We start from the raw sequence: 144179 nt of genomic DNA on the forward strand, positions 1-144179 counted from the left end.
ATAAGATCAGAACCCCCAAAGCAGAAGATAAGTTGTAGGAAGAGGCAGTGTGTCTTCTACATTTGGATGCTATGTGAAAAGCACAGGGTGTCTGCCTGGTGACTTCCAATTATTCTACCCAATTTTACTTGGAGCTGCTTCTCTGTCTCGTGTGAGCAAGGCCAGGAAAGTCACTCAATCTGGAAAACGTTGATTTGTTAGTATGAAGCCCAGTAAGCAAGTCAGTTGATTTCAGCTTAAAAATAGATGTATACATCAATGGAACAGAGTCCAGAAACAGACTCACACATATACGGCTAACTGATATGTGACAAAGATGCCAAGGTAATTCAATGGGAAATTATAGCCTTTTAAATTAGTGATGTTTGAACAAATTGTACACACACACACACGACCTTGACCCTTCTCTCATACTACACACGAACATTAAATTGAAATGGATCACAGACCTAAATATAAGAACTAAAGCTATAACAACTGTAAAACTTCTATAGGCAACATAGGGTAAAACCTTTGTTACCTTAAGTTAGACAAAGATATCTTAGATGTGATACCAAAAGTACAACTTGTAAATGAAAAAAATGCTGAGTTGGTTCTTATGAAAATTAAAAAGTTTTGCTCTTCAAAAGACTATTACACACACTGGGCCAGGTGCGCTGGCATGTGCCTGTAGTATCAGCTCCTCAGAAGGCCGAGGCGGGAGGATCACTTGAATCCAGGAATCTAGCTTGGGCAACATAGCAGAAACACACTGGGAGAAAATATTTGCATCACACACATCTAAAAAACAGCTTGTATCCAAACTCTCACAACTCAAGACAGACAATCAAACAACTGAAAAAATGGGCAAAATATCGGAATAGAAACTTTATCAAAGAAGATATACAAATGTCTAGTAAGTTCATTATTTACTGGAGAAATGCAAATTAAAATGAGATACTGTATCACAACCAGTAGAATGGCCAAAGTTAAAAAGGTGACATCATCAAGTGCTGATGAGGATGTATGAAGCTTGCAACTCTCACACATTGCTAGTAGGAACGTCAAATGGTACAGTCATTTTGAAAATGGTCTGCTAGTTTCTTACAATATAAAAAGAAATATACCATGTCTCAGCAATTTCATTCCTAGATTATCTATACAACATTACTTGAAAAGATATGCCCAAAGACTTGTGAACAAACTTTCACAGCAGCACAGCAGCATTATTCCTAATAGCCTCAAATATAAACAATCCAAACATCCATCAACTGGTGAAGGAACAAAATGTGGTACATCACACAACACAGTATACACAGCAGCAACACGGAATAAACAGATACACCCAAAGTGGCTGAAACTCAAGAACATTACACTAGGCAAAAGAAGACACAAAAAATTAAAAACTGTGATTCCACGTATATGAAATTTCCAGAAAAACTATAGGATTAGCAGTTCACCGGCTGTCTGGGGCTACGGGTGAGAATGGAGACTGGCTACAAACGAGCTTGAGGGAGTTCTTTCAGATGATTCGGAAGTGCTAAAAACCCAGACTGTGCTGATGGCTGCATTCTAGACATTAAACTGCACACTTGAAATGGTTAAAGTTTATCATATGTACATTACACTTGAATAAAGCTGTTAAAAACCCCATGGTTTGTCCCAAATGTTATGCAAATTTTCTTTCAAATCCTAGATCTTTCAAATACATAATGTAGAGGAATCTACTAAGAAAATTAAAGCAATGAAACTCGTTCCTTTAAATCTCTTAAACTTTTCACATTTCCAGGGCAAAGGAATATGATCATATGCTTATTTTGTAAATCAAGTGTCCTTTTAGAATGGCTGAATTGATTACTTATCTTTTTCTTTACATTATTACAGAAGATTTTAAATAGATGAAAGTAGACGAACTGTATATTTTAAATACGTGCAGTTTATTATATGGCAACTATAGCTCAATATTCTGCTAAATAAGTGTATTTCAATTCATGGAAAACCGTGGTTAATCTAAACCATTACTTTCTCTGCTCTCATATTAATTTGAATCAAATCAGACAAATCATTCCTTTTGTAAATTCAGCTTGTATCTATACAAGATACATAATCACAATACTATCACATCTAAAATTTTATATTAACACATTAAAAGATGCAGTGTTCAAATTTCCAATTGTCTCCTAAGTGTCATTACATTTATTTTTAGTTTCAATCAGAACCCAACCAGGTCCAAATTTGATTAATTAGTTATGTCTCTTAAATCTGATCCTCCCTTCATCTTGCTTTTTTTTTTTGTAGAATTTCATACTACTGCATTATGCAGACTGCATCATTAGAGTGTCGTTTAACTTGTTCCTCAATCCTCTGTTGTTTCTGTAAATTTTACATCTTAATGACTCAGGCTTGAAATCATCTAGCCCAAGCCCAACTTAGATCTCCCAAATTCCAGGCAAGTAACACTTACTAGTGAAAATAAATTATTGTAGACAGCTGAGTTTTGAGGTAGCTTAACTTTTAAAACCACACATAAACTGAAATTACAAAATATATTTTCAGTTGCTTTGTATTCTATTTGCATTTTGGGTAAGACCTGGCCGATTCTAGAGTGAATCTGTTTGACATGACTGAGTAAGCAGGCAACCCTAGCTGCACAGTGAAAACCTGACAGCTGGCACTGACACTGGACCTGTAGTTATACATGTTTGTCCTTCGAGAGGACTCGGCTTGAATTCATTACATACTTGCCTGATGTTTGAAATCCTCTCACAAATCAGGGGTTCTAAATGAAACTAAAACAGTACATTTGCAGAACTGAGTGCAGAGATATTTTGCAGCAAAGTGCTGGCAGGCACTGCACCATCACATCCTGACCTGGCTCTCGGTACCAGGAGGGCAGGTGGAAATTCTGCTGATTGGGATGCCCAAGAACCCTTCATGTTAGAGCATCACTTACATCTTCCTCTTCTGGTTTTCAGGATTTTACTTAGTCAGCTACCCTTTCTCAGTTTACCTCCCATGACTACCGATAAATTTTTCTCCCCTTGGTTTACTATGTTAACACAGACTCAGGCTCATGAAGTTCAGTTTCTCACTTTTTCATTCCTCAGAAAATTCTCTCCATTCAAGGTTTTCTCCCCTTCCCCTTTTGGGGAGACAGCAAGGATCCCTCTTACCTATCTCCCTGTGAAGGCTTCTCTGACTTAGATCCTAAAGGGAAAGACAAAGACACATGTATTCTGAATGCTGGGTTGTTGGGAGGACAGAGAAGGAAATACAGTGGAGGCAAAGACTCAGTTAATTCAAATGAAATAATTTTCTAGTTGGAACAGTCACATTGATTCAACACCATGATTTTCTTAAGGAGATTCATGAGGGTCAAGTGATTTGGCTTGTCAGTACTTGAGCCAGGATGAGACAGCAGAGACCCAGGCTGTGGCTTCCAGTCATCCAGTCCCTGCACATTTCATTAGAGCTGGGGGTGGAGAAACGGTTTGAGATTTGTGGTGCCTAAGAGGAGGAGCAGGTGGGGCTCTTCTGGGGTAAAGAGAAGTTCTCCCAGGAAGCAGCCTAACATGAGGAAGGAAAGAAATCCCATGAGATGGCAAAACTCCTCCCAGTAACAATTGGGAACTGCCTCTTCTTATTGGAAAGGGGCCACAGAACTAGTATTGGGCACATACTATGTACTGTCTCTAATGGTTCTTTAAAATGTTATTTTTACCTAGTTTTTTCAATTGTTTTCAGTGGGTGTGCGCAAACATTGGCTACTATGACCAGAAACAGGAAAACTGCTTGACTTTTTGAAGTACCATCCTACTGCTTGTATTATTTTTAATGTAATCACATAGAAACAGTAATGATTTTACTGAGGACATCTTCTGGAGCTTACTTGGGTCCACTTGTCACCACAGAAATGCAGAATGATCCAGACAGGAAACAGGAGCTAACATGGCAGCTTTGTATAACTGCCTCCAGTTACAGGAGTCATAAATGAATAGGCATGGCTCTGTTTCAGTACAACTTTATTTACAAAAACAGGCAGCAGTCCAGTTTGGGTTAAAGGGCCAAACGTTACTGATTCCTGCTGTATGTAGTACTTACCTGAAATAGCAAAACCTGGGTTGTAAAGCAAGGTCTGTAATTTAATTTCCAACAGGTGATCAGCAGTATAACCTTGGGAAGTCATCCTACCTTTACTGGGCTTCTCCATTCTCTTACTGGACTAGACCTATACAAATGGGGACCTGTATGTCTGTGCAGGTGACAGTCTGAGTGTGTGAGAGAGAACATGCATGTAGCTGTTCATGAATGGACTTCAGACCCTACATAGCCCAGAAGTTGTAAACAATATGCTTATACATGTTTATGTTTCTCATAAAGGCTCTAACACTTTCATGAGATACAGCAAAAACAGGAATGACTAGATAGGATTACTGGTAGGCCTTTTGCAGCAGTAAATTTTAAGAGAACAAGATAAAAAAATACATACACACAATTTGCCATTAGATAAGGGATCATAAACTTTTTAATACTACTTGTGTCTGTTTATTTGGTGGAGGAATGACGAGAGATGCACATGTAGTAGCCAAAGATAAAAATAATAAAAAAGTTAATCACACAAGAATTGGAAATATATTCAAATAATTGTAAGCCTATAAGAAACACTGTAAAATAGATTACCTTATGTTTAATTTTTTGTCTATGTATTTAATGTATTACTTGTTACAACCCCAAATTTTATTTATGAAAAATTAAGACCAACTTTAAGAAGCTTCAATATTCACTTTTATTATTTATAAAAAAAAAAAATTAAGGTACCAGAGTGCATATGGTGTACTGTGATCTTGGTTTTGCAAATTTATTCACGTGTTTTACATTATTTCAATTTTAATAAACATATCATATGTGTATCTTTACAATACCTGATAAAGATTCAGCTGTCTGGCACTTACACATGTATTCATAGAGTTCATTCTGATGCTCTGAACTTCTAGAGGATGTGAAAATGACTTGCCTATAATTACCCCAAGATGAAGCAATTGCCACTCATTTGTGCTGGTTCTATTTTTTCCCCTTAACTCAATGTAAACATTTGCCAAAAAGAAAAAAAAAAAAATCTGGAAATGAAGTTCTGTTAATTTTTAGTCCAATAAATAATTTTAGCTACGCTTAATGTAGCTTTTTTAAGGCCTTCATACAATTGAAAAAAATTAAAGTTGAGCATGTTAAAACCCTGTTCATTTATAAAATAAAAAATAGAACTTTACAGGTTTGCAGTTAAAAGTTACCCTCCAAAACCTATCATGCATGTCATAAGCTGCAACCCAACTCGAAGTCCTCTGTGCTGGCAGGCAGGGCACATCCCCGTGCCAGCAATGTGAGGCATTAAGAAAACATCATGATGTCAGAGGTCTAGATTTACATGTATTAAGCCACACGTCAGTGAATTCTCTGATAAATACACGTCATTTTAATAATCAGTATTGGATAGTGGATGAAAACATGCATTAGACTAAAAATGCCACAAATTTGTTTTTATATCCATTCACTATAAAACTTCCTTTTTTTAAAATTTAAAGTCTTGTTTCCTATTTTAGAATACGCAATAATCGGGAGGATACATGATGGGGAGCCAGTTTTCAGTAAAAGATGCACAATGGGTCCATCCAAGTAACTTCATCAGCTACAACAAAATACAATAATATATTATTATAAAGGAAGTGACAGATTTTTAAGCTCAGTATTTAGAATAAATTCTGTATTAAATATTTAGTAACAGTAAGGTAGTAGCATACAGAATCTTCCTTGCACCAACCGTCACCCACCCACTGATCTTTCTTCCCACCAACCAACTTTTCTTACTGTCAACCAACTTTCCTACCAACCAACCTATTCTTCTCATCATTGTCTCTACCAACTGTCCTTTTCCCTCTTTCCTATTAACCTGTCTTCCCTTCTTCCTTCCAACTTACTTGGTCCTTTCCTTCCTACCAACCTAACTTCCTTTCATTCATTTTTTTCTGAGTAACTATCATGTCAAACACTGGGAAAACAGCATGGAACAAATTCACCTCCGACTTTCAGGAAAAACAAATAATAAGCAAATTAATAAATGAATAAACAAGTAATAAGATATTTATCAAGTGTACAGTAGACATAATATTTGATACAATATAAACTAACTGGGGAGTTAGATGGTTAAGAAAGAATCTCTATGGAGGTGACACTTAAGTGGAGTTTGAATGACAAGAAGAAATTTGTGTGAAAATCTGGGAAAGACATTCCATCTAGCCGGAGTAGTTAGTGCTGAGGTCCTTTGGTAGGAAAAGGTGTGGCTGTTTCTGCTAAGCAGAGATGCTGGTGTGGCAGAAGCAGAGTTTATATGGGCAAGTGTGATATGAAATAAGTCTGGAGAGGTAGGTAGGGGCCTTATGGACCACAGGGGAGAGTTCGGATTTTATTCCAAATGTGATGGAGATTCAACAGCAGGTGTCAAAAGACATCTTTTCCAGCTGCTGTGTGGAGAATAGGCAGCGGGAGCGGGGCAGAGTGGAGGGCACACAAGTTAAGAAACACTCCCTGATGTGAACGTCGGCAGGGATCACTGGCTTTACAAACCTAAGCGCTCACGGATCCGATTCCACATGATGAGAACCACATTAGACATATCAACACCTGGCTCCAGAAAGAGTTCTCTTAATCTAGTCAAAGATCTGGAGGAGCTCATTTAAAATGTCCTGCAATTTGGACTGACTGGTGAAGGTAAACAAAAAGCTCTAAGAGTAAATATGAATATATCTTACTCTAATTATCAAACATTTTCAGAGGAACCTACTGGTCAGTTTTACATCCAAAGCGTACCTTACATATAAGGTATAATTAACCTGGACTTGCCCCTTAGCTGAATCTGCCACCACCAAACTCCCCTGCCTTAACGTATCCTTTAGGCATAAACCAATTATGCAAGTACAAAGACGAGGTCAGACTAAACTGACTTCTGTAGAATTCAGCTAATTTTTTTTACTTGACAACTAACTTGTGCAGAAAGTTCAACTACAGAATTTCTCTGCACATAATATGATACATGGTAAAATAATTTTAAAAATGCCTACCACCTCAAATGAAGAATAAAATCAAATATAAACTCCAGAAGTTCAACCATTTTAGAGTTGAGGCAACGTGCATTTAAAAGGAATTGTTTCCTTCATAAAGAAAAACTGGCTTCCACTTTTACAAAATTCAAAATGCATTTGCCCTTGCTGAAAACATTTGAGGCTAGTATCAGTTTTTTGGATAGCAGTGAAAAGTGTTTTTAAAATTTAAATAGCTTATTGACTGTCTCTCATGTATTTATTCTATAGTTCACATTATGCTAATTAGTGTAATAACTGGTCACAATAAAACCATGATTTCTATATCACAGTCCTAATCCTTTCTAGTTATCTTGTCACTATGCAATATCAAAGTGATGCTTAACAGTGACATTTTAAGTATCACTTACTTGAATACAATTTTTCCAGTTTTCTTTTGTTGGTTTTTCTTCCACAAGTTTAGTTGCAAATTTAAGGCCTCTCCCATACATTTTATTTACTAATGCATGTTTATATGCAAATGTCAAAACCTACAATGTAAAACATGATAAAGCTTGTTTATAAAATAATTTACATTTTAAGGCATTAGTTTTAACAATAAAATTAAGGCTTTAACAGAAGTGTAGCTTTTGAAATGAATATGGTATATCGAGTACATTTTTAAACACTTTAAAAAAGATAAGTAGTGTCTTCAAAAGAGCTGAGTATTCCACAGAATGAACCATTTGTTTTTTAGGAAGAAAACTAACACGAGAAATTATTAGCTGTGGAAATCCACTTAAAAATACCTTTTCATGCATAAGAAACCAGAGCTAACATAAATAATTACAAAGACGCAAATCAGGATAGAAATACAAAATGCAGAGTCAGTATAAACTGCCAAAATTGCAAATGAGGATAGCAGTCAAAAAACAAGTATTAGATTATATAAGCATGGATTCTTTGGTACAAGTTTTTACCTGTAATTACTGCATCTGTCAAATATACTTATAATCATTTATATATATTTTTGGTCTCTACTTTGGAATGTGGAGAATGTACTCAAAGAAAATCCTATGACACTGATTTGTATTCTAAAGTATTTAACAATCGTTGCCATAAACACAGTAAACAGGTAATAGAATGCATGACCCCTAATATAGTAGTAGTATTGCAAAAATAGAATGATCTAAAACAATTTTATTATGATGTTCATCAAGTGTTTGTCAATCTCTGTTAGATTCCTCAAAGACAAAAACCAGGTTCTTATTCATCTTTATGTTTCCAGTGGTAAGCAGTGTTTGGCACATAGCAGGCCTTCAATAACTGTTCCCTTGTTTGTTCGCAGTAACAGCAAATATTGTTGGGGACACTGCATGTACTTGACACTCACTCATCACAGCCTAAGGCAGGTCATGCAGATAAGAAACTAAGGTATCACAATTTAGTAAGTTGCCTAAGGTCACATATAAAAGTGGTAGAGACAGGAGCCAAACTCAAGGGGTTTAATTTCAGATTCAAATTCCTGACCTCTGCTGCAATACTGGCTCTTTCAGTTTCCCAAATATAACTGAGTACCTTCTATAAATGCACAACCGTACTGTGCTGGAAAAATCTGAAGCATATAAGAATTTTCTTCCCACTTCCAGGGTCCTTTACTGCAAATTACCAGTTAATTCTGAGAACAAGCATCTGTCTACTAAAACAAAACGATGGTCTGTGATAAGTGAAGGGAATCCTACTGACTCCATTTACTTTATTTTCTTTATTTTCACAGGAAAAGAAGATTAATGACTTGTATAATCTCTATTGTAAGAATTATAGTAGAGACCTAAAAGAAATTAACAATGTTTTTGTAACCAAAATCCAAAAAAGTTCATCAACAATGCTTTTCCGAATTGGGTTTTAAAACTGATTAGCTACAAATCAAGATGATAATTATTTAGAAGTTCAAGAGTTTTGAGGAAAATAAGTAACATCTAAACTAACCAGTATGCCCCCTCAACCTGCCCCCAATCTCCTATCACCAACAAATTAGCATATAAATAGAGAAGGGTAGGCCTGAAGGCATTTTCTAGAAGACTGTCTTAATTTAGCTACATACATAACTGGTTTAACTAAAAGCCTACTACATATATTCTCAAACTTTTTAAAATTATCATGGTTTAACAGCCAGTTTGCAGGCCCATAAAATAATGTTTTTTAAAAAAAGGTGAGACAAACACGAAGTACTATGCTAAACATGTCATATTCAGAGCCCAGCTTAACTCTTTCCATTTACCTCCTTCCTCTTGTAACCAGCAATGCGGCACAGAGAGGTCTGTGAAGTAACCCCGAGAACTTTGCCAAAACAAGAAGCAGAAAGGTTACCTTATTGTCAAACAGATCAGTCCATTTAGTAGTTTCCCAAAATGTTTCTGCCAGAGAATCCAAAGGACTTTCTCCTTCTTCCTCTTTTCCTTCTGCATCAGTGGAAATGGCTCCATCTTGAGCCTGGGTGTGAAGAAGATGGTCTGCCAGGGCACAACCTTTCCTACAAAGGGCATCTACGAGGGTGGATTTTTGTTTGTCCATGTCACTGTACAGCAAATTAAAAAATATTTCAGATATCAGTAAACTGTCTTTAAAAGTAAATTTTTATCTGAACTTAAATTTATGTATTCTTTTGCTTAAGATTTATAATGCAGAAATAGTGTATATCCAGGTACATATGCTTGTATTGTACATCAAATAAGATGCCTTATTAGTAAACATCAAATGAGCTACTATATTACACATATAGATTAAATGAGTTAGGGTAGCTGCACCTTGTTGAAACAGAATGCCAGAAGCAACAGAGTTGAAAGGTTAATCACTATTCTAAATTCTTTTAGCTATATAACTCTTAATGAGGTCAATGTCTTGTGAGTTTTCAGATTTCTTACAGACAGCAATCATTATGTATTTGTCTATGTGTAAACACAGAGGTCATGTCTTAACACTTTCAGTTCATGACTAGGACAACCAAAGATAATGCTTTACTCTGAATGTGCCAGCAACTGTCTCAGCATTTTAACACGTTAATTCATTCACATTCAAACCATTCTGAGTAAGAGAGACTATTAATCACTGCCACGTTGCAAAGGAGGAAACTCAGGCCCAAAGAGACTATGCTATTTGTTCAAGGTCCTCCACTTAGGAAGTGGCAGATCCAGGATTCTAAGCTTAGCAGTAGAAATCGGTAATCTGTGCTCTTAATCACTATGGCACACTGCCTTGATCCAGGGCAGGCATCTTTGTTTTCTTCAATGCATTCCAAGTGCCTAGGATAATGCCCGGCACAGAATGGAAACTCAATGAATCATTGCTGAATGAAATACAACCACCACCTACACTCCAGGGGAAAGTGTTCGTCTCTAGAATGTATGCTTATTTGAGGCATTCTGTCCAACTCATGTCAGATACACGTGAAAAAAATGTGGACTAGAAGTACTGAGAAAATGATGATGAGGCACTTAGCTGTGGAACAAACTAACGGCTAAGAGTGACTCTGAAAGACTCAGAGTGAAACGTGTAGCATGTGAAACCTGCCGGGACTATACCATCAATAAGGATCTGCAGTAGGAAAGGCAGCCATCAGCCCAAAAACTTGACAGCTCAAGGGCTCACCCACATTAATCTGTGCACCAAAGAGTCCTGTTAATCTAAGAGGCCGCATGGCAGGGAACATGAATGCTAAGTACCACGGAAAATGCTGTTGCTGAAACATTGCCGGAGACTGGGGTATTCTCAGAGGTTCAACGCCCATTTGATCCGGTACCTTGAAAGTGAGCAGGGAGGCAACGTGGATAGTAGAGCAGCTGAGAAATTCCTTCAGACTGGCAGAGTTCATCAAAGAGGACAATTACCAACCCCAATACATTTGCAATGTAAATGAAACTATGCCTAAAAGATCCCTCAGTGCTTCTCAGCACAGCATTTCAAAGCTTTAAGAACCAACTTTCACTCCCTTTTTGTGGAGATGTTTCTGGGTACTGCTTGTATACAGTGGAATTAAGAAGAAAAGGATTTACAAGTAGACTTTTGGGGCTTCCAAGCTGTGGGGCATCTGCATGGCTTGTCATCGCCTGACCCACCCTCCTTCCCCTCCTCCACTCTTAGATGCCAAGTGCCATCCTTAAATGTCTTCTCAGCAGTCCTTTGTTTATGCCTTCCAACAACCCAAGGTGTCAGGCACAACTACTATCCTGATTTTGTGAAGCAGAAAAGGGGCTTGGAACAGCAATGGGTTGACAAGGCAGGTTTCCACACCCAGGCCAATGCTTGTAGAAGATCGATCAGGGTGGTGGGTAAAAGTTAGAGGGAAAGATGGAAACCTTCTTGGAAGGCCGGGGGGTTTTGCAAAAGCTTTGAAAGAGGATTTGGTTGAAGGCAGCCAAATTCTCTTGTCTGGAGCCTGAGAACAAAGGGCAGATAACAATGGAATGTAAAGAAACTTATCAGATAAATTTGTTTACTCCTGTCTCCAAAAACCAACCTTTGATCATTCACTCTACTTGGGGGTCGACAATGTTTATTACCCACAGATTGTGTTTGCTCCAAGCTTTTGTCATTAAATCTGTGCTAAATAAATGTGAACATCGCTGGCTTAGGGGGACTGCTATCTCTCTTCGGCCCCTAGTGCTGGCAGACCCCTAGCCCGCTCTTTCACTGGATACCTGTGCCTGAGTACTCCTTTCCTTTCATCCGTCACTCAGTCAGAGTCTGCAGGACAGACTTGGCAGGTGGTGCCCCGTGTGAGGAACGCCGCAATGGATCACAATGGAACCCTCAAAAATGAAGGTGAAGAGACTGCGCAGTCAGTAAGTCACTGGTGCCCGCTTGGGATTTCCAAGTTCGAGGGAATTGTTCAGGCTAGGGTTTCATCATGGGGCAACAGTTATCAGCTCAACAGCAACAGTATATAAAACTATTGAAACAGCTGCTTAAAGCTAGTGGAGCCTCGTTTTCACAGGCTCAATTAAGGGACCTAATGCAAACTGTTGTTTCCCATAACCCATGGTTCCTGGAAGAATGTACGCTAGACATAGAGCTCTGGGAACAAGTCGGGAGAAATCCTAAACATCATGCACAAGGTCAACAGGTCCCAGTAACATCTCTAAGGTTACAGGCCTTAGTTAGGGCTGCTTTGGTCCCACTGTACACAGAAGAGCCTACAAAGGGAAGGGAGGAGGAGCCATCATCTACCTTACCACCTCCTCCTTCTCCCTCAGCCCTGCTGTTACAGGGCAAAAATAACAAAGACAGAATGGAGGTTTTGCCTGAGCTCCCTCCTCCAATAAACTGGAGAAAAGACAAGGAATATGCTATAGCTATGGGACCCTGTCTTAGGCAAGTGGCATTAGAAGGGGAGCTCTTGGCCTGCCTGGTAATGCAAAATCGACAAGGCAATTAGGTGTATGAACCGTTAGTTTTAATGCTTAAAAAGACATAAGGAAAAGCATAAAAAAACAAAAACAAAACAAAACAAAAAACAGAGCTGCTAGCCCATTTACAAGAGGGTTGAGGTCACTCTGCAGATCTCTAATACTGTTATTAGAGATCCACTGTTACTCCTCCCCTACCCCTGACGAGGTTCTCTCAAAATCTTATTTGGGTAGAACAGTGACCTTTAAAGGGAGAGAAATTACAAAGAGCCCATGAATCAGCTGAGGAACCATTAAAAGCCAGCCATATACAACCGTCAAACAGCACTTGGAATTCGCCTATTTCTGTCATTCCCAGAAAGTCTGGCAAATGGAGACTTTTGCATGACTTATGGGCTATCAATGCTAATTTGCAAGCTATGAGGCCCCTTCAACAGGGCCTCCCTTCCCCAGCGGCGATTCCTATAGATTGGCCTATAGTCTTATTGACTTTATTGACTTAAAAGACTGCTTTTATACTATTCCCCTTGCAGAATAGGACAGAGAAAAATTTGTGTTTACAATAGCAGTTATCAATAGAGGCCAGCTCGCCAATTTCATTGGAAAGTACTTCCTCAAGGAATATTGTGTCAGTATCAGGTACATCAGGCTTTGCTCCCCAGTAGAAAAGACTTGCCTAATTGCAAGATTATTAATTTTATGGATGATATTTTACTAGCAGCTCCAACAGAGCCAGTACTTTTAAGTTTATATGCCTCTGTCGAAAAGAATACATAGTTAAGAGGTTTAATCATAGCACTTGAAAAAGTACAATTGTCTTCTCCTTGGAAATATCTTGGATACATTCTAACTTACCGGTAAGACCTTAAAAAGTTAAATTAAATACTAACAACTTACACACCTTAAATGATTATCAGAAATTACTAGGCGATATTAACTGGCTTCGCTCCACCTTGCGCATAACTACTGATACATTACAAAACCTGCTTTCTATCCTAAAGGGCAATACAGCCCTAGACTCTCCCAGGTATTTAACTCCTGCAGCAAAAAGGGAAATTGAGGAAATACAGCATGCTATTTTTCAGAGGCAACTGGATCACAAAGACCCACAATATTCAATATTCAGTTCAATTGTTTGTTTTTCCTACTAAGCATTCCCCAACAGGATTAAATAGGACAGATGTCCCCAGGGCTATGCTTCCCAAAATGGGTTTTTTGCTCACACACCGGAACTAAAACTCTATCTCCCTATATCCAACTAGTTAGTAAAGTCGTCTATTTAGGCTGCAGATGATGCCATCAGTTGCTAGGTTATGACCTTGATGTCATCAGAATTCCTTTAAGTAAAAAGCAATTCGAGGCAGTCTTGCCCTTATCTCTAGACCTGCAAATAGTACTCTCTGATTATACAGGCCATATAGAGCATGCCCTTCCTGCTGATAAACTACTTCAGTTCTTATCTTGTACTCCTGTAGTTATGCCTACAAAAGTGGTTCACCCTCACCATACCTAATGCTTTAATGCTTTTTACTGACGGCTCTGGTAAAAAATGGGAAAGTGGCTATTTGGTGGAGACTGCGCAATTCCCTCATTCGTTCTGGATTTAATAACACTCAGAGAGCTGAGGTTGGAGCCTTAATATTGGCCCTGGAGACCTTTTCTGCTCAGCCTATCAATATTGTTAGTGACTCTGTTTACTCTGTTTGTTTATTGCAAAACCTTGAAACAGCCCTCATTAAGTCCACTCTTGAGCCCACCCTGTGTGTAGTTTTTCTTTGATCTCAGCAACTGGTGGATCAACGTACACATCCTAGTTTTATTACACACATTTGGGCCCACAGCTCACTGCCTGGCCCCCTAGCTTATGGCAATGATCAAGCAGACCTGCAGATTATGATGTCACTGCTTGACCTAGCCACCCATTCGCATCAACGTTTCCACCAAAATTGAAGAAAATTATCTAACCAATTTCAACTTACCCAAAGACTAAACACATTATCCTGCAATGCACAAACTGCCAGCTCACAGGCATGTCCGCTCCTTTAACAGGTGTTAACCCTAAAGAACTAGATCCTAATCAGCTATGGCAAACTGATGTTACACACGTCCCTAAATTCAGAAAACTAAGATATGTACATGTATCTGTTGATACCAATTCTCACCTAATCAGCACACATGCTCTTCCTGGAAAGTCTGCCTAATATGTTATTAAACATCTTCTTTTAACTTTTGCATTTATGGAGTGGCCCACAAAAATTAAAACTGATAATGGTCCAGCTTATGCCAGCTCAACATTTCAGCAATTTTGTCACACGTGGAGCATCCAATATTCCACAGGCATCCCTTACAACCCCCAAGAACAGGCCATAGTAGAACGTGTCCAATCTGCCCTTAAAAATATGCTCAGAAAACAACAACAACAACAAAGGAATATGAGTAAGGACCCTGCAACACCACTGGCACAAGCCTTATTTACCCTTACTTTGTAAATCTAAATGATAAATTTCTATCAGCTATAGAAAAGCACTTTGCTAAAACCTCTCAAGACATTAAACCCTGCAGTTTTATGGAAAGATATAAACAGTAATGTATGGTGTGGTTCAAATGAATTGTTAACGCTGGGAAGAAGATATGCTTGTGTTCACACCCCCTCAGGTCCTCTCTGGATTCCAGCATGAGGCATCAAACCATACCATAGCATGGCTAGGACCCAATCTGGTACCAGAAATGAATAAAATGACCCTGCAGGACCCATAGCCCTGGATGATGCGGCTTCTTCAGACGACACAAGCCCCGGACATTACCTGGGGGATGTTGAAGAAGAAAACTCAGGAGGCTAAGCGAATCCTGCTCTAGACATAGATATCATTCACTCCAGATAATCTGTTCCTTGCTATACTTTCTGCTGTACACTGCAACTCTCATAGGGTATTAAACCTTCGTATTCTCTCACTCTGCCTGCAACCCGTACCTGCTACCTCTACTGGGCTCATCTCTTAGATTTGCCTTTCTTCTGCCCTGTTACCTGGGCAGACACCACCTTCCCAGGCTCTAATAATGTAACTGCTTGGCTGGAAGGGGTTAATACACCCCCAGTGGGGTTCCTTAGTAACAGCACACATTGGACTGAGGTGCCAAGAAACACTACACGTCACTCCTTGATTGGAAAAGCATGTTACTGATTATACTCATGTTTGTCTTATATTATTTACTAATTCTAGGAATGCAAAGCTGGAATACAAGCAGTAATCATTATGCCAGACAAACTGGTTACTGCACACATCTGTACTCTTCAATCGACAAAACCTGATGCAAAAAACAGAAAAGGGGGAGATGTAGGACACCAGTCAGGGTGGTGGGTAAAAGTTAGAGGGAAAGATGCAAACCTTCTTGGAAGGTTGGGAGGTCTCACAAAAGCTTCGAAAGACGATTTGACTGAAGGCAGCCAAATTCTCTTATCTGGAGCCAGAGAGCAAAGGGCAGGTAACAAGGGAATGTAAAGGAACTTATCTAGATAACTTTGTTTACTCCTGTCTCCAAAAACCAAACTTTGATCATTTGCATGCAGGACTGCTCTCTACTCGGGGGGTCAACAATGTTTATTACCCACAAATTGTGTTTGCTCCACGCCTTTGTCATTAAATCTCTACTAAATAAATATGAGCATCACTGGCTTAGGGGGACTACTAACTCTCTTCGGCCCCTAGTGCTGGCAGTCCCCTAGCCCGCTCTTTCACTGGATACCTGTGTCTGAGTACTCCTTTCATCCGTCGCTCGGCCAGAGTCTGCAGGGCAGACTCGGCAAATGCTGCCTGATGGATCCTGGCTGCCCAGAGAAGGGCTGGAATGATGCAGAAATCAGAAGGCAACCTGGAGGTGACATAGGTAATCTGCATTTGTCAGACCTGGGTTAAATTAGCCGTAAGAGCCCTTTCTATTTTAGCATCTTCTGATCATGTACTCTAAATGCTACATATCTAGAGTATTCCTTTCCTCTCCTTAGGTTGTGTACTGACTGGCTGAGATTGAATACCTTTTTAATACATGAGGCTTTTTCCACTCAGGAGAAAGTCAGCTTTTCTTTCTACAGGTTTTTACAATTTGAAATATTTATTAAAAAATACTTGTATTTCATTATCTCTTAATAATTTCCTATCTGGCAATTTCATCTTCTATATTAGATGGTAAGTTTCCTAAAAGTAGAGACTATTTTGTTCATTTTTTAAGTCCCAGTCAGTGATGCCTTACATGAAGTATTTGCTCAATAAATACCTTGAAATCAAATTAACAAAAAGTTAATATCATTTTTAAGATTAGAAAATGGCATTTTATAATATTTGATGTTAGTGATTTAAGAGAAAGCAATTTTGCATGGAAATGAGAAATTAATGCTTAAGTTGGCTGCTACTTGCCCACAGATGACATCTGTAAGAAATGTTAAGTATTTCCTGATAGCATCTTGTAAAATATTTCAACTCTAAAAATTGTCTTCTGTCCAAACACAACCTGGCCAGAGTCTATTTCAGTCAGGCCAAAGCAAAGGCCTGGAGAGAAATTCTTTAATTACAAGGATAGACAAGTTGACCCAGTGTTGCTAAAAACTTAACGCAGCTCCACTCTCAGCATTTTTACAAAGTTTTATGGCTTCTTTCTAGTTTTATCCTGGCTTATTTCCAATAGCCATGATAGTCAGTGTCTAGTAATCTCCAAAGAGTAGAAATTAAAAAAAAAAAAAAAAAAAAAAACGAGATTAAAAACAGTGATTAAAAAAGACCAATAACAAAATAAAACTAATTTTGTATTAGTTTATGGCTCACTGTAATCCGAGATTGAGTTTCCTCTGTGGATGGTAAAACTGAGAAAACCATATGTGTTATTTCATGTAATATCTGAGTTTGAGAAAATCATATTATTTTCACAAAGTATAAAAAATAGCAAAAGCTAGAAAGTATATGGGATAGTTAATGTCAGGGGCTGCAGAGAGCTCAAGGAAGACTCAAAATGGGCCATTCTTTTTTAGCAACTGGTTATCACTGGTGATCTGCAGAAGACAGTTTTAAAGTGACCAAGGCCAGCCTCCTCTTATAATAAGATGAACAATGATCACCCTGAGACAGAAAGGAACACAATGAGGATGTGTGGGAGGCAGATGATGCTCCTTTTTCTGTGAGATAATAATGAGTTATGTTAACCTTCTCAAGAAGGCAGTAAGAATATACAGAGAAAAGAAAGGGCATGGGCTGTGGAGGCAGACCCTGATTTGACTATGTGCTTTCCAACGTCCTAGCAGTGGCAACTGGGCCAAGTCATCTAACCCCTCTGAGCTTCAGTTTTCTCTTCCTTAAAAGGGGGATACAAAGGCCTCTGCCTTTCATGTTGTTTGGAAGACTAAATTTAAATAAAACAATGTATTTAAAATGCCCTCAATAGTCCCTTGTATATAATCGGCACTTAATAAATGGCGGCTGTATTTTCTATTATTAACAACAACAACAAAATGGCAATGGTCTGAGACTATTCTTTTGAAAAATATGAAAAGGTAATAACAGTGGCCAAAGAACTAATTTTAAATACATTCTATCCCACTTGCAAATTATTGCTTGTAAGATTCGTAAGATCCTATAGTGTCAATATAAATGATATAATGGAAAGAATTCTAGCAGTTTAGAATCCAACTATTTTATGTAGAAAAAATACTAAAACTGATAAAATTTTTAAGGAAAATTTAGTATTTTCAGGCAGCCTGAATAGTTTTGGTTAATTAGTTATAATAACCACAAAAGAATCAGGATATTTCTACTAGTTAACGATCTTGTTATGTTGAAAATGAACCAAAGTGATAAACAAGTAACTGACATTGGAAGAGCTACCATGAGGTGATGGTTTAAGAGTTCATGGAAGGGTGAAAGTGACCAAATGGTAGCTTGGTTCAGAGTCACTGGACCATTATATCAACATATGGAAATCACACTCTTGCACGGAAGGAACCATACCAACCACTCATAAACCCAGGGAAGCTTCTCTATTTACACACAGCATTAGGTTTTCTAAAGGCAAAACTCTAAATTCTTTCCTTCTATTCTCCCTAAGTAATACTATAAAGCCAGTTTCATAAAAGTTGCCAGATAGTTTTACCTAATTTTATTTTTTATCATTTATTTCACTACAAACCAAATATTGGGTTTTTCATGTTATTGGACCATAAACATTTTAAAAATTAATTTTACAGTGTTAATTTTTGTCTTCCTGATATGGTCCAATTCACATAAACCCTCTCAAGTGGTTGGACTGCTTGATCCCAGATACTCATATCTCTCCACCTTGACAGTACTTAATAGCAGAGAAGGCAAACTACTTTTCTTGGGCTTTTAAAAAGATTGGACAAAATTATTTTAAAATTTCTAAGGAGAGAGTATCCAAATAGTGTTAATTCCCATTATAAGGATATAACAAACATCAGAAAAGCAATATTCTCTATATTATTAGTCCCTACTTTTAAAACAAGTTAACTAAGAAATGAGATGCAAGAAAGATTATTTACTGGTTAGGTACTTTTTTATAGTAGCTGCATCAGGCCTGGGATCAGTCTTCATCGCAATATAAACTGCTAGGGCTGTTTGATCTATATGAGAAATAACAGCATTTGCCGCGTCAACAATTTCATTAAGTCTTTTCATTCGTTCCTGGAGATGAAAAAAGAAGTAATAAAAAATAGGTACATCAATCAGCATATGAAAGAAATTACACTTCTGCTGTCTCAACCATGAGAGCTACAACTGCAATGTGAGTAAACTACATAATTCAACCCAGGGGGCTCCATGCTCTCTCCTAATGTGATTTTTCTAATTGCTGATATCTATAAAACTTGAGCTCAGATGTATAATAAAAATACCTTATTTACATTCCCTGCTGGAGTACAATGGTAAAGTAAGCAAAATATAAACTTCATAAAAATGTAAAGTTTTCTTTTTTTTTTTTTTTTTAACAAAGGTAATTCCTTTTCTATATTTCTTAAGATTCTAGAAATGTGATTGGCTATTGTTATTACTCTAGTTGCACACTACCTGAAAACAGGGAGGAAAAAAAAAAGCCCTAGCTGATGAAACCAGTTCTTTCTGATCCATCATGAAAAACACAAAGATGACAGTAAACATTATAATCAACAGTCTAACTGTGATTACCATGATGTTCCCAACAATTTGCCTCTTTCTTGTTAAAGTCCTTTAAGAAATCTCCTTTAAACACCCTTTGGTTCACTCTGAACCCTTGATGATTTTTATCTGATTAGGACAGCACTTTGCCACTGCTTTGATGACTAATGAGAACTGGTTCATCTCATCACAGGCTAGAACTACAGCCAACTCTCACAAATAGGAATCATTAACAAAGTTAATGCAAAGTAGGAATTCTTTCAGCGAAGGTGTTCAGATTTCCACCTGGCCAGGATTACTACCTTCTGCCCCTTACCCTTTAGGTTAAGGTAATGAAAACAGTCCTTAGGGTATCTTCTCTATTACTAATCTCACTGACCAAGCATGAGCAAGAATCCTAAACTAAACTCAGAGTAGTGGCTAGGTCTTATAATAACCTTCATGAAAACAGCTTAATACAACATTCAATTTGAGAAAACATGTTTTAGTTAGCAAGAACAGAAGAGAAAGATAATAATGCACTTTTCCTCAAAACACAAACCATATCTAATTACAAACAAAATAAGATGTATTAGAATGAACATGTCTAACCTTTTCAGCATCCAATTGATGAAGTCGAGCAACGTACAGAGGAAGATAATTAGGATATGTTTCTTTCAATTCGTTATAAATGTCACTAGAATCCAGCCTAAGTATGTAAGAAGGAGATAAATATTTACTTTTTCTTTTAAAAAGAGTATTTCTGTCTTCTCTATTATTTAACATTGCTTGGAAGTTTAAGCCAATAAAATAGGACATTAATCTGAAATGTATAGTCATTGACAAGGATTATCATTATTGGCAGGTAGTATAAATGGTTAACTAGAAAACAAAATAAATCAAACTGGGTTGGGTGCAGTGGCTCACAAGGTCAAGAGATCAAGACCATCCTGGCCAACATGGTGAAACCCCATCTCTACTAAAAACACAAAAATTAGCTGGGCGTGGTGGCACACGCCTGTAGTCCCAGCTACTCGAGAATCACTTGAACCTGGGAGGCGGAGGTTGCGGTGAGCTGAGATTGAGCCACTGCACTCCAGCCTGGTGACAGAGTGAGATTCCATCTCAAAGAAAACAAAAACAAAAAATAAAATAAAAACTGAAAATTATTTCAATTAAGAGTTCAATAAGATATCCAAATAAAAATATGCATCAATAGCTTTCTTACATACCAGCTATATTTATTTAAAAGGAAGAAAAGCACATTCACAAATAGCTAGAAAGATGAAAAGATTTAAAAATGTCTAAGATCTATTAAACTCTTCTGAAAATTCTAAAAAAAATAAAAATTTAAACATTTCTGAAAATTCTAAAGTCTTGAATGAATACAGTTATTCTACATTTCCTGATGCAGAGGCTGAATAACATTCTCAATTCTACCTGATTATATGTATCAGGATAAAAACAAATTAACATACAAATGCTAAGTAACTAGCACCAGAAATGGGTAACTTACATTAAAGTCACTTACTATATCAACAAAACTCCATAGTAGCATAAAAATAAGGTTGACTGGGATTTTGATACTCTAACTAACTTTCTATGAAAATAAATTTAACTTGTAGACAACAAAATTTACACTAATTCTTAGTACAAAAAAAATTAAGTCCTGTTTTTCTCTTTTCCCTAACAATTACACAAGGGCAAAATCAACACTTTCATTTTACATGTTAAAACTACTGCACCTTAATTATAAATTTTTTTTTTTCCAAAAAACGTTCTAAGGTTTTTTAAGTTTTGTAAGGGAATGGTAATAATTTTTTGCTGTTTTCTTCTAAAACACCTATTAGGTAAACCTTTTCAATTTTTTCTCCACACAATTTTCCCATTTTAAGTGTGAATTTCAATGTTTTCCAGCATAGTAACAGATATATGCAACTATCACAACAGTCAACTTTAAATATTTTTCATCAATACAAAAAGAAATTGCCATACCCTTTAGCTATCAGATCTCCCCAACCTCCCCAGCACTAAGCAACCACTAATCTACTTTCTGTCTCTATAGAAAATTTCCTCATTCTGGACATTTAATATGAATAGAATCATATTAATACAAGGTCTTTTGTGACTGGCTACTACCACTTAACATACTATTTTCAAGGTTCATTCATGTTGGAGCCTGTATTAATCCTATTCATGGCTGAAGAGTAGTCCCCTGTATGGATACATCACATTTTGTTTGTCCATTCATCAGCTGATGGATATTCCACCTTTTGGCCATTATGAATAATGCTGCTATAAATTGTCATGAACATGTTTTTGTGTCAATATAGGTTTTTATTTTCCTTAGGTATATACCTGGGAGTGGAACTGCTGGGCCATATGGAAACTAAGCTTAATCATTTGAAGAGCAGTCAGATTGCTTTCCAAAAAGTCTGCATCATTTTTGTATTCTTTACCATCAATGTCTGAGGATTCTGCCTTGTCCACATACTTGCCAAAACTCATCATCTGACTTTGTGATTCTAGCCATCCTAGTGTGAAGTTCTATTTCATTGTGATTTTTATGTGCGTTTTCCTGAAGACTACTGATTTTGAGCATCTTTTCATGCACTTACTGGTCATTTGTATATCTCTATAGAAATATCTATTCAGATTCTTCACCCATTTAAAAAATTGGGCCATTTGCCTTTGTATTACGAAATTGTAGGAATTACTTATGTATTCTGGGGGCTGGGTGTGGAGGTGGCTCATGCCTGTAACCCCAACACTATGGGAAGCTGAAGCAGGAGGATTACTTGAGGCCAGGAGCTCGACTAGCTTGGTGCACACAGTGAGATTCCATCCCTTAAAAAAATTAGCTGGGCGTGGTGGCGTGCACTTGTAGTCCTAGCTATTTGGGAGGCTGAAGTGGGAAGATCCCTTGAGCCCAGGGGTTCAAGGCAGCAGTGAGTTATGATCGTGCCACTGCAGTCCAGCCTGGGTGGCAGAGTGAGAGAGACCCTGCCTCAAAATATTAAAAAAAAAAAAAGGTCAGCATTCTTTACATATTCTGCATACAAGCTCCTTAAAAATATATAACTTGCAAATAGGCTTTTTGCACTTTCTTGATGCTATGCTTTGAAGCACAAAAGCTTTTAATCTTGATTAAGTCCAAATTATCTATTTTTTTCTTATGTTACTTATGCTTTTGGTATCTTTAAAAATTGTTTGCCAAATGTGAGGTCATGAAAGTTTACCACTATGTCCTCATTGAGGAGTTTTATAGTTTCAGCTCTCTGATACATTTTGAGTTAACTTGTATACATGATGTGAGGCAAGGGTCCAACTTCATTCTTTTCACATATGGCTATCCAATCCCAGCATCCTTTGCTGAAAATACTATCCTTTCCTCATTAAATGGTCTTTGCATCAGCACCCTTGCCAAAAATAAAAATCAGCTGACCATAGACACATGGTTTTATTTCTGGACTCTTAATTCTATTCCATTAATCTATATATGTCTTACCCTTGTGCCAGTATAACACTGTCTTGTTTACTGTTGCTTTGTATTTAAGTTTTGGAATCAGGAAGTGTGAGCCCAACTTTGTTCTTAATTTTCAAGATTGTCTGGCTATTCTGAGTCTCAGGGAATCACATATGACTTTTAGAATCAGCTTGTTAATTTCTATAAGAAGTCTTCAACGATTCTGATGGGAATTCAACTGAATCGTTCGATCAATATGAAGAGTAGTGTAATGATATTAAGTCTACTAGTCCACAGACATGGAATACCTTTTCCATTTACTCAGGTCTTTTAAATTTCTTTCAACAATGTTTTATAGTTTTGATGTGTAATTCTTACATCTCTTTTGCTAAACATATTCCGACACATTTTATTTTTTTCAATGTTATTGTAAATGGGATTCTCTTAATTTCCTGTTAACTTTAAATTATTGATATATTTGGACTTAGGTCTTCGATTTGATTTTTTGTTTTTGATGTATCCTATGTCTTTTTTTGTTCCACTGTTCCTCCTTTACAGCTTTCTTTTGTATTAAGTGATTATTTTTAAATGAACATTTAAATTTATTTAATGATTTTTTTCAGTTTATTTTTAGTTTTCCTTAGTGGTTGCTCTAAGGCTTACCATATACATCTTAACTTATAAGAATCAGCTTCAGATTTTTCCTAGCTTAATTTCAGTGAGATATAGAAATGTTATCCATTTATAGCTCTAATCCCCTCTCCTTCCTTGTGTAGTATTATTCTATCTGTTGTATCTATTACTGTTATACACCAATCAATTGTTATAATAATTACTTTACTATCTGCAGTCATTTCTTTAGCCCAATACAGTTTTGCTCCTTTGTGCTATCAGTAAATATATATTACAGAATATTACATTTAAATATTACATAGGCCTAATATATACACAACATTCATAGAAGAGCTTTTTAAATTAGTTAACAGGAAAAAAAGGAGAACTTCATGCTTTTATAATTCCATAATAATTAACTTTACCAGCATTTCTTTCCCCACTCTCACCGATGTAGATTCAAATTACTGCCTGAGATCACCTGCTTTCAGGTTGAAGAACCTCTTTTAGTACTTCTTATAAGGTGGGTTTGCTAGCAACAAATTCTCCGGTTTACCTGGGAATTTTTTATTTCATTTTCATTTTTAAAGGATAGTTTTGCTGGATATAGGATTATTGGTTGAGACTTTGAGCACTCAGAATCCCACTGCTATCTGACCTCTACTGTTTCTGCTCAGAAGTCAGTTGTTAACCTTACTAGTATTTCTTTATAAGTGATGAGGAGTTTTGTCTTGCTCCTTTCAAGATCTTTTCCTTATCTTTGACTTTCAGTATCTTTAACACGCTATGTCTATTTGTGGATTTCTTTCCATTTACTTTGAGTTCATTGAGTTCCCTGGATATGTAGGTTAATATCTTTCAATAAATATGGGGTGTTTCCAGCCATTATTTCACTGGATATATTTTTGCTTTCTCTCTGTTCTCCTGGTACTCCTGTTCCATGGATTTTGGTGCACTAATGGTATCCCACATTTCTCTGAGGCTCTGCTCTGTTCATTTTTTTTCATTCCTTTTTTCCCCGTTTTGGAGAGAACCCTTAGGTACATGGACTTCTCTATCTTCTGTTGCAAATGAAGTCAATTCCTTCAGGAAGAAATTAGGAGTTGTCAGTTTTATGAACTCCTTAGGCCCCACTGGCAAAATCACTAAGCCGAAGCTCTGGAACAGGGAGTGGAAGAATGGCAGGTTTTTCTTTGAGTCACACGCCCACTTAAGGAGCTTAGCACTCTCCTGTGGTCTTCTCAGCTTGCCTCGTGTGCTATGGAACCACAGCCTCCTGGATATTAGGGCCCCAGTGTTCCCAACAGTACTTCACAAGTAAGGGTTAGCAGAAGAAGAGAGTCCCCACCTTTTGACAGCACTCAGCAGAACTGAGCCGCTGCAACTGGCAGTGGGTCAGGATGAGAAATGATGACATCCTGCTCCTCCAAGGAGGAAAGCCTTTCCTCCCCCAGGAGCTGGAGCTCCTGAAGGCAAGATCGGAAGTAAAGTTTCTGGCTCACTGAACTGCGAGAGGAAAGGGAGGCAGTGGTCTTGGTTCAAATATCACAGACTCTTGCTTTTCTTACCCAATTTTTGTAGGTATTTTTGAATAGATGTTTCTTCATTTGCTGTATGTCCTTTGGACCATTTCCAGGGGCTTTTAAAAGTTGTTTTGTTTTGTTTTTAAATAATTTTCACTAGTTTTACTGGGGACCAGCATCATGGGTCTCCTCAGGCTGTCATGCCAGAAGACAATCTCTGCAATTTCACTTTTGAAGAATTTATATTTTATTGTCAACTGTTTACGACATCCTAAAATCAGGCAGAGACAGACCTGAAGACTTTGACTTCCAGTGGAGATACAACTTAGTTTTAAGTGGGAAAGGTATATTTGCATGTGAACTGACATTACAATGGTTCAATCTCTGGGAAATATTTTCACATCATGATGACTTCTATTCCCTCTAAAACCATGTAACTGCAAGGATGCATACATAATCAGCTAAAGAGGATTCCCATAAAATACCAGCAGTAAAAGAAATAATGCACAACAGATGGAAAAAGCAACTGATTTGACTACATAGAATAAATTTCAAGTAGAAAGTAAGCCCAAAGTCAAAGAGTAAACTAGAGTAAAATCTGTGGCAAGTGCAGAAAAGCATTAATATCTTTTATGTAAAAAGTTTTAATCAACCAGAAACATCTAATGTCTCAACAGGAAAAAAAGGTGAAGAATACGCTCAACTGTCAGAAGCTACACTAATAATGAATGATACCATCTAAAAAGCTCTCCTTTAATAATAACTAGAGATGTAATTTAAGACAGCAGTAATGGCCCGCTTTTGCATTGTGTAGTAGCACACATACATGGCTAGATGAGTGTAAATTATTATACTCATCTCAGAAGGCAATCTGGCAAAATATAGCAAGACGATTTTTACTTTTAAGATGCCACATGATGGAAATTTTAAAAAATCACCTTTATGTATAAAAATGTTTATCACAGCATCAGGAAGAAAAGCTATAAATATATATATGCAAAATAAAACGTTTAAATACATTATGTTGCATCCATAGAACCATATACAACACAGACATTACAAATGGTATTTCACAGGGCTGTTAAATCATAATAAAAAAGTAACTGAAAAATGGAAACTAATTTTATCCACACTGCTACATGTACAAACACAGAAGAAAAAAATAATATGAGGACAATGACTATTTATGAATTGTGGGCAAAAGTGATTTTTCTTTTTTATACTTTCCAATATAATTATCTTCCAAGAACAAATTAGAGTGATTAAAATAAAAATTAAAACATTTAATCACAAAATTACAAATTTATAATTTAAATAAATTACACATTTATATAAAAAGAGGAAAATTTAAAAGCACCTATAATCCTACCATCTGCTGTTAACATTTTAAAATACGGTCTATGTATATATACACAATATTGTTATAGTTGAGAAAACAGAACTAAACATTTAAAGAATTAAAATACATTTAAAAACCTACTTTGTCATCCACTGAATTTTAAGATCTCGTAATGCTTCAGTAAACTCTTCTTTCAAATCTTTCTCTTTTTCTGAATCTTTTTCCTTATCTTTGCTGCCGTTCTTAGTCTTTGTTGGTGGAGGTATTAAGTAGTAATGAACAGGGATTACATCCTACGAATGTGGAGAGAGATTCTTAGATTAATATGCTTAATTTTACATATGTCAAAATCATCTTCAATAGCTACATGTCATGTAACATGGGCTGCACCTGAGTAGTACTACACTGTATTCTAGATTCTAAGGGTCACAATACACCAAAAATTCCAATCTCTGGTCACAGTAATTTTCTCACAAACTGATGCTGAGTACTGATACTTCAAATATCTCCTTTAAAATAAAAGAGAGAAGAACCCACTTTTCTCCATTTGAGTATATTTGGTATTCTTGGCTTTACTTGGCAGACAGATGACAAAAGTACCCTAACCTTTCACATTTTAAATCTGAGAAGAGGATGAAATAAGTCCAAAGTAAAAAAAGATCCTCTAAGTAAATTTAAGGGGACATTTACACCTTCATTAAACCAACAGGACTTACTGAGTCCCCGCGACGTGCCAGGTAATGCTTGAATAGGTAAAGAACACACCAGATGCTGACATCTGATATGAAGAAAACAAAACAGAATAAAAGGATAGAGTGACTGTCAGGTAACAAGGGGGAGCCGATGTACACAAAGTGGCTACGGAAAGCCACTCTGAAGAGGTAACATCTTATGCAAACGACCCTAAATGAACAAGGAGAAGATGAGCAAGTGTAAAGACCTGAGCTGGGTATAAAGCAAGCACAGCTGTATCTTCTGAGAAAGCAGGTGGCAGCCAACTTAAGTAGGGCTTGAGAGCATATGGTTTAAAAAAGAAAAGAAAAAATACTATATATAGTATTCTAAGTGCACTAAGAAGCATACCAGAAGAGTTTTACAAAAGACAGTGACATGATTAAAGATTTCTGCTTTTTGTTTAATGACTCTAGTTCCTGTATGGATGAAAATTTTGGTTTGTGTTCTATTTGGAAAATAGATTATAGAGGGTAAACGTGGAGGCAGGAAAACAAGAAGTTAGGAAACAAACCTAGGAAACCCTACACTGTGCCTTAGACTAAAAACAAAATTGGAGAAAATGAACAGATTTGAGATCTTTAAAGGTAGAACCAATGCGTTTGCCGACAATGCTGAAAAATATGTAGATGAATAAGATTAGGGATGGAGAATGGAAAAAGCAGCTCTGTGAGTGAGAAAGGGAAAACAAAAAGCACCTGGGATCATGGAAGCCTTGAGGAAAAACCAGCAAGAAGGAAAATGATCAACTGCCCACCTAGCTGAGAGGCAGTGTACGATGAAGTAGGAAGGAACTGAAAACCTGGCAGCACAGAGCCTGCTGACCCCCCTGGACAAGAACAGTGTCAGGGGACAGTGGAACAGTCCAGGCCAGAGAAGACAGAGATGAAAAGAGAATGGAAGTCAATACGTCTGTGGGTCTTTTGAGAAGTTTTGCTTTGAAGACAGCAGCAGAGAAATGGAGAGTAACTGTATTTATTTTATTCACAGATAAATCTTGACTTGTGAAAGGTAAAGCATTATTTGGGAAATGAAATCACATGCTATACCTGCTAGATTTGTTTTTGGCACAATAACTGGGTGTCCTTAATTAAGCCATTATTTATTAAGTCAGTTCCTCAATTTCTATCTTTGGGTTTGTATTTAAAATGGTGCTAAATTAAAATACTATATTCATTTTAATTAACAAAGTTCATAAAATTGAAACAAATGTTACCAAAAAGACATTCACTGAAAAAGCTTTACTCTGGTTGAGTAAAAAAATAATACTGCAAGTTCCCACCTCCCTGTAAATAGGATGTTTAGGAGCATATACTACACAAATATTCCCATTTTAACAATTTTCACAAATAAACACAATTTCAGGGTATAAAATGATGTAACAGTAAACCAGGAACTATGGTTGTAGTTCTAATAGTATTCCAACACAAAATAATAACTGCTATCTCCATACTGATTCATTTAAAGCACAGAAAACCACTTTGACATCAGATATAACCATATAAATCCATTCATAGCCACTGGCTGTCATTCTCCCTCTGAGGTCAGGGAGCCAGAACCTGTAAACAAAGTCCTTATGTGAAACATGAGACTGGGAAAAGGAAACAGGTCTACTGCTTGGGCTAGCTCTTTCAGGACCCAGCTGCCTGTCCTTCTCCTCTCCTTCTCAAGGTTCACTCTCTGGGCAGGCACTGCCCTGAGCAAAGCCAAGGTAAGCGCAAAATCTGAGCTGATCTTCTACCAGCAAGTTCTTATGAAAACAGACTGCATCCGTGTCATCAGTACAGTAAAGACAACACATCTAGGAATTGAAGGGGCTAAGTGGCCTCCAATATTTACTTTCTGTTAATATAGCTCCATTTTCCATGGAATTGAGCTTCTCTGCCACCCAGTGTGCTAGAATGAGCGGTCTCCAGTCTTTCTCCCTGAGCTTCCCGCACCTCCTCGCCGTATGAGGGAGAGGTCTGCTGCTCTTAGGGAGGCAGCCTGTATGTTGTGAGGCACTTCCTCCTCAGACTCAGAGATATGTGCTATTGTTTTAGTACAGAACAGAGAAAAGAGAATTGAATTTAAAATGAGCCATCTTTAAAATTAATTTAGGATTTACAATGAACTCTAACAAAGACCTATCAAAAGTAGGAAAAAAGATATCCTAGCAACCTTAAACTATCATTAAAAGCAAAAAAGAGACAAAGAAAGTTTATGATGAATTATCTCACGGAAACAAAAATCAAGGTTTTGTAATCAGCATTTTACGTATTAAATATATCAAATTAACTATAAAAGTTAGTGTAATCCTACAAGATGTTTCAGGACAGGGAATTTTTTTATTAGTAAAAATTATAAACCTGGTAGTTTTAATTTCTAATCAAAAGAAAAATGGCGCTATTTCTCACTTGCTGTATCACAATAATTTCTTCTTTGTGCCAATATTAATATTTTTATGACAATTCTCAAGGGGTTAACGTAGTATCAATTTAATAGAAATAATTTTGTACCTTTAATCTTGAGAAATCTTGATTATGGTTTAAAGAGACAGTCAAGAAGAATCTTCAGAGCAGAAATGCTATGAAGATTTCTCTACAGTACATATTTAATGGTTACGTTTAGAAAAAAAGCATTCCAGCTACTCACGAAGTATTTCAACAGTGTTCAAACTGAACAGTGTTATTTAGAAAGTCAAACTCACCTGCCAAACCAATAACTACTCTCTGGGCACACAATGCACTGTAAGTTAAATTGTGGTTCCAAATAGCAATTTCTTTAGTTCTTAAAATTATTAGTAACTGAATATTCAAAATTTTAAAAGCTTCACATACACCATTTTAAAGATGTATATCATATTCGAGTGCTATTTATGATCTGTTAAAAGTGACAATATTCAGGCTGGGTGCAGTGGCTCATGTCTGTAATTCCAGCACTTTGGGAGGCTGAGCCAGTAGGATTGTCTGAAGCCAGGAGTTTTAGACCACCTTGGGCAATAAGACCTCTCTCTACGAAAAGTAAAACTTAGCTAGGCATAGTGGCACATGCCTGTAGTCCCAGCCACTCCAGGGAGGCTGAGGTGGGAAGATCGCTTGAGCCCAGGAGCTGGAGGCAACAGTGAGCTACGATTGTGCCACTGTAATCTAGCCTGGAGTGTAGAGTGAGACTCTTTAAAAAAAAAAAAAACAAAAAAAGTATATTATTGCATTTTACAAGGAATTTTAAAAAGGGTGACATACTTTTTCAAATCAAGTCACTGAAACCCAGAGAAAAAATCTATTAAGAATTATATACAAAATGCTATTTATCTTCATCAACCGGGAATTATACATGTATTTTTTTCTTCGTAATGTGACTGTAAAACTATAATACTAATTATTTCTAAAATAAGACCTTTATTGTGTACTTGCATTGAAGACAGAAAGGAAGAAGCAGAGATAACTCTAGCTGCTAAGTTCTTCAAATGAAGCTTTACTAATCATCAAGTAAATGCCTTTCTATTCATTCAATGTTTTCCTAACTATACAACCTAATTCAAACAAAATCTACCAAAACTTGCAAAAGGTCAACTAAAATAAGAAAAATAATTGCTATGGCTTTCGTGGTAAGTGCCTTCTATTTTTAATAGATTCCTAGAGTACCTTTTCCTTGTTCTCTAAAGCAGTGACTTGCAAACTATTTTCACAATGTCCCAAAGATATACACATTAATACATAAAATGAAATTACAATTTTATGAGTCTGATGAACTGACATTTCCTATTTTTAAAAAAATGCTGTTTTTATCCCATTACATGGCCCCCAAATCGGTCAAGACACCCAGGTGAGAAATACTGATCTTTAGATCTTTCTCCAGAAAGATGATTCCTAGTTATCTGTATTTTGTTTGGACAAATTATTTACTATTATGTAATAATATGGACATTTCAGAAGACATCTTAATAAAGGAATTTAAGCTGTTTACAGAATGGTGATTCCCCAGTTCCATATCACTATGAAATAAGAAATATAAAGTTATCTTTTGTTTATACATTAGGACATTACTGATTTTCCCACTGTAAATCTTTCTGTTTAAAAGGAAATCATGAAAATGCTGAATGATGTAGCAGGTCTTCACCAGAAAGCGTATTAAATATGCAGTCCCTTTCATACACACACACACACACACACACACATATATTTGTTTTGAGACAGGGTCTCACTCTGTGGCCCAGACTGAAGTGCAGTGGTGCAATCTCAGCTCACTGCAGCCTCCGCCTCCCAGGCTCAAGCGATCTTTCCACCTCAGCCTCCCATAGAGTAGCTGGGACTATAACTGTGTGCCACAACGCCTGGCTAATTTTTGTACTTTTTGTAGAGATAGGGTTTCACCATGTTGCCCAGGATGGTTTCAAACCCCTGAGCTCAAGGGATCTGCCCAACTTGGCCTCCCAAAGTGCTGGAATTATAGGCATAAGTCACTGTGCCTGGCCCTAAAATATATTTTTAGCAGAAATTTTCTTTTCTGAGTTAAATCTGGCCCCAGCAGTAAATCAAAGATTGCTTAATATGCTGCAGAGAGGCTGATCAGACCACTTAGTAGCGATGGCCTTAAACTCTGTGGTCTTAGCGTAAGCTTTAATTGTCAGTGAACAGTCCTTATTTCTGTTCCTGCTACGTCCATCGCTCTTTCTTGTTTCTGTTCTTTCAGAACCAGAATTGATACAAGAGCAGGGAATAAAGTTCACTTTAAAAAGCTGCAACATTTTATTAATCAAATCACCCAATTTAAAAGTGCTTTTAGACTTTAAAAATAATTAAGCGCTTTAGCTTATATGGCTAAAAAAAAAAACTATCACATCCATCTCTCTGTAAAATTGTAAATATGAAAAATTTCAAATATTGTTACTTGTTATCATATCTGTAGCAAGAAATGAATAGCATTAAAATGTCTGTATACACAGAGAAAATGAGTCTTCCAGGAATTTATGGTGGGGAAAAAAAAACCCTTTAGAAAAGCAGTATGTCAACAATGCTTGTAAGTAGAGCTAAGAGCACTATACTTCAGAATGCAAAGAAAGGAAACTAAGGGAGACTTATTTAAAAAAAAAAAAGGTTTATAATAGTGACAGAAAAAAGTTTAATATGCAAATAAGGCTTTAAGACATCTTTTTTAAGAACTGACAATCAGTACCTTTTTAAATTTTCCTTGTCGTTTTGCTGCAGACTGCCCCTGGGAGTTAGAACGACATTCTGTAAGAAAACATGCATAATCTACACAGGATGGAGACAGAACCTCTGTCTAATTGTCTTTCAGTTTATGTTCCACCTGTGTCACACCACTTAGAAGGCTCAGGTCTGTGATCAAGATGGCACGCTTTTAAAGAAAGCAACATTGCCACTTTCATTTCTTAAATAAGAAAAAGTACTCAAATATGTTATTACTAAGAGTACCTGTCAACTTCTTATTGAAAAATTTAGTAGATCAAAATCCATTACTTATGAAAGCATTTCTTAAAATAGTAAATTTAGTTGATGATCTAATCTGATTAAAGGGTACCACAACAACCCCACAGCCTATGCATTCCTATAAAAAGCAACAAAGTTACTGTGAAAGTCAAAGTGAAGTAAAAGTTACCTTCCCAACTACCAAAAAACAAGAAATGCTAAACCACTGAGAAAAGATTACATAAACAATGTGATGGAAGTTACTATGAACTCAACAGCTTTAAGTTACTGCTTTCTCCCAGGAAAGTCTCCCTTGATAAAGAGCCACCATAGTTAACACCACATATTTGTAATTTAATTTCACAATTGTCTCCTAAAACAATATAGCTGGGAAGTAGTAACTATTTCTGAATTGCTAAAAGCCCATTATTTTACTAATAATGCTTTTCTGTTACACTCTTCACAAGTAAACAGACTCTTCAGAAGTGTCATCTGTCATCTGAATGAAAATTCAGAGCTGAAGCCCAACAGCTGAAGCCCAATAGCTGAAGCAGCTATGCTTCCTGTGAAACGAAATCTACAAAAAAGACTACCAGGGTTTCTTAAATCAGTGCATGTATTAATTGCAAATCATTAACTATTGATTTACTTCAAATTATACTAAAGTATGTATGTATAAACAGTATAAACTGAAACGAGACCCAAGAAATGTCAGGGTAGGCAACTTTTTCTAAGCACAAACTTCCCCAATTATGCTTCAATGACAGTAAATAAATGGCCTTTGATTCAATACTGACAATAAATATATATAATTCTTAAGATATATGAGATCTACTCATTCTGATAACAGCATTTATGTAGCAGGCTTAGCTCTGTAAGAGGTAATAGTAAAGAGAGAAACAAAACTGTTAAGAATGACAACTTTTACTGGCATTGAGCTAAAATGATTTTTATGACAAAAGGTGATAGATCTATATAAACACCATTCTCATAATACATTTTTAATGAAAACACAGAAGGAAAAAACAAAAACAGGTAGGTACTTGTAAAATTGTAACATTTATCTCTAAACAACAATAAGAAACATATTTCTAACAAAAAGCATCATTTTGAAATTAAAAAGCAATACCAAAAGAAGTATCTCATATTTTCCTACTTGGAAACCATGGAACCATGTTTCCATGGTTTCTACATTGGAACCATGTGAAATTCCAATGAGAAAGGTCTGTAGAAGTGTGAAGAAACATGTTTTAGAGTAATAATTGTTCTGACTACTTTTTAAAAGCACCCCAAGATAATCTGATTTATTCCTATGTCCATAATCTTACATTGGTTAAATTTCTATAACATGTTCTAATCTTAAACATCATATTTTTTAAAGCCAATTTTGATTTGTATTTATGTGTTTCACGGGAAGTTCAAGTGTATTAGCCACAGGAGGTAAGACAAGTTCAGGGCCTGAGTACTGCCGGCTTGTGAAAAAGAAGCCTAAATATTTCAAAAGTAGTATACATTTTAAAAGACAACTAAATATTAACTGACCTTCACTAGTAACCTGGGAAAAAAGGATTAAATTTTTTTTCCCAAGAGTATCTTCTCTTTTACCCATTCTGAAATGTAGAATTCTTATCTTTAAAGAAATGGAAATTTTGTAATAGGTAATTTCAGTGTTTAAAAAACTAATACTTACAGCTTTCTTTCCTAGTTCAGTCTTTGACAATGTTAAGGATCCTGCAAGATAGCATCCAGGTCCTGCCCCTTTAGGTATTCTAAACAAGAGAATTCAAAGAGAAAAAAAGCAACAAAAGAGAAAGTTTCACAAAGACAAGTAAGGGGAAAAACATGAAAACAATTCCATATTGAATTCATTCCCATAGCTAAGACTTCAAAAATCAAAGGAAGAAATGACTTCAGCCAAAAAAAAAAAAAATGACAACATACTCCAAATTTAGCCTAGATGTCATAAACTTACATTAAAAGGACTACAGTGTATAAGATGGGCAGTAAGTATAAGCAATGTTATCACTTACTTATCGTCAGGTAAGGAAGTAACAAAGAATGGCTGGTTATATTTGGGTGGTAATGTCAAGTTGCTCGATTTCTTCTTCCCTAGAAGTGCAAAACTATGATTTTCATGAATATCTAAGCTCAAGGTATTAGACAATCTATGAGAAACAATAAATGGAAGGTCTTTAAGGCGTTCCAAATCACTGATTTGCTCATGGCGAATTTGCAGTCGAATTGTATAATCTCCTTTCTCCAGTTTCAAAGAATACTAAAAAAGAAAAACAACATTTGGGAAAAGTTAAGTTTAACCAAGTCAATGGAAATCACTGAAAGAGGATACAGTGAAAGTTGCCATTCACAGACTTGCTTATAATATGTGAGGTACAGTGCAAGGCACTATCCAGACTTTCATATACACACAAAGTCCCTAGTATGCTGGTCAGCAGACAGGACCAGGGACATCAAGTGACTTGCCTAACATCACACAGAGTAAAGTATAAGAGAGCTGGAGTCAGGTCTGACTTCAAAGCCCTTATTCTTTCCAAAAATATTAGCAAAATTGGGGCACCACAGAATATCTAAGACAAATACACACACGTAACTTATGACTACTGGTAATCCTTATTTACTTTTAGAGACGGGGACTCGCTATGTTGCCCAGGCTGAAGTGCAGTGGCTGTTAACTGGTGCAATCATAGTGCACCATAGCCTAGAGCTCCCGGGCTCAAGCGATCCTCCCATCTCAGCTTCCTGAGTAGATGGGATCACAGACATGTGCCACCATGCCCAGCTGATCTTCAAATTACAACCAAAATGTCACTCCTTTATTTCAGACTTGAAACAAACAGGAAACCAATAGAGATCAAGGAATACAAGTTCATTACCCAGGTAACAGGTTCAAGAGGATGAGATGCTGTATCCTGTGTCAGCCACTTTATCTGAGATTTAAAAAGTAACCAAAGTAATAGCACTGCAGTAGGCCATTCTGTAATGAGATGTGACTGCTACTTGCTTTGAGGAAAATAGATATCACTCCTTTAACAACGAATTGAAAAAAATCTCCATAAATTATTTTCATTTGTCAGCATAAAATTATACATGTTACAGGAAATGTCTCATTTCTTTGCAGTAATCTCTAAGGGATAAAATATCTATAAATTATGTGATTTTTCTCTTCAATAAAACAGCACAAAGCATAGTGCCTGGTATGTAGTAAGTGCTCATTACAGAGTTGTCCAGTAGGGTAGCAAATTTAAAAGTACAAATGAACCGAAGACACGTGGCCACTGCTGCAGTGCTCTCTTTAGCCCCCTCAGACTTAGGATCATTTCAAGAGGTTCACATATCTTTGATGTATGCTTTGATCTACCTTCAGGTAGGTAGAATCAGTGTATAGGAAGGAGAAACACTACACACACCAAAAGTTATGCTGGCCAACGTGGCAAGCTTCACCTTTGTCCTCCTCTAATTCAGCACAACTACATGGTGAAAGAGTTGACACAATCTGTTCCTCACCAACTACAACAAACAACAGGCTCTTATGAGTTTGTGAAAGTACTAAATGCAAAGCTATCATTTTCTTTTTTTAAAGTATGAACGTTACCATAACAAGAAACCAGGATTTTGTTAGTTCAGGAATGAGCTTCTGTATTTTATACCTGATGTGGATAGGCATCACCTGAACCCATCTGTCTTTTGTTCTGGTCAAAAATAATCCACAGTTGGCTGTCAAATTCAGATTCATATAATAGTTCACAAAGTAGTGGGCAGCTTGGAGTTACTTCCCCACTCTTGGGCTATTAAAAAAAAAAAAAAAAGGATTACTTTGCATGATTTGCATATAATTTCTGATACAAATTTTTAATATTGTTATTGACATGAGACTTTTTCATTTAAAAATGAAAAGTACTTGTGGCAAAAAATTTTGAAAATATAGAACACATAGTATTTTGGCACTTATAAAAGTCACTGCTCTCTTACAAACTTTTGAAAACACACACCTGGCTATGTGTATTCATTAATAAAGCAATATATACATATTTCAGGACCTCTAATTACTTTATAAAACTGTAATCTGAAAACTCACTGAAACCAATTCATTTCCCTAACATTATAACCAAACTGATGTGTGTTTCAGTAACAGTTTTATTGAAATCTCATTGATCCAGCATTTACACTGGCCTCCATTACTTCCGCCACCCATTCCACCTGGGAGCTACTCTGATCTTTTCCTGTTCCAGTGCCTTCTTCACAGAAAGCAATCAGGCCCAGCACCATCATCAGAAGACAGATGGTATTTCTGAGCCTTCTAATCATCCCTGGGTCAGATGGACAGTGATCAGTGATTTTATCAACTAAGGCTCAAGGTTAGGTCACCACTCAATTACATTTTGTGACTTTACGACTGAATGGTATTTAATTACAAATTACAATTTCCTAAAGAGTAATTCCAAATTAACCAATGTTAATCACTTGATTCTGTTTTATATATATACACCATATACACTGTCCTTCCATTTTTGATTTTATGAATCATAAATAAAACACAAAAGTTCATTCTTTACTAGGCAAACACTTACTTGATGAAAGTTATATGTCAGGACCATCTCATAAAGTTGACGGTTATTTGGCAAAACATCTCTTGATCCTAAAGGTTTTGTTTTTGCACTCACTGGGCTGTAATGAGGAAACTACATAACTGGTTTGATTCAAGAGTTCATTGAAACAGACAAAACCATAAGCAACAAAATCTGTAACATATTGCAAAAAGTGACAGATGAACCTTCCTGAGAGCTATCCTTTTCAGTATACTCTACAATATTTTAACCATTAACTTACATAATTCTTTGATTGAATCATATCAATACATACAGTTTAAATTTTGCAATAAATATTACAAAGGCAATCTTTTCATGGCAAGAACATTTTCAAATACCAACAAATACCTCTTAACACAACCAAATCCCAACACTAGGGTGACAACTACAAGTGTTGTAAGACAGGTTCTGATTTGTACTCCTTGTGCAAACTATTGACAGTACTGTGTTGTGCACAGCACAGACCTCCCCAGGCCCCGGGTGCTCACCAGATAGCAGGGGCCACACTCAGCCCTCCTCCTGGCCGAGGGAATGGTATTTCATATTTTTAGTAGTCCTCTGAAGGAAGCTGCTAACGTTCAGATTTTATAAAGGAGAAAACTGACACTGAAAAGCACGTTTTAAATATAGTTTAAAATGTCAGTGAAACATAATCTACTCCTTTAAATTTAGCTCCAATTTTTTAGATTTAGGAAGACAACATTAGAATGATATAAATTGGATCTATCTTCAAAGTTGTATGTTTTAATTTTTATTGATAATTCTAGGAAGCGGTGTATCTTTAGACATTACCGTGTCACTGACTATTGTCCCTAAATGGTTATTTTAATGCACTTATGACTAGGCTGCATGCTGATGAGCAACAGAAACCAGGTATCTTTATAACACAGTGAGTATGTGAACACAGGTCACAGTGCCCTGCTTTTGTAAGGGGAGGTGCTGAGGCACAAACAGCAGGCTACAGTACTTAAGTTTCTACCATTCAATAAAAATTGCAGTATTGCAGTTTCTACAAATGATTGCATTAGGACTCACAAAATAATATCAGAGAGAATGTTAACTTGCTATTTTACGGCAAGAAATAAAAAGGTGAATGTCCACTGATCCTAACTAGTCATGACAGGGATCGGCTATCCACCATCTTTGAATTTGCTGGTCAGGTGGGACAGTGAGGCTGGAAGCTGATACTGGGACTGCCTTGCAGAGATCGGCAAGGATAAAATTCTCACCTCTAGCATGCAGATGGGTTAAAAAAAAAAGGCTCTTTTTTCAGAGTGTAAGAGATCCCCCCAATCTCTATTCAATATTTGTAGTCCCTAAAACATTGAATGATACCGTAGTGTTTGGACCCAGTTCTTCAAAGTTATGCAGGGAGCCAGATCTTCATATTTCAAGGAGGACTGAACATCAAAACGGTTGATTCCTTCCGACGCATGCTACAAAGGATATTTGTCAAATTACTTTCTCAAACTTTACGAAAAATAAGCAATATTTTGTACCTAAAATAAATGTGTCTAATATAAAGTTTGTAAGTACCCACACACAAAGCCTACTATTATCTTCAGAACCACAGGTAATTTCCCCTCATTAAAGTTTAAATCTAACCAATGAAATTACTCTCCAATAACACAAGTAACTGACATTAAAAATCATGAAAATGTTATGGAACTTACAATGTTTAACTGAGGAGCAGTACACACTATCCCATGGAAAGAAATGGTATAATCAATGTTGACATCACTGAGACTTGCCCACCAACGAGCAATGCAAAATTCAATTGCTTTTCCACCCTGCAAATAAAAGTAAATAAAATATATCTCTTATTTTTCTCAAATTACAGAATATAAATACTAGCTGTTTCAGAGCAATTCCATGTTTTCAAACTTTTCCTATTTGTAGCAAGAAAACTCAAAAATTTGAACAGCTATGCTAAGAGTTAGACAAATCATTTGCATGTATATTTGCAAAGATATGGTGCAAGTATTTAAATATACATAGTTATTTACTCATAACCCTATGCTTCTTGTCATAAAAGATCCTAGGCAGCTTCTGAAAGCACATATAATAAAGCAAATGAGATCTGATTACTTCAAAGTGAAATAAAAAATTAGGACCAAAAGAAAAATAATCAAGTATAATGACACAAGAAAGATACTACAACTTTGTAAGGTATACTCAATAGGCACAGTTGAGTTTGGGCTCAAAGCTGCCTGGCAGCTAAAACAAAATGACATTACGGTCATTTACATCTTTCTCCCTGTTAAAAAACAAAGATAAGAAAAAAAAAATTGCTCTTAGCACTGAGTTTTAAAGTACGTTTTCTAGCAATCAGTGAATTTAAAAGTTTAAAAAGATGAATCATGCAACACTGATCCATGGAAGAACACAAGTGAAAAGTAATCAGAAACAAAGAGATACTGCGAAAATCCCACAACCAACTGAAAACACAAAGGAGCGAGTTGAAGGAAGAACATCAGTACTCTTCCTTCTGTGGAAGAAAGACTAGTCATCGTTTCCAACACCACAGATAAGAATGTAGTGCTGCCATCATTTGAGATAACTTAGACATGAAGCAGTAGCAGTCTTCCTCTAATGCAAATTAGCCTCATAGCTTCTTAACAACACAGCATTAGTAAAATAACTTAAGTGACATGCAAACAAGTCTTAAAGAAATTAATCTACTGTACAACAAAGAATAATCTAAATCAGGGTCCAAACTACAAGATACCAGAATCTACCAGACTAGTATGTTTCTTTGATTAAACTATTCAAGAATTACAGAGATAATTACCTCTAACTTGATTTCAAGTACCCTAATTAGATTTTCTATCTTCCTACTTCATTTTCTTTGGCATTAAAAAATATATTATCCCAATGTGCTAAATACAAAATATAAAATCAAATGCAAATATTTAGTCTTAGCCCATACCAAAAAGGCAAATAAATTGTTTTAGGATTATAAACTGTAGTTAAACTTACTAGGACAGGAAAAGCTTCAGTCAGTGTTCCTTTCTCTGGAAGAGAACAAAACTTATAGAATTCATGGCTTCGATATGCTCTTTGCTTCACAAGCTGGACTGCATGAAGAACAAACTTCGCTGACACCTCAGAAGAACATGAACACACTGTCACTTCTAAAATGAGAAAGAACGAAGCAAAGCATTAAACTTATAAGACCTAAAATTGACATAAAGTGGCTTTAATAATGCCCACTTAGGGAATAATTCCCATGTAGGGAATTAATAGGAATCAAAAATAAAATGATACACTCAAATCTGCATATTTCCATAAAAACAAATAATCAATAAAATATTAATAACGTTAGAGGAGTAGAAGATTTTCTATGGGAAAGAAAGAAACTGGTATTAAAATGAACCAATATCATGATGCTGTAAACACCTGGAAACAGCAGGCTGTCCACAGATGCATACACAGTTATATTAATTGGGTACCTTTTAAAATCCCTCCTCGTTTTAGCTGCAAACCAATCAATTCCAGATAAAGGTAGGTAGGTTATATTTTTGGAAACCTTTATTTGTTATCATGCCTCAATTCCTCATTGATAACTCTTCCTAATCTCTCTTCTTGGTCTACTTGCGTGCTGTGTGCTTCCACAAAGCCTGGCAGGACTACACATGCTTAACTTTACTCTGAGGCAGCGCTGGAGGTAAGCCAAGATCACCACAATGCCAGATTGGCAGCTTCTCTAAAGAATACCCAAGCTAATTCAAGGGAACTGAAGCAAGGCGCAATCCCGTGGCTGACAAAACCAAGTGGGCACAGAGCTCTCAGGACCTAGTCAGTTGCTAAGAATACAAAATCTAGTGTTATGACAATATTTCTAATTATTTGAAATAAAACTAAGACTGTTAAATGCTCTGAACTACTTGCATTCTAGATCACTGGATAATTTTTATTCAAAAAACAAATTCTTTCCAATACCGACCTAAACCAATCATAAATCAGTGCCATTTATCACTAAACAAATACCCAATTCAGTATTATAGATTTGTATTCTTTAATTTACTAGTGCACAGGTTACCAGAGCCTGGAGCTGTACAACTCCAAGGGGCCCTATGAGAATGGTACCCCAGAAATGTTGAACACAGCAACTCTGAGTCCACTCCCTAGAAGTACTGTCAAGTGTGAGCGAAATCCCAACGAAGACAAGCTATGTATCAAGTACTCTATAAAATCCCTGATCCTTACAACAGACTAACAACTATATTTATAGTTGAAACAGAAGTTCAGAAAATTTAGAAACCTGCCTTCAGGTAACCATTAGTGTATGGCAGAGTGTGGATCCAAACTCAGACTTCTCAATTTCCAAAGCCCATGGCCTTGTCGCTACTCTGTGCTGTCTCCCTCTAATCCAGTTCTCTTAACTACAATGTCTTGGACTAGATGCTTTTAAGGCCTCTGGAAGCAGGGTCCTTGTCTAAGTAGCTCACCACCTTAGCCCGTTGAAAAGGGCCTGGCACACAGATGGTACAGAAAAATATGCTTAATGAACGAGTCTAGTACACCCCCTGATTATCCTTAGAAGCCTCTCAATGCTGCAATAGCTCCATTATAACCCAGTACGCAAATTAACAGGCAATATTGGGTACTGTTCAATTCATTGCTTTAGCTCTCAGCTTTTGCTATTATTTTGCCCTTACCTAGTTACATAAAACAAGGAAAGTCTTGTATTTCCTGTGATACCAGGTAACAAACAGATGGACTGCATACAGATAGATGACCACAAGATGGTATGGGGAATCAAATACAACCAGTTATTCCCAAACCAGGTCATACATGTGTGGTATCAATATTGCATTTTCAATAAAGTCTCAGATGTAAATATATTTGTACTTTCATACAAGTACAAAAAACACACTCCGGAGTAAAATACAAGCCATTTTTACTAATGACACCTATCTACCTTATAGGGTTCTGATGGGACTAGACAAGATAATCTCTGTAAAGTGCTTAGCAGAGAGGCCAAATCCAAGAAGTATCAACAATGCTGGCTGCTAATTTAAATTGGGTGACACTTGCTTGACTGCCCATATTTGCTTCCTTCTACCAATGTGAGTGAGCTCTGACAATTGACACACCCCTCCATACTGACTGTTAAATTGTAAATTTAGGACATATAACTTGTGAAGGAAAATATGGTATACCCACAGCTCTTGTATAAAAGAATGACATGAGCACTCTCACAGGACTATAACATGTTAATTCAAGAGCTTTGTGTTAGGCAATCATTTACTCTCAACATTTCAGAGACACTGAAGTGAAAATCTCTCATAAACAGAGCTTCAAAGACTTAAAAGCTCTATTTCTAAAATTGTAAGAGTTTAACAGTTTGAGGTTTAAGCAACGCTGCATTGTTTAAACTGATTTGTAGTATTTTAAAAATTAGGCCGGGCGCAGTGGCTCATGCCTGTAATCCCAGCACTTTGGGAGGACGAGGCGGGTGTCTCATGAGGTGAAGAGATCGAGACCACCCTGGCCAACATGGTGAAACCTCGTCTCTACTAAAAACACAAAAATTAGCCGGGCGTGGTGGCGCACACCTATTAGTCCAAGCTACTCGGGAGGCTGAGGAAGAAGAATCGTTTGAACCAGGGAGGTAGAGTTCGCAGTGAGCCAAGATCATGCCACTGCACTCCAGCCTGGCAACACAGTGAGACTCCATCTTAAAAAAAAAAAAAAAAAAATTACTACCAGATAAGGCATTATTCTAAACTAAGCTCAAACCTTAAATACTAAAAACATCTTAAGATGCCTTAATTTGCTGTATGGGCCAATGCAAAATATTACTAGATCTTAAAAACGTTTTGAACTTTACAGAAAGTCTAAGGTGCCCAAATATATATATATTAGTACCATTAGTACCAGGGAAATACATGTTACAGATAAATGAACCTCATATAGCTATAGTCATTAGAATGTAAACAGAGATAAGTGGTCACGTGGATTTTAATTTTACCTACCAGCCCATGTTGCACCCTCAGGAACCTCAATAAAATGCCTTCGAATTTGGCCAGGTTTAAAGTGTACATCTGTAAAGGCTAGATCGTAATGTGATGATTCATTTACTCTGAAAATTAATAAAAATAATTAAATGTATATATTTATTATAAGACCACAGATACTCTGGATTTTATTGGATAAATGCAAAATTTATCCAATTCATTAGAAATAAACACAGGGACTTAGAAGCTGGTTACAAAACAGTATGTACAATATTATTCAATTTCTGCAGTAGGTTAGCAGAGACAACCTCTGAATAGCAGAGTACAGATGATTCTATTTTTTGTCTATTTTATGATTTTTAAGATACATTCACACACACTATTTAAAAAGCATTCTCTTTTTTGTTAAAGGCATTCTACAACATTCACAGAATTTTCCAATTACCAGATTCTAAACTACAGTGAGTCCTAGATATTAAAATCAGTGACAAAGTTTTATGTCACTGATATTATAGCTATGAGACTAATGTTAAATTAAGCTCCTCCTGTAGCTTCAAAACACTCCCATGATGTAAAATAGTAAAGAAAAGGCAAACTACTTTCAAAGCATTTTTGTAAGAAATCAATGAAACAAAGTTTAAATTCATAACTACCCACCATGGAAACAAATTTTATGCTAGAGACAAATTCTTGTCAGTAGGACAGTTAAGTGAGTGCCTATGACATATGAGGCCCTGTTATTAGGAGCTAGAAAAGGTAACAAAGAAGAAAATATGATTCTTTACCCTAGACAGTCTAGCATGGAGAGAATCATCATCAGAGACATTTAACATAAGATGCTCCAGATAGACAGGAAGAGTTAGGGAGCCTGGGAAGCTTCCTGAAGGAGATTGCGTGGCAGCTGACTCCTGAAGGTCTTACATATTACCTTGTCTAAATTACTACTGGATTTTGAGGGAATATACGGCTGAGAATTTAACTGCTGCACAATTTTCCCATGTGTACACCACTTTTTAAATTTATTCTCCTCAATTTCGTCCTGTTTCTCATGGGCAGGTATCTGTTGCATACTTAATATTTACCAGAGTAACTAACAGAACTGTTAAAGTTTAGAATTTCCACTTGGCTTCCAGTACTCTCACAATCTCAATCTCACCTTCATCCACTAGATAATTTATTTCATACATCCTGTATAACAGTAGTCCCTGTGCCTTCAGTGGGCTCACAGTCAAACAGTGTAAGTTAAATAAAAAATTACAAAATATTGGCTGAAGTCTGTTCAGGGGCATGTAAAATGTGCCACGAAGCAGAAAGAAGGGACTCCCTTCACCCAGGGATGACCAGGAATGCACTTGGTCATTAACTGAAGAGACAGGAAACTGAAACCAAGTTATCAGCTGTGTACATGCACAAATCCTGAGAAACCTGGAGTGCCAAAATCAGTGAATTGGCCAAAATGTGTAATTTGGTGTACGGAAAGGCAGGAAACACTGTCTACAGCTATAACTGTGAGGGAGATTGTGTGCTATTTTAAGGAGCTTGAACTTGATCCTTGGAGGTGCCACTGATATATTTTAAGCAGGAAGTAATATAATCTGCTGATTTTTTCCTTGGTTCCTGGGGAATAAGATGGAAAGTTAAGACTTTCTTAACTTCTGTTTCTACAGTAGATAACTAGAAAAGTGGGAGCATTAAGAGAAGAGAGTAAATCCCAAACATGAGGGAGACAAAAAGGGCAGGAATGGAGGCGAATCAAGTAATATTGTCAAATATTGCAGTGGGATCAGATCAGATGAAGGCTGAGTTAGCCTCTGAACTGGGCAATCCAGAGCTCAGAGTGACTCTGGTGGAAACAGTTTTGATGTAGAGGCAGGGGAGATGCCAGGTGCCATCAGTTACTCTCAGAGTGCACAAGAGACAGCATGGCTGACTACATGACACCTAAAAATGCTAGCTGGGAGCAGAACTAAGACAAAATCCCCACTACCCGGTTCTGTATTAGTGATCCCTTAAAAGTTCACAAGACTCCATGAATAGCCATTAAAATCTTAGAAGTAACAGTAAGCTGTGAGTAACCTGTTACTTACTTGGCTGCTATAACTGCAGTGATGGGAACTCGGAAGAGCGGACCTGCGTTAGGGGATGCTATATCATAGCCACATACCTTGAAAAAAGAATTGGTAAGTTTCAGTATCCATAAACAAACGTTTAAAAGCGGGGGAAGAGGTCTAAACTATTGACAGAATAAATCAATCTACTCTTAATATGTCAAGGTCTTAACCGCAGGCTGACACCAGTTTCCTGACACTAGGTCACATAATTAATAGCAAACAGTCCAAACAAATGTATAGCAACATTTGACTAGTTCAAATGGGAAAATGAGACGTCAAGTACAAAGTAAGTGCATTTTAATTACTCCCAACTGAAAATTAGCTCAAACTAGTACTATAGATAACTTTAGATGTGGAGACACTGTTGTGATACTATTCTATGCCTGGTTTACAACTATTTGTTTAACAGATGCTTTCTTCATCTGAGTACTAAAAGGTATAACTAGCTGGGTGTGGTGGTTCACACCTGTAATCCCAATGCTCTGGGAGGCCAAGGCAGGAGGATCACTTGAGGCCAAGAGTTTAAGACAAGCCTGGGCAACATAGAGAGATCCCATCTTTACAAAAATAAAAAAATTTAGCCAGGCTTGGTGGTGCACGCCACTAGTCCTAGCTACTCAGGAGGCTAAGGTGGGAGTATCCCTTGAGCCCAAGAGTTCAAGGCTGCAGTGAACTACGATCACACCACTGTACTCTAGCTTGGGCAACAGAGCAAGACTCTGTCTCTTAAAACCACAACAACAAAAAACAAGAAGAAGTAGTAACTGCAGCTTTGTGTAGCTGACAAAAGACCAGTTAGAGGAAGACCTAATTGAAAGGTTCTGCTGTACCTCTTCTTTCTTTCTACTTATTCATACAAGGACAAAAGATATTCTTTAGAAACTTCACTGCTTAAATGAATACAGACACACCAGAAGAACTGCATAACCTGGCAGGTGGATAGGTCTAGCTATTTCTTAGCAAGAAAGCAATACATTGCAAATATACTTTGGATTTTTTTTAACCTTTTAAACATTTTAAAGAGTGAAGAAAGTAAAATTGAAGATACATCAATACCTCTGTATAATGCAATCCTTCTCTTAAGCCCCTGGGATCCACACGTATGTTTATGTGTCTACATTGATTCATGAGTTCCAAATGGCTAGGACACTGAACCCAAGATGAATTTGAAGTCAGAGCTAAATGAAGCTGAAGGGATATTTTTTCAGAGTTTTCTGGCATGAAAAAGACCAAAAATTAAAGATGAGTATTTTTTTCTTTTTAAAAATGTTGCATCTTCCCAAATAAATTTAGCAACTTAGTTTGGTTGGCGGTAAAATGCATCCAAAACACAGCTTAAATAAAACAGTCAAACAATCTTCCTTACAATTTAGATTATTCATGATTCATTTATACTTTCACCAAGCACTGGTATGACCTTAAAATAAAGAGTTGAAGTGAATGTTTTCATTACTGCACACAGGTAATAGTATTCAACTGAAATGAAGACAGCCAGATAATAGTGATGACTATTTTTTTTCACACCTAATCAAGCTGCAATTCTCCTAGAGTGCTTCTACTTCTCATTCTTCAACTGAAAGCTCTCTCTTATACCTAAGCAGGTAAAGTGGAAAAGGAATTTGATGTTTTATCATCCACAATTTAATAAAGCTGCGGGTCACTGAGGCTCATTCTACTGTTTTCTTTGGTAGTTTAACATGCTAACTAAATTGCCATTGTACAAGGACCCCAAATTGCTCTAATATTTTCTCTTATGACTATAAGATGTAAAATAATCATACTGGCAATTCATGTATTCTCTTCATAACACTGGCCCAAACAGCAATTCTTTATTATGATACCACTCATTCAAATAGCAAATGTGAATACTTCAGCTTACTGCCAGCCTATTACTGACCTGTGTTCTCTGGAAATACAGGTTCAATGCCAACGCCATGATCTGAAGGTGCAGCCACCTGAACAGGATCTCGGAGGTAGATGCCACGGTTATTTCCAACAGTAACAGTAAAACCTAATTTATTAGCAAATGATGTATTCTGAACGAGGTAGTCATAGGCTTTATCAACCTAGTGAAAAGAATATACATGGTAAGATATAAACAGTTGGGTCAAAAAATATTTTGTTGCAAATTACCAATCAATTTGATTTCAGTTGTAAAACAAATAGTGTTTATATTCACTTCTCAAAACTACCTGGTACCCCAACTAAGAGGATAATTCTACATTTTTAGAAACAATACCAGTCACATCTTCCACTCCACCCTATTCACACTGTAATTCTCAAGTGACCAAATTTAGGAACTAATCCCTATGCCATTATGATTGGACAGTTTTTGACCTTGATTTCTTTGCTTTCAATTTCTAACCTCTACATGGCCTCCATCTACTACATTTCCTGATCTTAGTGCAATAGATTTGTCTTAACTACAAAATTTGTTTGTGTATCCTTTTTGCTTAGTTATATGGCCATATAATCTATAATTCAGATACACTGAATCGTTGTTATAAAATGAAACATTACCCAATAATACCTAAGATATTATCTTAATGATACTTTACAACCCATTTTTCATATAGGCAACAATACCTGAATAATACCATGTCCTTGAGCAAATACTTCTATATTGTCAGCCTTCACTGCAGTGTTTTCTAGAGCTCTTCTGACTGAATGAACTGTGTAGTCAATGTTATTAGCTTTCAGACCTAAAATTAAGAAACAAAAACAAGTAGTGTAGCACTCACTATCTGAAACCTTAGCCGCCCAACAGTATGATCACCTGTAGACTCTCTGCTTTTAATGTCTTGTGTTTTAACACTCATTTTAAAATCTTTTTTGAAGACCTGAACTAAACAATCTGACTCAAACTGCATGCGTCATATGAAGGTTTTATTCCACAAAAATCACGTGTTCTCATTATGTGGTGGGCAGAGACTCTGGTGTGGGTTTTGTACCATAATATAAATGTACAAAGCAGACACCGAAAGGCATGTGAATGACATTTTCTTTAAAACACTGCTGGGTTAAACTAAACAAGATGGCTGTTGGCGTTATAAGCCCCAGGGGAACTCAAGCAAAAAAGATGCTAAGGTCTCAAGACAGACCAATAAAATCAGAATCTCTGAGGACTGTCCCAGAGATTGCTATTTATTAAACACCTCTCAGATGATTCTAGGGTACAGCCAGGTTGGGAATTACTGTTTTATGGGAAGAATATGGAGGCCACCAATTCGTAAGATGAGTGCTGTATCATTCTTGTCCTCTCCAGAGCTCATCAAACATATATACATCGATGATACTGTCAGACACAACGCAAGGATGGAAACACTATGAAGTTATAACAGCAAATCAAGGAAATGACCAGTTTTGTGAGAATCTAAAAAAGGTGAAGCTCCATCAGAGGAACTGACATATGAGCCGCCTCTTACAGAACGTATAGGAGTGTTCAAGGCCACAACATGGCAGAAAGGAGTACACCCAAAGATGGAGGCCAAGAGGCCTTGAAATATCTGGTGAGGCTGAAGAGAACTAGAAAGAGGGTCATGTTAGGATCCATCCTAAGAGTGTGGGCTCAACCTAGAAAAGGATGGTAGCACTTGACAGTGGTATATCATCACAGGTTTATGCTGGTAGCACCAGTGTGGACAGGCCATGCTGAGGAGATGTGGTCAGCAGAAGAAACTGTGGTGTGGGTCAGAAAAGGGGTGAAGAAAGGAGGCAGAGGAGAGACAACTTAAAGAGGGACATTTCTGTGGAGGGAGTTTCATAGCAGCCTGGCTACCCTAAATGTGAGTCCTGGCTAAACCCAGTGTCACTCTATTTAATCCTGGGCACCACTCTAGAAACCCCTCCTTCTCTTTCTACCTCATTTTGCTCACAGTATCCATTAACTTCTAACACGCAACATCTACAGTTTTTTATTTTGTTCAAAGTCTGTTTATCCCAACCATAATATATATGATATAAACTCCACATAAGCAGGTAGTTTTGATGCTTTGTTCACTAATTTAGCCCCGGAGCTAAAATACTGCTTGATAGTCGTTAACAAATATACTACTGAATGAATAAATACACATTCAAATTGTCATTATCACATAAGTTATTTGTTACCTTAAATTCTACTTTGTGCCAAGGGAATTATCAATTCTACCACATGTTCTTACCATGAGAGCTTCAGAAAACAAAAATATCTGTCTGCAATAATGTAAGGACAATAAGGAACATGCTTACCTGAAAGGATCAGGGCAATGCCTCCACATGCATTGGGGGAAGACATAGATGTTCCATTCATTAGCTGCGTCCCTCTCAATGTCCAGTTAGGAACAGAAGCAATGGCTCCTCCTGGTGCACTGATACTCACACCAAGGGCCCCGTCAGCACTAAATGGAAAGCCATTGAAGTTTGCTTAGGATGGTGAAAGCTCAACATAACATGGGCATTTTTAAGACAGCCACTGGTTAAATCCAATAGTATAACACTGTGTACTAACTGCACTCATTACAAATAATGACAAAGATATTATTATGAAGAATCAATGGGGGAAAAACACCCAGCATAGCCATTTTCCCATAGGCAGCATTTATTTTTTCCTTATAAGCGTACAGAAATGTCCGTGTGTATATACATATCTGGGCATGTGTGACAGGCCATAGTGTCAGGTAGAGAGATGAAACAAATGTCACTGTTCTGACTCTTTGATGAATGTACTTCTCTCTTATCTGTAATAAGAAACTTTCCTTTTGTTTAACGTCTAATATAGCACTGTACAATAGAAATATAATGTGGGCCATATAAATTAACATTTTCTATAACCCACATAAAAAAAGCTAACAAGACACTAATGCAATTAATTTTAATACGTTTAACTAGACATAGCAAAAATATTAGCATTTCAACATGTAATTAATAGAAAAAAAAGAAAAATGAATTCATTTACATTTTTTTTTGTACCAAGTCTTTGAAATCTGTTGTACATTTTATACTTACAGCACATGTCAATGCAGACTAACCTCACGTCCCTGATTGCTGCAATACTGGATAGCTCATGTCTAACAGGACTGCCCAGCTGACAGCTTCAACCAAGCAAAGTCTGATGAATTAAAGCCCTTAGAATTCATAACCACATTATCATCCAACAAGGCTCTGTTCTCTGCCCCAAGTAAAGAAGGAATGGCACAGAATAGCACACTACTTCCACCTTCCTGGCAAAGTGGCCATACATTCCCCCACAGAGGCTGCCAGACTCTCCTTATACCAATCTCCCAACTGAGTGAACGATTTTACTCGGGTAAAAACACTAGGGCAATTTGGCTTTACATTTTTATAGAGAACTAAAAGCAATACATATATATTCCTCTTGAAATGGGCTGATGGCACCTCTTTTAGGAAATATCTTAGAACGATTATTATTAGGGAAATATCTGTTGACCTGTGAAGATGTTCACGATGTAATACTGAATGACAAGTAGGTTACAAAAGTGCCTGAACAGTGTCATCTCCCACTAATTCATGGGAGAATGACTAAAAGGATGTTCATCAAAATGTCACCAGTACATATCACAGATAACAAGGTTTAGGGTGATTTTCTACCTTCTTGTTTGCACTGTATTGACTAATGGTATTCAAAATGAGCATTGGTATTTGATAGCATTAGAAAAAATAACTGGAAAGAATCATGAATTCTGACTACTTATTGCTCTTTACTAATTTTCCACTAGCCTGTTAAAGTGGTAAATGATAAAGCATTTCTATGTGTTTAAATCAGTATTCTAAAAATGAGTCTCAGCTGGGCATGGTGGCTCAAGCCTGTAATACCAGCACTTTGGGAGGCCGAGGCAGGCAGATCACGAGGTCAGTTCAAGACCAACCTGGCCAACATGGTGAAACCCCGTCTCTACTAAAAATACAAAAATTAGCCAGGTGTGGTGGTGGGCGCCTGTAATTCCAGCCACTTGGGAGGTTGAGGCAGAAGAACTGCTTGAACCTGGGAGGTGGAGGTTGCAGTGAGCCGAGATCATGCCACTGCACTCCAGCCTGGATGACAGAGCAAGACTCCGTTTCAGGAAAGAAAAAAAAACCAAAAGTCTCATGAAACAGAAATGTTTCCTTAAAATTCAAAAAAAGCCAGTAATATTTTTCTTCTCAATTTATATAATAAAACTTCACAACCTGTTTATGTAGCTGTGATTACATGTGCCTGCCACCATGCCCGCCTAAATTTTATATTTTTAATAGAGATGAGATTTCACCACACTGGCCAGGCTGGTCTCAAACTCCTGACCTCAAGAGATTCTCCTGCCTCGGCCTCCCAAAGTGGTGTGGTGGGATTATAGGTGTGAGCCACTGCACCCGGCCCAGACATTTGGTAATACGTCTTTAAGAAATATGCCACACGTGCAAATGCCTGGAAGTAGTAGATGCTGTGTGTCTCAGTCAATGCTGATGTGAGGCAGTGTTTTCCAAAGATAACAGAACATGCTCTGCTCAGAGACCATTAGTCAATGCTTTATGTTTTGTACCATCTAATGTAATAATTAAAGCAAATTATTTCTAATAATATTTCATGTTTATGAAAAATGAAACAAATTCAATTCTTAGAACATCTGGTTTGTGAATCAGTATCTACTTTAATCCAAGCTTCCCCCATAATTCATGAACTCCTTGGTATTTTCTTAAAATAATTCTTTAAATGCTCTATGGCAAATATCAGCAAAGGCTGGTTTAAACATTCTCTAATACTTTGTTTTTACATTGACAATAAGATAAAACTTAAAATTCCAAACTCAGTTTTAGAAGAGAGTAAGTTTAATAATTTTACACTTTTATTAACTGAACATAAAACACATCAAGCTTTGCTGACTTTTGGCTCTTATCCTAAGCCACTCTTACTGAGTGTCTTCAGCTGGGCTGGCAGGGGCAGTCTACAATGACAGTGCAAAGCAAAGCTTTTTGATCCATGTGGATGTCCACAGCCTGGTTGTTTTCAATGACATTTGATAATAAACTACTAAGATTAAGTTTATTTTTTAAAGAGGAATCACCTAGAGAAAATGAGAAAGATACCTGTAACTCAAAGAATGTAACATTATTGCATCTCACCTGAACACAATTTTTCTAATCTTATCTTCCAATATTTCCCACTAATCTTATACTTCAAACATACTCAGTTACTAGTTATTTCCTCAAAAAACTTTACTCTAAAACCTGCTCATCTTTGGGTTCATGTTATTCTTGGCATATAGAACTCTTTTCTTCTGTCTCTCAACATCCTATCCATCCTTTAAGGCCAACTTCAATACCATCTCCTCCATGAAGGGGTCAAGTGATTGCTCCCACCTCTGGAGTCCCATCATACTAAAATGGCATTTGAAACTCAGATCACAGACTGTTCATTTATGCCTTGCCCACTGTAGGCACTAAGGTATTTGCTGAACTAAATTCAAAGTCTATTCTTTTTATAAATTAACTCCAAAGAGATGAATTAAAATATGCTTTATTTTTCATAAGGTTTATGTACCCGTTGATGGTATAACGAAGAATTACATAATTTAGGACTTGATACACCTCTTGAGAAAATTAGTTCCCAGAATCAGATAAATATAGTTCAGAGGGCTTCAGGGAACCAAAAGAGATAAACTTCATTTCTCAATCAGAACTTGTTTACTTACAGATCTCACCCAAAATTGCTCAAAGTAAGTTATAACTTCAAAAACATGAGCCACAGGTATGTGGGCCCTATAACTGTGATGCTTTATAATAAAGCTCAGGGCTTTTGTTTCACCAAAGTTCAAATATCAAAAATTATTTAAAACTAGGCCATCACTACTATATAAAGATAGCCAAGTCCCCACTTTTTCTTTAGATTCTTATAAATGAAGAATTATGGATATAGGAATAAGAATTTATACTCAGAATAGTGATGTTCTCCATGTAACAACAACACTATTTCATTTATTTTAATTATCTGTCCTTGAGATAAGACTGTTAATCAAAATGAAAATACTGAAAACAAGCAAAAACCAACAGAAAAAAACTAGCAAACTTATCTAAAACTCTGCCCTTCTCAACAATGTAAAGTTTAACCAAATATACGTACTGGTCCCGTGTTCTACCTATACCTACCTAGGTCCTCTAGAAGACCAAGTGTATTGATTTGCAGGTAATTTCTCTCTCAGTGAATACTCAGCAACCATCATATCAGGAGAAACATAAGCACCAACACCTATGGGACGGATTTAATCATTAAGAAAAGAAAACAAATAGGGATTCTGATTCTAAACCCACTGTTGGCTTGAGTGAACTGCCTAATCTCTCAACACCAGTCCTCTCTCTAATACAATGAAAGAATACAATTTAATAAGGAAACAAGGAAAGTCTACTATGTACCAGACATTTTACTAAGAACTTTGCTTTTGGATACAAAATACCTATCTCCCAGGATTATTTTACAAATTAAATATGCTAATGCACCTAAAAGCATGCGTTTATATTTCTATGAAACAACTTATTTCAGTCCACTTTAAATTACAGTCAGTTCTAGATGTGCCAGTTCCCCTACTAGACTGTAAGTTTCCTGAGGACACACTTAAAGTGTACAGTGTCTTACACGTAATAGAGATACAAGTAACATTTTATTAATTATTGTTTTTTGTTTGCTTGTTTTTAAACAAATCTATTTCTAAAACAGGAAACTAACCTATCACACTTGATGTAGTTCCACCTGGACAACCAACTGTAGACAGGCATGGACCATTATTTCCAGCACTTGAAACATAAATTATATTATGCTTCCATACTGCTTCATTAATTACTTCACAAATTCTCCTGAAAAAGAGATAATTCCTTTGAATATATAATCAGCCTCTATTCCCAAAGGGCATATAGTACCAAAACCTTGTTTAAATATATGGTTACATAAATTTTGGTACACCCACCTTTGGTGGGACATGATACAGCTATTCTAGGTGATATACCCTACTTGGGCTTCAGGGTGGGGAGGCAATTATAAGGCCAAATTAAATGTGGGGAAAAATGCTAGATGTAAAACAAAAATATATGGGAAAATATACTACAAGGTAGTAAAATATTAGTAGTGACTGGGGCAATAGGTGGTTCTATTTCCATTCCCCAGTTAACATACTCCTGAAGACACACCTCAGAAGATTCATACATACAATTATGAGCAGAAATTGACCCAAAGAACTAGTATCTTTTGTGGCAAAGGTAACTAAGGCCCTAGGAAGAACTTAAGAGCAAGATTTTAAAGTGTAAGAAACCTGCTTAAAGCTTGATAGCAAACAAGAAAAATGTACTGACATTAAGTAAAGGAGATGAGGTTAGACCATGAAGAAGAAAACGAAGTTAACATTAAAAAGCTACAAGGCCATGTACAGGGCCCTTCAAAGTTGTAAGTGTGAATATCTGAGACAGGAAAGAATATCAGCAAAAGAGGACTTCAAGAGGATGAAAGTTAAAGAAGTAGAGAAAGAAATGCACTTAAGTAAAAGAAGTGAGAGAAGAGGGAAGAATGAAATGACTGATGATAACAGGGTGCATGTTACAAGGACGGTAAAGTGATGTCTCAAAAACCAGATGATAGCTTGGTGATGAGAATGGGGGAGAGATGATCAATAAGTAAGTAAATACTCAAGGTAATTTCAAATAGCTACTAATATGAAGAAAAAAAAGGAAGGTAACATTAAGGTCAAGGCCATGACACGATTCGGCAGCAAAAAGACAATGAAGGCAACAAGGAAGGAGGGGAGTGGGGGTACATCCTAAACACACTCGAATGGATTGAGGAGATGTGAAAACTGACCGAGTCAGTGAATATATGACACCAACAATAAGTTTTGCCGATGAGATGCAAGTCACTAAAGAGAACAGCAAAATTTTAGCAATTCTGGGGGTCTGTTGGGTATGTATATACAACTGGGGATGGCTTCAGAGGGAACTGGGTTCCCACATGCACTTGGGAAAAAGAAAAAACCACATTGGTGCGTCAGGTATCCGGGGAACCCACCCCAATAGTTCAACATAGGTTCTTTTCTATTTCCCTAAATGTCGGTCGGTCTGAGAAATAAAGGGAAAGAGTACAGAAGAGAGAGATTTTAAAGCTGGGTATCTGGGCACACATCACATCGGCAGGTTCCGTGATGCCCCCCAAGCTGCGAAGCCAGCAAGTTTTTATTAGAGATTTTCAAAAGGGAAGGGAGTGTACGAATAGGGTGTGGGTCACAGAGATCACATGCTTCACAAGGTAATAAAATACCTCAAGACAAATGGACGCAGGGCGAGATCACAGGACCAGGGCAAAATTAAAAATGCTAATGAAGTTTCATGTCCCACTGGGCACGCACTGTCATTGATAACATCTTATCAGGACACAGGGTTTCAGAGCAGACAACCAGTCTGACCAAAATTTATTAGGTGGGAATTTCCTCATCCTAATAGGCCTGGGAGCACTACGGGAGACAGGGCCCCGGCTTATTTCATCCCTTATCTGCAACCGTATAAGACAGACATTCTCAGAGTGGCCATTTCAGAGACCTCCCCCCAGGAACACATTCTCTTTCTCAGGGCTGTTCCTTGCTGAGAAAAAGAATTCAGCGATATTTCTCCTATTCGTTTTTGAAAGAAGAGAAACACGGCTCTGTTCTGCCTGGCTTTCAGGCAGCCAGACCTAATGGTTATCTCCCTTGTTCCCTGAACATTGCTGTTATCCTGTCCTGTTCTTTTTTCAAGGTGCCCAGATTTCATATTGTTTTTTCTCAAGGTGCTCAGATTTCATACTGTTTAAACACACATGCTTTATGAAAAACGTGTACAGTTAATGCAATCGTCACAGGGTCCTGAGGTGACATACATCCTCAATTTATTAAGATGACAGGATTAAGAGATTGAAGACAGACATAGGAAATCACAAGAGTATTGACTGGGGAAGTGATAAATGTCTATGAAATCTTCACAATTTATGTTCAGAGATTGCAGTAAAGACAGGCGTAAGAAATTATAAAAGTATTAATTTGGGGAACTAATACAAGTCCATGAAATCTTCACAATTTATGTTCTTCTATCATGGCTTCAGCCTGTCCCTCCGTTTGGGGTCCCTGACTTCCCACAACAGTAATGATAATGATGGATAGACTGTTAGACCTAAATTGCCTGGGAAGAGAAGTGAGGATGCAGTGAATCTGACAGTGAAAAAACACCAGAGGAGTCTGTGGGTTGCACATCTCAGAAGAACTGTGAGGGAGACCTAACCAAGGAAGGGTCACAAAGGACAGCACAGGAATGCTCAGAGTTGAGACTTTAGGCATGATGCAGTGAATGGCATCAACATCATCACAGATGTGACCACAGGAATGGGGGCATGAGGCCTACAAGACACACAGTTACCATCTAACCACTGCAACTGTTCTTTCTTCCACTGTGACATTCAATCCGCTTATGAAAAACATCTAATGCTCTTCACTGGCTAAGGTTCTATGGCTAACAACTGTCAAGGAACACTCACCCAGAATTTGGCCAGTGAGTTGCTTCTCCGTAACTGTAGTTGACAAGATCACACTTATGATTTATAACTTCTATCATCTATTAAAAAGATTAAAGAGTCTAGTTTAGGCAACAATTTATAGAAACAGATTAGCCAGTAAAATAAGGGCATATATATAATCCTATAGTTTCTTAGCCAATCATATTCTAATTTATAAGTTACCTCCAGGCATATCACCATATACCTAGACATATAAGTACATAAACACAAAAAGGTAGGAGGAGACACATAATAAAGTAGTCAATGAAAAAAAAAAAGCTAGCATTTCTAGAAAAGAGTGGGGTTAGAGGGGGAGAGTAGTATAGGGAATGGAATGGTCCTTCCTAGGTTAAAAAAATCACTAAAATTAGGGCCGGGTGCGGTGGCTCACGCCTGTAATCCCAGCACTTTGGGAGGCCGAGGCGGGTGGATCACGAAGGCAGGAGATTGAGACCATCCTGGCTAACACCGTGAAACCCCGTCTCTACTAAAAATACAAAAAAAAAAAAATTAGCCAAGCGTGGTGGCGGGCGCCTGTAGTCCCAGCTACTCGGGAGGCTGAGGCAGGAAAATGGAGTGAACCCGGGAGGCGGAGCTTGCAGTGAGCCGAGATCGCGCCACTGCACTCCAGTCCAGCCTGGGCGACAGAGCGAGACTCTGTCTCAAAAAAGAAATCACTAAAATTAAATATACTTTCCTACGTTAAAATGACGTACAGAATATTAGCTGAGGTTTTAAATTCCTCTTAGGCTAGAGAAAGCTGGCTAAGAGGTCTTTCAAGTATCTCAAAATTGCTTGTTAGGAGATTTGCTAGAAATGACGAGTAAGAAGTAAGTAATTTTTTCACAAAGCTTAGGCCAAATAACTTACCATAATAATATTTAATAAAAATAAAAATAAATTAGTAAATATTTTTGCTTTGTTAAACAAAGTCCTGTATAGTATATATATTTCAACGTATTCTTGGTAAACCAGGAGCACTTACAAACCTAAAAATATCCAAGATCATTAATCATTAATCTTCTGAATCAACAACTCACAAACACTCACAGCTCTTATGAGGCCTGTGCCTGTTTCCATTGTGCTTAGTCTTGTATCACCAATCTTGATGGAAAGAATTTGAGCACCAGGAGCTACCCCATTCCGTTCAGGTTCTTCTGGAAAGTGTCCAGCAGCTATACTAGCTACATGTGTCCCATGAGCTCCTAGAGACATAAAGGTGGGGAAATGACAAAACATTCTCATGGACTGAAAGGTCATTCAATTCAATTTGTACATTATTAATCATGATAAAAAGAATACACATTACTCTGCTACCCTGTTCATGGAGAGCAAAAACTCAAGTCACAAAGGAAAAGTATTTGCAACATATATAGCTGACAAAGAGCTTATATCTGGAATATATAAAAATCTTTCAAATTCACAATAAAAAAAGGGAGAATCCCCCTTTCAAACATTTGAAAAAGCATTTTATAAAAGAAGATATCCAAAGGGCAAATAAACACACGAAAAGATGTTTAATTTCACTCGTCATCTGGGAAACGCAAATTAAGCCACAAAAAGATGCTTCTACATACCTTCTAGAATTGCCAAAATGTTAAAGGCTGACAAAAGCAAGTGTGGATGGAAGTACATACCACAAACTGCTGGCTGAAGTGAAAGCTGAACACTGCCACAGCCTATGAGCCAGCCATAACTACCTCTAGCTACACACAATACAAAAATGTGTGCACACATAACTAAGACACCCGCAAAAACGTTCATGGCAGCACTGTTTATAAGATTCAAAAACTTAAAAACAACCACAATATCCATTAATAGTACATGGTTACACGTATATCAATTCACAGAACTGACAATTATACAGCAATATATATAAACTACTACTATGTACTATGAGATAAAGCTCACAAAAATAAGGCTGAACTAAAGAAGTCACACACAGAAATGTATATTGAAATTTCATATAAATGAAAAAAAGACCGAACCATCTGAAACTGGCACTATTTTATCATGTCTGATCATAAAAAGAGCAACATCATATGGTCCAAACTAATGTGGCAAAGGAGATCAGGTTAGTAGTTAACTGTAGGAGGTGGGAGGGTAGGTTACTGATTAGGAAGGGCCATGATGGGAGTTTCATTATGTTTTATTTCTTGACCTGAGTTACGGTTACAAAGAAGTGTCCACTTTGTGGTAATTCGAAGAGTTGTACAACTTGTGATTTGTAACTGTTTTTATACATGTTATATATAAAGTAATACTAAAACAAAAAACTAGCCTTTTAGTGAAAAGATTTCTTAAAAGACATGAATATAGAGAAATACTCCACTACTCTCAGAAAAACAATACAAGCACAATGATAAATGACAACTGGCACTGGGCCTTAACGTTTGGGGACTATAGTGTGTTAGAGCTCCGGGGGAAGTAGGCAGGCATCTCTATGTGGCTTTGAATGGGGTCTGCAGCAATGTTGAGTCTCCTCTGCTCTAGCCAGATGCTGTCATGCAAGAAAACATTCACCCAACGTTGCGGATTCTGGCTTTCTTATTTTTTTCCCCAAACAAAATTGGGAAAGCACAATTTTAATGTGATTTTTCTCCAAAATACCTTACACCAGTTAGAATTACTACTATTAAGACTGACCATAGCCAAGTGTTGCTGAGGATACGGAGCACCTGGAATTTTCATACACCACGGTGGAAGTGAAAAGGGTACAGTCCCCTTAGATAACAGCTTGGATGTTTCTTAAAAAGTTAAATGGCCGGGAATGATGGCTCACACCCGTAATCTCAGCACTTTGGGAGTGCAAGGAGGGCGGATCACAAGGTCAGGAGTTTGAGACCAGCCTGGCCAACATGGTGAAACCCTGCCTCTACTAAAAATACAAAAACTAGCCAGATGTGGTGGTACGCGCCTGTAATCCCAGCTACCCAGAAGGCTGAGGCAGCACAATCACTTGAACCTGGGAGGCAAAGGTTGCAGTGAGCCAAGATTGTGCCACCTGCACTCCAGCCTGGGCGACAGAGTGAGACTCTGTCTCCAAAAAAAAAAAAAAAAAAAAAAGAAAAAAAGAAAAGAAAAGAAAAAAGGTAAGTACATATTTACCATATCCAACTAGTTCTCTCAGCTATCAGCCCCAAAATAAATAAAAATATATGTCGACAGATACCAAAACAATCTAAATGTCCATCAATGGGAAGCTGGATAAACAAACTGTGGTGTAGCTATATAAAGAACTATTACTCAGAAATAAAGAGCCAACTTTATAATCATAACATGAATGAATCTCAAAATCATTATGCTGAGTGAAGGAAAGAAAACAGTATTTTTTATTCCACTTCCATAAAATTCTGGAAAGTGTGAAATACTCTGGAGTGACAGAAAACAAATCAGCGGTTTCCTGGGATGTGGGTGGAGAGAGGCTGGATAATAAAGAGAACAAACTTTTGGGGGTAATGAGTATGTTCATTACCTTGATTGTGGTGGTTTCCTGGATATATTTATATATTTACATAAAAGTTTATCAAAGTATATACATGTATGTATGTGACGTTTTTGTACCGAAGCTATACCTCAATGAACTGGGAGGTGGGGGGGGCATTAAAGAGTTAAAGTCATTCCACTTCATTCTCCTTTCTCCCCCCACCCAAGGAGGGAGAACCTCCCCCAGAAGTAGCCATCATCCTACTTTGTGCATAATCTTTCCATCTATATATTTAACATTTTCACCATACAAACACACATATCCATAAACACTGCACAGTACTATTAGGCATGTTTTAGAGTTCTACATGTTTTATCATCAATATAATTTATGTATTGGGGTTCATACATATAGCATTTTGATTGCTATATAATACATTCAGCCCTCTGGATCCACAGGTTCCACACCAACTAGATGCAATTTAACCAACCACAGATCAAAAATATAAATATTAAAAAAAATAGTATAACAACTATTTATATAGCACTTACATACTATAAGGTATTAGAAGTCATGTAGAGACGACTGAAAGCATATGGGAGAGCATGTGTGTAGGTTATACACAAACACTACATCATTTTATATCAGGTACTTGAGCATCCAAGGGACATTCTAGAACCAATCCCCCCAGATACCAAAGGATGACTGTATGATAGTAAGAATAACACACAGTTGTTGAAAAAATCTGTTTTTTTGTTAATAGGTATTTAGTTTCCAACTTTTTGGAAATCACACAACACCATAGTGAGGATTCTTTTATCTGATTCTCTGTACTCATGGGTGAATTTCTCAAGAGTTAAGATTTCGAGGCAACATTGCTGTTCATAAGATAAATTCTACTGATGGATTTTTTTTGAGATGGAGTTTTGCTCTTGTTGCCCAGGCTGGAGTGCAATGGCACAGTCTTGGCTCACTGCAACCTTTGCCCCCCAGGTTCCCCAGGTTCAAACGATTCTCCTGCCTCAGCCTACCAAGTAGCTGGGATTACAGGCATGCACCACCACACCCAGCTGATTCTGTATTTTTAGTAGAGACGGGGTTTCTCCATATTGGTCAGGCTGGTCTCAAACTCCCAGCCTCAGGTGATCCGCCCGCCTCGGTCTCCCAAGGGATTACAGGCCTGAGTCACCGCACCTGGCCTATTGATGGATTTTCTGATGTTGGACCATGCTTATATTCTTGGACTGGATCCTATATGGTTATGACCTTAAAAAACAACATCTTGCAGGTGAATTAAATCACATTTATGATTCTGGACCTAGTCCTTTAGCTGGGATCTCTAGCTTAAAATTCTCTAGAAGGTTGCTGTGGGCTATTACAATGTACCACTTATCACCTCATATATCTATATCTCATTGGTCAATCTGAAATGGGATACCTCCGCTGGTCACAATGGAGAGCAGGTTTCCATCATCGTATATATTAACGGAGTAATTCAACATCTCAGCTGTGCCAAAAGAGCCATATTCTTGGGCTTCTTTGTAGTTTCTCAATACGGTAGATTTACTCAAGTCCCCATCTTCATTAGAATCAATGCAGGCTCTATTAATTAAAGAGAAACGGAGACAGTAAAATTTATTTTCTTATCTTTTTAAAAATCATGTAATACAGTCTCTCTGCTACTTTACTACATTACTACTTCTACCATAACAAATACAATGACTACCTGGTTTAGGCTGTTTCATAGAGCGGGCAGTAAGGATTAGGTAAGATAGCTTACAGGAACCAGTTCTTAAATCACGCACAAAGTGCTTTAAAAATACTGTCCTTCACAAAACTTTAGGTTGAAAACCACCTGAACTCTTAAGAATTAGAGCTAAAACTTGGCTTAGAGTTTTAGAGCAGTTTAGGATAGTTCAGACACGTGGCCTAGGTCTAATTTCCAGCTGCTGCTTTTAGTAATGGCTTCGAGAATCTAACAGTTTACACAAGTTCTTTGAAACTAGGTGAATTTTACTGAGCTTCAGTCCTATAGTTATAACAGACTTTTATTTATTTCTCACAAAAGCACTTTCTACATTATTTTATGGTTGTCTTCCTTCATGTTTTTTCCATTTTACTAGCATTTTAGTTTTTAAATTACATTCCAAACACTTTAGAAGATAGCCTGATTAAAACAAAATACACCTAACATTCAAAAAGTCATAAATGAAATGAACATCATTAAAAGTTCAATATTACGTTTTTAGCTGTAAGTATGTTTTAGCTGCAAGAACTGTGTTTTAACAAGCTATGCAAGTCAGTCAAAATTGCCAAGTAAATTAATGGAAGCCTATTGGTAGAGCACGGAGAGAAGATTTATCATAAATACTGAAGCATATTTCATTAACAAATTACAACACTTTGGAAAAAAGGATTCTTAAAAATTTGTTTTTATGCATGCCCTAATGTGACTGATGTCATTTCAAATAATACAGAATATACCAACGTATAGGAAACTAAACACTTATGGGGAAAATGAAGCAAACAGCAAACAAGTCACGTATTAAAACAGAATCAGGCTTGAGACTGGTTGGTAAAATGCATGTCGCCAAATCTTCCATATGCTACAGAAAGTAGCACTTGTCTCCAAAATGTATGCAATCGGCCAGCATCCATCCTGGAAGTCATCCATGAAGTCCTCCCTCTGCCCTTCCCCAGCCCATCTAACTGCACAGTCCCATCTCCACAATGTGTCTGCCTATTTCCATTGTCTCTTCCTTACCTCTGTTGCCTGACGAGCTGATGGCCTGCTCTGCCTCTACGTTTGACTCCTGCTTTTTAAAACCTTCCATGTCTTCCAACGGCTCTTAACACTGAAACTCCAGAGCAAGGCCCCTAATAATCATCTGCTCACCTCCCTTACCTCTTGCTCCCATCATATCCTTTGTGGCCACACCAAACTTCTCACAGTTCCTCCAACATCCTCCGGATCTTTCCCCCACCCTTTCTACCTCTCTGCTTAGTTTACTGTGATGATCCTTCAAGTCTCAATTTAAGATGTCATTGCTACTTTTGGGAAATCTTTCTCAATGCTTCCTAGACTGGTTCAGACGTTCCCAACACTTGCTTCCATGGAGTCTAGAGTCCATAGAGTAGCTTCTATAGTGTCAACCTGATACAAAGAAGGTACTCAATAAACATCTGCCACATGATTAAAGAATTAATGAAATCATCATCTTTAACAACATTCTCACAGCAAATATAGTGACACATTCCACAGGTCAGTTTCTTATAACCACCATCATTGGAGTGACTCAACAATACAACCAACACATCAAAACATAAATTACTACTGACTTCCCTAAATAACTCGACAGGAGAACTATGAATGTGGTGCAAGGTTATAAGTTTCTGAAGGTCTAGCTGGCTGAATTCAAGTAGTAGTTAGAATACAGAGAAAGGATACGAAAATGAGGCTCATACACAGAGCAGGGTACATGTAAGATGGGAGGATGATGAGGAAAGACTTTTGTTTTACATATTTCTCGACCTTTTCACACATCTCTCAATTTTCTATGGAAAGAAGATAGAGCTTTCATCAAGAAACTAAAGGAAACATGACATAAGCAAGGTCAAAACCCACCGTAAAGAAATCAACTAATAGCTTCTCCTTTATGTAATCCTCTGTAAACACTGCTTCTCTCAACCAGTTTTTGTTCCATTTGGAGTGACAGTGAGTCTGAGGCTCTGCGTCCTGACAGATGCTCAGAGCAGAGTCATCTGAGGCCACCCGTTAAATGCAGAGATATGCGCTTAACAATTAGCAGAAATGTGGAAGGGAGAGCACCCGCTGGACATTCGTCATCAAACAAAACAAAACAAAAAACCCAAAGTACTTAAAAGAACAGTTCACTTTACCTCCCTTCGGAAATGGTTGGCATTTTTGAAACGTGAAATGAGAACATCTGCAGACAGGACTGGATTAACCTTATGTACCCTGGGATCTTCAAGATTCTCTTCAAAAAATTTTGATCTAACCTGGAGATCAAAGCCCTACAGGATATACTGTATTATGCAAAGAAGTTACATTTTATCTAGTACCACCTGAAAGTATAATTATGCCATATTCATTTATTATAATAAAATGTTCTAAAATGTTATTCTAAGATTTCAGATTTTATTTCATTTAATGTTAGATTAAATTTCATTTCTAACTCAAAAACTCTAAACAAAACCCTTAGAATAGTTATCAACAAACTGCTACAAGTGAGTCACTTTATCAAGTACTGTGAAGACCAAGGAAACCCTGTGGAAACACACACTGGCACCCTGAACATCCTGACTCCGGATTCCTTTTCCTAGGACAAAGTCATCTGCAGTGTTTTCAGAACCTAGAGCAAACACTTTAAATGAAAACACCTACTGCCTCACTACTCAATCCCTGCTAGTATTTTAGTATTTCTCTAAGTCCTTTTGTCGTATATACTTTCCTAAATATGCGGTTTTGTATTTAGCATTTTCCTTGAATTTAACCTTGCCTCCTTCCCCACACTAAAACGCACCTAAGGCTTATCACTGAGTGTGACTGTATCATGTTACCCCAGATGGTGGACGTACCAAGGTTTATTATTCTTTATAAAGCCTCTAAAAAATAATTTTTCAAAACGTGCATGCATGTGCACACATCAAAACAACATATGTGAATACACATAAAAGTGCATTAATATTTAATATCATCTAGATTGAAAGTTATGTGCAGCAGTCATTTTATTAACACCATCGTCCCCAAATTGAGCCGAAATTTCTCATTCAACTGAACATTGTATATACCTTTGATTAAAGATGAGTTAGTACCTGCACACGTGGGAGAAGGGTGCATTGTGAAGGTAAACAATTGCGAGAGCAGTGAGGAAGCTGTCATGGCATGATCTGTATCTGCCCCACCCTGTGATGCAATTCTTTGCATATAAGCAGGGACACAGACTACAAGTAATTCTTGACTACAAGTTTAAGAAATAGTCCCTGTATTTTATTTTGCAGAAATCCTAAAGCACACATATGGCTAAATATGTGTATTAACATGTCTTCCTGTTTTCATGCAGATAGTAACTCAAGAAGGCAGACTAACCAACTCCAAGAAGCACTATGCAGTATATAAGGCACTAAAAAAGAAACTGAAAAACGTACATGATAGGTAACTTGGTATAAATCACATTATTATTATTATTTTTCAGTTTTAGTACTAGAAACAGCAGCAGCAATAATAGCATACACTGATTGCTTACTATATCTAGAAACATCAAATTTAGTTTTCTCAAAGCCCTGTAAGTACCACTATCTCAAGTAACAAATGAGAAAACATTTACAAAAATACAGATGGCCAACATACTAATAAATTATTAATGAAATAGGTTTCTTTAAATCAGATAAAATTCAGGTTTAGTGTCAAAAATCATAACTAGAAGTTCAAGGGGCTTGTCCAAAACGACCCAGATTTGGCCCTCAAATGATTCTGCTGAGTGATACTGTCATGAATAAACCAAAATTTTGTGCAGCTCTGAGCACTTAATGTTTTTCAGAGTAGATAAGAAAACATTTGTAAATGAAGATCTATAAAATACATCAAGTTTACCTCCAGACTTCACCATCATGCCACACCAAGCAGTCATATACAGGGCCAGGATCGCTGTATTTCTTCTCGAAAGAATTCAGCAATTCCACTTGACTTTGAAGCTCCTCCTTGATGAGTTTATTTGCCTAGTCAATTGGAAAACTGATTAACATTAGTACATTCTGTACTTCTGAAAGTTGTATTAACATACAACAAAAGATACAATGTTAATCAATAGTAAATTTATTTTACCCTGAAAAAATGTAAGAAAATTTTGTTCTATCTATGCAACTTGTCATTCAATTCAATGAAGCAGATATCCATTCATACAGTAAAGATCTAAACAACAGTTATTTTACTCAATCTCATTTACTCACTCACTAGGCCTGCTTTGGGAACTACATTGTGCTACATGTTGGTGATTCCCTTTAGCCAAGATATGCTTGTTACGTATTTCTCATCTAACTCATTTCCAAAAGCAACTCTAAAACTGCTACAAAATAGGTTATCTATTGACTTTCAGATTTTTATATCAGGACCTTTTCTATCTCAAATTTATTTTCTTAAGAATCCAAATAAATAATAAAACCCATGAATCATCTTATCTCTTTTAGAAACTGCTATGTTAAAAAGAAACACTTAATGGGGTAAGTGAAACCTTATTTTAGCTCTGTGGTCATTAATAAAACCAAGTACTTTACATTCGATAATGTACAAACTAGACAACAACTGGCACTAGCATGTGTTACCTCTCCAAAACATTTCTCTAACCTAGAGTATATATAAAAAATAAGTTAGGTACTCAAATAATTAGGGAAATGACTGGTTTAAACAGAAATAAGCTGGGAGATAGAAATAAATACTGATATTAAGACGAATAATATCTCCAGACTCACTATGTTACTATATTAAGATCCAGCAGGGGTTGACAAATCATGGTGCATGGGCCAAATCCAGCCTGTGACAAAGTTGTGTAAATGAAGCTTTACTGGAACATGGCCTTCCTGGTTCAGTTACATATTGCCTATGTTTTCATGATACAAGGGGAGTGTTGCATAGTCATAAGAGAGTACTAAAAATATTTACTATTTGGCAATTTATAGAAAAAGGTAGCAGTCTTTGATCAAGAGCACCTAATATTGCTTAAAATCAATCTGCCTTCTATAAATAGCGTGGTGTGAGTATTAACCTAGAGGGAAGAAATATGGATTCAATTCAGAAACTTAGCTGTGCAATCCTGAGCAAGTTATTTGTCCTTATGATAATCTGAGGCTGTCACATCAGAAACTAGTAGGATAGCAAATTATCTTGGCCAATGATTACTAAATTCCACGCAAATCACAATCATGTAAAGCCTACCACAAATATCGATGCTATTTCTCATCCCACATAGTAAATCAGAATTATCAGGGGATAAAGCCCAGAAATCTTAATTACTTTTAAAATAATTCAGGTGATTTAGAAATAATCAGTTCATCAGTATCAGTTCCATAAATCAGTATATGGGAACCAAGGACTACACCCTCTCATGTTTTGAAACAAGGACCATGAGGTCTAACATATTAACTGAAAAATGAAGTATTCTGAAATCCCTTTTTAGAAAAGTGACAATAATACATATAATTAGAGAATACATAGGTCAGGCACGGTGGCTCACGCCTGCAATCCCAGCACTTTGGGAGGCCAAAGTGGGCAGATCACGAGGTCAGGAGTTCAAGACCAGCCTGGCCAACATGGTAAAACCTCGTCTCAACTAAAAATGCAAAAAAAAACCAAACAAACAAACAAACAAAAATTAGTTGAGTGTGGTGGCACATGCCTGTAATCCCAGCTACTTGGGAGGCTGAGGCAGGAGAATAGCTTGAACCTGGAAGGTGGAGGTTGCAATGAGCCGAGATCACACCACTGCACTCTAGCCTGGGACAGAGCGAGACTCCATTTCAAAAAAAAAAAAAAAAAAGAAAAAAAACAACAAAACATACTATATAGTTCCATTTTACACAAATCAAAATAGGCAAAATCATCTGCAGTGTTAGAAGTCAAGGCGGTGGTTGTCTTTGGGAAGAGAAAGGGAGCAGTGATGAGGAAGGGGCACAAGAGAAATTCCCAGGTGCAACTTTCATGGGAGAATTCATAACTAAACACAATTTTTGTACTTTTACCCTATATGTATTATATGTTAAGTTTTAAAAATTCATACACATGTACATTGACTTGAGGATAAAGGAAAAATTAGTAAAATTAACTAACTTAAAAAAATTTGTGAAAAAAGAAAACTTGTGAAAAACAGTCTATTAGTTCTCTAAAAACTCTATGGGAATATGGTTCTAGGGTAATGTTTAAATGAAATCGACTAGCACCAACTTGAGAAGACCCGTTGTTGGCAACATCAAATTCTTCCTGTTTTCTACAGGCTTCTGCAAGGGCCACTCTGTGAACAGGGTCCCAGATCTTTTCCTTCCGTTCTTTCTGCAAAGAGAGAAAAATTGTTATAATTAGGCTGACAAATGCTCAGGTAAACCTAGACAGGCATTTGTATGTGAACTTTGTTGTTACAGCTGTGGTGCTACACAATTCTCATAGAGAGGTTTTAAAAAATCATTTCTGGCTGGGCGTGGTGGCTCACGCCTGTAATCCCAACAATTTGGAAGGCTGAGGTGGGTGGATCACCTGAGGTCAGGAGTTCGAGACTAGCCTGGCCAACTTGGTGAAACCTCGTCTCTACTAAAAATACAAAAATTAGCTGGGTGGGGTGGCAGGTGCCCGTAATCCCAGCTACTTGGGAGGCTAAGGCACGAGAATAGCTTGAACTCAGGAGACGAAGGCTGCAGTGAGCTGAGATTGAGCCACTGCACTCCAGCCTGGGCAACAGAGTGAGACTCTGTCTCAAAAAGAAAAAAAAATCATTTCTGATGAAGAGGATAAAGCCATGGATCACTTATTAAAAACTGGTTAGTCAATTCATTGCACCTACGGTTTAAGAGAAGTTTACCAAGACATATCCAGATGTATTGTTATGTGTCATATTCCCCAATTTAAAACCTTCTCTTCTCCAGGAATACCTAGTACTACCTCAGAAAACTGACTAAATTCCCAGTCATTAAAAGGAAGAAAATGTTGTATTCTGGGCCCATACAAAATTGGGAAATGCCATAAGCCTAGCAGAGGACTAGATTAAGACTACAGCTGCACTTTGACAGATAATGCAGGCTTCCTCAATTTCCTCCCTCTCTATTTTTTTCCATCCTCTTTGACTTGATAGGGTTCTGTATTACTGAAATTGGTTTTAACCTTATCTCCAGTGTCTTTAACTCATGGTATCTCCCCACACAGCTAAAGGAACAGTCCAAGTTACTTTAACAACACTATATTTGCATATTAAATTATATCCTATCAACACAGCTGATTAAATTTAATAAACTGTATAAAATGCAGTCATGCAATGGTTCACACCTGTAGTCCCAGCACTTTGGGAGAATGAGGCAGGTGGATCACTTGAGCCCAGGAGTTCGAGACTAGCCTGGGCAACATGGTGAAACCCCATCTCTACAAAAAATACAAAAATTACATGGATGTGGTGGTGTGTGCCTGTAGTCCCAACTACATGGGAGCATTGCCCAGGAGGTTGAGGCAGTTATTAGCTGTGATCATGTCACTGCATTCCAGCCCGAAATTTTAAAATAACATATTATGCAATAAAAGTTATATGCATTATTCTTGCTTATTTTGCAGAATGATGAGAAACTGACAAATAAGGTAATCTGAGTAACTTCTTACACTTCACAGGCCCTTGGGGAAATAACACTACAGAGGCAAGGGCCCATACATCTTATTCATCAGGCTCACTTCCCAAGATTATACCTTATCTTACAGCTGCAACCCTGGACTTGTATTAGGTACTTGTATTAGCTACTTGTACCAGCATTCTCAACACAGTAGTCACTAGCCACATGACACTATTTAAACTTAAATTTTAAAATATGACATAAGATAAAATTTCAATTCCTCAGTCACACTAGACATATTTCAAATTCTCAATAGCTACACAGCTAGTGACTACCATAATGGTCAGAGCAGAAACTGAACATTTCAAACATTTCCATTATCACAGAAAGTTTACTGAACTGTTTTAAAGCAGGCTCTTTATCATTCTGCTTACCACTCTTATTTTTCTAACGGCACACTGGTGCTTCTTTTTTTTTTTTTTTTTTTTTTTTTGAGACGGAGTCTCGCTCTGTCGCCCAGGCTGGAGTGCAGTGGCGCGATCTCGGCTCACTGCAAGCTCCGCCTCCCGGGTTCACGCCATTCTCCTGCCTCAGCCTCCTGAGTAGCTGGGACTACAGGCGCCCACAACCGCGCCCGGCTAATTTTTTGTATTTTTAGTAGAGACGGGGTTTCACCGTGGTCTCGATCTCCTGACCTTGTGATCCGCCCGCCTCGGCCTCCCAAAGTGCTGGGATTACAGGCTTGAGCCACCGCTTCTTACACTTCAGCAGTTTTAGGTCTGATTAACACTTACCTTAATACTAAATGATGACTAAGTAGGAGCAAGAAGGCTAGTTAAACAGGGGAGGGACATTATCTCAGAAACTACAGGAACAGAAACGAAAAGGTGGTCTGGACTTTGAATTCACTGTCTTTAGCCTTTTTCAAGTAAAAAAGTCCTTCAAAAATCCAGCGAAAGCTATATCCCATCTCCCAGAAAAAAACACAAAAATCTGAATATAATTTCAGTGTATTCACAGATTCCCTAAGCTTATCCATGTACTCAAGATTAAGAATCACGACTTTACATGGATGACATTCCATTGAGCAGAATCTTTAAGCAGTCATTGTTTGAAAGCCACCAACCCCCCAAAAAACTAAGAGTTAATAAGATTTTATGAAATATTTCTTCAGTAGGAATAAAATCTGAGGAAGAAGACAAGTCAGAAGAATATAAGTCATTGGTACCAGATTGTACATTACCTGTATCCTTTCCTTGAGAGCCTTAGGATAGAAGTCATAGCCATTTTTTATGCCAATATGATATTTGCCTGAGGGATTTGTCCAGCTTGCAGGAATCTACAGAAAAAAAAAAAAAAATAAGGGTAACCTGTTCATTCACTAAATGCTTTCCAATTCCAATGATACACTACTGAGCAAAAAAGTATATTACTTCTACTCTAACAAGCTTAAACTGGATAAGGATGCTCATGTATGACAACAATGTGTTTAATACTCTTAAGTAGTTAATGTCTTTATCACTTTTTTTCTTGTCCATAAATAATTCAACTAGAATAATACCTTTCATTTATACAATGTTTCGTAAAAAGTGCTTTCAACATACACTGTCTCAATAAACCATTAAAATCTGGTAATAATCTTTTAAACTATCTCAAAGTATTTTAAAACACTTTAAACTTTTAGTAGAGCGATGCACACAGTATGCTTAGTTTACAAATAGAGAAAGCAAAGCAGCAGAGAAATCAAATCACTTGCCCGAACAACAGGAAAGTTGAAAACTGGAACCTAGTTCTATCATGGAAATCAAAAATTCTGTATAAAGGATATGGGATTTAAAGTCAGATAACTCTGGCTCTGAATCCAAACTCTATCACTAACTAGAAGGAACCCACAGGCTTCTACTTCGTTATCTGTAAAAAGAAGAAAATCTCTACCTTATTCTTGTGAACAACAAAGTGAACTGAGCGTCAACCAACATGAATCATCAATCAAGAAAATGTAGGGTATTTATACTCTTTGCAATCATGGAACCGTGGTCATCAAAACCAGCTTTTAAATATGTATAAATGACAAGGTTGAAACACGCAGAGCTGGTAGCCTCATCAATCCTCAGTTGTGCAGTATCTTTAACTCATCCCCATGTCCTTCATCCAATTACTTCCCAGGCAGAAAACTTTTGGATGAAATTTCCTCACAACTAAATAGAGGAAAACAATCATTCACAGAGCTTCAAGGAGCTATTAATACTACGTAGTGACCTTTTGAAGGCCTATGTGCTATTAATCACTTCCGAATCAACTGGATGTCTGGAGAATGTGTAATTTCAAACATGTTGGCATACAAGCTAGCACTTTTCACTCAAAACTTAACCTTCTTTAGAGAATAGGAATTCTGAACTTTAACGTTTTTGCAACAGCCCATGGCAAAACAGTAAAGCACTGCAACAACAAAATGGGAAGTAGTCATTAGCTTTTAAATTCAGAGTATTTATTCACCCGTGTCCCCTGCACAGGTGGCTTTGTAACCCTCGGCAAGCAGCAACTTCTTTGTACAAAGACATTACAGAAAATCATGAAATGCCAAAAGATTAAATGAAGTAACTAAATAACTGCAAAATAGAAAGGCGTTAAGTTATATATAATCACACAATAAAAACAATCCAACAGAATTTATATTTAAATATAAATGAGATCCAAGTCTGCACGCTTCATGGAAACAGATACTTCTCAAATCACAACTATGTATTTTTCCTTACCACGAAGACAGACTAGTTACAAAAAGTACACCAAAAAAAATCATATAAAAGTTATAATCAGGGCTATCTAACTTTAGGCGAGTAAGAGTAAAGCTAACTTTATGAGGCAATTATGAAATTTTATTTTGCATATTTGAGTATTCTACATAAAGTTATTTTTATTTCTAAGAATAAAATCTTTACATTTGACCATTTTAAGTTGGTATCTTAAAAATAGTTCTAATTACACAGTAACTACAATGTATTAAGACTGATTTTCATATGATACAAGTAATCTTTTTAATTACCAATTACACCTCATTTCTCTGACTCTCTTAAAGAGAGGATGCCTAACAAATCCAACATTTTTCTTAATGGGCCAAGTGTCACCTGAGTGTTAGGGTACCATGTGGTGAAGTCCTCTTAGAAGCTTTTTTTGCTTCCAAATGATTTCAGTCTTGCCAGCCTCATCACACAGGCCAGGGCACATGCACACTGTTTCCTTTGGCTGTCACTGCATCTAAGTACCATGCTGAATCTGGCCAAGTCATTCAATATACCTGGATTTATCTTTATTTATTAAAAAAAAAAAAAAAAAATTTAAGACTAAGTGTTGATTTTTAAAATGACTTCCAGTTAAATGTGGTAAAAATGAAAAAAATTCCAAAATGCTACTAAAATTAGAATAAAGGTGGGGGAAGCATCCAAAAACAAAGGGACAAAGAGAATATGAAAGAGACTTTAGAAGCTCACCACATTTTGAAGGGTGCCAACTGAAAAGAAGGCACTAAAAATTAGAGTGAAAATTGTGGAATACATGGTGCTGGGTGAAAATTGTGGAATACATGATGCTGGGACAACTGGGTCTTCTTACAGAAAAAAGTAAACAGAACTTCAAATAAAGCATATAAAATCAATTCCAGGTGAATTCTAGAACAAACGAGAAAAGCTGTGAAACTTCTTAGAAATATAGGAGGATATCTCTATGATCATGGGGTCAGAAAACACTTGTTATACACTGCTAGTGGAAATGTCTTTTTGTAATTTTTTTGAGAAGGAGTCTTGCTCTGTCGCTCAGGCTGGTGTGCAGTGGTGCCATGTTGGCTCACTGCAACCTCTGCCTCCCAAGCTCAAGTGATTCTCCTGTCTCAGCCTCCCTAGTAGCTGGGATTACAGGCGCGCACCACCCTGCCTGGCTAATTTTTGTATTTTTAGTAGAGAGGGGGTTTCGCCATGTTGGTCTGGCTGGTCTTGAACTGCCGACCTCAGGTGATCCACCTGCCTTGGCCTCCCAAAGCGTTGGGATTACAGGCGTTAGCCACTGTGCCCGGCCTGGAAATGTCTTTCAATACAAACACTTGGTCAAGGAGATGTCCTGTCCAATTAAAAAACACACAGCTGGAAAAACTGTTTGGCATGACCTAGTGACATATCTCCATGATTCAGCAATTCTACTCCTAAGAACACATCCTGGAGACATCCACACACATGTGCACAGGATACACACACATCACAGCAGAATGGATAGAATGTGGTAGGTACAAACCATGGCATACTGCACAGCAATGAAACTGATAAATCATTGCTGCCCGTGACAACACGGGCAAGTCTTACGAAACTGAAATCTCACAACACCAAGGGAAAAACGATGTATGACGAAATTTTATGAATGAAATGAGACTGTTCATGTAAAGTTCAAAACTGAACAATATATTTTATGTAGCCACACAGATGTGGTAAAACTACACACAAAAAAGCAAAGGAATGATTATCACAAAAGTTGAAATAGGCTGTGCTGTAGGAGGATGCAGGAAGTTTCTGATGTACGGCAATACTCTTTATCTTGATCTGGGTGGGTACCATGGTGTTAGCTGTACTATTCATAAAACTGTATATATGTGTTTTATGTACTTTATGTATGTATATTTTATAGTAAAAGGTTTTAAAGTTATATTCCCCTTTCGTACTTTCATCTGCTCATGGGAATATCATAGGCCATAAGTAGCTTACCATTGGTTTCTCAAGGAGGCCTAGGAATGTCATTCTCAGAGAATGAGGTTACTGAAGTGTTCAAAGAACGTAACAGTTATCTTAAACTGACAGAAAAATAAAAAGTCTGTTAGCAGTTTATGGGCTATGTGAAAAAAATAGACTATAAACATTCAATTCATTTCAAAGCATGATGGCTGCGTGCGAAGGCTTACGTCTGTAATCCCAGCACTTTGGGAGGCCGAAGCGGGTGGATCACCTGATGTCAGGAGTTCGAGACCAGCCTGGCCAAGATGGTGAAACCCCATCTCTACTAAAAATACAAAAATTTAGCCGGGCTTGGTGGCGGGCGCCGATAATCCCAGCTACTTGGGAGGCTGAGGAAGGAAAATTGCTGGAACCCAGGAGACGGAGGTTGAAGTGAGCTGAGATTACGACACTGCCCTCCAGCCTGGACGACAGAGCGAGACTGTCTTAAATAAATAAATAAATAAATGCATGACTACATCAAAGAAACTTGAAGACTTCATTGTGCTGCTTTCTAAAAACTGTGTACCAAAGAGTTGCAGAGATGCAAGTAGAATCCCAGTGATTAATAATTTTTCCTTTTATTGATTACTGCAAAATATCTAAACACCTGCACATCTCTGAAAAAAATTAAACTGAACATGTGTGTGAGTACACTTTATGGACGGATGGAGAATAGAGTTCTAAGAAGACTGGTGGAAAATTTGTGTAAGAACACTCCCATTGCCTCATCTCACATCCCGCCCAAACTTCACCAACCAAGCAATCTCCATAGCTGAACCGGAGAAAAGCTGATACGTCAACTTTGTCAACACAGCAAAGAAGAGGTGATATGTCTTGGCTGTGTGTCTCTACCCAAATCTCATGTGGAATTATAATCCCTTCCTGTCAGGGGAGGGACGTGCTGGGAGGTGACTGGATCATTGGGGTGGGTTTCCCCCCGCTGTTCTTATGGTGATGAGTTCTTAGGAGATCTAATGGTTTAAAAATGCATAGGGGTCAGGCACGGTGGCTGACGCTTGCAATCCCAGCACTTTGGGAGGCTGAGGCAGGTGGATCACCTGAGGTCAGGGGTTTGAGACCAGCTTGGCCAACATGGTGAAACCCTGTCTCTACTAAAAATACAAAAATTAGCCGGGCGTGGTGGCAGGCGCCTGTAATCCCAACTACTTGGGAGGCTGAGGCAGGAGAACTACTTGAACCTGGGAGGCGGAGGTTGCAGTGAGTCAAGATCATGCCATTGCACTCCAGTCTGGGCAACAAGAGCAAAACTCCATCTCAAAAAAAGAAAAGAAAAATAAATAAATAAATAAATGCATGGCACTTCTCCCTTTGCTGGCTCTCTCTCCTACTCAATCATGATGAGAAAACACGTCTTGTTTCCCCTTCACCTTCCACCATGATTGCAAGTTTCCTGGGACTCCCAAGTCATGCTTCCTGTTAAGCCTGTAGGACTGTGAGTCAATTAAACCTCTTTTCTTCATAAATTCCTCAGTCTCAGGTAGTTCTTCATAGCAGTGTGAAAAGGAACTAATACAAGAAGGATGAGACATAAAAATGAGTCTGCCTTTGGGAGGCCGAGATGGGCGGATCACGAGGTCAGGAGATCGAGACCATCCTGGCTAACACGGTGAAACCCCGTCTCTACTAAAAAATACAAAAAACTAGCCGGGCGAGGTGGCGGGCGCCTGTAGTCCCAGCTACTCAGGAGGCTGAGGCAGGAGAATGGCGGGAACCCGGGAGGCGGAGCTTGCAGTGAGCTGAGATCCGGCCACTGCACTCCAGCCTGGGCTACAGAGCGAGACTCCGTCTCAAAAAAAAAAAAAAAAAAAAAAAAAAAAAAAAAAAAAAAAAAAATGAGTCTGCATGACATCACTCCAGACCCCTTGCATGGTGTGGCTACCTGAATATCTACGGCCAGACTTCTTGCTCATTCCTCTCCTAAACCCCAGGTCAAATGAGCTAAGGACTTCTTTAAGGTAACAGGGCATCCCAGTGGAAAAAATAACAGTGTATACTGATATTACAGAGGTCCCCCTAAATGTTATCATTACCCTACAGTGAAACCCACCAAAAGACCCCACACAAGCAGAGGAGCTTCCAATCACTTTTTCTTGTACCTTGCTAAAATAAGACAGCCAGGAATGATTAGACACCTAAACAAAATATCTAATGTAAAAAGCAGAGAACAAGGAAAAGGAGGAGGCAGAGAAGGAGGAAGGAGAGGGTGAAGAAAAAGGGAGAAAGAAGAGAAAGAATAGAAGACTAAGAAAGGAGAACAGGAGGAAGCAGAGGGAAGAAACAATGAAATAGAAATAAGTTAAAATTTTATCTCAGAGATAAAATGTTGCATACATGATACAAAAATATGCTCCCAGTGAACATGAAGGGGCTTTTGCAATTAAAAATAGGCAAAATTTAAAAAAATTCACACAAGGGTTACAATGTTGAGAAAATGCTGGAAATCTCTCGGGAAGGAAAAAGATAAAGGCAGTGAAGAAAAGGAGGGTGGAAAAGAATTTAAAAACTGGAGGATCGGCCGGGCGCGGTGGCTCAAGCCTGTAATCCCAGCACTTTGGGAGGCCGAGGCGGGTGGATCACGAGGTCAGGAGATCGAGACCATCCTGGCTAACATGGTGATACCCCGTCTCTACTAAAAATACAAAAAACTAGCCGGGCGTGGTGGCGGGCGCCTGTAGTCCCAGCTACTCGGAGGCTGAGGCAGGAGAATGGCGTGAACCTGGGAGGCGGAGCTTGCAGTGAGGCGAGATCGCGCCACTGCACTCCAGCCTGGGTGACACAGCGCGAGACTCCGTCTCAAAAAAAAAAAAAAACAAAAAAAAAAACTGGAGGATCAAGTCAAGAGGTCCAATGTGCAATTAACCAAAAACAGCAAAACAATGGAGAGGAAGTTACCTATGAGAAAATGCAAAAAAATGTCTTGGAAATAAAGGACCTGAGAATTAAACTCTCTTCTTCCACATATTAATTCTACAAATAAAGACTAAGACTAGAAAAAAAAAAAATCAAGAAATAAAAACTATTAGCATGTTATTTTAAACTGAAGAGAATTTAATGTATCAATGCACTGCTGAAGTAGAAAACAGTAGGGGAGAGGTGTTACGGGGATTTAACTCTTTTTGTTAGAAGCCTTGTAAAAATATTTGTCTTTTTAAACTATTAAGACATACTGAACACAATTAAAAATTAAGTGTAAAAACCCACAATGAAGGGCTGAGAATACTTAATAGTAGAGCTAAAGAAATATGTCTCCAAGCTGAGAAAAGACAAACCTTATAATTTTTTTGACTTTATATAGATATCAATATTTATGATACATATATAATTCTACCTTTGAACACTAGTGATATTGTTAGTTCATGTGGTTTATCTAAAGCAGGGATTACTACAGCTATTTAAAAACAAATGAGACCACGCATGGTGGCTCATGCTTATAATACCAGCACTTTGGGAGGCTGAGGCAGGTGGATCACTTGAGGTCAGGAGTTTGAGACGAGCCTGGCCAACATGGCAAAACTCCATCTCTACTAAAAATATCAAAAAAAAAAAAAAAATTGGCCAAGTGTCGTGGCACATGCCTGTAATCCCAGCTACTCGGGAGGCTGAGGCAGAAGAATCACTTGAATACAGGAAGCAGAGGTTGAGATGAGCCGAGATTGCACCACTGTATTCAGCCTGGGCGACAGAGTAAGACTCCATCTCAAAATTAATATAAATAAACAAATAAATAAATAACTGAGTAATAATTTTATACGGTTCTAAGCCTGCAGGACTTACTGGGAATTCTCTCTAGTTTCCCAGAGTGCCATAACTCACAAGAATCCCAAGTTTCCCTTTGAAACATATTCTAACAATAAGGTTCACTTGGTGGAAGACGGGCCAAACTCTAGAGCAATTCAGATGGCTGAGCATTTGTAATCCGAAAATCTGAAATGCTCCATTTAAGTGTCATGTTGGCACTCAGAAAGTTCTGGATTTTGCAGCATTTCGGATTTTGGATTAGGGAGGCCCAACTGGTATATACAATGCAAATATTCCAAAATCTGAAACCTAAAACACTTCCGGTCCCAAGTGTTTCAGATAAGGGATTCTCAACTGGCAACATAAACTGGATGACTCTGACAATTGAAACTTTTTCATAGTTCCAGCGGCTGGAAGCTCAGCATCAGGGTGCCAGCATGGTTGAGGGCAGGTGAAAACCCTCTTCCTGGCTTACAGAGGCCACCTTCTTGCTGTGTCCTCATATGCCCTAGAAACAGCCTGCTCTACAGAGAGCTCTCTGGTGTCTCTTCTTACAAGGGTACTAATCCTATCCTGAGGGGACACATACTCATAACCTCATCTAACCCTAAATACCTCCCAAAGGCCCAACCTCCAAATACCATCACACTAAGGGATAGGGCTTCAATGTATGAATTGTGGCAGGGGGTAGGGACCCACATAATCAGTTCATAACACACGGAAAAGGAAGTATAACCTGGATTATTAATGGCTGCCATCTGCCCATGACAGCCAGATTTCTAAGAAGAACCAAGTCCCTCCACTAAGTGAAGGCAGGACCTAATGAGATGTCACTCCCATGATTACATTATGGTATGTATAGAAGGTGAAGGGATTTTGCAGATGTAATTAAGGACTCTGAGCAAAGCAAAAGGGAGATGATTCTCAGTGGGCCTGAACTAATCAGGTGAGTTCTTTAAAAGAAAGACTGGAGTCATCACCAAGGTCAGAGATTCTCTTACTGTCCTTGAAGAAGCAAGCTATCACGAGTTTTACAGTTGCAATGAAATGAATTTTTCCAACAATCATGTAAACTTGGAAAAGAAGCCTGAGCCTCAGCAGAGCCTTTAACCTTGACTGCAGTCTTGTGAGACCCTGAGCAGAGATCCACAAAAAGCCATGCCTGGACTCCTACCCCATGGAATCAGGGATATAATAAATACAGAAATACACAAGGTTTTAGGCTGCTAAGTCTATGGTACTTTATTACACGGCACAGACAACCAATATGCTGCCACAAAAAGTTTATTTGAAAGACAAGGCCTAAGTACAATTCAGATAGATGGTAAAAGGTGGGAAAAGCTAAATAAATAATCATAATTTTATATTCCAAACTAATTCTGCTTATTGCTTTAAATGATAGAGTACAGGATCACAAATTATTGCCATCCTTCATGTTCCTTAGCTCATGAGCCGCTCTGTGCTTGTTTTATACTTATTTTTCATGTTTAGCTTACCCAGGCCTTTCTACCAAGGACATAGAATAAGACAAAGCTGGTAGGCCAGGCACCATGGCTCACGCCTATAACCCCAGCACTTTCAGAGGCTGAGGCAGGCGGATCACAAGGTCTAGAATTCGAGACCAGCCTGGCCAGAATGGCGAAACCCTATTTCTACTAATAATACAAAAATTAGCTGGATGTGGTGTAATCCCAGCTACCTGAGAGGCTGAGGCAGGAGAACTGCTTGAACCCGGGAGGTGGAGGTTGCAGTGAGCCAAGATAGAACCACTGCACTCTAGCCTGAGCAACACAGCAAGACTCTGTCTCGAAAAAAAGAAGTTTAAAAAAAAAAACCAAAAAAGACAAAGCCGGCCATTTAAGTTAACAGCTACTATAGCCTAAGTATTTCTTCAAGTTCACTGGGAATACTATGAAGGGACAATAAAAGATGAAGGCAAAGCTATGATGTGGTTACTTTCTCTACCTTTATATTCAAAACAAAATTTGGCAACCTCATTGAAAAATACAGCCCAATTCTAAGCACCTCATCAAACAACAAAATAATGGCTTCTTCTAAGGCAGCCCCAATGACTCACTTCTTGTGAAACCCCTTCCCCTTCAGTGTGTGCTGGATTTCTCAACTCACTTCCAATAAGCTGAATATAGTCAAGTGACGGGTGGTCCCTTCCAAGATCACTTTTACAAAAAGTCTGTGGCTTTCATTGTGGGGACTCTCTCGGCTCACTCCCCCAGGGAAGGTGCTGCCAGGTATTGTAGCACTGTGGAGAGGCCCAATGGCAAGAAGACAAGGCCTGCCAGTGACCCTCCAGGCTTGGAAACAAACTTCCCCTCCTCTCCCAAGCTGAGCCTCCAGCTGAAGTCACAGCCATGGCTAACCGTTTGCAACCTCCAAGGCGATTCTGAACTACAGGAACCCCATTAAGCCACACCCAGATTCCTCACTCACAGAAACTCCAAGGTAATAAATATTAGTCATTTTAAACCAGGAGGTTTTGAGGTAATCTGTTATGTGGCAATGGATAACTAATACCCCATCACTAAATGTAAGGTAAAAACATTAGATGCTTTGAGGCAAGAGTAAAAAAAAAAAATTCAAAAAGAAGACAAAAGCTCTGACCTTAAGCACTCTTCCTGAAAGGCCAACAATTTCACCATCCTTCGGCTCTACTTCCGTAGCAGTATTCACATCGCCACTTCCTGTTGTATCAATGATATCAACAATTTTTGGTTTTCCATCAGTTGTAACCTGAAAATTAAGAAAATTAAAATATGAATGGTAGATTTTAGGTTTTTATTCCTAAAGAAAACAATGCAAACCCACGCATATATGTGTGTGTGTATATACAAAATCTGCATTCACTTAAAAAAGAGAACTGAATTGTTTTAAGCCAAAAGCCTGGACAAATACTAGTAAGAAAATTTAATTGTGGAAACACTACAGAATCCTTCAAGTGGTTTCATATATTCAGTTAACAAATATTTACTGAGCATGTACTATAGGCGACACCCTATTTTAGGTGCTGGGGATATGGCAGTGATCCATACGCAAAAATCTCTGATGATCTTATAGTGAGGAAGCAGTTCAGTTAATAACAAAGTAAAATAAAGAACATGTCAGATGTGCTATCACACTGGGTATTAGGGAAAAAAATAAAAAGAACATGTCAGATGGTGAGAATTAACTACACAGAAAAATTAAGCAGGGAAGGGAGATGGGTGGTGTGGAGTTTTCAATGTAAGTTTGACTGGTCAAGGAAGATCTTACAGAGACGGTAACATTTGAGAAAAGATCTGAAGATGGTGAGCTGTGGGTTGGACAAGTATAGAGCTTTAGGGGGAAAAAATGTTTTAAATGGCACCATTATTGGATGCCACACTAGCACCTCAAACACAATGAAGTTCAAGCTTAACATGCCCCCCCCAACCTGATTTTCTCCAGGCTTTGCCATCCCAGGAATCCCCACACCCAGCTGTTCACCCCGGAAATTTAACAATCCTCCTCTGATACTTTACTTCAGTTGACTCCTCACAGTGAAGCTAACAGGAAATCCTGTTAATTCTTTGTCTAGAGGATAGCTCAAATCCATCGCATTTTCACTACCACTATCTTAACACTCCAAACCACCACCATCTCTTGCCTCCATGAGGTGAATCACCTCCTAAGCGGTCCCTCGGTTTCCACTCTTGGCTCCACCAAAAGTAACACAGGCGGAGTCCCTAACCTGAAAATTCCAAATGCTCCAAAATCATCAACATGAAGCTCAAAGGACATGTTCATTGGAGCCTTTCGAATTTGCGATACTCAACCTGTATTAAAACAAGCTGTATTTTATCGGTCCTCTCCTTTAAGCCCATCGATGTATTCACGGAGCCCTCAGAATACTTGCATAAAAAGCCTCGCACCATCTGATCCCTGCCAACCCGTTACTCAGGAGTCTAACCACACCAACCTCCTTTCAATTCCTGAAACATGCCAAACTTTTTCCTGCCTCATGACTTTTTAAAACAGTTTCCTTCTGCCTAGAATACTTTATCTCTTCAGTCATTCCACAGGACTCCATCCTCTCAGTTTTCTATTAAAGTCCCTCCTGCAGAAAGGCCTCCTCCATGACCTCCTTTAGGTAGCTGCCATCCTAAACTTGATTATTCTTTCTCATTGTACCTCATTTCCTTTACAGAACATAATTCTATTTCTAATCACACAGGTGGGTCATCTTCATCTGTTCCCCCTATTAGAATAGAAAGCTCCATGAGGGCAAGAGCCATGTCTACTTTATTCACCAACATATACCCACTACCTAGCAGTGCTTGTCAGGCATTCAATGAATATTTAATTACTGAATTACAAGACATAAGTTACTCAGCACTAAGACTGATTTTCAAAGGTTTGATTTCTTGCCAGTCCACAAATTTTCATTTGAGCCATAACATGATTGCTACAAGTAACAGTATATATTTTCACACATTTTTGTGGGAAAAATAATTTCTGGGCTCTTTCTTGGCTAGCTTTCCAAAGGAAATATGTTGCATTCGGGAATATGTACTGAGTTACCAGTAGGAATCAGACAGAAAACAGAGACACAAAGACTGAAGGAAAAAAAAAAAAAAAGACACCATCCTCAAGAAAGAAACAGAAACATAAAAACCATAGAAACTGTCAGTAAAGTGGAAGAGCCCAGTCTTCAGACTCCAGTTCCACCTGGAAATTCACACTCTTTAAGAAAAAGCTTAATGTCCGCTGCTCCAGGTCTTTCTGACCAACACCAAGTATTTCCTCTGCAATATCCTCCAAGCTCTGTAATTAAGGTACATCCTAAAGAAGGAGAAGGAAATTCACGATGTGGAGAAAACAAAGGCACACGTTTTTTTTTTTTCTTCCTTTACCAGACAAAGCAAATGGGTGGCTGGTGGACCCCAAATCTCATTTCAATCTTGTTGCCATGGAACAACTGAGGGCCTGATAGCTGAAGGGGCCATAAAGGCCTCCCAGGCACAGCTATTATTTTCATGTATGGTAATTTTCAAGTTGGATGTTTACTTCTTGAGAACTGTCCTATAATCGTAACAAATAAGAATTCTAATAACTCAGAAAGCTCAAAGTCATAATTCAAAAAAAATCACTGTGGGAATCATACCAAACCCTGATGATACAACTATAAAACTCAGATACTGATTCTGAAGAGATAGGCTATGTGTCTCAAAAATATAATTAAAAAAGAGAAAAATGTAAGAAAATCTACCAAAATAAAAATGGAAACAAAGTTGATACTACTCTATAAAATTAAAACTAGCTAGGTCATGTACTAATCATATAAGAAAATAACCTATTTTAAAATGTACCCCAAATAAATACGAAATTTGAAAGATATACAGTAGGACTAAGAACCCAAATCACCTATCTTCACCTCAATAGGCAAACCTGAGTGACTTGAGATCAAGAATAACAAGAGAGCACTAACAGGTCAGACAGATCCCTCTCATTAGAAACCTCATTATCCATATATGAGCAAAGGAAAAAAGTCTATTGGGATTTAATGGCTTATTTGTCACCTATTTCCACACGCTTATAAGGATCTCTCTCCCACACACACACATTTTCATTACAAATTATTATACGTGCAATTATTCTATCCATGAATTTCTTACTTTAACATTAGATAAAGAAAACCACTTCACTAGAAATAAAAAGACAAAAACAGAAATGTAGGGTCAGAGGAGGGTTTTAAAAAGGCAAATCCCCTGAGGATTTTGCCATGGGGTTTTCGGAGAAGTAAAGGAAAGGAGGAAGGTGAACTGCTAACAATGGAACTATATTCCTCATCTCTGAGAATGGGGAGGCTTCACATGAGAAAGAGGGACTACAAGCATGGGCAGTTAGTATGGGTAGAGCTTCAGTACTAAATCCTGGGTCCTGGGGTGGAAGACTGGGAAATGCTTACTGGGCTATGTTGGCTGGATGAAACAGAAATCGCCCAAAGCTTTTCCCAAAATGTCAAAAATCTTTGTGTATGTCTCCACTGTAACCATTAAGGTAGAGGAGTTAGTGAAGGTTGGAAGATTCGCCAAACATGTGCAGAGAGGATCAGAACAAAAGGTGGGGTGTTTGCAGAGAGGACCAGAACAAACCTCGGGAAGTTTGCAATCTATCATAAACAACACAAAGCTAATGAATTTACTTAAAATTTCAGGAAAGATACTGAAAATATTCTTTTAAGCAAATAAAGATTTAATAAATATTAACCAGTGACTTTTATTCTGATATTATAAGGATTAATATAAATAAGACAATCTTTGCTTTCAGAAAGGTTATTGTCAGTTGGAAAGAAAAGTAAGTAGAGAGATGATCACAAAACAGGACAATAAATAATAGCGGTCAGGCCAGTCTGGGTAACACAGTGAGACCCTGTCTCTATAAAAAAATAAAACAATTAGCTGGGTGTGGTGGCACATGCTTATGGTCCCAGCTACTGCAGAGGCTGAGGCAGGAGGACTGCTTGAACCCAGGAGTTTGAGGCTGAAATGAGCGGTGATCCTGCCGCTGTGCCACTGTACTCCAGTCTGGGTGACAGAGACCGGGTCTTTGAGGGAAAAATAATAATAATAATAAAATAAAAGAGGTTAGGACACTATCTATGCAAGCATATAAAAACATGTAAGAACACAAAACCCAGCTTGGGGGGAATGAAGGAAAGCTAACTGAAAGAGAGGTAATAAAAATTTTAGTGCATGTAAAAATAGATTTTTATGAAACGAATTGTAACCCCCTCAAACCTCAAACCTCCTCAAACCTCCCTCCATGAGGAAATTATATTCCTTCATTATGCACACACGTATTTTTTCCATTCAACAAAAACATTTAACATTACAAGCACATTTCATACAATTTTGATAGATGCTTTCGAAGATTTTTAAGTTAACCAGGAAAAAGTTATCTAAACAGAAATACTAAAATAAGTATTTCAGGTGCTATTAAGGGGATCTGAGCAAATTGCTATAAGAACAAAGGGACAAAAAGCCTAAATAACTCTTAGGAGGGATTGGGCCTTACTCACCTCTGAAGCTGCAGGCCCTAACACAATGGCAAACACACACATAAATATGAGGTGGGGTGGGCACCGAATTAAATCAGTTGATTTCCCAAAACATAACTGTGTCAAGACCCGCCTGGATCTTAAAAGGATGAAGCAGGAGTTTACAGATGATGGGTAGTAGAAGTCTGATGGAAGATGAAATGCCACATGCAAACGCATGTATTGGCAAAAAGACCTGAAACATCTGGGTAAGTGAAAGAGTGAAACGGTCAAGGAGAGGCAAAAGATGAAAGATGGGATGAAGGGGCTGTGGACATAAGAAATGATGAGAACTGAGGCTACGTGAGGAGGGCAGAGTTGGATGGCAAACGGCCTCATATATATACCATTGAATTTTTTTTTTAATTTTTACACAAAAGCAATTGAGATTCCAAAATGGCTTTGTTTTAAATGGGGGTATAATACAAGGTTTGTTTTTTAAGGAATATAACTCTAGAAATGTGAAGGATGTATCAAAGAGAAACAAGACTGGTGGAAGGAAGACCTTCTGGCTACTGTGTATATATATTCTGGACTAGTCCAAGTTCCATTTGGTCTGTGAAACCTGACCAGCCCAGCTCTTACTGGCCAGTGCTCCCCACCAATCCCCGCCCCATCCCCCCAATAACCCCTGTCAATCTCTGTAACAGTGACAGTTTGCAAGACTATATCATTTAACACAAACTTAGCCACCTAGTAGGTGCCTGAATACCTGCTGAGGAAATATGAAATCAGTTATGTAATTACTACTCTTCTCATGCCACCCATCCTCCACTTTATCATGCCCACAGAGCTGTCACAAAAGAATTGGGGCCAAGGAAGTCACCAAAGACTGAGACAACTCACTATGTTCTTCCAAGTTTTCACTTGTGCCTCTAGTCCTTTACTCAGACCCCACCTGGCTTTCCAAACGGCCAGTTCAGCCTCACCCTCCTCCTATTTCGTTCTTTCCTTCCTTTTTATTTCTATCCATCCTCTAATCTTAATGATGTACACATGTATCTACAAAACAAATCTGTTAAAGGTACAGGAAAAAAAATTCTCCTGTTTGTAAGCCACCTTACCCAATTTCTTTTAACTGGCTATGTTTAGGTAAATATCTGAGTCAAGGCTGTTAAAAGAGAAAGAGTTATGCTTTCATTTGATTTCAGTATTTTATTATCTGAATATTTATTACATGCAAATATCTAACGTATATTTACCCTCCAAACAGTTGGTGATGAAAGATCCAGCATAAACTTCTATTCACTTATGGTGGGAGCTAAACACTGGGTACACATGGACACAAAGATAGGAACAATAGATACTGGGGATCCCAAAGGGAAGGGGAGGAGATAAGGCTGAAACACTACCTACTGGGTACTATGCTCACTACACCTGGGTGACAGGATCAATCACACCCCAAACTGCAACATCAGGCAATATCCCCATGTAACCAACCTGCACTTCTACCTTCTGAATCTAAAATAAAAGTTGAAATTACATATAAAAAAAGAATAAAATAAGTATCATTGCGAAAATAGTTTAATATTTTTCTTGAGCATTTAAAAAAGTCACATGTAATTAGTCCTCCTATAACCAATTTTCACAACAACGCTGTGGGGTGAAAATTATTGTTACTTTAGAGAGAGAAACACAAGAATGTGAGAAACAGATCTGGAAATTCTACCAACAAATTCTACCAAGCAGCACTTCTCCAACCTTTTCTGACCCTCTTATTATCCTGACAAAAGAACCGGTGAACCACTTATCCCAGCTGTTTTCCTCCCACTCATCCTATAAAAAGTAAACACACTCCACAGCAGAATGGAAAGCATTACTACTTTGTAATAAAGCCTCAATGAGTTGATCGCTGCCATTGTTTTAAGTCTTTAAGCTATTAATACAACGACAACTATACAACGCCAGTTACTGGAAGGGAATTCAGTACCTGCTCCTCTTCTGATTCATCAAAGGTGTGCAGTACTCCAGAGTGGTGCTGAAGAACACACACCAGGAATCAAGATTCTCAGGGGTTTCTAAGCAGATTCGGCCAGACTCCCCCTAGTTACTTCCAAAATGCTACCTCAATAATCAGAAAGCACGATAAAGGATCCAGAAGGGAAGCGATATTGTGGGGAGGAGGATGAGTGTTTAGTGTAGAAAGGAGGATAAGATAGCCCGAGGCTGATCAACGAGAGATCAGCATACAGTAGGATTAGTCAGGGATGCTGGGAGATGGATCCTGAACAATAGTGAAATTTATTACTGGATTTCAGCAAAGGGCTAAATGTACAAAAGTTAAACTTTACAGACTTTAAACAGAATGCTTTCAACGAGAGACAACATACTTTAAAAAAAAGAAAAAAAACTACCTTCTGGTATGATACCCTGAATCTACAGATTTTAAAGTTGCTTAAGGCAAACTAAGTAATTTTTAAAAACCGTTTTATGCTTTCAGGTTTAAAAAAAAAAAAAAAAAGTCGCATCATTTCATAAGGTCTGAGAGGCTCACCAAAACCAAACCTAACTGAATTCTCCTTATGTAAACGAAGACTAAGCCACAAGATTCAATGACCCTAAGCAAATACGCTGCAGAAGATCGTTTAAAAATAGAATACACAAAACTACCACAGGAAACAATTCCGGAAGCGGACTGGGTTATCTTCTGGAAACCCAGCTTTCGTGCTTAAAGACAAACTATTCTTCCCCAAACCAAAGCTCCCGATCCCTAAACATTAAGTTCTCATGTCACTTGCCTATCTGGTGTCCCCACCCCACCCCAATGATAAAAGCTGTAAAATTCTCTTTAAAAACGTCAGGCAGGGACCAGTGTCCTAGGCACGAGGGGTCTGCAGAGGAAGGCGGCGTGGAGGGAAGGAGCCTCTGGGGGTCCGGCCTGGCAGCGCCGAAGCGAGAAGGAAGGGGGGTCCCTGGGGCCAAAGGCGGACCCAGGCTCCCCCTAGCCAGCCGCGCCGGGCACGCTGCTTTTGTTGGGCCGGGAACACGGCCCAACCTGGGGTCCAGGCCCTCGCCCGCCCAGCGACCCTGGCACGGTGCGCCGTTAGTACCCTTGGCGGGCGCCGGTCCCTCCAGCGCCCGGCTCTGACCTCTGCCCACCCCAGTGCTGCCCACCCAGGCCCGGACTCGGCCGCAGAGCGGGGCTTTGGCATGCCGGGCTCCGAAGCTGTGTCCCCACCCGCGTCCCCGGCCGCCCGCGCCCCCACGCCCGGGCTCTCGGGGGCTGCCTCACCTGCATGCCCGGAGCCCCCGGGTCCACCCCCGTGTCCAGGACGGCGATGAGTACCCCCCGCCCGTCATACTCCGGGTAGCGGCAGAGGAAGGAGGCGGCTCCGGTCTCCTTCTTCGGCAGGAGACCGTGAAAAGGGAAGGGCTCCTCAGTCGCAGCAGTGGCCATGGACGCAGGATGGAGGACTAGGAAGCGGCAAACTGCCAGGCTGCGCGCGGACTAGCAGCGCGAGGACACCCGTGCGGCCTCGGGCCGGAGGCGGGGGCGAGGGGCGGGGTCGGCCCCTCTCCCACCAATCCCGACCTGCCAAGGAGCGGTGGCCAATCACGTACTACTACGTAAGCCAACGGCGCCGCTCTCAGGAGCTAGGCCCGAGTATTGCCCGGGCTGCAGTGAAGGGGGCGGAGTCTGAGGCTATTACTGGAGGGTTCGGATCTCGAACCTGGGGTCCTAAAGAGGCCCGCGCTTGGGGTTTTAGGCAACAGCAGGCCTCTAAGCAGAGTCCTGGTGTCTCGGACCGAAACACTCCCCGAGAGACGGGCAAGGAGATAGACCGCCAGCCAGGAATAGTGGGAACCCTTCGCTGGGCAAACGATAGTTTCCAAACTTAAGGTTGTGGATGAAACTTTTCGGTGCGGCTGCTGCAGGGGCCCCAGACCCGGGGTGCTGACCCGAGGCAAGGGAGCCGGCGCACGCACGCTTAGCTGCTAAGGAGCCCGCGGTGTCGGCGAAAGCTCCGGACATGAACTTGGAAGGTCGCAGGTTAAGGGGTGTAGGCTTTGGGTTCCCCTGTGTTGTTATGCGCCTTTGATGGGGGTGAGGTGGTGAGGGGGAGCAATAGGGTGGAGACAGGCAATAGTTTCAGTCAACAGGAAGTGAGTTGTTGGCCATTCCGTCGCCTTTGTAGCCAGTAACAAAGCACGAGACTGAAATGGGCCCCACCTATCTGCTGATCCTTACCTTCCAGGATTTCTGAAAAACATCTTTTTTTCCCCCTCTTACACTGAAGTTTCTGATTGCTCTTTACGGCTCTCCACTCAATTATAGAGCCATAATTTGTAGTTTTCCAAACTCACAGTGCCTGCTGTCAGTTGCTGCAAGCTGCACAGTGGTCCTCTAATGATCTTTATGTCTATGCTCATGCCAGGGTAATCTTAGCCTTTTATTGTGCCAAAGACCCCTTTGGCAATTTGGTGAGGCCTATTTCTCAAGCAGTGTTTTAAAATGCATACAATGAAATATATAGGATTACCCAAGAAATATATTTAAATGCTGTTATCAAAAATAGTAAAGGCAATTTTGTTATGTAACAATAGCTTTACATGTGGTATATAGTTACAGGTGTGCTTCTTTTTCATTAAATAACAGGAGCTAGGGCCAAGGCTAATAAACTACCATAACTTCAAAACAATGAAGAATATAATTATTTGGAGATAGCAGTGAAAACTGCACTATGATGAACTGATTTTTATTGGTAACGTAACAGCAAATGCTACCCTGGTTTTGCCTACATTCATACTTGATGTGAAAAAAATTAAGAGGTTTGTATCTTTTTTCTACAGAAGTTTTTGAACCCCTTGGATTCTGTCTATGGACACCAAGTTAAGAATACCTGGTATAAAGGAAAGCCTTATGCATGTGGTTTCCAACCCACAGAATTTCAGAGATCCTCCATGAAGTCTCAAAAATTATTCTCATGGCTGTGAGTTTCATGCAATGGTTTCAGCTGATTCCTTGATCATTTATTCAGTTCATAAGTCTTAGAGAAGCATGTTCTCTTTAGTGCAGAGGAAAAAGAGAAAAGTTGAATGTTTTTCTTCTTATTCCCAACTGTTTACCTCTAGAAAAGAATTCAAATTAACACAGAGGAAAACAGAATAACAAACTCGCAGAAGACATTCAATATAGAGCTTACAGTGACAGAATAGATTGGCTCCCAGTTTCAAATGAACCATAGTCCAATCACTTCATTTTACAGATGAAGAAACAAAGTTAACTGACTGTCATGGCTTACAAAACAGGTTAATGAAAACACTGGATATGTCTTCTCACAATCTCTCCCCAGTATGTTCTGCCACACCATGTGCGTGACTTTGCCAGAGTATCACCCAATGAATAAATGGGGAATGAACAGTTCCTTATGAAACCTAAGTGGCAGACTTTTTATTAGACTGCTGTAACCATGTTCTTTAGATTTTTCTTTTCCTTTTCTTTTTCTTTTTTTGACGCAGAGTCTCACTCTATGGCCCAGGCTGGAGTGCAGTGTCACAATCTCCGGTCACTACAACCTCCACTTCCCGGGTTCAAGCAGTTCTCCTGCCTCAGCCTCCTAAGTAGCTGGGATTACAGGTGTGTGCCACCACACCCGGCTAATTTTTGTATTTTTAGTAGAGATGGGATTTCGCCATGTTGGCCAGGCTGGTCTTGAACTCCTGACCTCAGGTAATCCACCCACCTCGGCCTCCCAAGGTGTTTGGATTACAGGTATCAGCCACTGCGCCCAGCCAGATTTTTCTTTTTTTGCTTACATATCTCATAAACATGTTCTTTAAAAAATTATGTATCCCTTTGTACAGCTGTAAAATGAAGTCTAAATTTGTCCTTTTTTTTTTTTTCTTTTTGAGACGCAGTTTTGCTCTTCTTGCCCAGGCTGGAGTGCAATGGTATGATCTCGGCTCACTGCAACCTCTGCCTCCCAGGTTCAAGTGATTCTCCTGCCTTAGCCTCCCTAAGAGCTGGGATTAGAGGCATATGCCACCACACCCAGCTAATATTTGTATTTTTTTAGTAGAGATGGAGTTTCTCTATGTTGGTCAGGCTGGTCTCGAACTCCTGACCTCAGGTGATCTGCCCGCCTTGGCCCCCAAAGTGCTGGGATTACAGGCATGAGCCACTGCACCTGGCCTGTCATAAATTTTAAAAATTATAAAGGATGTAATTTTTGGCATAGTATAAATATCGTCTTTCTTTAAGGAAACTTTCATGTTTCTCATGTAAATATACCCAGTTGAATGTAACTCAGATAGCTACCATCAACTATTTATAAAATACCTGAACATTTAAAATCAGACATTTTACATCATTATTTCTTCTGGAAACTTTATTTCCATTCTATACAGAATTTTTTCCCAATGTAATTTGCATTTATGATGGAAAGGCATATTGATAATTTATCATCATCTGCAAAAAAATATTAATTTTTAAAATTTTCCTGGAAGAAAAATGTTAAACTTATTCTCTTGGGTTATCTTTCAGTTATTACAAAGTTGATTACAACAACATGAGTAAGTCTTAAGCTTTGATTAAAAATTATAGGACAGAAAATTTTTTATTGAAAATAGAGCTCTTAAAAAGATGCTTGGTGTAAATAAGTCATGCTTCCATTAATGATAGGACTAGTTAAAAGGATAAGATTTGTATGTCTGTGTCTCTTGTAAAATTGAATCATTGATTCTCAAGAAGCAAAACCAGGATATGTAAGTATTACATAATATGCCCAGAAAGTGATGTGAACAAAATTCAGACTTACGTTGAAGCTCCCATTTTAAGAATCACTCATGTGACAAATGTCATCTTTTGCTATATAACCTTTGCTTAAATTGGAGAAAAGATGGATTTAATGAGACAAATGAAAACTGGTTTAACGTAACACACAGCAGAGCATATGCTGTTATGCTTTGGTGTTTGTTCCCTAGCCCTTGTTCCTCATAATAGATTCTGGGATGTTTCAAAAATGCTGTCTTTTTCGCTAATTGTGGTCTTAACAAAAATTGTTCTTGATTTAAAAAAAAAAGATGAATAGAACTGGTTATTGGACTTTGATATTAAATAGAGTTTTACTGATGGTATTTCAAATTGTCCCTTTATTTGATGCCCCAGATGCTATTACACCTGCAGGTGGTACATAATAGTAAGATTCAGGATGTGTTCCTTTTCCCTAAAAAGGTGCAAAAGATAATCACGTCTTTCCACCACAGGCACGCTCTCAGGCAGATAAGCTTAGAAAAAAGTGGATGACTTCAGGCATCTAGAAATTGATTTCGTTGGCCGGGCGCGGTGGCTCACGCCTGTAATCCCAGCACTTTGGGAGGCCGAGACGGGCGGATCACGAGGTCAGGAGATCGAGACCATCCTGGCTAACACGGTGAAACCCCGTCTCTACTAAAAAATACAAAAAACTAGCCGGGCGAGGTGGCGGGCGCCTGTAGTCCCAGCTACTCGGGAGGCTGAGGCAGGAGAATGGCGTGAACCCGGGAGGCGGAGCTTGCAGTGAGCTGAGATCCGGCCACTGCACTCCAGCCTGGGTGACAGAGCGAGACTCCGTCTCAAAAAAAAAAAAAAAAAAGAAATTGATTTCGTTGAAACTATCTATTACTTTGTACCAGTTTGAAACCCACTATTTTATATAACCCCTGAAATCTCAATACAGTCATTTACTGTTTTTCTTCAAGCCAAGTATTGTACATAATATATGTGCTTACATTTTTTCCTCCTTTGATTTAATGACATTATCACTGGGGGGAATTTTTAATGCTAAGTCAGTTTGTGTGACAGTTCATTGGAAACAAATAGAGAATATAAGTAGAGAAACATGGATAATCTGTAACAATAGATAATAATAAAACAAGGGCTTAGACATAAGAGGAGGAGGAGGAGGAGGGGAGGAGGAGGAGGAGGAGGAGGAGGGGCAGCAAAAACAAGGTCAGTAGGCCTAGGCGTTAGTCACCTTATGGAGGGTAAAGTATTAATAATAGGCTGGACGCACAGCAACTTCTGTCACCCAGCATTGTTCAAAGCAGGAAGCGCTGAGTCAGATGTTTTTCCTATCACCTGCCCCATTCAGGCTGTAATCCAAGGCACAGGTGCGGTGGAAGGCAATAGCTTTCTATGAATCGCCTTCTTTGTAACTATTGCTGCATCCTATCGTTTAGAGAATATTTTAAAATTCAATTTCCCAAGACTCTAGAGATTGCATAAGCATCCTACATATGCCAGCCTCTGGGCTTTGAAATCTTCCTCAGCATTGCAGCGAGGCCGCACCTCCCGTGGGCGGCTCCCAGCCTGTGATTGATGCGGGAGGGATGCTGGAGCATATCTGTTCCGGGAGGCGGGCAACTTCGTGGACAGCTGTCTCAGGCTCCAGGACTCCCCAGCCGGCTTTGCCAAGTTGGACTGCGTGGACCTCGTGGTGGTCCAGGGCGCTTCCACCCAGCCTCTCTGCCTCTCCTACTTACTCGGGGTCGGACTTGCATCGCGACCTTATGCCTCTCCCAGCTTTTTGTGAACCCTTGACTACCTCACCTCGCGCAGGCACTAACGTGAATCCTTGCTTCTTAGAACCCATCTGTCCCCACCCCAAGGACCGGAAACTAAAATAGCTCATACCAAAAAAGCAGGTTCAGAAGCATGAAGCTTCGCCACTGCTGCCGCCCAAAGGCAAAAGCCGTTGTTACCATTTCTACCAAAGGTAACAGAGTCCAAAAGCCAGGGCGACCTGATCAGCAAAGTTTCAGTCACAAGGCTGTGCCTGGCTGTATGGAAGCCTGATCAAGTAGTTCTGATTTCTTACATGGAGAGCAGGACTGAAAATGTGGGAAATTCCGTCCACGTAGGAAGGACTTTCCGGTGATTCCAGCAAATCGTGACAAATACCCACTTTGCTAACAGATACACCTCCAAACCAAAGTAAATTATACAACATCAAGTTCCAGGTACTTGAGCCTCCAGTAATAAAATGGTAAACTAAGCAATTTGGACCAGGTCTTCTGGTGAAAGTGAGAACTGGACAATGTATGAAAAATATCTGCTTGAAAGATACCTCCCTGAAGGATCAGAGAGCTAACAGCGCGGTGAAGAGTTTGTGTAAAAGACATAAATTCAGAGACTTAAGCTTAACATTTGAGACAGCTTTGCCTTTCAGGGCTTTTGCTAGTGCATAAAGAGGTAGCTGAGAGGCAGATTTTTGTTTGTTTGTTTTTTACAGCCTTGCAGGGCTATGGGTACAAGGGTGGAGGCTAGAGCCTGCCAAGAGTGGGAACAGCATGGAAAACCTGTATTTTGGGTTGAGGCTGCAAAGTCCACACCTGAGAAGTAGGAATAAATTGAAAGTAAACTTCGACTGGCCCCCAGAGGGATATCACATTATAAATAATATTAAATCCTGAACTTGGATCAAGGTGATTATTCTCAATGGTATATGTTCATTGGAATCATCTGGAGAGCCTTAAAAATATTGCTACTTGAGCCCACAGATTCCCAGAATTCCAGATATTCTGATTTAATTGGTCTGGGTTTTTGCCTGGGCATTGAGATATTTTATATCTACCAAGATTATTCTAATGGGTAGCTAAGGCTGAAACCCACTCAGCTAGTGCTACTTGGCAGAAGCAAAAAACTTTAAAATACCTACATTTACTCCATTCAGGAAGATAAAGATATAATTGAGCATTTGGGCAGAAAATCAGAAACTTAAAAAAGACTAAACCAATTTAGAAAGAGCCAAAAGGAAATTTTAGAACTGAAAAATACAAAAGCAAAACAAAATTAAGAACTCAGTTTCTTAATTAAGAATGAGTTTCATAGTTACTGTCATTTAGCCAAAGAGAATTATAGATTGGAAGAAAATACTAAAAAAATACCTGGAGAAATAAAAGGATGAAAAACACAGAAGAGATGAAAAGAGTGATAGATGTAATAGTGGGAAGTTCTAACAAACTTTTAGGAAATGAGAAAGAAAATGCTTTAGAAGCAATAGCTGAAGAGATAATTTATGAAAATTTTCCAAATTGGTGAAAGCCTATATATTCAAAAAGTTCGATGGCCCTAAAGCAAGATAAATTTTAAAAAGCTACATCCAGGGACATCATAGTAAAAAAAAAAAAAAAAAAAAAAAAAAGAAAGAAAAGGCAAGAGTAGCTGGAGAAAAAAGATTATTTTCAAAGGAGCAGCAATTGATTGACAACTGATTCCAAACAGAAATGAAGAAAACCAGGAGACAATGAGACGACAGCTCACCCATGCTGAAAGAAAATAATTGCCAGCCCAGAATTCTGTAGCTAATGGAAACATCCTTCAAGAATGAGAATGTGATCAAGTGATCTTCAGAGATACAAAGGCTGAGGCAATGTGTCACCAGAAAGGCAGCAAAAAATAAATACTAAAGGATAGTCTTTAGGCAAAACAAAAATGGGCTGGGCGCAGTGGCTCACACCTGTAATCCCAGCACTTTGCGGGGCTGAGGTGGGCGGATCACGAGGTCAGAAGATTGAGATCAGCCTGGCCAACATGGTGAAACCCCATCTCTACAGAAATACTGAAATTAGCCAGGCATGATGGCAGGTGCCTGTAATCCCAGCTACTTGGGAGGCTGAGGCAGGAGAATCGTTTGAACCTGGGAGATGGAGGTTTCAGTGAGCCGAAGTCGTGCCAGCGCACTCCAGCCTGGGTGACTGAGTGAGACTCCATTTAAAAAAAAAAAGACTCAGACACCCCAAAAGCTATATCAAATTTGAATCAATTTCAAAATGGCGTCCCTTATTGTCAGTTAATGCAAGAAAATTTTTAAAATGCCTTCCAAGGCCAGAGATGGGGAGATGTACTTTTAGCATTATAAGGTTAGGGTTATTACTTTACACAAAAAATAGCCAATGTTATGTAAATAAGAGAAATGTGATTTTTTTCATACAGGAAAAATAGGTGCTTTTGATAGGAAATTAATACTTGGAGTGGTGAGGTGTGTTTAATTTCAGGTATCTCACAAAACACCGTGAAATCTCTCACCATTTTCCTCTAATCTGTGGGACCAGAGCTGCCTTTTCTCCCTTTCTCCCCAACGGCTCTGAACGGCTGTCCCAGGGACCAGAGGCTCACCCTTTCCTCTGCAGAACCAGTAGAAACTGGGCAGAACAGTGAATTCATTTACTTCCAGAGGACACTAGAGACTGTAGGTTTAAAGACATAAGAGAATTATGTGGCAGATGGCCTTGATTCTTTGTGTGGGGCAGATGGTATGTACGGGGAAACACAGAGGCTTAGGCAGGGGCTTCCCTTCGTGGGCAGCACAAACAGATGCAAGCTCAATCCTGGGCATGAGGCCCACTTCTATGCTCCTCTCTGTTGCCTTCTCCAGTTGTGAGACATTCACTGGAATTTTCAGTAAATAACTGCTTGGGACCTCTGTCAATCAGGGATAGTCCAGGCTATGCCGTGGCAGAATATAAGCCCAAATTCCGGTGAGCTGAAGAACATTGCCCATGTCTAGTCATGCAGCATCTCTGCTCCGGTTGGCTGAGAGCTCTGCTCCAAGTTGTCACAGCCTTGGATCCAAGTAAGGGCTGCACTGTCTGGAATGTAGCTGGTCACCACGGCAGGAGAAACAAGAACATGGGGAAACAGGCATCAGCTTACAGACCTTCCATCACTTCTGCTCACATTTCATTAACCAAAGCAAGTTTCACGGCCATGGCCAAGTTCAAGGAGGCAGAGAAGTGCAGTTCTATCATGTGCCCATGAGGACAGTCTTAATCCATTCAGGCTACTATAACAAAATACCGTAAACTGAGTGGCTTACAAATAATAGAAATTCATTTCTCACAGTTTTGGAGGCTGGGACATCCAAGAGCAAGTTGCAGGCAAATTCAGTCTGGTGAAGCCCCATTTTCTGGTTCATAGACAGCTGTCTTTTCACTGTGTCCTCACAGGGGAAGGAGTAAGGGAGGTATCTGGGGCCTCTTTTATAAGCGTGCTAATCCCATTCTTGAGGGCTCCACCTTCAAATACCATCACTTTGGGGGGTTAGGTTTCAACACATGGATTTTAAAGGAACACATACGCAGTCCATAGCAGGAACAGTAACTCAGACTTTTGGATGGTCCTGATTGCCCCCACACCCTCACTGGTGTCCACTTTGTTTTCACTCTAGTGAGCATTGGTCATGGAGGATCTGTGAGGTGGGGGACTGGCAGGACTTATTTCCTGGTCCCAATGAATGAGGTGAAGAAACTGGTAGGAATCAGCAGATGGTGACAACAGTGATTCCTTGCTGCCCTCATTGCTCATAACATAAAACAGTCCCACCAGTGCCATGACAATTCTCAAATGCCATGGCAACAACCCAAAAGCTACACCTCTTTCCATGGCAACTACCAGGAAGTTACCTCCCCTTTCCTAAAAAGTTCGAAATAACCCAACCCTCAATTTGCATTAGCCCGCCCCTTAATTTGCATGCAATTGTAAGTGGGTATAAGTGAGTATAAACACAGTTGCCAAGAGCCCATATGCTGCTGACTCTGGGTGCACTGCAAGGAGCAGTGCTGTTCAATAAAAGGTTGCTGATACGACTGGCTTGCCCTTGAATTCTTTCCCGGGTGAAGCCAAGAATCCTCGCAGTTTTGGTGCTGTCTTGCCCTGCATCATCCACAACAGGAAGTGCCCCCCCTCCATGGTTAGTAACCTTGTGTGAACTGCTAGACAGACAGTGGGAGGCTTCTACTCATGGATAATCCCCTGGATAGAAGAAACTACCCCAGGTCATCTGAGAGTCCTATCTTCTCAACTGTATACCCCCTAGCACTTGAGTGCTTCAGAAATAGTGGTTGAACTACACTATGTCCTCCCTGCCCAAAGAACTGTGTTCTACGATACCCAATGATGTCTCACACTGCTTCTAACTCAGAAGAGGTTCTCAAATCTTTGTGCAGTCGCACAATTTATTTTAATATCAAATGTTTACACTATTTGTAATTACTGATTGCATAGTCTCTAACTTACTACTTGGTGTTCTTAGAAGTGAGAAAAAAGAATAATACGAAAACAGTATAACATTATGCGTTGTAGTATCATAGAGAGAAAGGAATGCCCAGAAACATTGCAGCTTGAAGAGTGGAAAATTCTCTAGACTTCAATTTTATATCCTTCCAGAAATGTCGTATGCATACAAAGAATATTATATATATATTTCCTCTTTCCTTTTCTACGCGAACTATAGTATACTATACTCACCCTCCTGCACTTTATTGTTTTCTTTGTTTTTTGCTTCACAATATTTGCTAATGAACATTCGTACATAGAATTTTATTCTTTCTTTTTAGTCATGCGTACTATTAATTTGTTTGGATATATCTGTATATTTAACTCTATGTGTTTGTTTTTAAATCTCTTGAGAAGCTGGAAATGGGTACCTTCTTGCAAGAAGTGTTGTTTCCAAAACATAAGCCTTTTGGGTAATGAAAGTCTTCATTTACTTTAGTTCTGACATAGTTAGATGCCTGTATATGGCTTAAGTTCTACTGCCATCCTTAGAGGCATGCAACCCACAGTCCCTGCTAAGTGGGCAGGAAGAAAGTAACCCACTTACCTTCTGGCCACAGATGATGGACCAGGAGTAGAGTCCTGACCTGAGGCAGAGAAGAAGCAAATGGGTATGCAGTGTGTGATGGGGGCTTACAGTGAGCTTCTGGTCCAATCAGCTTCTGCTTTTGGGTTGACAGGTGATTCCTTTGTATCCTTACATTTGACACTTTTATTTGACATCTTATGGGATTTTCCCTTACTTAGAGCAGCTTTTGCTAGAACAGGGCATATAGTACTTATTTTGTTTCCTTTCAGTTCCTGATGTATATTAATCAGCAAAAACATTCTCTCACTGAATTCTATGACAATAAATCACCATGAGGATGGCAGACATGTATTAAATCAGACAGTGAAGCCGTTGTTCCAGGTGTAGTTCCTGCCCTGTGGTGTTTCACTCAATGGGCTCATGCCTGGACTTGCCTAACTGGGACTGTTGTCATTTGCTGCCCCTGCATGGGACTTCATAAAACCTGTCCATCTGCCCACATTTGGAGTGTCAGGAAAACTTGCCAGGTTTAGGATTTCAGTAAAAGGTGAATCTCAGTGATGATCCCAAGCTTCCTGAATTGAACAAGAGAAGCCAAGAATATGGTAACAAAAGCATCTAGGCAGGAGTTAAAGTGTTTTGTCTTCTAGGTCTAGGTCTGCCACTAATTAGCTACCTGACCTTTAGCAAGGCCTCTGTTTCCTCTGCCATCAATCTGGAAGTTATATGAGTTAAATGAGGCCGGGCGTGGTGGCTCATACCTATAATTCCAGCACCTTGGGAGGCTGAAGCAGGCCAGGAGGCCAGGAGTTCAAAACCAGCCTGGTCAACATAGTGAAACCCGTCTCTACTAAAAATATAAAAATGGATGTGGTGGTACACACCTGTAATCCCAGCTACTTGGGAGGTTGAGGCATGATAATTGCTTGGGCCCGGGAGGGGGAGTTTGCAGTGAGCAGAGATCATGCCACTGCACTCCAGCCTGGGTGACAGAGTGAGACTCTCTCAAAAAAAAAAAAAAAAAAAGAGTTAATTGAGAAAAAATAGCTTCCACGTGCTAATAACTATTTGCTGTTAAAATTTGGCTGTATGCATAAAAAAGGATGAGTTCGTGTCCTTTGTAGGGACATGGATGCAGCTAGAAACCATCATTCTCAGCAAACTATCGCAAGAACAGACAACCAAATACCTCACGTTCTCACTCATAGGTGGGAACTGAACAATGAGATCACTTGGACACAGGAAGGGGAACATCACACACCGGGGCCTATCGTGGGGAGTGGGTCGGGGGAGGGATAGCATTAGGAGATATACCTAATGTAAATGACGAGTTAATGGGTGCAGCACACCAACATGACACATGTATACATATGTAACAAACCTGCACGTTGTGCACATGTACCCTAGAACTTAAAGTATATATATACAAAAAATGTGGTTGTATGTAGTGGAGACTCAATAAACAAAACCAAAACTGGTCAGATTTAGCATTCCACCACCTCAAGTTAAGACTTACTAAAGTTACAGATTTTTTTTTAAAAGAGGACTTTTTAGTTTGCAAGAAATGTTTTTAAAAATCAGCTTAGCCATATAGTAAAGGGACCTTGTTTTCTTGAGGTAAATCATCAAAATTTACTTCATAATTTGTCAAATATTTTATGGACAGATACGTTTATACTGTTTTTAGAATCTAATTTTTTAAACAACATACATGTCTGATCTTGCAGCACTATTCTTTTTTCTTTAATAAAATAATGACAGATAGAGAATTGGTTATAAAAATCACTTTGTGTGTGTATTCATGTGAACTGGGATGGTCACATTTTGGGGCGCCAGATAGAATTCTCTGAAGTCTTCTAAAACTGACTGTAAGTATTCATTTACAACAAGCCAATTCTCAATGAATTCATAAAGCTGTTTTTTGGTGTTTTGGGGGTGGTTTGGGGAACATAAAAGGAATTGGGAGAAGGTAGGAAGGAAAGAGAAGAGGCTTTATAAAAAATTAAATAATTAAAATTTTTTTTATTAATTGATTTCTTGAAGATTTTGTACACATTTTTTAAAACAAAATGTTTAACAAAATTACATTATATAGGCATGTGTGTATACAGTATACAATATATAAAATACACTCACATTTACACATGCACATGCAGACCCTATACACATTTTAAAATCAGCTGCAGATATCTATTACTTGAATGCTAAGACAAATATTTCCTCAACTAGTGTCTCCAAACCTGTCCAAAGATCTGAATCACCCAGCACTCTTGTTAAAAATACAGTTTACCTTTGGGAGGCCGAGACGGGCGGATCATGAGGTGAGGAGATCGAGACCATCCTGGTTAACGCGGTGAAACCCCGTCTCTACTAAAAAAAAAAAATACAAAAAACTAACCAGGCGAGGTGGCGGGCGCCTGTAGTCCCAGCTACTCTGGAGGCTGAGGCAGGAGAATGGCGTGAACCCGGGAGGCGGAGCTTGTAGTGAGCCGAGATCCCGCCACTGAACTCCAGCCTGGGTGACAGAGCGAGACTCCGTCTCAAAAAAAAAAAAAAAAAAAAAAAAAATATATATATATATATATATATATATACACACACATACACAGTTTATTTACCTGGATTCCAAATCAGACCTATGGAATCAGAAGCTCTTGTAGAAATGCATCATAATTTGTGTTTTAAACAAAGATTCTGGGTGATTCTCGTCATCAGGAAGTTAGGAGAACACTGAGCTAAACTATTTATTTGCTGTACTTAGTTCCGATATAGCAGTGCAGTACAGAGAATTAAAACTGGGAAGTTTCTCTAAGATATTTTTATGCCATAGGGCAGTGTGCCAATTGTCAACTTCCTGCCTCTCCCCTTCAAATTCACCTTCTTTGCTCTGCTTTTGATACTGGAGCTGGACCCTGTACACTTGTCTCCCTTCCCAGATGGCGCAAGGTTAAGCTTTACGCACTTTTGACTTGTGTTTTCTCTAATTTAACACCTCTTATTTTCTTAAGAATCTACTAGGATGAAGTTCATCTTTGAAACTGTCTGTTCAAGGACCTCCACAGTGCTGACTCCGAAAGCTGAGTCTCATCTTTTTACTTGACCGTTGTCCATAGCATTTGACATAGTTGAGTGCTGCTTCTTCCTTGAGAGACTTGTCTTTGGTTTTGAGAACACTGCTGTCTCCTGGTGTCTTCCTGTTTCGTGGCTTCAGCCTCCTTTGCTAGTTCCTCTTTTTTTTTTTTCTGACCTCTGAATGTCAGCATGATCTAGGACTCAGTCCTTGAATCTCTTTTCTGCCTACACTTACGCCTTTGATGATGAAATCTAATTGCATGGCTCTGAGTACCATCAGCATCCTGAAGATTGTAAAATGCAAGTCTCCAGCTCGATGTCTCTCCTACATTCTAACTCCTGTTTGATATTTCCACTTGGATGTCTAATAAGAATATCACACTTCACATGCTCCAAACTTAACTACTTGTCTTCTCCAGATCTTTTCTTCTTCTAGTATTCCTCTTCTCAATTATAGGAAACTTTAAAGCTTCTAGTTGCTCAGGCCAAAAATCTTGTCTTCTCACTCTCTTGCCATCCATCCAATCCATCTGCAAAACCTGTTAGCTTGATCTTCAGAAAAAGGTCAGAATCTGATTACTTTTCATCACCTCCACTGCTAACGTTTTCATCCAAGCCAACACGACGTTTTGTCTGCATTATACCGGAGCCTTCTCTATCAGGATAGTCTGGGTTATGTTGTAATCAAAATGACCCCCCAAATGCCAGTGACTCCAAACCATGTGTTCTCTCTCTCTGGCATGATCATCACTGATTTATTCCCTGACATCTTCTGTCCAGGCTCTGGCTCATGGAGCAGCTGTAGACTAGAACATTGCTAGACGACCATGTGGTTAATGGAAAACAGAGCATAGTGAATGATATAGTGCTCTGAACACTCTGCCTGGACGTCCAACATGTCCCCTCTGCTTCCATTTCATTGGTGAAAGCATGGACATGCCCGAGTTAAACATGACAGGGAGGTACAGGTGATCCTTGTTAGTCACAGTACTTATATTCTATAAGGTTGTAGCAAATATTGAATTAGCAAGTACTGAAACATTGCTCCCACGCTAGGAAATACAGGATCAGGTTTCTGTGAGCTTCTGGCTGAAACATTTTTGTCAACTGAAATGCCATCCTGTTAGGTAGGTTTATTTGCCAGCTACCTTGTAAAACAACCGAGCCTCACTGATGTTCAAAACCTGTTCTTCCACACAATCCTTTTCCTGCACAATACTTAAATACTTAGCAGGCATTTTTAAATATATATATTGAGGGAGTAGAAAAGATACCAGCCTTATCCTGGGACTGAGTCAATGGCAGCTTCTTGTTCCACAGGGTTGGGGAAAACTATGTGGAAATACAAGTTGTTTGGAAAAATCCAGGTGGCATTGCTTTGTATGTTGTGATGGGGAGAGGGCTGAAGTGAAGTGTGAAAGCCCCTCACACCCTCCAGCTCACCTCAGACTGTGTCCTGGAACCCTGGGCAGAGAAGCCCCACTCATACTCCTGCCTCTTGGGATTACTGGTGGCCGTGTAGTGATGGAGAATGAAAAGTAAGAAGAGCATGCCGCCTGGCATGTGGGTGAAGATGGCGAGCTGCACTGTTGTGGTTGTCCTGGTCAGCTCTGCTGGGCACTGACACTGTCTGAGCACACACTGGAGGCAGGACACCTGGACAGCATCTTTGAAGGCCAACTGAATCCCAAGGGAGGCACTTCGGCCTCGTGGTCAAATCAGAGTGGCCTTTCCAGCCCTGCTACCTCACCTGCTCCAGCAGAGGTTTTAAACATTATTCCTCAGCCTCTTGATCTGCAGACCCTGCCTCAGCTGCAAGTTCAACATCTCATGCCATCTGGCCTTTTGAATGAATGAGTGAGCCAGCCAGTAGCTGAGAAAGGTTTAACATTTTCCTTGTCTTAAGGAACATGACATAAATGTCTTTGGCTTTCAGCCTCGCAACAATGCTGTCCACATGCTTTTTAAATCAGTGGTTATCTCATCAATCCATGTTTTCCATAGTGATATGGTTTGGCTCTGTGTCCCCACCCAAATCTCATATTGAATTGTAATCCCTTCATGTTGAGGGAGGGATCTGGTGGGAGGTAATTGAATCATAAGGGCAGTTTCTTCCATGCAGTTCTTATGATAGTAGTGAGTTCTCAAGAGATGTGATGGTTTAAAAGTGTGGCATTTCCTCCTCTCCCACTTCCTGCCACCATGTAAGACATACCTTGCTTCCTCTTAGCCTTCCACCATGATTGTAAGTTTCCTGAGGCCTCCCCAGCCACGTGGAACTGGGAGTCAATTAAACGTCTTTTCTTTATAAATTACCCAGTCTCAGCTAGTTCTTTATAGTAGTGTGAAAATGAACTAATACACACAAGTTTATCATACACTGTAGACATAACTCGAGCACTTTCTGGAGTGGCCTTGTGTACAGACTGATGAATTTCCACTTCCTTTTCCTGGATGTACCATACTGTTGATTCATTAACATTGAGGTTGTGGCCAACAGCACTGAACTCATGCCTGAATGAAGTTTCTCTGTGTGTTTTCTCCATAAGAGCACATTACAGTCTTCTTGTGCTTAAGAACGGTAGGCAGCACTTCTACTTGGGGGCCATTTTAAACAGCACAATTACCAACAAAATGTGCAAAAAAAAAAAAAAAAAAAAAAAGCAAAAACAAAACAAAAAACTTTGGCATTAAATAGAACCTGAAAAAGATGTGGATTGTTTTCCTGCTTTCCTTTTTGGATAGCTTGTTGTGAGTGTGTAGGAATGCAACTGTGGTTGCCATGAGGCTTGCATATGAGCCTCAGAGCTGTAATAGCCTATTTCGAGATAACAACTTAACTTGAATTGCATGTGAAAGCTCTACGTGTTTACTCCCCCTACCTTGTGTTATTGATGTTAGAGTGTATTTTTATATTGTGTACCTATGAACAAGGTTATAGTTATTCTTAATAGTTTTAACTTTTAACTTTAATACTAGAGTTAAAAGTGGTTTACACAGGGCCCTGTGAGGGAGAATTAAATTCAGATCACAACTGGGATTCAGACAGACATCGCTGCATTTGTAGCACTAATATAAGCGAAGGAAAGAGAGTGATGATGGGCAGCATGTGGTCTACTATGGAGTTAGAAGGGAAAGGGGAGAACCAATCTTGCAGGTTACCTTGAGCCTTGCTCAGAGTGGAGGCAGTGGGTGGGGATGATTGGCCCATGGATCGCTGATGTGTGCTCATGTTGAAGAGTGGGATTCCTCCACTGTCCTGTCGGAGTAGCCAAGGAAGGCCTTCCGCTTCCAGTGGGAATGAGACATGATGACCTTTACAGTTCCTTCTAACTTTCAGAGGTTGCACACTGCAGTGGTTAAGTGCACAGAGTGGAGTTAGCCTGGCTGGGTTTGAGTCCTGGCTCTCTCACCTATCAGCTCTGTGACTTGGGGCCAGTGACTTAACGTCTCTGTGCCTCAGTTTCCTCATCCAGAAAAAAATAGAGATGCTAATCCAACAACAATACCAATTCCATAGGGATGCTGCAAAAATTAAATGACTTTGTATAAAATATTTAAAACTATCCCTAGCACATCATGAGAGCCAGAAAAGCCTTTTTGCTTAAACAGCTGTGGTATTTACAACAGGCCACGATCGATAACTGCAAATCTACATATTGTAAAGAAGCAGGCTGTCCTGAGAGTAAACTTTTAAAATATGTGTTCAGTTTTACAATTATAATTGCACTATAGTTATCATAAGCAGGAGTACACATTTCTTTATTCTTTTATTGATATACAATTTGATTCAATATTTATTTTTTGTGTATAATTAAATCCTAGAAAATGCATCTTCAAAGCAATTCATTTAGATTTTTTTTACAATAGCATTGGCTTTGCAATAGTGCCACCTTCTGGTTGAATTCCTTATTTACAAGCCAGCATCTTGTCTAGACTTAACCTACTGTGCTTGGTAAATTGTGATTTTGTTCTAGGAGATACTTGAGTGAGGCATGGTAAACCAGTCCCAGCAGACCACTCCCTGAAGATGTTGGCTTGATATGTGCTGGAAGATGAAAAAGCATACAGAATGCAGGACAACATAAAGAAAATAGAACCAAGAAGTTATGCTAAACATATAAACAAACCTAGAGTATGGATTGGAATGCTGTTTTCTTTGGACTGATCAATGCTCCTTTGGAAATATACAATGAAGCTGGATAAGTTGCAGAAAAGGTCAAATAAAATGATTGTGTCCAAAAGACTAGGGTTTTTCCACAATTTGGAACAAACAGACAGAGGCAATGCAGTGTTTTGTGACTGTTCTGAAAAAGTAATTATGATATTGTGGGATGAAGAAGACTCTCACAGTCAAAAGTTATGAAAGAGAGCCACATTCTACAAATTATAGCAAATTTGGGGACGTATTAAGGTGAAGGGAGAAGGAAAATAATGTGCGAACATACGATATACTAGGTATTTTACCTATATGATCTAAATTTGTCTAGACAACCAAGCCTTACAGCTCGTCTTATCATCCTTTCAGATATCAGAAAACAGAAGCTCAAAAAGTTAAGTATGTTGCCGGGTGCCGTGGCTCATGCCTGTAATCCTAGCACTTTGGGAGGCTAAGGCGGGCAGATCACCTGAGATCAGGAGTTCAAGACCAGCCTGGCAAAACCCCATCGCTACTAAAAATGCAAAAATTAGCTCGGCATGGTGGCGGGCACCTGTAATCCCAGCTACTCCAGGCTGAGGCAGGGAGAGCTGCTTAAACCTGGGAGGCAGAGGTTGCAGTGAGCTAAAATTGCACCACTGCACTCCAGCCTGGGCAACAGAGCAAGACTCTGTCTCGAGGGAAAAAAAAATGCTACTATCTTAGTCAATTTCATAGAATAACTGACAACTGTGTCTCTGATCCCAAAAGCCATGCTGATGCCAATGTACCATATGTTCCCCCATTTTCATTTTATTCTAATTAAATTATTTATTTATTTATTTTGAGACAAGGTCTTGCTCTGCTGCTGAGGCTGGAGTTCAGTGGTGCGATCATAGCTCACTGCACCCTCAAACTACTAAGCTCAAATGATCCTCATGCCTCGGCCTCCCAAATAGCTGGGACCATGCCACCGCGCCTGGTTAATTTATTTTATTTTATTTTTTGAGATGGAGGTCTCGCTTTGTTGCCCATGCTGGTCTCAAACTCCTGGCGTCAAGTGATCCTCCCACCCTGGACTCGCAAAGTGTTGGGATTACAGGCGTGAGCCACCATGCCTGATCTATTTTACTATTATTTTTTAATTTTTAGAGAAAGAAGAAAAAAGAGGTAATATGAGCTAATATTCTTTCAGTATTTACTTTGTACCATGCACTACACTAAGTTCTTTTACACTTATGGCCTCAGTTACATTTATTTATTTATTTATGGAGACAGGGTCTTCTTACTCTGTAGCCCAGACTGGAGTGCAGTGGTACCATCTTGGCTCATTGCAATCTCTATCTCCTGGGTTCAAACAATTCTCCCACTTCAGCCTCCTGAGTAGCTGAGACTGCAGGCAGACACCACCGTGCCCAACAAATTATTATTATTATTATTTTTTGTAGAGACAAGGTCTCACTATATTGCCCTGGCTGGTCTCAAACTCGTGGGCTCAAGCAGTCCTTCCGTCTTGGCCTCCCAAAGTGCTGGGATTACACTTGACCCCTCAATTGCTTTTAAAGTTATTTATTCAGTTACTTTTCGTCCTTGCCTATAGCCAAAATTCTCACTCCCATCCTCACAGGGTGCAATTCTAAGGAGTGCAGTGCACACTCTTTTGCATGTGTGTGCTATTGGCAAAATGTGTATTGCTGTTGTATGGTCCTTTATTCTAAGTTATGTTTGTTGTATTGTCTTATTTTGCTTCTTTCTCTGTTCACTCAACACTGTTTAAAAAATATGTGTTGTCCTGTGTACACCATCCGACTACCTCCAACAGCTGGCTAGTGCTCTATCATGAGCTTGTGGCTCGGTTTACCTCTGAATTTCCCAGGAACAGCAGAGCAAGGACCGTCCCCACTTATGCTTCATACAGAGCTGGGTGAGAATTCCTACGAGGGTCACACCCAGGATCCGTCCTTGCTAGGCCACCGTGAGCAGTCTACCTGCATTTTGACAGGGACCAGTCTGACTGCTCCCCAGAATGGCTGCTGAGAATCGGGCCAAGGCTTCCCAGCAGCACAGGCAACCCTATTTCTGTGTCTCTCTGCTGGCAGCGAAATTACCCAGTTTTCTAAGTTCTTCCTGTCTGATTAGTCTACAATGAAACCTCATCATTGCTTTAATTTGCAATTCTGATACCCAACATATTTGGAACGTTCTTGATAAATGTAGTGACCCTTTGTTTCCTAGTCAGATCTTTTGTCCATTTGACTTGTTCTTATTGATTTACAGGAGAGTGTCACATAAGGTTCTATTATTCTCATTTTTAGAGATGTAAGAACGGACTCTCAGTGAGGTTCAGTGACTCGTCCGAGGACATCAGAGTAAGTGGTGAAGCAAATGTTTGAATCCAGAGTCATGCCTCTGAAAGCTGGGTATTAGGGAACAACTTGGTGAGTTGTCTGTTAACCTTAACCTTGTCTTTCTTAACCTTGTCCATCAGGTTAAAAAAACTTCAGGATTTTGATTGTAGAGAAAGAAGATGGCTCAAAACAAAAGAGTGAATTTGTCTTTGATCTATTTGATATCTCCTTTGCTTTCTCTCTCTCTCCCATATTCTTCTTTAGTAAATAGTTTATTTTTCATAAATTAAAACCAAAAGTTTAATCACCCACAATTCTATCAGTGCTAGATGAGTACTATGTCATGCTAAGCGCTATCCTCCCTTACCTTGAAAATATGTATAAGGGTCTGGGAGTGGTGGCTCATGCCTGTAATCCTAGCACTTTGGGAGGCTGAGGCAGGCAGATCACCTGAGGTCAGGAGTTCGAGACCAGCCCAGCCAACATGGTGAAATGCCATCTCTACTAAAAATACAAAAATTAGCCAGGAGTGGTGGCGTGTGCCTGTGATCCCAGCTACCTGGGAGGCTGAGGCAGCGGAACTCGGGAGGTGGAGGCTGCAGTGAGCTGAGACCACCCCATTGCACTCCAGCCTGGGTGACAGAGTGAGACTCCGTCTCAAAAAAAAAAAAAAATATATATATATATACACACACACACACATATATATATGGTATCTAGGATGTGCCATCCCCTGTTCTAGAAACCATGGAAAACAAAGAACACAAAATTTCAGTTAGACTGGAGGAATAAGTGTTCAAGAGATCTGTTGTACATCATGGTAAATATAGTTAATAACAATATGCTGTGTACTTGCAAATTGCTAAGAGAGTAGATTTTAAATGTCACCATAAAAAGATAAGTATGTGGGTTAATGCATAGGCTAAAGAGCTTGATTTAGCCATTACTCAATGTACACTTATATAAAAACAGCAGGTTGCATACCATATAGATACACGCACAATTTTTACTTGTCACTTAAAAAGAAAGACCACTTTCCAAAAAAGGTATTTAAAATTAAGTAATCCAGTAAAGAAAACAGAATTTTAAAGGCATTATAATATTTTAAGGAAAATTTAAGTTCTAGTTTGGAAAGTGTTATCTTTGTAAATATTATGGCAGTGATAGTTTATAATTCTATCTCTCCACTTTTCACTTACTGATGTGTCCTGGATTCAAATTTCATTGAAATGTGTTGATTATATTATTAAAACTATTAATTTAGAATTTCTATCTTTATTTAAATGTTAAACAAAACTTTGAAAAAAAATCAGTCTCCTATAAGAGTTAGGAATGGTGTTTCATTGCTAATAACAGATCTGAAATAACAGTGGCTTAAGCAAAATAAAGGTTTATTTTTTTTTTTCTAAAACATTATGGAAGGCCAGGCATGGTGGCTCACGCCTTTAATTCTAGCACTTGGGAGGGCCTAGGCAGGTGCATTGCTTGAGCCCAGGAGTTCAAGACCAGCCTGGGCAACATGGTGAAACCCCGTCTCTACAAAAAATACAAATAATTAGCTAGGCATGGCGGCACCCACCTATAGTCCCAGCTACCCAGGAGGCTGAGGTAGGAGAATCACCTGAGCCTGGGAGGTCAAGGCTGCAATGAACTGTGATCATGCCACTGCACTCCAGCCTGGGTGACAGAGTGAGACCCCGTTTCAAAAATAAAAATAAAATAAAATAAAATGTCACAGTCAGATGTAGTTGGTTCTCATTGGCATGCTAGTATCAGAGAGTCAGGCATCTTCTTCTGCATTTCTGCTTTGCACCTGGATTTTTATCCTTAAGGTTTATTCCTGGGTAACAGAGGCCACTGGGGCTCCGGCCTTTTATATCCATGTTTCAAGAAGGAAGAAAAAAGAAGAGAGGAGGAGAAAACGGATGTGTTTGTCAGTTGAGTAAATATTTTAAAATAACTTTCTACTTCTTACACGTTGCTGATCTTCTCTGTTTACAAGGGAGCCTGGGAGATGTTTAGCTGCTTTCACTGACACAATGCAGAGGTTGTTTAATAAGAAAGAAAAATAACTATTGGGTAGGCAACTAGCAGTATCTGGCACAGCTCCTAATTATCTTTTATTCAGTACAAGATCACCCATTGTGAATGTGTACTTAAATATATTGAATAACACATTAAGAAATAAAAATTTTAAGCTGGGCACCATAGCTCATGCCTATAATCCCAACACTTTAGGAGGCCAAGGCAAGAGGATCACTCGAGACCAAGAGTTCGTCACCAGCATGGGCAACATGGCGAGACCTTATCTCTACAAAAAACAAGCAAACAAACAAACAAACAAAACAAAACAATTAGCTGGGCACGGTGGCTTGTGCTTGTAGTCCCAGCTACTCAGGAGGCTGAGGAGGGAAGATTGCTTAAGCCAAGGAGGCAGAGGTTGAAGTGAGCTGAAATTATGCCACTGCACTCCAGCTTGGGTGACAGAGTGAGACACCGTCTCAAACAAAACAAACAAACAAAATTTAAAGTTCCAAGTATTAAATAAATGTTCAAACCTATAAAAAATCTCTCCCTCATACTACCTGATCTCAAAATCTACCAAACTATAACAATCAAAACAGGATGGTACTGGCACAAACGCAGACGTATGGGCCAATGGAACAGCGTAAGTAGCCCAGAAATAAATCCACCCATGTACGGTCAACTGATCTTTGACAAACTTGCCAAGAACATACAAGGGAGGAAGAACAGTGTCTTTAGTAAATAGTGTTGGGACAACTGGATATTCACACCCAAAAGAATGAAATTAAACTCTAATGTCACACCACATAGAAAAATCAACTCAATATGGATTAAAGAGTTAAATAGCCAATGGGATTACATCAAACTAAAAAGCTTCTGCACAACCACGGCAACACTGATCAGAATGAAAAGACAATGCACAGAATGGTAGAAAATATTTGCAAGCCATACATCTGATGAGGGGTTAATATCCAAAATATATAAGAAACTCAAAGAACTCAATAGCAACATACCCAAATAATCGAATTAAACAGTGGGCAAAAGACCTGAACAAACACTTCTCAAAAGAAGATATACAAATGGCCAATGGGTATATCAAAAAATGCTCAACATCACTAATTATTCAGGAAATACAAATTAAAACCACAATGAAATACCATTTTACATGTGTTAGAAATGCTATCATCAAAAAGATGAAAGTTAGTAAGTGTTGGCAAGGATGTAAAGAAAAGGAAACACTTGTAAACTGTTAGTGGGAATGTAAATCAGTACAGTCATCGTGGAAGACAGTATGGAGGTTCTTAAAAAAATTAAACATAGGATGACTATATGATCTAGCAATCCTACCTTCTGGGTATATATCCAGAGGAAATAAAATCAGTATGTTGAAGAGATATCTGAACTCCCATGTTCATTGCAGCATTATTTACAATAGCTGAAATATGAAGTCACACTAACTGTCCACTAATGGATGGATAAAGAAAATGTGGTATATATATAAACAAGGAAATACTATTCAACCTCAAAATAGACGGAAATTCTGTCATTTGTGACAATGTGGATGAACCCGGAGGTCATTATGCTAAGTGAAATATGCCAGGCACAGAAGACAAATAAAACATGATCTTACTTATATGTGAAATCTAAAAAAGTTGAACTCATAGAAGTAGAGAGTAGAATGGTGGTAACCCAGGCCTGGGGCTGGGGGTGGGGAAGGGTAAAAAGTTGCAGTGAGAAGGAGTAAGTTTTGGAGATCTACTGTGCAGCCTGGTAAGTACAGTTAATAATAATGTACGGTACACTTGAAAACTGCTAAGAGATATTTTAAATGTTCTCACCACAGAAATGGTAAGTGTGTGAGGTGAAGGCTGTGTTAATCAGCTGGATCTAGTTATTTGACAAAAGCTTCTCCTCCTTTTATTTTGGTAAAAATAATGTAGTGCAATAATTTGTATTCAATATAGCTATTAAGGTTCAACAGTAATGATTATTTACTGCTAAATTCAGATACAAGATATGCATAATTCCCCCACTTCATCATTCTCTTTCTCCCTCAGAAAAACTTATTAACACGAATGAGAATTTCTTTGTTTAAGGAAAACCTTTATTTCCCTCTGACTTGTAAAGCTCAATGACTTTGCCACTGCACTGAATCTTGAGTCCAGTCTCACGATAAGAACCGCCCCCTGCCTTCCCCTACCTCACCTCTCAAACTGCTCCTGGTAACACTTCATTAGGAGCAAAAACTTTCTCGAGACAAATCTCACAAATGATCAAGAGAGTTTCTATTGAGACATATAGATCTCTGATCTAAATGTCCTGAACTCAATGAGTATAGATGCACTATTTATTTTCACTTACTCAGCCTTTCAAAATGTACTTAAAATATCAACATTGTTACAGCAAAGACCACTAGTGGCTTCCTCAATTAATGTTTGGATGCATGAAATTCTTTGTCATACTTTGATACTTTTAAGCAAAAAGGGCATGCTAATTCTCAATTATGGAAAATAATAAAGGGTTTTTTTGAGACAAAAATTTTGAGACAAAAATGGATACTGCAAAAGAGTTAACCAGTAATTTTTTTTTTGTTTTAATGTTGTTGAACTTCTCAATAGAAAAAAAGCAGGCAGAGTTTCTGCTGATCTCACTGTGGGGCACACAGACTGAAATTTAGTCTCGTATTGATATGTAAATATTAAAAAATGCATATGTTTTTTTCCTTTATTCCTTCTCCAAATCTGATGACAAGCAAAGATCTTAAATTGCATGCACATATTTATGTGTCACATGTGAAAACTGTTCATGTCATCTGGATATCAGTCAGTCAGCAAAATGAAAAGTAGATTTGACAGGCCAGATCTGGAGGCTCATAAATGTAGATTTCCTTCAAAGAACAAAGACCTGAGCAGTGTTCCTAACAAGGAAGATCCTGTAGACGTCTCCAGTTTATCTTCTATATTTGCACTTGTGAGATCATTAGTCAACTGCATTATTTATCTCCTACACAAAAGTATTTCAAGGTCTGTGGGAGTTTTCTCCAGTTAAGGTTAATCGATCTTTATTACTCTGAGTTTACAGCTTCCCAGATGCTTAAGTTGGTGAAGACTTTTTTGTTTTTAATTTAAGAAAAGAGTTCTTTATTTGTCCCCTTTCAACCATTCTTGAAGACTTGAAGTCACATGACTATTAAAAATGATGAACAGAGAGACTTAGATTTTCATTGAATGTCTCTGAGAAACATCTGCAGCAGAGCATATCATGGTAAAGCAAGAATAAGGGAGGAATGTTAACAGGTTTAGGCTTTGAAACTTATTATGTTTCCCCTGAACCTTTTGAAAACCCATAAGCTCTACATTTAAACTGAGGAGAATTACAATGTAATTTGTTCAGCTAAATAAATCATTTATACAGGAGGAATAATATTTGTGCTAAGCTCTAATTTACCATGAAACAAAGAGCTAGATTTAATATAATTGTGTTTCTGCATAAAATAAAATCTATACATATATTTTGTCCTAAAAATAAGTTATTAAGGCCGGACGTGGCGGCTCACGCCTGTAAGTCCAGCAGTTTGGGAGGCCAAGGCAGGTGGATCACCTGCGGTCAGGAGTTTGAGATCAGCCTGGCCAACATGGTGAAACCCCATCTCTAGTAAAAGTACAAAAATTAGCTGGGCATGGTGGCACATGCCTGTAATTCCAGCTACTTGGGAGGCTGAGGCAGGAGAATCGCTTGAACCTGGGAGGCAGAGGTTGCAGTGAGCCGAGATCGCGCCATTGTACTCCAGCCTGGGTAACAACAGCAAAACTCAGGCTCTAAATAAGTAAATAAATAAATAAGTTATTAAGCAAGCTTCTGGGCTTCCATGTGACTCTGGGTTGCTACTACAAATGCTCCAGACTAAACTGGATTCCTTTTCTAAAATTGCAGATCAGATTTCCCCACCTTGCCTTTGTATCCTCAGATATTATCTTTTCCAATATTTTCTTCATTGTTTCCCATAAATCAATGATGCAACTAATATGATCTGCAATTTTTTCACCAACAGAGGGAACCATCCACCTGCATTTTTTTGCCGCGTCCTCCCGGGGACCCCAGGGCCTCATAGCTTCTGTGGATTGCTTTCCGGCTCCTCCTCTGGCTCCTGAACGGGTCCTGCCTCTGTGCTCCAGCTGAAGCAATGCCATTTGTCTTTTCCCCTGCTCTCGCCAATCCTGTCTCCAGCAGGTCCCTTTCAGGATCTTTTTCTGTTGTTGTTATCAGCCAGCTCCAGCAGTGAAGAATATAGATTTTGATGTCTATGCCTGCACTCTAATTCCACTTTGCAGCAAGCCATGGGATTTACTTAACTTCTATATAAAGCTGCTTTAATTTTCTTAAAACTCATGACTTGCATTTAAGTTGATTCTGTCAGTCAACAAATATTCCCTACATACAGCATTTAAACCTTCCTGCAAATGCAATCCAAATGAAGAGTTCAAGTTAAAAGCAGCTTTCAATACACCATCTCAGGAGACTCGGTGGTAGAATCTCATGGGATACAGGCATTCATACACAGTCTGTGGTAATAATTTCCTGCTGTGGAGACTTTTCAACATCTTTAGATTGAAAAAAACCCATCTTTATATATAAATATTATAATTTTTTGCATGACTTTCAAGGAAAAAGAAATGGATGATATTTTTTATTAGCTCCAAGCCTTAATGGGGGTGAAGTAGTGGAGGAGGTATTTTCTTTGACACAGTAGATGAATTAGGAAAGTGTTACTCACAGGTACATTTAAAAACATGAACATGCGGCCGGGCGCGGTGGCTCAAGCCTGTAATCCCAGCACTTTGGGAGGCCGAGGCGGGTGGATCACGAGGTCAGGAGATCGAGACTATCCTGGCTAACACGGTGAAACCCCGTCTCTACTAAAAATACAAAAAACTAGCCGGGCGTGGTGGTGGGCGCCTGTAGTCTCAGCTACTCGGGAGGCTGAGGCGGGAGAATGGCATGAACCCGGGAGGCGGAGCTTGCAGTGAGCCGAGATCACGCCACTGCACTCCAGCCTGGGAGACACAGCGAGACTCCGTCTCAAAAACAAAAAAACAAAAAACAAAAAAACATGAACATGCAGAAACTTGCAAAGCAGGTAAATACATAGGAGTTAGAGACTGACAGAGCGAAGAAATGAAAGCAGGAGATAGAGCAAGAGCATTTTTCTCTTAGTATTTAGCAAGTATAACCAGGCAGTGCAGGTGACGGCATTGAACATAACGCCGTCATCAGGGTGCTTCAGGATCTTCGTGCTGAGCGAGAGGGAGGAGCACAGCTGTCAGGAACAGCTGGAACAAAATGGTCCTTGAATCACGTGACTACCATGTAACGAGATTGGCATGTATCACTGTTGTACATGATCCTTATTAGACTGTCACCCACAGGTCTTGTGTCTTTTTTATTTTTCACAACTCTTCCTTGCTAGGGATTGCCCTCCCTCTGCCCCAGATTGGACCATTTAACTGAATTCCCCAGGATGCAAAGCTCTTAGTTGAGGATTAAGGAGTGCAGTCACACTCGGAGGCACGCCTTCCAGGGCAGATATCAGCACAGTAAAGACCGTCTTCTTTGCAATTAGGCAAGGCATGGACTGTAGTAATAGCTGCTGCGTGTTGTTAAAACATCTTTGATACAGCAGATTCTCTGATTTTCTGAGCAAACTGCCTTGAGCAGAATAGGTACTCCATAAATATTTATGGTTAATGGTTTCTAGGACTTTCATTATCAATGTCACCTTTGCAGTTCACCATTCTGGCTGGAGAAATGGAAATTCAGAGAAAACAAGCAAGCAGTCCTGTCTTTCCTAGTATGAATATACCTACAGAAATGAGCTAATCATAAATTTCTTACCAGACTGCAATTTCCCAATTGTTTATGCTGAATTCTGTTGAGCATACATATGTGATGACTGCTCAAACGATTCCCTGTGACACCCCCTCAAATGAGAAGGCATCTGTTTGGCCCCAGTTGGGAAAGCATGCTAAAAATGTCTCCACTTTGGCATTAAATCAGCTTATTGCAACAGTGTACACTCCCAAGTAGATGTTTCTTGCTTTTTCCCTTTCAGAGAAGTTATTTCATTTATAATCTATTTCTGGGTAATCCAGGGACTTTACATGTTGCATTTGACCTAAATGCTAAGGTAAGGATAAGTTTCTGCTAGTAAGAAATGATAACTGTGTGGTTTTTTTTTTTCTTAGAGTCTCATTCTGTCGCCCAGGCTAGAGTGCAATGGCGCAATCTCGGCTCGCTGCAACCTCCACCTCCTGGGCTCAAGCGATTCTCCTGCCTCAGCCTCCCAAGTAGCTGGGATTACAGGCATGTGCCACCACGCCTGGCTAATTTTTGTACTTTTAGTAGAGATGGGGTTTCACCATGTTGCCCAGGCTGGTCTTGAGCTCCTGACCTCAGGTGATCCACCTGCCTCGGCCTCCTAAAGTGCTGGGATTACAGGCGTGAGCCACTGTGCCTGGCCGGTGGTTGTTATAATTTTAATATAAAGCGATCATAAAGAAGAGTTTCTTAATGTTTGGAAAGACTCCTGAGATAAAAATCATAATGACACATGGATATATTGGTTTAGTAGAAAAATCACTTGTCATTCATAGCCAACAATATGCTATTTAACAAAATTTAAGCCAAAAGTGGGACTTTTATAGGTGATTTTAAATAATAGTTGAAAGTTTACTTCTAAGCAATAATAATTTAAGCTTCTTATCCCTCCCTAAAGTAATGAAATCACTTATTTAGTTAGGATAGCTACAACTTCTATGATATGGGTGAATTAACAAGTTATGTTTTTAAAAATTATTTTATTTTATTTTATTGAGATGGAGTCTTGCTCTGTTGCCCAGGCTGAAGTGTAGTGGCATGATCTTGGCTCACTGCAACCTCCACCTCCTGAGTTCAAGAGATTCTCATGCTTCAGGCTCCTGAGTAGCTGGGATTACAGGTGTGTGGCACGATGCCCAGCTAAATTTTGTATTTTTAGTACGACAGGGTTTCACCATGTTGGCTAGGCTGGCCTCGAACTCCTGGCCTCAAGTGATCCACCTGCCTCAGCCTCCCAAAGTGCTGGGATTACAGGCATGAGCCACCACACCTGGCCACAAGTCACATTGTAATACTTTAGTGACACACTAGAATTAACTCCTTAATTGATAGCAGCGATGCTGGAGTTTAGTGATAGAGGAGAGTATATGTTGATGTGACAAGAAGAATGTACATGAACATAGTGACATTATAGGTATACATGGTGACTAAAGTTTTGGCAGTGTTGGAATAATAAATATATTCATAGTAGAAGCAGGTCTTTCTCCAAGACAGCCCTGGTAGTCCTCCAATTTTGTTTGCCTTCATGAGAACATTTATTACTTTTATACACTGACATAAAACTGAACTCACACTTCATAATTTGGTAGGTGATTTCATGCCCTTTTGTGTTTCTGCTGAATTTAGGGCAGTTACAATTCCCTCCACTGGGCAGCTGTGTTCTCTCAACACCAGGTGAGTGGTCATACTGATGAGGGTTGAGATGTGGGGACCATGGACAGCAGAAAGTAAGCACTCAGGGCAGAAAGCAGTCATCGGTTGGGGAGAGAGAGTGCCTCCAGACAAGGGGAAGCAGCACTGGAGCCTGTGGAAGAACCTGGGAGAGGGAGGAGGAGCTTCACTACAGCACAAGCAGCCTTTGCAGCCAGCGGTGCCTCGGACCATTCCTGATTTCCCTGCCACTTTAGGGGTGTTACCATTATGGCAAGACACCTCAGGACATACCTCTGTTTACTGAAATGTGTGCAACTAGGCTGTGTTACTTAGGAGATTTGTTAAAGATGCAGCGGCTTTCACCTGATTAGGTGAGAGCTGTCAGCCTCAGAGGGTATCCTCAGAGCTCAGGAAGTATTGAGCTTCCCAAGGTCTTATCAGGGAAGAGATAGAGCAGAGTCAGAGAACTGATGGAACCAGGGAAGCAAGTATCACCAGGGCCTTTTGCCCAGGTCTTGACTCTATGTGTCCACTCAGTAGGTGGGCTTCCTTCTTTCTTATTTCATGCACTTTCTGCACATGACGGGACACGTGTCCACTGAATTCTTGAGTTTTACATGTCATGGTTTCACTAATGAAAGACTGCCCTTTTTTTTCTCCATAATCAATTCAAAAGTTTTTTTTCAAATTTTAATGCCAGAGAGGAGATAATTTGGATTTCTGGGTCAGAAAGTCAAAAATTCCAAGGAAATCCCATTGATACAGCCTAGCTCAGGAAGCCAAGCCTGCATAAATCAACTGTGGCCAGAGATTTGGGGTCAGTGAGAGAATGGAGCTGCCATTCTAGCCATGGGGCGAGCAGGCCAGCTCCTCGAAGGAGGGGGAAGCACTGGCAAGAGGCATCACAGATTTCTGGCTATAGGAATAGGGTCAGTCCATTTGGTCATGATGTAGAAAGTTAATTTTTGTTATTACTATTACTGTCATATGAATGATCCCAATTTTATTTTCACCAAATTCTCAGTCCCATCTTTTGTTTCTCTTGTTCTTACCAAAACTCAAGGTGCATAATATGAGCTAAAAAGATATTTGCTAAATTGAACAAGATTTATTTTCATGTCAATTATGACATATACATATTGTTTACCATTTTCGATTAAGAATTACAGAAATTAGTATTCTAAATTTTCTTTCAACATCTGTTACAAAAAGTCTCTTTTGTAAAGAGGCATATTCACTATCCTTTGTATTTGTTTTACGTATACCCATGAAGTTTAGAGATTAAGGAGGGCATCAGCCTACTTTCTTTTTGATATTTACAGTAAGGTGACCTACAGTTTGCAAAGTGGCTATTTTTTGTGTTCCCTGCTGGGCTGGATGGTGGTCCACACAGGGCACCAGCATCACACATCAGGGCTGAATGCCAAGTCCTATGAAGTAGGCTTTAAAGAGAATGGAAAAACAAGGCAGAATCATGAAGAAGAGCAGTCATGGATCCCCCTCCCCACCTGCTTTGTCCAGAGAGAAATGTTCTCAAGTCTGCTGGACACAAAACAGGGGATGAATTTCAGCAGAGTCCCCCTTTTTATGGGATAAGAGTTAAAGCATCAGTAGGGAACACAGCATCTGCTTGAAAACCAGGCAGTCTAGATTTGGATGCCAACTGAAGATAGGAGTTTTTTTGAGGAAACAAGCTGCTCAGAACCTGGTGACTTTGGGGACCTGGGGAAGTGAGGCCACCAGAACTATGGGAAGATGAGATTGGGAAAGGCTCTTGCATGGGGAGAAGAGGATGCTTATGCTACTTGCTTAAGTCAGCTCATTGTCAGGTCATCCAGAGTGGGACATCAGAGTCATGGTGGGGGCTAGGGAAAATAAGGGTGTAGGTGAAAAAAGACTGCTTCTAAACAGAGGGACCAAGGTGCACTGGATGTTTTCTATTTACCACTCCAGGTCCACTTTCTGTCCTTCTTCATCCTTCTCTTCGCTCTGAGAGAATGACCTTTCTCATTAATGGGTTTCCTTCCTTCCTAGCTCCTAGTAAATGGGAGGCCCTGGCAGAGATGGGATGGAGATAAGACAGGAAGGCCAGGGTATTTATTTCCATAGCTTCACCCTTTAGGGGTATCTGTGGTTGGCTTCATCCTCCCACCAAAAGCTCTTGTTGGTTGTCCCTCTTCTATTGTGACTGTGACTGCTCCCTCTGGTTTCTTCACATTCTCCTTGACCTTACTCCTTTGCCTGTAGTGATAACTGCTGTTGAAGGGGCTGACCCTGAAGGCAGCTGCTGGGCTCTGGGTCACTGTTGTGGGACCTAACTGGCATGTTGCCATGACCTCTGCACCCTTATGGCTTCTACATCTGTATTCTACTTCCCCCATGGTCTTAAAAGTCTTTTCTAAATTAAAATGTCTTTGGTTCTAACTTTAACTTTTTGTTCGTATTTAGTAAGCTAAACTTCTACTGTAAACCTAAAAAAATGGTATTTATTGAAGGCCAACTATGAGTCCAATAGTATGTTAAACATTTCCATGTATTGTGCCTTTTACTTTTTTCCACAATAACTATGTAAGATGTGTTGTGGGAAGTCAGGGACCCCTAATGGAGGGACCAGCTGAAGCCATGGCAGAAGAACATAAACTGTGAAGATTTCATGGACATTTATCCCTTCCCTAATCAATACTCTTGTGATTTCCTATGCCTGTCTTTACTTTAATCTCTTAATCCCATCGTCTTTGTAAACTGAGGACGTATGTCACCTCAGGACCCTGTGATGATTGTGTTAACTACATAAATTGTTTGTAAGGCATGTGTGTTTAAACAATATGAAATCTGGGCACCTTGAAAAAAGAACAGGATAACAGCGATGTTCAGGGAACAAGGGAGATAACCTTAAAGTCTGGCTGCCTGTGGGCCGGCCAGGACAGAGCCATATTTCTCTTATTACCAAAAATGGGTAAGAGAAGTATTGCTGAATTCTTTCCCTAGTAAGGAATATTAATAATTAACAACCCTGGGAAAAGAATGCATTCCCAGAGGAGGCCTCTGAAATGGCCGCTCTGGGGGTGTCTGTCTTATGCAGATGTAGATAGGGATGAAACATGCCCTAGTCTCCTGCAGCGCCCCTAGGCTTGCTAAGATTAGGAAATTCCAACCTGGCAAATTCTAGTCAGACTGGTTCTCTGCTCTTGAACCCTGACAGTGCGTGCACAGCAGGACAGGGAAGTTCATTAGTGATTCTAGTTTTTCCCTGACCTTCTGCCTTGTGATCTTTTGTTGCCCTTAAAGCATATGATCTCTGTGACCCACACCCTATTCATACACTCCCTCCCTTTTGAAAATTGCTAATAAAAACTGGCTGATTTTACAGCTCAGGAGGCATCATGGAACCTGCTGATATGTGATGTCTCCCCTGGACACCCAGCTTTAAAACTTCCCTCTTTTGTACTCTTTCCTTTTATTTCTCAGACCAGCTGACACTTAGGGAAATAGAAAAGAATGTATGTGAAATATCAGGGGCTGGTTTCCCCCAATATGTGGCGCCCAACGTGGGAACCTCATGAGGAGGCTCAGAAAGATTGAGATTAAGACACGTGTCTTTTTGACTTGGATACCTGCATGCATAAACACTACATCATGCCTCTTCAACCTTTCATGAAACAGGCAAAAAAAAGCTTACTTTAATTAAAAACAAGGCCATAACTAACTCTGTATTTGTCAGTACTGAGCATTGGAGGAAGAATGCTATGGGAAGTCAACGCCAAACAACCACGTTAGAACCAGGGAATTTAAGCTACTCTTTAAAAGATGCGACTTTTTTTTCCAAAAATTATTTTGGGTTTTATCCCTAGATAGAGAGACTTTATTGCTTCTGACTGTCTTGCTTCTATCCTTTCACATATTCAATTATCTTAAAATTAATCCACCATGGCATCTGAACTTCTTGTTTCTTCATCATAAGCACCCATCTATTTGCCTTTAATTCGATCCCCCATCTCTTCCTTGGCTCTACTCTGCTCTTGTAACCTTAGTATTTCAGATCTCATGTAACAGCCAGTACCTCCTCTAGCTTTTGAGTGAAAGAAGTCACCTCATAGGGGTAGATGTGGTTTCCTTGGCACTGGGCTTGGTTAGAAGATGTTGTTGTCCTTGTAGAAATTAGGATACAGTCCTGAGCTTGGATGGCACATAGTTTGGCTGAAAAAGCATGGGCTGAGTGCCTGTCCCACTTCCCACCTTAGTTGGGTGTCCTTGCTCAGGGCCATACAACTTGTACAACCTTGTATGGTGATCCTTGCACCAGGCAGCCCTAGTTTGGATCAGCCACCTAACTTTCAGGGTTTCTTTGCTGCTCTACCTCCTATTATATCTATTTGCTTATTTCTCTGAACCTAGAACCTAGTGATCTTGTGAGCAGACCAGGTAGCAAAATGCTCTTGTACCGAAGATTATCCACTAGTCTTTTTCCAGTTGTCTGGTTTTGTTCCTAAACGTTTTTTCATTATGTGCCTGATACGTTTATTATAATTTTCTTTGTATGAGTAAAACAATGGAAACAAACTAGCTATCTGGCTGTTAGAGAATAAGTAAATGATTCACTTGATGTCATGATAAAATAAGAATTTTGAAGTTTTTGGATAATTGTTAATGATAAATGCTAAATTAAAAAAATTCTTTAAAATCTATGTATACTATGATTGCTCCTATGTAAAAATGTATGTATAAGGTGATTTGAAGGAAATGCTTAAATTGTTATTAGTTGTTGTATCACACAGTTATGGGTGGGCTTTTCTTCATTCTCTAACCTTTTGTGTGGAGAACATTAGAAAAAAACCTAATGCTTTGCTTTTTCCAAAAATGCTCCTTTTGGAATTTAAAAATAAAGTATTTACTTTAAATTACTTTTCTTATTTTTGAAAAGGCTCTATTAAGTTGCCTACCTATTACTTGTCAACATAATGACTAATGAATAGTTGTTCATAAGCTATATCAAGTATAGAATCTCATAAAATACTGTTATATTAGAGTGTTGCAACTCCAACTTGAGGGTGTGGAATTTAGTGTACTCAATTCAGACTGTAAAAGTATAAGTTGGATTTGGATAGATAGTGTAGATTCTTAACTTAATCACAAAAAGCTGTGTAAGTAAGAAGTTACGTCTGCTAAGTTATTTTGCTGTAAGAAGCTGCTCAGAGAATGGGTCACATTGAATCATCCTGGAAGAAGCTCTCAGCCCTTGACAAGGGATTAATACCTCAGAGGTTGATAAAGATTATCCTCAATATCCACGGCCTCTACTGGGCTTTCTTTCTCTCTAGTATTTCCCTGCACTTACCAGGGGCCTTGTGACACCCTCTCCTTGACAACCCCACCCCCAAGGATGCTACTTATTGGGTTCTTCCTGGAGACACTTCTCATATCTCTTGGCCCTTTATCAAAATGTGCCTGTCCTGTGCCTACTTTTCTTAGTTATCTATGCTCCTAATACCTGTTAATGAGTTTTAGAAATATATTTTAATATCTAAATTTCTATTGTGTTTAGAAAGGATTATTCTTACTTGTGTTGTAAATAACATGTAACTTGTTAAAAGTTTAATTTTAAACTTTTAAAAAATATAGCCTTTACTATTTAAATTATTTAAACTCTTAGATGTGATCAATTCAGTAAAGCTGCAAGATACGAAATCAACATAGAAAAATTAATAGTGTTTCTATACATCAACTATAAACTAGCAAGAAATCAAGAAAGCAATATCATTTGTAAAAAATCTAATTAAATTTATAAAATCAAATTAGTAAATGCTATAGAAAAACATGAACAAAGTTATCGCTGATTCTTTAATGAATATTCAATTAATTTGTAAATACAAATTGATTTACCTTAGGTAATCAACACTACTTATGTACTTCAGACATTCCCTAAGATATTTTAAGTTACGCTTACACAGGAAAATATATGGTTCTCTCAAATTCTTCAAAAGACAGAATTACAAATCTAACAAGAAAGATTTTCTGAGGTTCTTAGGAAACATCTATGTCTTTAATAAATCAGACAAGAAAATTCAATAAATCAAATTATTTTAACTTGTTAGTTTTCAGACCTTTTGGTCTCAGGATCATTTTAACTCTTAAAAAGCTTTGAGAATCTCAAAGAGCATTTGTGTTTGTGTGTTTTTCTGTTGACATTTACTGTATTAAAATGAAAACACAAATTTCAAATTTTATTTATACACAACATGAAATGAAGTTTTAATTTTAAAAAAACTATATTTTCAAACACAAACATAATGCGTGAGCAGAGTAGCATTGTTTTAGACTCTTGTAAATATTTTTAAGACTGGAGTTCTGCAGCTACAGGCCAAGGACTCCAAGGAATGCCGGCAACCACTAGGAGCTGGAAGAGGCAAGGTTTTAATCTAGAGCCTTTGGAATGAGTGTGGGCCTGCAGACACCTTGGTTTTAGACTCCTGGCCCCCAGAACTATGAGAGAATAATTCTGTGTTATGTTAAGCCACCAAGTTTCTGATAACTTGTTACTGCAGCTTTAGGAAGGCCTCTAACATATGGTATTTTATTGGGATAAACTCTTATCCATAATTGTATGCCTCTTTAAAAACAGGGTCTAATTTTCAGAATTATATAGATCTGTTGCCTTCAAAGCTATATTTAGGAGGTATAGTCTTATGACTCAAGTGATTCTCTTGATATGGATAACAAATCTCTCATGATGGTCTAATATTTAATCAAGCTTGAATGCACATTGTAAATTTTTATCTTCTATCTTTGCAAATATTTCAAGGTGGTAACGACATTTTTTCCAAATAAACTATCAGGTTTTTGACCAGGTTTCATCTCACTTATTTGTAAAGTCTACTCATATTTCCTGTCGACATCGATCCCCTTCTTCCTAATGGCCTGTCGTTTTTCAGTGTCTGAACTATGTATTTTGGCACATCAATCAAACTTGCTCCTGCTTTGTATAACATAGTACAGGTTAGTCATGACTGGGTAACGATAGCTACCATTTATAGAGCACATAGTATTTATGGATGCTTAGTATATGTCATTTCTAAATCCTTTAGCTATAGCAATATATCTATCTATCCCTATTTATTAGATATCCCCATTTATATAAAATATATATGATATGATATATCTCTAGATGTATATATTATATAATATATATCTAGATGTATAAATATATATTTCTATATATCTATAGATATAACTATAATCTGGACTTTACACACATATAAATATATATCTATATATTTACATTACATATTATATATAAATATATATCTATATATTTATATTAAATTTATATATAAGTATATATCTATATTACATATTATATATAAAATATCTCTATAGACATATAAAAATATGTATTTATATTACATATATTATATATAAATATATATTTATATTAAGTATAGTATATAAAAATATATATCTACAGATATATAAATATATTTATATTACATATGTTATATATACATAGATATCTATAGATATATACATTTATATTATATATTATAAATGTAGGTCTACATTTTATACTGTATCTATATAAAACGCATCTGTATTTTATAAATAAGGAGGCTGAGATTCAGAGAAGTTAACTGACAGCAAATATAGGGCAGAATCACAATTGAAATTTACTGTCTCTTTGACGTCAAAGTCTCAATCCTTTCTACCAGGCTATTCTGCTTCCTCAGAAATTTCTGTAAGTCAGCAATTTGAAATTTGAACAGAGAAACCATAGCTCCCATATGTTTATTTAACCTACCTGTACAACAATATACGCAGCCATAGGTAAATGTTCACACATGAATTCCAACCTGACTTATGTTGAAAATATCCTCCCCAGTGGGGGCAGCAGAGTTTGGGAACTTAAGCTCCCGATCTCTGGAAACCAACTGAGTTCTTCTCGGTAGGATTTCTTGGCAGGATTTCTGATGAGGTAGGGGCTTAAGGTCTTGAAAGAGATCCCAAGGGTTTGGGGAGCAAACTGCTTTGGAGAAGCACCTCACCATCTTTGGCTGGATTAGACCCCGGGCTCCAGAGTCTCTTCCTTCTGCCTGCTACTTCACCGAGAGTTTTGAGGTGCAGTGATTTTGTTTGCAGGCTTTCATTTCCACTGCATTTAACAGGTGATTCTGACGGTGGGTTCTTTCCTCTGGCCAACTGCTAAGTAGAATAAAATCTCACAGCCTTTCCCAAATAATTGATATAGGCACAGAACCCTTTAAGCATGTTTAATGATTTTTAACCATAAGCAGTTATGGAGAAATACAGGGCAGAAATAGGAAAAAAGTAAAAACTTGTAAGAAGTCTCCCTAAAGCAGCTGCCCTTGATGTTTATTGCATATTCAGTCTCTTATCTTTCCCTTGCTACAAACTCATCTCTACTCTTAGGAGCTCCAATCTTCTTCCCTTTTTCTTGCAGAATTAGGGGCTCAGGTCTCACTTTCTTCTAAAAAAAAAAGCTCCAGCCCACGTCTTCCCTTCTCAATCGCCATCGCCTAGCTCTTGAACGTCGTCCTTTTTCTTTTGGAGTTTTTTGATTAGCCTCTTGGGGGCAGCAATCCCTCAGTACTGGGTGACATTTTCCTGGACGGATGATATTAAATTTCGAGTGAATCAGCGGCGGCTAATTTGTTTTGTCTTGTCTAGTGGAGTTTGTTGTGATGTCACTGTTTTAATTCTATGCTTTAATCCACTAACTAAAATAGTAAACCTATGAATCAAAGTCAGATGTCCTTGTAAATTAACAAAGAACGAATTTGCATGTTCAATGAAAGGAGCAATTGATGAATTGGCTCACAGCTTAATTTAGCTCATTTTCATTTTTCTGAAAATCTATAGAGTAAAATTCAGTTTTTTCATGAAATCACCCAAAGAATTGGATTGTTAACTGTCTTATGTGTTTATTTCTATACCTGACTATAACCTCCATGACGTCAAAGGCAATAAGGTATTTTTTTCATTTGTTTTTTAACTAGCCCAATGCTCATGAATGCATAGGTAATTAGTAATGTGAAAGCTACTGGCTTGAATTTAATTCTCGTTTGTTGTTTGTTTGGTTGTTTGTTTTAGAAACAGGGTCTTGTTAGAGTTGCCCAGGCTGTCTCGTACTCCTGGTCCCAAGCAGTCTTCCCGCCTCAACTTCCCAAAATGCTGGGATTACAGGCATGAGCCACTGTGCCCCACCTCAATTCTTTTAATGAATATTTAAGTGTCTCTTTCAGGGCAAGCATAATGCCAGATAATTGAGCCACAAAGATAAATAAGATATAATCCCTTTATTCTCAAAGACTTCACATGTCTTATTTATTTTTGTGTCCTAAATCTTCATGTATTGATTTGAATCAGTAATAAGGACATGTGATTCCAAATTAGAATGATAGTTTCTATTTATGTCTCCATCCAACTCGCACTTCCAGTCCAATCAATCCCCATTTGGTATCATCTTCAGTAATTCCCGGTGTATCATTTTAGGGTTTCTTTATGCAGATAGAGCACGTGCGTGTACACACACACACAAACACAAGCATTTTCCTCTTTTCTTTTTCTTTCTTTCTTTCTTTCTTTCTTTCTTTCTTTCTTTCTTTCTTTCTTTCCTTCCTTCCTTCCTTCCTTCCTTCCTTCCTTCCTTCCTTCCTTCCTTCCTTCCTTCTTTCTTTCTTTCTTTCTTTCTTTCTTTCTTTCTTTCTTTCTTTCTTTCTTTCTTTCTTTCTTTCTTTCTCTTTCACAAAAGTTAACAGGTAAACTATCCTGACCTTTTTTTTTCACTTAATGTATTATAAAGATTTTTAAATATCTATCTGTACACAGAAAGTATTCCTACTCTGTTTTTTAATGGCTGCATAATATTCCTTTGTGTGAATGATTGTTTAACCCAAGATTTCTCACTCTCAGTCCTAGTGAGAATTAGGGCTGGATAATTTTTGTTGTGGAGATTGTCCTATGCAATATAGGATGCTTAGCAGCATCCTTGGCCTTTACCCACTAGATGCCATGAGTGTCCCTCTCTCCAGTTGTGACAACCAAAAATAAATCACTCCTGGTTGAAAACCCCTGATTTAAACAATCCTCTAATGAGGAACATTTTTGTTGCTATCAAATTTTTATCATCACAAACTATGCAGTAATGAGTAATCTTGTACACATGCTATTTTGCACATGTGCAAGGATATTTGTAGAATAAATTACTAGCTATGGGATTTCTGGGTTAAAGTGAAAGTACATTTTTAATTTTGGAAACATTGCAAAATTTCCCCCATAGAGATTGTGTCATTTTGCACTCCCGTCAACAACGTAGGAGATGCAATCACCTTTCTATGCGATAACTGAAAACCTAAAGAAACGTGCATGAATGAGGTATGCCAAAAGGTCATTGCACCCCTTTTGGTAAAGAAATCTGTGTTTGTGCTAAGGAAGTTTGAATGACACACAAATTCCATGTTTTTGTCCAGGTATCCTTCTGCCTAGACTCACACCATCAACCTATTTAGGGAGAGGCCAAAAACAACGTTGAGGCTTTGCCTTCCAGGGATGAATGGGAGGCTTTGTGACTGGCTTTGACCAAGAAGCTGTAATTTCTAGTCTCTCAGTCTTGAAACATAATAAAAAGAAACCTGACTTCCCTCCATTTAGGTACCAAGTGGATGTTCCATGAACTCTAAGCTCAGTAGGAAGGACGTTTCTCTCTACCTTCAACAAAAGTGAGCAGGCAGTACCTCCTGGATGTTCAAACAATTGATGTTTTCCACCTGTAAACAGAAGGCCTGGAGCAAAGCTCAGTATTTAATAAGGAATAAAAGAGTCTAAGGAAACTAAGACTAGTTTCTTTCTTTTGGTGTTCTGACATTTCCATCTTATTGAGATCCAAGGCCTAAAATATAGCAATATGTAGTCCAAGGAGGAGAAGTACATCTAATTGGGCAGATCCCAAAACACTATGTAAAATACAACATAGACATACAAGAATGAACACAGTTCTAGGGGAACACAAAGAATGGATCAAAAGAGCCTGGGGAAGTGATGAAGGAGAAGGGGAGGAAGGCATTCGAGGCAGAAGGAATGATATCTTCAGCCACAAGAATCAAGACTGGTGCACCTAGACACTGAAAAAGGCTCATAGAGAAGTGGGCAATGATCGGGAACAGTCTCAACATTCTTTATATTTATATTTATATTTTTTTGAGACAGAGTCTCGTTGTCTCCCTCTGTTGCCCAGACTGGAGTGCAGTGGCACAATCTTGGCTCACTGAAACCTCTGCCTCCCATGCTCAAGCGATTCTCATGCCTCAGCCTCCCAAGTAGCTGGGACTACAGATGCGTGCCACCAGGCCTGGCTAATTTTTGTATTTTTAGTAGAGACAGGGTTTCACCATGTTGCCCAACTGGTCTCGAACTCCTGAGCTCAAGTAATCCGCCCACCTCGGCCTCACAAGGTGTTGGCATTATAGGCGTAAGCCACCGTGCCCGGCCTGGAACAGTCTTTCATGACAAACAAGTGGGTCAGGATTTTATGATATAGGAAACATGGAGCTAATAAGAGTTTGTTAGCATGAGAGTGGGACAGAATAGAGTTCGGTCTGTGTGCAAGACAAAGATGGTGGCTCACTGTCTTTGGAAGAAACTCACCTGAGTGGGAAGAAACTTGTGGCCTGGACTTAGACAGCCGTTGCAATGACCCAGCAGAGAGAACATGGGGAGTGGGCTTAAGCCCACATGAGAGACCAGGGCAGAATCCTCATGGGAGAGGTTTCTCCTCATTCAGCAGGCCGCTTCCATCCTCCTTCTGCAATCTGAGGCTAGAACATAAGTTGGATCATATCACTTCTCTGCTCAGACCCCTCTGGTGGTTCCCACCTCATTATGAGTAGAGACCTAACTGGTTAAAATTGCAACAGGGCCCTATATGATCTGCTAGACTGAGACCCTAGAGGGAAACAGAAGTTTTCCAGGAAAGAGGGCATGTGCACAGGCTTGGCTGCCTCCATCCTCACTGGCTTCTCTCCCTTTCCATCTCAGTTACACAGGCCTGGGAAGCACCAGGATAGTTGGTTTCTGGACCAGTCAGGACAGTCGTTCATGTGAGCTTCTTGGGAGAAACAGGGGATTGGGAATTCAATGTGTGTAAATAGTTTCCATCCTAGTGTTTAATGTAAGTGGTAGTGATGGAAGTAGCAAATGAGGGGGAAAAAAGCAAATTAATTCTGATTCTCTAATAGTTGAGATCCTTGGCATGCTGTTGTAACTAACAAAATATATTTTATTCAGACTTTGATTGCCACTAAGTCACAAATAACGTGTGCGTTTATTGCAGTAAACTTCTTACCCAGTTTTCTTTTGTGTTTATCTTCTTTCATTCACTATGTTAGTGACCTTTTGTCTTGGATTGTCTTATTGTGGTGGGATGAATGATGGCCCGCAATGATGTCCACATAATCACCTGGGAGTTACCTGTGAATGTTACAGGGAAAAGGGACTTTGCAAATGTACTTGAGTTGAGGATCTTGAGATGGGGGATTGTCCTGGATTTCCCTGGTGGGCCCAGTGTAATCACAAGGTCCTTATGAAAGAAAGGAAGGAGATATGAGAGTCAGAAAGAAGGTGACGCGATCATGGAAGCAGATTGGAATAAGGTGCTTTGATGGCAGAAGGGGCCGTGAGCCCAGAAATGCAGGCAGCCTCTAGAGGCTGAAAACACAAGAAAATGATTTCTCTTCTCAGAGCCTCTGGGAGGAATCAGCCCTGTGACACTGTGCCTTTGGTCCAGTGGAACTGACTTCCTACTTCTGGTCTGTGTTGTTTTAAGCCAATAAGTTAGTGGTAATTTATTATAGTAGCAATAGAGAACTAGCAACCTATTGACAGCAGTTGATTGATTGATTGATTTTTTATGCTGATCTACCTAAGAGGTATGGTCTAGTGATCAAAAACATGGTCTTGGGAGCCAGGCTCCTGGCTCTACTATTCACCATCCATGTAGACTTAGCCAGGCTATTATATCGCATCAAGTTCCATTTTCTTTTTTCTTTTCTTTCTTTCTTTTTTTTTTTTGAGATGGAGTCTTGCTCTGTTGCCCAGGCTGGAGTGCAGTGGTGTGATCTCGGCTCACTGCAACCTCTGCCTCCTGGGTTCACACCATTCTCCCATCTCAGTCTCCAGAGCAGCTGGGACTACAGGTGCCCACCACCAAGCCTGGCTAACTTTTTTTTTGTATTTTTAGTAGAGACGGGGTTTCACCGTGTTAGCCAGGATGGTCTCGATCTCCTGACCTCATGATCTGCCTGCCTTGGCCTCCCAAAGGGCTGGGATTACAGGCGTGAGCCACCGTGCCTGGCTGTGCCATTTTCTTCATCTATAAAATGGCATATTGATTCGTACCCTACAGAGATTTGTGCAGATTGTACTGTGACACTTGTGAAAATGCTATACCTAATATCTAGTGTGGAGTAGGCCTTCAAAAAATTCAAAATACCAGCAATGGAGAAGTAGCTAAGTATATTAAGTCGCCTTCATCCAGTCTGCTGTGCATTCAAAATAGGGTTCAATTTATTAAAATTCCTTTTGATTCATGTTCTCAGGGACCCAGATAACCTGCAGATGTGATATGTTTTCAAATTATTTTATAGTTGCTTTTTTCCTTCTTTCGTTAGCTATGAAAACCAAACATTTTCAATTTTTGGATCAATAGAGAAGTTACAACTCATTTTGGGGAAGTTGCTGCCTCCCTAACATATCATTTTTAATGGCTTAAGATAGTAATCTCACTTGCAATATCCCTTACTTAAAAAACAGCACACTAATTTAAACCCAATTTAAATGACACCTTAATAATTTCTTTGTGTCTTAAGGATCCTTTCAGCTTCAAGTAACGGAAATCCCAATTCGATAATACAGAATGTATAATCTCACCGTCACAGGACTTCCGAGGCAAGGTAGCTTTCAGGATTTGGCTCAATAATATCTTTGTTGAGCCCTTTCTTTCTATCTGCTCTGACCTCTTCAATGCTGGCTTCATCCCCAGGCTGGTGACATGATGTTGCTGCAGGCCGTCCCTCACGTCCCCCAGAGGTCAGAATCCTGAGCCAATGGCTGGCGAGGAGAATGAGATTATACTGAAGACAAGGGCAGAGTCAGCTTTCCCTGTGACCCCTGTGGCTGCCTGAGGAAAGGTACACACTTTGCAGATGTATTCCGGAGGAAGAATGGGAGAGTGAATGCTGGCTGAGCAACCATGATCTTTGGAGAGTTTTTCTCTTTTTCATTTTTCTAATGGGATCCCTCTGTGAAAACTGCTTCAAACGTTTCTAGGAAATATTTCTACTTGAACACTTATAAATGGTTAAGCACAACTTCTGAAATCAAATTTTTAATCTCCTAATACTTTTAAATTTAAAGAGACACACATGCTTTTCTAAAATTTAAGCAAATTCCTTGGGTTGAGATATACTATAGAAAGTTCATGTGAGAGGGTGATTTAAGAATAACTAAGAGCTTATTCAGGGAATATTTTATCACTGTAGTTATAGAGCACTGATGGTCATTGCATACAACAACTCCACTATTAAATAAAAAAGTAAAATTTTCTCTGTGCAACTGGGAAGTGACATGGCAGTGATACACACACACACTCTATGTATGTGTATGCACATACATGTGTGTGTGTATACTATACATGAAGGATATATATACCTATGTGTATATGTATATACATCATTATGGTTTCATTACAATGACAATAGGACTCTGTTCTCATGTTGATAAAATATCATGTACTCTCTTCTAATACTCTCACATGATTGACAAGTTTTAGTTTTCTACTTTGTGGATTTTTCCTCCTATTTCTTCTGGTTCTATTCGACTCCATCCCAAGGGTTGCTCTCTTTGGACCATATTCTAAGTCTGTTATGGTCTTTTATGCTTTATGTATTGTAAAAAGAGACTAAGGAGTTAACAATATTTCACTCAGAAAAAGAATGTTACAATGTCAAGAAATATTGAAGGGAATTGAAGAAATGTAAAATAAGACCATTTTTTGGTTCTTGTTTCACTTAACTTTGTTAGCAGCCTCAAATTATTCTCTGTTTTTCCATGGAGGGATTATTTAATCACAATAATTGAGGTTTTCCATTTCCAGGGCAATTTAAAGTGTTTGTGAAGGTTTCATTTTGACTCAATATTATTAACTTCAGGGAGCACAGAAATGTAAAGAAACAATGTGTAAGTGGAGAAGGCTCTTTAAAACTGCAGAGACAAACATATGAGAATATCAGCTATTTCAAAAATGAGGTGTTTAAAATAAACAGCCTTGGAAGATTCATAAACACAGCAGCTTGACACACAACAAAACTGACTCTGGCAGGCTTTAAATATCGCCGGGACAAAATCAACATGTCTGAACACACTTCAGGTTCCAGATGGTCTTTAAATCACTTTATGTGTACTGCCCCCTCTCAAAATATGAATTAGCCATGCCAATGTGTATACATGACACCTCTTCATAATCACTACAGTGAAAACGTCAAGGCTAATTACACATTTTTTATATCACGCCATTGATGTGAGATCTTTCCCCACCTCTCTGTGGAAATCTCACTCCCCTCAACCGTCCCCTCTCAAGAGTACTTTAGGGACCCCCAACTCTGCTCTTAAAGATAACTGGGCGTCTTTACGTATGGTCAAAATCAACATCTACAATGGTTGGTAATTTTCTTGTCTGTTTCTCTTGAGCATGGAATATCTGAAGGCAAAGGCTGTCTTACTTTTGTGTCTGTCATCATGTGCATCATTTGTGACACATGGTGTTCGGTAAACATATTGAGGAAAGAAAATAAAGGAAGGCGTGAAATACTTTTTCCACTTCAGTTTTCCTTTTAAACACTTCTAGGGTTGTCTTTGAAATATTTGCGTATTAAATAGTACCAGGATTTCCTTGTCACTTTAGCAGGTGCTATAAAGGTGTGGCTGGATCTTTCTTTTTGTTGAATTCCTGGGATGGAAAGAACACGGATGTGATGCCTCTCTGGCTCTCTACAGCCCCAGTGGGAATTACATAGATGTTTAACACAGAAAAGAATTTCCCTGAAATATTCAGATGATCGAGTTTGAGCATATTCAAGCTGTTGTGGAGAGGTGTAGGTTAAGCATTATTTGTTTAATTTAGGTTGAATAGAGAGCACAAATGACTAATTCAAGATAAAGTACACTTTGGGTAATGCCCACATTTTTTTTTTTTCAGTTTTTAGAATCTAACTTTATTGTTTTTAACTAAGAAAAGAATTTTGTGGACATTCTCTGCATGCAGCTGCTAAACTTTAAGATCTCAGGTTCAAGGGAAGAAACCCAAGTAATGAGAGTACTGCACAGTCATTTGGTTAAATTACAAACCCTAAAGCATATTGTTGTGGGGTTTTCTAGCACACTGAATTTAAAATTGGAAAAAATAAATCCTAGTATTGCAGTATGGGTTTCTAAGAATTATAATCGTTCTACTAATTAAGTAACAAGGTCTTCATACAGTCCACATTCCATGACTACAATGCCATTAAATGTACATAGAAATCAGTAATAAAAAAAGATATCCTCACAGGCTTGGGGCAAAAACACTTCTAAAGAACTCAGGAGTCACTGAAAAAAAATCACAATAGAAATTAGAAGACACTTATAAAAAAAATAAAAACCTTATATAACAAAGCCTGTGAAATATAGCTAAAGCAGTACTAAAAGGATAATAAATGGGAATGAACTTCCATTCACAATTGCTTCAAAGAGAATGAAATACCTAGGAATCCAACTGACAAGGGATGTAAAGGACCTCTTCAAGGAGAACTACAAACCACTGCTCAGTGAAATCAAAGAGGACACAAACAAATGGAAGAACATACCATGCTCATGGATAGGAAGAATCAATATCGTGAAAATGGCCATACTGCCCAAGGTAATTTATAGATTCAATGCCATCCCCATCAAGCTACCAATGAGTTTCTTCACAGAATTGGAAAAAACTGCTTTAAAGTTCATATGGAACCAAAAAAGAGCCCGCATCTCCAAGACAATCCTAAGTCAAAAGAACAAAGCTGGAGGCATCACGCTACCTGACTTCAAACTATACTACAAGGCTACAGTAACCAAAACAGCATGGTACTGGTACCGAAACAGAGATATAGACCAATGGAACAGAACAGAGTCCTCAGAAATAATACCACACATCTACAGCCATCTGATCTTTGACAAACCTGAGAGAAACAAGAAATGGGGAAAGGATTCCCTATTTAATAAATGGTGCTGGGAAAATTGGCTAGCCATAAGTAGAAAGCTGAAACTGGATCCTTTCCTTACTCCTTATACGAAAATTAATTCAAGATGGATTAGAGACTTAAATGTTAGACCTAATACCATAAAAATCCTAGAGGAAAACCTAGGTAGTACCATTCAGGACATAGGCATGGGCAAAGACTTCATGTCTAAAACACCAAAAGCAATGGCAGCAAAAGCCAAAATTGACAAATTGAATGCCCACATTTTTTATTTTAATTTATTTTGTTACCAAATAATCACCAAGTCTGGTTTCTTTTCTATTAGGCAGATGCATGGGAAACCTTCGCTGTTTTTCAGTTACCCAGGTAAGTGTTTTCAGGTTCCTTTTTTCTTTTTTTTTGATCAACAAGTTTCAGGAAATTAAATTCACTTTCTATGACGAAAGGGTAACAAACCAATTGGTGAAACTGGTGAGCAGGAAAGGTGAGAACCCTACAACAGATGTTTCAAGAGAAAAAGAAGGAGCTGAATGATTGATGTGGAAACAGTGGCTGTGAGACTGATCTTCATGCTTTTTTGCAATAGCAGGGTTTAGAAATCTCTTTGGCACTTTGGAAAGTAGTGTGAGGCTTAGGTCTTATCAATAATGACCAGAGAAGTACTTGAGGGAAGATTCAGGGGAGCAGGGGCTCACAGCACTTCCTTTACCGTAGATCATTGAAGACTGCCATGAAAACGTAGTTATTGTTTTGATAATACAGCACAGAGGTGCATAGAAGTGAATCAGGTATCTCTGGTGGGTCAGCAGCAGACAGAAGGTTGATGCAGCCACTTCGCACTGCAGGACATCTGGGGGCAGACACCCTGAAGGAGAAGGGAAATTACAAAATAATTGTCAAAATTAAATTTTGCTTTAATTTTTTTTTAATCTTGGGATTAACCTGAAAATTACCAGGAATGGCAGATAGCTCTTCTATGAAATGAGTAAGTGGTAAAATATTTGCTTGAATTTTTCATTTCACATTTATGCCCTAGTTAAATATACAGTGAATTCATTTCAAAGAAATAATTCTGCAAATTTTTCTTACTTTAGCCTTGTCATTTTGTTATTTTTTCATATAAAACATCCAATTAATTATAAGACATTTGTCCTGTGCTATTACTTTTCAATCATTTAAACATATGCAGACTCTAATTACATAATTATTGATTGTTAACATGTGGATACTTAGTTTTTAAAATGTTAAATTAGATCCAAAAAGGATGATATGCAATAGAAATGTATTTGTTTTATCTCAATTAGCACCATCAAAGTAAAATAATTGCTAGTCACATTCTGCATTGTGTTTTTTTTTCTTAAGGTAGAAGAAGGAAAGCAACTGTTTATCAATTATTCTCATAGTAATTTCAAAATGTTTCAAAACCTATAGGTGTTGACCTACTGAATATCTTTTCAAAAATAAAGTATACAGGAACAAAAATAATATGTTAATAAGGAAATACTATTTCCTGTTTGCCTATTTGTGTCTTTTTGCCTATTTTGTGTCTCTCATTTCATTTTGTTTTTTAATTTTCCATAGGTTATTGGGGTACAGGTGGTATTTGGTTACATGAGTAAGTTCTTCAGTGCTCACTTGTGAGATTTTGGTGCACCCATCGCTTGAGCAGTATACACTGCACCCTATTAGTAGTCTTTCATCCCTCGCCCCCTCCTACCCTTCCCCCCAAACCCCCAAAATCCATTGCATCACTCTTATGGCTTTGCATCCTCATAGCTTAGCTCCCACATATCAGCAAGAACATACGATGCTTGGTTTTCCATTCCTGAGTTACTTCACTTAGATTAACAGTTTCCAGTCTCATCCAGGTCACTGCAAATGCCGTTAATTCATTCCTTTTTATGGCTGAGTAGTATTCCATAGTTTCATACTACAGTTTCTTTATCCACTCGTTGATTGATGGGCATTTGGGTTGGTTCCATGATTTTGCAATTACAAATTGTGCTGCTATAAACATGTGTGTGCAGGTATCTTTTTCATATAATGACTTCTTTTCCTCTGGGCAGATACTCAGTAGTGAGACTGCTGGATCAAATGGTGGTTGTACTTTCAGTTCTTTAAGGAGTCTCCACCCTGTTTTCCACAGTGGCTGTACTAGTTTACATTCCCTCCAGCAGTGGAGAAGTGTTCCCTGATCACCACATCCACGCCAAAATCTACTGTTTTTTGATTTTTTGATTATGGCCATTCTTGCACGAGTAAGGTGGCATCGCACTGTGGTTTTGATTTGCATTTCCCTGATCATTAGAGATGTTGAGCATTTTTCAATGTTTGTTGGCCATTTGTATATCTCCTTTTGAGAATTGTCTATTCATGTCCTTAGCCCACTATTTGACAGGATTGTTTGTTTTTTTTTCTTACTGATTTGAGTTCCTCGTAGATTCTGGATATTAGTCCCTTGTCAGATATGCAGATTGTGAAGATCTTCTCCCATTCTGTGGGTTGTCTGTTTATTCTGCTGACTGTTCCTTTTGCCAAGCAAAAGCTCTTTAGTTTAATTAAGTCCCAACTATTTAACTTTGTTTTTATTGCATTTGCTTTTGGGTTCTTGGTCATGAAATCTTTGCCTAACCCAACATCTAGAAGGGTTTTTCTGATGTCATCTTCTAGAATTTCTATAGTTTCAGGTCTTAGATTTAAGTGCTTAATCCATCTTGAGTGGATTTTTGTGTAAGGTGAGAGACGAGGATCCAGTTTCATTCTCCTACATGTGGCTAGTCAATTATCCCAGCACCATTTGTTGAAAAGGGTATCCTTTCTCCACTTTATGATTTTGTTTGCTTTGTCAAAGATCTGTTGACTGTAAGTATTTGAGTTTATTTCTGGGTTCTCTATTCTGTTCCATTGGTCTATGTGCCTATTTTTATACCAGTACCATGCTGTTTTGGTGACTATGGCCTTATAGTATAGTTTGAAATCAGGTAGTGTGATGCCTCCAGATTTGTTCCTTTTGCTTAGTTCTTGCTTTGGCTATGTGGGCTCTTTTTTGGTTCCATATGAATTTTAGAGTTGTTTTTGCTAATTATGTGAAGAATGATGCTATTATTTTGATGGGGATTGTATTGAATTTGTAGATTGCTTTTGGCAGTATAATCATTTTCACAATATTGATTCTAACCATCCATGGGCATGGGATGTGTTTCCATTTGTTCGTGTTGTCTATGATTTCTTTCAGCAATGTTTTGTAGTTTTCCTTGTAGAGGTCTTTAGCCTCCTGGTTTAGGTATATTCCTAAGGATTTTATTTTATTTTTTTATTTTTGCAGCTTTCATAAAAGGGTTTGAGTTCTTGATTTGATTCTCCATTTGGTTGCTGTTGGTATATAGAAGAGCTACTGATTTGTGTACATTAATCTTGTATCGGGAAACTTTGCTGAATTCTTTCATCAGTTCTAGGAACTTTCTGGAGGGATCTAGGATTTTCGAGCTAAACGATCGTGCTATCAGCAAACAAACAGTGACAGTTTGACTTCCTCTTTACTGATTTGGATGCCCTTTCTTTCTTTCTCTTGTCTGATTGCTCTGGCTAGGACTTCCAGTAGTATGTTGAAGAGGAGTGGTGAGAATGGGCATCCTTGTCTTGTTTTGTTCTCTTTGAAGCTATTGTGAATGGGAGGTCATTCATGATTTGGCTCTCTGTTTGTCTGTTACTGGTGTATAAGAATGCTTGTGATTTTTGCACATTGATTTTGTACCCTGAGACTTTGCTGAAGTTGCTTATCAGCTTAAGGAGAGTCTGGGCTGAGACAATGGGGTTTTCTAAATATACAATCATGTCATCTGCAAACAGGGACAATTTGGCTTCTTCTTTCCCTAATTGAATACCAAACCAATAAGAAATTTCTGATTTATCTGACGAAGAATTCAAGAGGTTAGTTATTATTGTCAAAAATAAGAAAGATTGCAAGTGTTGGTGAGGATGTGGAGAAAAGGGAACCCTTTCACACTGTTGGTGGGAATATAAATTAGTACAGCCATGTGGAAAACAGTATGGAGGTATCTCAACAAATTAAAAATAGAACTACCATATGATCCAGCAATCCCAGGACTAGGTATATAGCCAAAGGAAATGAAATCAGTGTGTTGGAGAGAGATCTTCACTCCCATGTCTATTGTAGTACTATTCATGATAACCAAGATATAAAACCAGCCTAGGTGTTCATCATTGAATGAATAAAGAAAATATGATATATATACACAATGGAATAATGTTCAGCTACGAAAAAGGACGTCCTGTCATTTGGGACAGCATGGGTGAACCTAGAGGACGTTATGTTAGGTGAAATAAATAAGCCAGGCACTGAAAGACACATATTGCATGTTCTCACTCATAAGAATTTCATAAAGAGATGCGGGAAGTAAGAAGTATGAGAGATTTCACACTGAGTAGCATAAGAGTACGTTCCGTTTAAATAATATTCAAAGGTCAAGTATTAATAATGGAAACCCCATTTGAGCTTCAACTTCAGCTTGGTGGATGTATGGAAAGAAGATGTTTTCAGAGCTGCTGTTTTGTGGGATTATTTATTTTTGTGTAATGAAATATTTGAAAAAGCAAACATATCTTTTATGATATATTTTCTTCACAAATGGTTTGGCTCATTGTTTTTCAAACTGTGATCCTCAAAGCAACAGCATCTGCATAACTTGGGAACTTGTTAGAGTCGCAGGTTCTCAGGTCTCTTTCAGACTTATTGAATCAGAAATTCTAGGGGTGGGGCCCAGCAATCTGAAGTTTAACGCTCTCCAGGTGATTCTGATGTACACTAAAGTTTGAGAATCACTTGTTTAGTTAAAATAAATCTCAAGGGGATGCTTTTACCCCACAGTCCCTCCTGCGGACATTTGGCAACGTTTGGAGACATTTTTGGTTGTCACAACTTGGGGGTGGTAGTGTAGGGCAGTGCTACTACCATCCAGTGGCTGGAAGCTAGAACTGCTACTTAATGACAAATGCAGCCCCCCACAATTAACCACCCCCCAAATGTCAGTAGAGCCGAGGTTGAGAAATTCTGGAATAAATCCTTTAGGAGGAATTTCACAAAAGTAGCTAAATTTAGTCAACAGAAAGATCATGGATTACCAAAGGCCTAGAATTCAAATTCTGCCTCTGCTAATTAATAGTTGTGTGGTTTCATGTAAATCCCTTAATCTCTCAGTTTCAGTTATCTCCTTTATAAAACGGGAATAATTTCTGCCTATTGCATGGATTACTATGAGGATCAAATGAGATAATGTGTATGAACACACATTGTAAACTGTAATGCTAATTAAATCGAACTGAAGGATTTTTCCAGTGGGAGGAAGATATAGACCAGAAGTGGGCGTAGGATGCTAAAAAAGGTTTGAGCATCTGACTCAGCTGTCTGAAAATAACCAGATTCTTTAATGTAAATCTGATGTGTGTTGGAGACATTTTCCCTTAGTGTGTCTTACTTCCTTTCTTGTAACTACTTCATCTCAGCTTTTTTTTTTTTTTTTTTTTTTACTTTCAGTCACTGCATGATACAGAAATAACTTGCTCCTGGCTTCTCTTTATACTAAGGGTTCTCTAAGTTTAGCCTGCGTCAGACCCACCAAAAGATTCTTGTTAAAGCTTGTCAAAACGAAGATTACCGGGTTCCATCCTCAAGTTTCTTACTCAGTAGGTCTGGGAGGAACCCAAGAAATTGCGCTTTCTGACAAATTCCCAGGTGATGCTGATGCTGTTGGTCTGGTGAACACATTTTTAAAAACTACTGTCTGCCCTATTACTAACTGGAGGACAGAAGATAATGGTTAGATTGCTAATTTCTAATTGTCACTGGCAAGCTTTGGCTATGCACATCTCAATGGTTCATTGCCCAGTGTCTTTTGACATAAAGAACAGCTTTTATTTTCCTGGCAAGTGAAACCATTTCCATTATTTATTCCTTGTCTGAAGGCCCATTTATTTCTCTTTCCTATTCTCAATGATGTTAACAATTTTAGCAATTTAGTATTGATAATGACTTTGGCTTGTCCTCAGTTAATTGAGGCCACTGTGCTTTAACAATCATATTTAACAGCAGAGGAGGCACATTTGGATGAAACAAAGACAGAATGTGCTAGTGTGCTTCAGATAAAGAATAGTTTAGTTATTCAGTGTTTGTCCTCAATCCAGGAATCGCTGCACTGTCAGAAAAAGCAAAACCATGAAAATGAAGGGGCAGGTCTGATCTGAAATCTTTGTATTTGGAATGTATGTGTACACAGTAGGGCTTATGTACTATTTGCCTCCAAGTAAATTGGGGTATTTGCTTAAAATGCCCCACCCCAAAAGTGAGGATGGTTAAATATCAGATGCTACAGAGGGTTTCTGAGAAAGGGCCTTGAACTTGCTGTGCCTCAGATTGAGCCCAGGGTGGGGAGTACAAAGCCCTCCAGATGGTTCGGGGCAGTGGTGGCCCATGGCACTGGGTGGAGCACGCTTCTACCAGCAGAGAGAGTCCTAGATGTCAATGGCACCATGCCAACACACAGAGGCGCCAAGGTGGTAACTGCTGGCCCAGTCAGAAGGGGCCTTAGATAGTTCTGGGAGTCTCTGATGTTTCTCCTGTGGCACAAGCAAGCCTCCAACAGTTCCTCAGATTCCCAGGCAATAGCTAAGAGACACCTGGTAGGCCTGAAGTGACTTTGCCATCAAATAAAGAAACTGTCAAGGGCTGGCCAGAAGTTCGTGCCAGGGGATGTAGGTTCTCAGGGTGCTTGAGTTTTGCCTTTGGGTACAGATGAGCTTCCTCTGGGTGGAGGCGAGGTGGGTATAAGAGCTAGAAAGCATATGAGCCACCTGGGGGCAAAGACAAGTGACCTTCAGTGGTGCCAGCTGAGAACCTCCATCTAGGCTCACACCTACATTTCTGGGCGCACTGGGGACACGTGGCGCTCACAGCCACGTCAGGATCTGCAAGTCCATGTTCTCACATATTTGAGGAAAAAAATAGATTTGTGGGCAACCTTTTCCAAGGGAGGGAGTACACATAAACTAGAAACAAATGTACAAAGATTTATTTTGATAGAATAGGCATCTTTTGGATCAAGGTTATAAACTCCAAAAGGAGTCATCAAAGATATCAACAGCTTGAACCCATTACAGATAAACTGTGTGTAAATTGAAAGTATCTTATTAGGCTGAACATAGCCTCCTGGTTTAATGTGCCAGGTGTGCCCTATTAGGTGTTAAGAACCACCTGAGCCTCACACACCATAAAGAGGGATCTAAGAGAGAGGGGGTGTGTGTGTGAATTTCTGTGCCATCACAGTTGTCAAGGAGGCTGCAACAGGAACAGAGCGCATTCCAGGTATTGAAACTGAGCTATGAAACTGTGTTGCTGTATTGAAAGCGGAAGATTATATCAGCAGTTCTGTGAAATGAATAGGTCTGTCACATGGGAGAGAAATGTGGTGAGGTAATGTCAAGTATTCAGAGTGTGAAATATGTAAGGTATTCAGTGTGGCTTGCCCCCCATGGTCTTGTTTCCGTGGCTTCTCTCTGTATAGGCTTTGAGTCATGAGATGTGCACCCCTTGAAATGAGGGAAAGGAGAAAATCTGAATAGACTGACGTGGCCAGCAGAATAATGTCCCCCAAAGATGTCCGTGTTCTAATTCCTGGAACGTGTGGACATGTTCCCTTGCGTGCCACAGGGGACTTTGCAGATTTGAATAAGGATCTTGAGATGCAGAGGTGATGCTGGACTATCCGAGTGGGCCCAGTGCAAATGCAAGGCTCCTTCTGAGGGGTAAGGAAGCAAGAGACTGAGAGAAGGGGATGTGGCAGTAGAAATTGGAGTGACGTGGTTGATGATTCTGAAGAAGGATGAAGGGACCACGAGCCAAGGAATGTGGCAGCTTCCAGAAGCTGGGAAAGGGAGATGAATAGACTCTTCCCTAGAACCTTTAAAAGAAGCACAGCTCTGTAGATGCCTTAGTCTTAACCCAGGGCAGCTCCTTTTGGACTTCTGACCTCGAGGAGTGTAAGTTGATAAATGTGTGTTGTTTCAAGCCTCTAAATTTGTGGTAATTTGTTACAGCAGCAATAGAAAGCTAACACAACTGAATTTCAACCTTAACTTCAAACTCACCAATAGTATTCTCTGAACTTTAACAGAGGTTTAAAGTGGAAATTCAGTTCATCGATAGAAAACTGTATTGAGAACTCACTTTAGAGACACTAATTTATAATAACTGCTGGCTTGAAGGTTTAAAATAGAAAATATCAAGCAGGGCAATAATCTTTCCCTACTTATTTGAAGGTGTAGTCTGTTAAGTTAACCATATTCATTTTGCAGCGTGCTTCATCAACTGTATTTCCAGTAAATTGAATATTTAATAATACATATTCCTTCATCCACCTGCAGAGGATGAAGGCATGCCATGCCGCCACAGATATTGTTACAATATTCTGCAATTTGGAGACTTAAAAAATTATTTTACTTGATATAGTGCAATAACTAAGTCTTCAATTCCACTGGCCATTTAAAATGATCTAGAATGGTGCATCAATGGGTGTTTAATATTTTCAAAATCATATCATCTATTAACTGTTCTGTGATGAGGGCAGTCATAGGCAAGACAAGAGTCTGTATTTCATGTAACTTTCAAGAACCAGGTTTTTTGTTTTTTTTTTTTTAATCTCAGGGTGTCCTTTCCCATGTACTTCTCCAACTTCTCTGATGAATTAATAGAAATTTAGCATTGAAAAATGACTCTTGAAGACCAGCTACCTCATTTTACCAAGTTCATAGTACAAGGCCATGGATTGAGTATCTTCAAGTGTTCCCAACTAGAAGGTAGATAGGCTAAGGGCAGGGAAGCTGTGATCAACAGGAAGAAGCAGATAGCATTTCTCCTGGCATCCAGGTTACATTCCTGTTTCCCCGCAACATTCAAAGTTGCTTGTCTTTCGCAGCAATTTAGATGGAACTGGAGGCCATTATTCTAA

At 38.7% G+C, this 144179-nt stretch overlaps 1 protein-coding gene across 7 annotated transcripts; it reads right to left on the minus strand.

The window, feature by feature from the left end:
* Positions 1 to 3984: 3984 nt before the first annotated feature.
* On the minus strand, positions 3985 to 88691 carry LOC105485364 (tripeptidyl peptidase 2). Of its 7 annotated transcripts, XM_011747655.2 has the most exons (31): positions 88438 to 88689; positions 80753 to 80881; positions 70864 to 70959; positions 68260 to 68364; positions 65917 to 66041; positions 61741 to 61904; positions 57926 to 58080; positions 56858 to 56934; positions 54038 to 54165; positions 53464 to 53563; positions 49573 to 49721; positions 47932 to 48047; positions 47243 to 47411; positions 46402 to 46559; positions 45322 to 45398; positions 43253 to 43359; positions 40251 to 40405; positions 38945 to 39061; positions 38607 to 38707; positions 37254 to 37350; positions 36333 to 36470; positions 34698 to 34942; positions 34358 to 34436; positions 32414 to 32452; positions 26666 to 26817; positions 20197 to 20293; positions 19007 to 19137; positions 16199 to 16324; positions 9420 to 9627; positions 7481 to 7600; positions 3985 to 5662 (listed from the first exon to the last, which is right to left on the minus strand). In XM_011747655.2, the coding sequence occupies exons 1-31, from the start codon at positions 88600 to 88602 to the stop codon at positions 5573 to 5575; spliced, it is 3915 nt and encodes a 1304-aa protein (XP_011745957.1). In that variant the 5' UTR covers positions 88603 to 88689; the 3' UTR covers positions 3985 to 5572. The 7 variants fall into 7 exon arrangements, 6 of the variants coding, with proteins under 6 accessions (XP_011745957.1, XP_011745958.1, XP_011745959.1 ...); XM_011747656.2 differs by lacking the exon at positions 32414 to 32452; XM_011747657.3 differs by lacking the exon at positions 16199 to 16324 and having other exon boundaries at positions 88438 to 88688.
* Positions 88692 to 144179: the final 55488 nt, after the last annotated feature.

The sequence above is a fragment of the Macaca nemestrina genome, chromosome 16, assembly GCF_043159975.1.
Source record: "Macaca nemestrina isolate mMacNem1 chromosome 16, mMacNem.hap1, whole genome shotgun sequence".
In the NCBI taxonomy this organism is placed as follows: Eukaryota; Metazoa; Chordata; class Mammalia; order Primates; family Cercopithecidae; genus Macaca; species Macaca nemestrina.

Bases quoted from the DNA above. Each gene is read 5' to 3' on its own strand.
- LOC105485364 (XM_011747655.2), bottom strand. From the start codon at position 88,602: ATGGCCACTGCTGCGACTGAGGAGCCCTTCCCTTTTCACGGTCTCCTG. The intron at 48,048-49,572 runs GTAAGCATGTTC...TCTTAATTTTAG, and splicing joins CATTGCCCTGATCCTTTCAG to GTCTGAAAGCTAATAACATT. The intron at 32,453-34,357 runs GTAAGTATTAGT...TCTAACTCCCAG, and splicing joins CTGAACTAGGAAAGAAAGCT to GGGCAGTCTGCAGCAAAACG.